We start from the raw sequence: 112182 nt of genomic DNA on the forward strand, positions 1-112182 counted from the left end.
CCTGCCCTCCCCTGCCTGCGTCTCCCCGACCCCGCCGTCAGATGGACTCGGAAACACTGCGACTTGTCTCCGGGAGTTGCTTGAGGGTTAAAGGACGTGGACGCCTCTCGGGCCCTGAGCCCAGTGGTTGGCACAGACGTCGCTCAGCACCCACGGAATCAATGCAACCAGAGCACGGACGCCACCCTCCCCAGCAAACCTCAATTTAACGGATGCCCACCAAGAAAATGACGCCTTCTCAGTGTCCCCCGAGTCATCCCCTCGGTGCCAGACTCTGGGGCAGGTTTCTAGGGCACAAAGGTGAGCAAGTTAAACACGGCCCCTGCCCTCCGACGGGGACAGATATATGATTCCTCCACTTGGCTTCAGATACGCGCGTTTGTGAAGTAAAGTCAGAGTCACCCTCAGATCGGGCCGATGCACCGTAGGGGAAATCTGGAAAGCCATCTTTTGCAGGAGCAGCTGGGGAAATGCAGGGCCGGGAAGCGCCCCCGTGGGCCTTCTCTGCGAGGGTGCTGTGGGGGGACAAGGGGACTGAGAGGGTACCTGGTGGGAGCCCTGGCTGCCTGGGGCACTCCCCCTCCGTGGGGTCCCCCTCCTCCGGAAGACGGGCACCGCCCTGGTCAGAGGCCTGAGCGTGGTCACCGCAGCCTGGGCACGCGCCACACGAGATGATCCACGAGGCTGACGCCGCTGCCTCGCGGATGCCCTCTGGTCACAGTGACCTCTCAGGGCCTCTGGTCACAGTGACCTCTCAGGGCCTGAGCCTCCTGCTGTCTGTCCTCAGCCTCGGTGCCCCCAAGGGACCCTGCTGCCACCCTAGGAGGTGACACGGGCCCCATGCTCCAGTCTGTGGGTTCATCACATGCAAGGCCCACCCCTGTGGCCGTCCAGCCAATGAGGGTGCAGCTGGCGGGCTCCTGTGGCCACCCTCTGGAGCTATCCAGATGCGGGAGCAGCCTGTGCCAAGCTTCTGAGGCCAGAGTGTGCCTGATGTGTTCAAGGAAAAGCCAAGTGCTTGGAGCAGTTAAGTGAGAGATAGAATAGTAGGAAATGTGATGGGAAAGAGAATAAGGATTCCGGCTTCTACTGCACATGAGATCTGAAGTCCCTGGAGGGTTTGGATCCTTAGAGAGGATTCTGTCTTATGTTTTGGAAGGATGCCTGTGCCTGCTTGACTGTGAACAGGTTATAATGGGCTGAAGAGTGAAGCAGGAAGGCCAATTAGCAAGGTACTGCTTCATGCCTGGGCACTGTGGCTGAAACTGTGTGCCCTTCATGCCCTGCAGAGGGAAACGGCAGAAGAGCCGCAAAGAGGATCATCTGATGGAGGAGATGGAAAGGGAGAGGCCCGAGAACCAGGTGAGAGCAGTGTTGGGACAACAAGGGGAGGTCTGTAGGGAGTGGGGGACATGAGTGTTGAGTGCAGGGGGCTAGAAATGTCTGCTGGGCTTAGGTGATCACCAGTGGTTGTGGGATGGATTTGGGCAGCAACAAGTCACAAGGGGAGAATAGAGAGTGTGGTCTGTCCTTTCAGCAAGTGTCAGCATGAAAAGAAATGAGAGAGATGGGGAAGAATGAAGGCAAGGTTTTTCCTGAACGTACTAGTCATGGTTGAGCCTTTAGAGTGTGTGCTCTGTGCTGGTACTGCGCTGAGCACTTGACGTGCAGCAACTGATTTCATCCGCAAAGTTTTTCATGGTAGGTGTTATTATTATTATCCCCACTTTATAGATGAGGGTCCTGAGGCTAAAGGAAGTGGAACAACTTGCCCGAGGGTGCCAGCCAGGGGGAAATGGGATGTGGGCCTGAGCAGTCTGGCTCCATCATTGGTGCCCATGAGCACAGGGTCACGCTCAGCGGCCAGAGCCTGGAGACACCCATCCTTCCACTCCTTCCCCCTTCATTCCAGAAACACTCCCCAAGAGAGTGGTAAAGACCCCGGGGAGAGGGGTTGGTTGACAGATCAGGAGGAGGTCTGGGGTGTGTGCTAGCATCTTTCCCTGGCTTTCTGGTCCTTGTAAGCTGTGAGTCGGTGTATTTGCTTCTCGCTCCAACTTTAGGGGCCGTGGTTTTCCTTTAACATCTGATGTATCTGAAAAGAGTTGTTGATTTTCAATTTTTTCATCTTTTTTCTTGTTATGAGGATGAGAGTCATGACTTCCAAGCTCCTTACTTGCTGGGCAGGAAACCTGGTTTTATTTTTATGTCAGAGAATGTTCTGGTTTTTAGAAGACATATGCTAAAAAAATTTAGGAATGAGGTGTCATGAGGTTAGAAAATGTCTTTGAAAAGGTTCAGCATGTTGGGGAGGAAGAGATTTTCCTTTACCCTTCTAGCTTTTTCTGGCTAGTCTAAGAATTAAACTTTTAAAAATTTTAATTTTATTGGAGTATAGTTGATTTACAATGTTGTGTTAGTTTCAGAAGTAATAAGACTTAAATTGACATGAGACTGATTAACAGGAGAAAATCACACAAAAGTTTAATAATATGTATACATGGGAGAGACCCCAGGAGAACTGAGTAACTCCCCCAAATGGACAAAACCTTCATCTTAAATACCAACTTCAGCTAAAGATAGAAAAGGATGTTGGGGGTAGGGGTTTGGAACGTAGAAGGGGAGGAAGGCATTTCACATGAAGATGGAAAAGCAAATGTTTGGTAAACAGATGTTTGCTGGGCCCTGCAGAGACAATGGGACACGGGGTGGAGTCTCATCTCTGGAAGTTGCCCCGCCCCCCCGAGACCCAGCCCATATTCTTACAGATGTCTCTGGTAATAGTTCTATTCTGAGAACAAGCCCTGTATCTAAATTCTTTAGGTGGTCAGGGGGAAAGTCAAAGTTTCTTCTTGAGTCTTTTGGGCCTAAGAGACATTTTGGAGGGGCAACTTTTGCTCTCCTATGTGCACAGTGTTCATGGCAAGAATGTTAATGATAGTTGAGTTTAGATGGTGAATATTTGGGTGTTCATGGTGCTATTCTTTCAATTTCTCTGTATATTTAAACTTTTACATATCATTTTGAATTTAAAAATCAAAAGGAAAATAGGAATCTAATCATGTGAAGGAACATGGAAGTGACTGTTTCCCTAAGGGAAATTGTCAGCCTGGTGAGGTTTGACATCCTTAACTGACAAGGTGAAAGAAACCAGAGGCACACAACATGGGGATTCTAACTCTGCCAGAAATGATCTGGGCCCCCAAGTTGTTATGATCTAACGGCTGGTAAGAACAGGAAGTGGACTTAATATTGGGTGGAATTATAGATTAGTTTCAAATACCCTGGTTTGTGTAGGGGCCTCAAGTTTTGCACTTGGTTTTCTTGGACCCCATCTAGAATGACCCCAGGCAGGTGGCAGAAGCAAATGAAAATCCTCTCTGGAGTAAGCTGCTAGCATTCTAGGTCTCAAATTATTCTTACAGATATATTTTAAACACAATGGACAGCAGGAGTGCAAAAACACGTAGGCACAGATAGAAACAAGTCTCTGTGAATGCAAACCAGCAGAAACGGAGTCGCTTTGCCCAGTTTGACAGGCACTTGCCAATAGGTTTTGTTTTAGTCTGTTCAGGCTGCTCTAACAGAATATCATAAACTGGGTGTCTTATAAACAACAGAAATTTATTTCTCATAGTTCTGGAGGTTGGGAAGTCCAAGATCAAGATGCTGACAGATTAGGTGTCTGGTGAATGCTCACTTCCTGATTCTTACACAGAGGTCTTCTTGCAGTGTCCTCACATGGCAGAAGAGAACTCTGGTCTCTTCAGCTCCTTATATGGGCACTAATCCCATTCATGAGGGCTCTATCCTCATGACCCAATCACATCCCAAAGGCCTCACCTCTAAATACCATCACACTGGGGGTTAGGATTTCAACATCTGAATTGGGAAGAAGGGGAATGCAAACATTCAGTCCATGATAAGTTTGTCTTGTTTACTCTGTGAAGGTCTTTTGGCCACAAATATTTTATTTTCTCATTATCATATTCTGCTTCACAGCAAATAGTTTGCATAGTCAAAGAAGGAATTACTTTGATGATTAAAGTCTGTTTAAAAATGCAGATTTTAAGTAGGTAAACATCAGGTCGATCTGGGTGCGCCATATTCCAAGTCTGGCAAAATCCACTGTTAGACAAATTGTAAAAAAGGCAGAGAAGAAAAAGACATTAGGTAATAAACTTCTAATTGCATATTAATTACATGTTGATCATATGTAATATTTACTATGCCTGGAAAGCATCTCCAAACGATTTATTCTGTAATGACTGAATAATAGTGATTTGGTTAGTGCTTTCATTTGCAAGAGCATATCTCCAATACTAAATAAGATAAGCCTGTTCTAAAATTTTAAGGTATAAGTAATATTTTTAAAATATTATACTTGATTATACTTACCAAAGAACATTAATTTTTTTTATAATTTTTTTTTGAATTTTAGAATTTTATTTTTTTATACAGCAGGTTCTCATTAGTCATCCATTTTATACATATTAGCATATACATGTCAATCCCAATCTCCCAATTCATCCCCCCACCCCCCACCCCCCCCCCCGCCGCTTTCCCCCCTCGGTGTCCATACGTTTGAGGAACGTTAATTTTTTCCCTTTGTATTAAATATGGATTTAGTCTTTTACCTAAAAAGGAATTAATGTGATCAAAATGATTAACTCCCGGGACTTCCCTGGAGGTCCAGTGGTTAAGACTCCGCACTTCCACTGCAGGGGGCGCGGGTTCTATCCGCGGTCGGGGAACTACGATCCCTCATGCTATGCTGCAAAAAAAAAAAAAAAAAGAAAGAAAGATTAATTCCAGCCATCACTGTTGATTCATACCTAGTACCTAGTATCCAATCAGTCTCTGAAACTTTTGCTTCTGTCCTCCTTTTCATTGCACGGTTGCCGGAGTCAATGCGTTCAGGTGAATTTGGGGGAAGACCAGTAGGAGGTCTCACAAGAGCTACAGGAGGTCCTTTCCTCAGGCTGCCCTGGTGTTCCAGAACCTCTGGGTCTGCATAATGGCTCATGGCTGGTAATTGTGTGTGAGGATGATTCCAGGGCAAGGTACACTTACGTCCGTGTACAGTTGACTTATAATTTGCACCTGACTATACTCAGCTGGCAGAAAAACACGGACACAGTGGGTTAGTACTTCCACATATTTGGGGGGGGGGAATTCAACCCATAACACCCTGTTTTAATTTATATTGGGCTGTATTAACTATTTTATGTGGGATTGAAGGTCCAAGGGCTTCCATTTTGTAAAGCCAATTGTGCCAAAGACTTTATCTTTCATTGAATCAGAGCATATTTTTGGGTAATGGGCATTTGACTATGGGGGAATTTATGCAAGGCAACAGTTCTGTTGGTTAGGGTGAGGCATATTTTTGTCCTTTATTTTGTGTTTGATAACTCTCTCCTAAAAGTATAATTGGTACCTTTTTAAGATTTAGTGAAGATCTCCAGGTATAACTGTATTCGTTTCCTAAGTCTGATGCTGATTAAGGCTATGAAGCTTTGCCAATTGGTCCATATCAACAGATGCTAAAGTTAATTCAGAACCTCTCTTGTAGAAGTACAAAAGCCAATTAGCATAATTTAATCTTTTGTTGCATAAATTCTTTTAGTAAATTTTGGATTTCCAATTGGGTAAAACTATGAACCTCTATTTTAGTTTTTTGTCCCCCTCACCATCCAATGTTTTGCTTTTTGAATAGTTACTGGATACTTCCAGGGTCCTCTCTGTTCTGCTTAAGCACAAATTTGGTTTAGATATCAAGATAGGTTATGCCTCACATGCATTAAAGCACTAGTAACAGGATTACTACTCACATATTGAGGCTTTCTTGGGAGACCAGGGCAGCCTCCCCAAGTAGGTCTGAAAATGGCTTGAGTGAACAGGGAGAGGAAATTGACTTTGGGGCTTTATTGTGCTTAGGAGATGGAGCTGGGGTGAGGGATTTTGCTTCCACTGGGTGGGGCTGGCATGGTTTGAACTTCTGGCTTGCATCAAAGGAGGGAATATATGTACCACATCTTCTTTAAAATGATGTGATCCATATATACAATGGAATATTACTCAGCCATTAAAAAGAATGAAATAATGCCATTGCAGCAACGTGGATGGACCTAGAGATTGTCATACTGAGTGAAGTAAGTCAGACAGAGAAAGACAAATATCGTATGATATCGCTTATATGTGGAATCTAAAAAAAATGGTACAAATGAACTTACTTACAAAACAGAAACAGACTCATAGACTTAGAGAACTGAACTTATGGTTACCAGGGGGAAAGGGTAGGGAGAGGGATAGGCTGGGAGTTTGGGATGTACACACTGCTATATTTAAAATAGATAACCAACAAGGACCTGCTGTATAGCACAGGAAACTCTGCTCAATATTATGTAACAACCTAAGTGGGAAAAGAATTTGGAAAAGAATAGATACATGTAAAGAAAAAGTTGTAATAAGAGGGAGAAATTGGGAAATGTATTCCACAATGAATGCATAATCCATGTACACAAAATGCTAAATAAAAACTAAGAAAAAACAGAGACATATAAAAAAAGGAGGGGATACTCAGGCTCTCTTATCAGCTTGCCCACATGTAGGGGAGAAGGGGAAGGGGTAGTAGTAGGGCTTAAAATCTCTCAGCAAACATTAAAACCGAAGTAAAACACGTTACTACAGACGTTTCCTTGACAAACTCTGGGGTAGGAGCAATTATGACCTTCACTTTACAGATGAAGAAATGTGGCTTAGATAAATCATATTCTCACAGTGATGGGATTTGAACACACATTTATTTTACGTCAGTCAGTGCTTGTGTCTTTAACTGATATAAGGTAAAGTGGGGAACATTTGCACTAACAACAAGTTGATTTCCAAAGCAAGTGAGCAGAGTGTCCTTATTATGTCTGGATTCCTGTAACTTAATGACAAATGTTGCACCAATTATGTACAGTGTACAATTACCCTTTAAATTTCAGGATGTTACTGCTGGTATATGAATCCTTATTCCAGCTGGACATGAAGTTCACCTTTACATCAGTGCCTTGTACTGCATTAATGAAAATGTTCTGGCCTGAGGACACACATGTCCCTCTCTGCCACCAGCAATGCTGTAGACAGAGGCTGTAGGTTGGTGTGTCTGTAGGCTGTGGAACTTCATAGTCTTGTGCCTGACTTGGGGCAACGACTCCCTGAGCACCATTAGTATCACCAGCAGCAGTGCTTCCGGCCTAGATGCCCAGACTGGCACCCATCTGGGTCACAGGCAGACCTCGGGATCCCCAGCCCCAGTGAGAACTGGAATTGAGCTCACGCATGGCTGCAAGAGTAGTTGTCCTAGCTCTCTGGGAATATGGCACATGCCGAGTTATTCCAGCAATGCTTCTCAACAGCAGATGCTAGCAGAACTTTCAGGGATACAAATGGAATGTTCTCTCTTGAGAGAATACAAGTAATTGCATAGCCAAGGACCTGACCATCAGCGTGATGTGGAGACCAGCTCAAGACTCAGGAGCCCCACCCCTTCTGATACTGTGAGGAGCATGAGCTTTGCCTCACTCCAAGACCTCTTCTTTGGAAATGGGATGGAGAGGAGGGGAACAGTGCCACTGGGGAGGTGAACTTTGAAGGGATTGAATATACAGTAGATCCAACCAAGACTGAGCCAAGTCAAAGAGGTTGGCTGAGATGACCACAATGATGAATGCTAAGGTCATCTGAGCACTCCCTGCATGCTAGACACCGTTCTGAGCACCTTAGTAGTATCATCTCATTCAATCCTCACAAACTCTTAAGGAAGGAAGTGTTGTTGTCCTCTCCCTTTTACAGAGGGGGAACTTGTGGATCAGAGAGTTTAAGGGACTTGCCCAAGATCCCACAGAACCGGGATTGGAAATTAAACAGCCTGTCTCCTGAGCTTGTACTCCTAACACTTCTGTGTGCAGCATCATTTTCCTAATGTGGACAAATGGTAGTCACATAACTATTACCCAGCAGGGCTGGAGTTTATCAAGCCAATTCATTTTGTGGTGGCAGATAAAGATGCTACGTTAGCTAGATGTATCTGAGTGTTTTATCCCAGGAGTTGTTCTGATAAGCCACATTTCTCACAGCAGTAACAATTGGTCTGGAAGAGAGAGCAAAAAAGGGGAGAAAAATTCTTTTTCCCCTTCTCCCACTACCTTTCTCTAAGTCCCAGGACCTGATTCGTTAGGCACCAAGAGGAGTCATGGTGACGCACAATGGCTCAGAACACTGTGGCCACATACAATGGCCAGATCTGACAGTGGCTGCCACCACCTGAGTTACTCCTGAGTTCAGGGCCGAATACACTGAATTAGAGGTGCTGGAAGGCAGGGCAGACATTACCTATGTTTGGGTACCACCTGTGTATCTGTTGCCTGGACACTCAGCTCTCTTCTCTCAGGCTTTTCCTTGACCTGAGCAAAATCTCTCCATTAAAACTTCTCCCATGGGAGGAATTACAAAAAGTGCCCTAACAGTGTTCATTGCATTTCAACAGGTCCACTGGGTAATGTCAGCGATTGTGGTCTCAAGATCCAATTACCCAGTGAAAGCTGCAAAGCAATTCAGTCCCAGGTAGGATTCTCTACACTTCCTTGATCTCTGGATCCAGCCTTGGCAATGACTCTCAAATTACTGCTTTTTGTTAAATACCAATTCACATAAATGGGGTGCTTAATTGTAGAAAATATGGTTGTGAGTGGTCAGACTTCTCACACCATATTACCCTGTGAGTGTCTGATATAGAACAAGTATATAGTTAACATTAAAGTGTGTGACCCACGTGGATCTTGTCTAGAAGTAGAACATGGATTTTTACAGGATGTTTTTACTAACAGTGAGGACAGGGCTTTGTGTTTCTTACAGTGCTGCTGTTTAAGGCACTAAAATGACTATTATGATGAAATGCGCCTTGCCCCCCTATTGGCTGTCCTACTCAGTCTCACATAACAACTGAGGAAATTGAGACACATGTGGAAGAGGGATCCAGGTCACACACCCCCTTCCTAGAGTGCAGGGAAGGCTCAGTCATCCAGGTTTCTTCTCACCCACGTAGAACCATGTAAAGGCACTAAGATACTGTTTTCAGTGTTCAAAACAAATAGAAGGATGGGAATTGTTTCCTTGTCTTCCACAAGGATCAAGAGGAGGCACACTGAAGGGGTGGAAGGCTGGGGCTCTGAAGCCAAACAAATTGGGTTTACACCCTGGTTCTGCCACGCACTAGCTATATGACCTTGGGCCAATTACATGCCTTTCCCGTACCTCAGTGCCCTGTTCTGGGTAAATGGGCATGACAGTGGCACTCACCAAACCTGTTAAGACATGAAATGAGCCAGTGTATGTTAGACCCTTTGGAGAAGTGCCTGGCAGGCAGACTCCCTGAGCAGATGTCTGCTGCTGGTGGTGTTGCTATTCTTATCATGAATGTATTCCTGGTAAAATGGGGGGGGGACTAGGAAGCCTAAGAGGCTGGATAATGGGTGTCATCACCTCCACTTTCCCTCCTGAATGAGAACCTCTTAAAGCCACAGACAGGTAGAGAGTCTTCCCTGGCTAAGTCTGTGCTCTTGCCTTCAACTCCAGTTACAGGTTGGTTCACTGTTTGTTTGGGGGTTTTGATGTCTTTCTTCTGAGCCCCAGTGCCCTTCCCATGGAGAAAACAGGCTGAATCTGGGTCAGTCTGCCTTGGTGTTTGCACCTGTCTGCGTCTCAAATGTATGCTTCTGAGGAATCTTGTTTTATTTAAATAATTTTACAGAATTGACTTATATTTTTACATTCCTATAGAAAATACAAGTAAGAATTACGTTTATAGAGATCAACTAATAATCCATCTCCCCACTCCTTTCTTATATTCCCCCATCTTACACACCTACACCAGAAGAACTGCCATTAGCAGTTTGCTGTAAAATTTTCAGATCCTATTCTTTGCATTTACTTTTATTGATATAGACGACTCTGAAGAAAGACAAATGGGATGATAAGACACATTGTTTTTCGAGTTTCTTTCTTCAACTACCATTTCTTGGAGATCTTTCCAGGTCAGTATGTAGAGGACCCCTTTATCATTTTCAGTAGCTGTAATTTATATCATATTATTGATATACTATAATTTATTTGCATAAGGAAATTGAAAAAATTGCCTTTGTCTTCTTAAGTGAGTGTCTCTTTAGAATAACAAGTCATTCAACCAGATAGTTTACAAAAAAGTAAGATTGGATACAAGTTAAACACAGAAGATATTATATACGCGAAGAATAAAATATGAAATAACAGAAATGATATGTCCATTTCACACTGGCCACAAAACACATGTGAATATCATTTTTAAAACTAGAGGGAAATATGCTTGAAACGTTTTTATGTTTCCTGTTTTGAGACTAAAAATACCATTTCTTGCAGGATAGGAAAACTAATTATTGTCATCCTATCAATTCTTCCTAAAATACATCTATGAATTCAGTGTAAACATAGTCATGAACCTCAACAGGATTTTGCCATGAAATGAGCCGACTGAAGAGACTCTATGTGGAAACAGCCATGATAGTGAGCTGTTTCAAGATATGAAAATCTACATTATAGATTTAGCAATTAAAACAGGAATCAAAAATTTGTCAATGGAACAGAACAGAGATTCTCGACACAGACCCATGTATATGACAGAATGAAGGAAATGATAAGGTTGACATTTCAAATCAGACTATGCCCCAAAGCAAGGTCTTATGACCACTGCTGGAAACAAGTGTGTGTGGTGGGGAGGTGGCCGGGGGGCGGGGCAAGAGGCCCCAGGGTCCACTGGATTAAGTGGGTTTCATCATCTCTTTCAGGCCACCTCGGTCGTGCTCTCTTCCTGAAGCCGCCTCTGGCGTCAACCAGTCATGGATAAAGGAGCCTCTGAAGTCAGTCCCAGGACGCCCCACCCATCGTCAGAAGGATGGCAGATGAATACCTAAAACCCTCCCTGGCCTCCAAAAACATAATGAGTTTTTTACTCGGTAGGCAACTGGGGAGGCACAGAAATGATGTGGATTTGTCCAAATGGCTATGGATGCTGACACGAGCTGCACCAGGGTGGAGTTGGCCATTGCCAAAAAGTCATATAACCTACCTGCTCATGCCTATCTGTAATTTTGGAAAATGAAAAAAAAATGTAGAGGACTTCCCTGGTGGCGCAGTGGTTGAGAATCCGCCTGCCAATGCAGGGGACACGGGTTCGAGCCCTGGTCCAGGAAGATCCCACATACTGTGGAGCAACTAAGCCCGTGCACCACAACTACTGAGCCTGAGCTCTAGAGCCCGCGAGCCACAACTGCTGAGCCCGCGTGACACAACTACTGAAGCCCGTGCTCTGCAACAAGAGAGGCCACCGCAATGAGAAGCCCGCGCACCGCAACGAAGAGTAGCCCCCACTCGCCGCAACTAGAGAAAGCCCGTGTGCAGCAACGAAGATCCAACACAGCCAATAAATAAATAAATAATTGTAGAATAACAAACTCCTCCCTTGTTTCACCTGTTAAAATAAAAGGTGCCTGTCACTCCTTTTCATTTGATATGTTTTATGTCAATACAGTTTTCCTGGGTTACACTGGAGAGGGGATTCTATTCATCCTAACAGTCTATGCAGGGGCTCTCAGACACAGCGGAGATGGTGAGATCACACTGCACGTCAGATTTCTTCCATCTTTAATCTGAAAAAAAAAAATGGAATAGTTATGTAGTTCTAGGTCACTCAAGGACCCAAGTCTCCTGTCCCCTAGGCGTTTTGGAAAGACATCCACTGCCAAGCAAGCACACTGCTTCTCTGCTGGCCCTGAAACTGCCCTCCCTGGCCCCAAGAGACACTCTACTGCTGGGAGGCACCGGCCACAAAGAGCCCAGGCCCAGGAAACATTCCCCATTGCCCACTGGCAGGGGCTCCTGCCTCCAGAAGCTCCCCACACAGCAAGCATCCCTTTCTCGGAGGCAGCAGGTGGAATCCCTTCCCCCGCCTAGAATCCCAAGGTGGCCCGGCCTGGGGAAGCTCCTTCCATTTCCCCAGGCAGCATCCCCAGCAGCCTGCGGTAAACCAAGCAAACCAAAACAGCACCGCAGAGGCTTGGAAAATCACGCTGTCCTCCCAAGCACAGCCCACGGCAGGAGGCCAGGGCCTGCTCGCCAAACCTCAACAGGGGGACTGCAAGCTAGAGCAGCGGTCCCCAACCTTCTTGGCACCAGGGTCCGGTTTCCATGGAAGACAATTTTCCCACGGACGGGGGAGCGGGGGTGGTCCAGGCGGTAACGTGAGCGATGGGAAGCAGCAGACAAAGCTTCGCTCACTCGCCCGCCCCTCACCTCCTGCTGCGCGGCCCGGTTCCCAACAGGCCTCCGACCAGCATCGGTCCTCGGCCCGGGGTTTGGGGACCCCTGTGCTACAGTACCCAGCTGCAACAGAAGCCAGTGTCTCCTAACACGACACCAAAATGTCCAGGACACAATGGAAAATCATCCTTCATACAAAGAACCAGGAAATTCACAACCTGAGTGAGAAAAGACAATCAAGTGACACTAACTCCAAAATGAATTAGGTGTCAGAATTATCTGACCATGATTGTAAAGCACCGATCATAAGAATAATTCAGCAAACAATTAAATGTTCACACGGGCTTACTTCTAACAGCCAAAAGCTGGAAACCACCCCCAGGTCCTTCAGTGCGTGACTGGTTCAACAAACTGTGGTACATCCATACCATGGGATGCTACCCAGCAATAAAAAGGAACAAATAATTGTTACACAGAAGGACGTGGATAAATCTCCAGTGAATTATGCTGAGTGGGAAAAAAAAAGCGCCAGTCTCAAAAGGTTACAGACTATATGATTCCATTTACAAAACATTCTTGAAATGACAAACTTCTAGAAAAGGAGAACAGATTCGTGGTTGCCAGGGGTGAGGGGTCTGGGAATGGGCAGGAGAGGGGTGGATGGGAAGGACAAGGTGTGGGTGAGTCTACAAAGGAGCAGCCGGAGGGCCCCTTGCAGTGATGAACTGTTCTGTATCCAGACTGTATTCATGTCAATATCCTGGTTGTACCTTGTGCTATAGTTTTGCAAGATGTTACCTACCACTGGGGAAAGGAGGGAGAGGGGAAAGGAGACCTCTCTATTTCTTTCAACTGCCTGCCACTCTACAATAATGTCAAGATTAAAAGTTTAATTTAAAAGAGGGACTCTACTAAGAGATATTCCCCAGCCCCCTTCCAGAAAAACCCCAAACCACCCTTTCTGAGGTCTTTCACTCCACACTGAGGAACCTTGACTTCAGAAACTCTTTCTTGTTAGTATCCACGCTCCACCCTCTCGGTGTCAGCAAGGCCATTCCACAGCCCTGACTGCTGACCCTAATATACAGCTAACAGATTTGGCCACGCGGCTTGTGGGATTTTGATTCCCTGACCAGGGATCGAACCCGGGCCCTCGGCAGTGAGAGCGCAGAGTCCTAACCACTGGACTGCCAGGGAATTCTAGGGCTAACAGTTTTGTTTGTTTGTCAGGGCGGGGGTCTTGCTCTGTTGCCCAGGCTGGAGGGCAGTGGCTAGTCACAGGCGCCATGTGGCTACTGATCAGCAGGGCAGTTTTGACCTGCTCCATTTCAGACCTGGGCCTGTTCACCCCTCCATAGGAAAGCTGGTGGTCCCCCGCTTCCGGGAGGTTCCCGGATTGAAGCTGAACTTAGTGCAGACACGCGATCACAGAGCGCCCTACAGCCCGGAAGTCCAGGGCTCAAGCGGTTCTCCCGCCTCAACCACCGGAGTAGCTGGGACCGCCGGCGTGTGCCACCGCGCCCGGCCAGCTCACAGTTTTAAGCACTGACTACGTGCCAGCAGTGTGATCAAAATGTACGCGCTGCTCTCCCTTTAATCCTCAAAACACTACCAGAAGCCATTTTACCAAAGGGGAAACTGAGGCGCAAAGAGGAAAGTAACTTGTCCCAAGCCACGGAGCCAGTGGGCAGAGGGCAGAGCCAAGATTCGAACCCCTTTGATCCAAGTTGACACTGGCTATTGCAGCAGTGACCTGCCTCCCCGTGGAAACAGGCACTCTTCACTGTTCCCTCTGTGCGCTTGGGGGGAAATCTGGAGGATGGAAGTTCCAGACTAAACTACAAAGTCACTTCCCCGTGTAGGTCTACTCAGGGCAATCAAGAGACTCCGGGTGGGGAAGTACGACACCGTGATGTCCCAGTCGCGGCCACCAAACCGCACATAAAACATCTCTGTCTCACTCACTGACCTATTCCCTCAGTCTCGCAACCTCTGTCTGCATGTATTTTAAAAGACTCACAGCTTCTTGGCAAGCTGTGCGGGTGCAGCTTCTGCACGCTGTTGTGGATCTCGTGGGACGGGATGGTTTGCAGCTGCTCCAACACCAGCAGCGCCAGGACCTGCTCCATGGTGCGCATCTCAAGCCAAAGCCACCCAGCCGTGGCAAAGCTCCAGAAGCCGCCTGAGGGTTTCTGGGATACCAGCGGCAGAACACATAGAAGCGCAGATGACATGCTTCCAAGCTGGGTCTCGCATGGCTCCAGGCGCAGAAACTACTCTGCTATCACAATGAGGACTACTTTTTGCTCCTGGGAGTTGGGGTCAAACGCACACCACCTTGGCCCAGAAACAAGCTGCGACAGCTGGCGAAGGCGCCTGGCGCCTCATCCAACGATACACAGAATCCGCAGGAGTCGGCGTACCCCTGGGGCCACCCCGTCCATGAGCCCAACTCCAGCCCAGGCGGAGCAGATCCAAGTGCCTTGGCCTCTGTAGGCTCGCGACAGTGGGGCGCCTGCCCCAGGTCTCGCTTCCACCAGAGCCTCTGGGAGGCACAATCGCAGGCAGCTCTTTCTTCTCTGTCTTGGACCAACACTAAACTTTGGCGTCCAAAGACACACACACTCACAAACTAGCTCGGGACGAATGTGAGGACTACATCTGCAGAATGACATCATCGCCTCTGGCCTGGCCACAACTCACGGCTGACCAACCAGAAGGGAAAATTTGACTCCGGGGGCGGGACCTGCGGACGACCAATTGGAAGACAAGAGGCGGGGCCATTTGGGCTAACCTAAAGACCCAAGAGCCCTCTGGTGGCGGCCGAAAGCAGAGAGGAATGCACTGGGTAGTTTCGTCGAAGCTCGGTTCTTTACGAGAAGAAAATACAAAGGTAGCTAGGCCACTGTGACCCGGGAGCGGAAGATCAGAGTCATTATCCCCAGAAAAGTTTATTAAAATGCAAATTCTCGAGTTCATGCGCGATCCAATGAGTACGGGTGTCGGGGTAGAGCGCAGAAATCTGAATTTTTAAGATTCTCGCAAAAACATTCTTCCTAAAAAGAGAGGTTTGAGAATCACTGATACAGTCATAACAGGTTTAAGGATGTCCCCAGTCGCTCCGGTTACTCTAGGGCTGACGGGAGAGAAGCCCTCACTAGGATCTAGAACTGGAGCACGCCCCACCCAGTCCCCGGGAATCTAGAGTCGCTTAAGACCGGAAATGGGATCGCTTCCAAAAGCGGCCTCAGGCCGAGGGGAGACCAAGGAAACTCCCAGCCTCTCCCGCGTCAGCATCCTTAGGGGCCGAGATCTTTAGGCGAGTGGCGTGTAGCCTGCCGGGGGTTGTAGTCCGCAGCGCGGCCGCGCGCCTGCGCCCTGGGCAGCTGCACCCGGTGAGCCTGGGAGAGCCGTGGGCGCTGAGGCGGTGAGTCCCGGAGCGGTCAGAGGGCGTGGCCGTCCCTGGGGCGCGGGCGCGGGGAGCGGGGCTCCCTTCCCGCTCGGGCTGCGCTAACCGGCTGCTTCCAGCCCCGATCCGGGTGCGGGCACGGGAAGGAGCGACGGGCGGCCGGCCCCTGTCCGGCCCGGGTCCCCGCCGCCGCTCCCTGCGACCCGGCCGGGCCTTCCCGGGCTTCTCCGGGGCGGGGAGCGCCCCTCCGGGCGGCGGGACATCCTCCCCGGGGAGCACGCTCGGGCCGCACCGCGGCCACCCGATTTTGATCCGGCTTTTAGGCTTGTCCCCCTATCCTTTCCCCGAGTGCCCTCTCTTTACACCCTTCTTCATCCACGGGCCCTGTGGGCCGGCTTCATTCAGGAGGCTTTGAGGAGAAGCCATCAGCCCCGGGGTGGAGTGAAGTTTTCATCCGGAAGGGCCGACGGGGAGAAAGCCGGAGGGTCAAGTCCCTGGTCGGCGTGGTGGAAGGTTGGGGACCGTCCGCGGAGGGCTGCCCAGCTGTGAGGCTGGAGCGCACTCAAGGCGGGTCCATAGCCCAAACCAGCACGGTCCCTGGATGCCCTCCAGCGACGGTTAGGTGCCTTGGCGGGGTGGGGTGGGAGGAAATAGAAGCTTCCTAGGAAATGAGCTTTCCTGAGCGCTTCCTCTGTGCCAGGCACACTGCTGTTCCTTTCCCTGCGCTGGGATCCGCCTCAGGAACTTCTGTGAAAGAGATGCCGTGGTTATCTCGTGTTAGCGACAGAAGCCCTGGGCGTCAGGGTCTCAGAGCTAGCATGTTATCACGAGATGGGTCTGCCGCTGAAGCCCAGGCTGCCATCAAGATAACGGTGCTATGGGGGCAGTGTCCATCTGGGATGACTGGGTGGGATCATGAGCATATTTTTCCTTGTCCCACCACTCCAAGGAAGAGGACAGGTACGTGAGGCGTCCTGGTAAATGCAGACAGAGAGGAGCCACAGCACACGGGGCGGTGGGGGGAGTGGGCACCGGTGTTGAGACCTGTGGGGACATGTACGTGATGGCCTCTGTGACCTCAGAGGCTGCACTCAGAGAACATGTGGATGTTTTGGACGTGAGCAGTGCAGGAGTCTGTAGATTCCAACCTCCTCCCCACTTCCCTCTGGCGTTTACTGTGTGACTTGGGACAAAGTTATGCAGTCCTCCTCAGCCTCAGCTCAGTCCCCTCGTCTGTATTCAGGGCACAGTACCAGAGCCCACCTCCTAACGTTGGGTGAGGGCTAAATGAACCAATACATGCGGGAGGCTTAGAACAGTAGCTGGCACAAGGCGTGATGAATGTGACAGATGTTCTTGGTTATTAATGTAGACCCGATTCCTGCTGGCCTGCCCTGTTGCCATGTGTTTTGCTCATGAGAAAGTCACTTAGAATGCTGTTTCAGGATGAGGGTCACGGCGATGTTGCCTGAACTACGCAGAACCTCCAGTGGAGAGGAATGAGGGACTGATTGGTGGTTTGCTGTCCTTGCAAGTCATGGCCCTAGCTAAGATGCCCATGGTTGAAGGTGACTAAGGGTTACTCAAAGGTAGATGGACTTTCATGGTTCTTCACCATTGTAAGTATTGCTCCTCCATTTCTTCTGTGGCCTAGCTATATTCAGAAACACAAGACATTTGAAATTAGGCTGGGAGTGGGTTTAAAGGCCACTAAATCTGTAGGGGTTCATTGGGTCCATGGAATTCTAGAGCAGCGCTGTCCAATAGAACTTTCTGCAAAGATGTCTCTTTTTTAACATTTTTATTGGGGTATAGTCGATTAACCATGTTGTGTTAGTTTCATGTGTACAGCAAAGTGAATCTGTTATACAGATACATATATCCACTCTTTCTTTAGATTCTTTTCCCATATAGACCATTACAGAGTACTGAGTAGAGTTCTCTGTGCTGTACAGTAGGTCCTTATTAGTTATCTATTTTATATATAGTAGTGTGTATGTGTCAATCCCAATCTTCCAGTTTATCCCTCCCCCACCCCTTACCCCCCAGTAACCGTAAGTTTATTTTCTACATCTGTAACTGTATTTCTGTTTTGTCCATAAGTTCATTTGTAGCCTTTTTTTAGATTCCACGTATAAGCGATATCATATATTTGTCTTTGTCTGACTTACTTCACTAAGTATGACAACCTCTAGGTCCATCAATGTTGCTGCAAATGGCATTATTTCATCCTTTTTTTTATAGCTGAGTAATATTCCATTGTGTATATGTACCACACAAAGATGTCTCTTGAGCACTTGAAATGTGGCTAGTATGAATGAGAAACTGAATTTTTAGTTTTAATTAATTTAAACTTCCACATGGGACTATTTTATTTTTACTGAGGTGTAGTTAATTTACACTGTTGTATTAGTTTCAAATATACAGCAAAGTGGTTCAGATATATATGTATTGGGTCGGCCAAAAAGTTTGTTCGGTTTTAAGTGAAAATAAAAGACACATTTTTCATTTTCACGAGAAACCTTATGGAACAACGTATTCACTAACCAAACGAACTTTTTGGCCAACCCAATATGTACATATATGTGTGTGTGTGTGTGTATATATATATATATATATATATATACACACACACACACACATATATTATATATATATATGTTCTTTTTCAGATTCTTTTTCCATTATAGGTTATTATAAGATATTGAGTATAGTTCCCTGTGCTGTACAGTAGGTCCTTGTTGTTTACTTATTTTATGTATAGTAGTGTGTATCTGTTAATCCCAAACTCCTAATTTATCTCTCCCCCGACCCACATGGGACTATTGAATACCATATTGGATAGCACAGTTCTAGAGAATCCGTGGATGGTCTTGAAGATTTTGTAAACTTTTTGAAATTGAATGCAGAATTTGCTGTGATGTGTATCTTTCTAGAAATTGTCCATGACTTTCATCAGATTCTCAAAACCCCCCAAAAGATTATGATCTGCTTCTTTAGGGCTTTGGAGAAAAGTAAGCAAGTTAAGGGAGGTAAGTCTGCCCGCTGGTAACCACTGCTGTTTCTCCTTTCTCATTTTGTCCCGTCCTCAGCTTGTAGGTGGCTCTGCCCGGAGGACAACACAAAGAAAGAAATTGGAATCTGCCTCTTCGGGACCCAGATAAATTGTACAGTGCTGGAAGGTGGCGATGGCTGTGGCCCTGGGTTGTGCAATCCAGGCCTCCTTGAATCAGGGCTCGGTGTTTCAAGAATATGATACCGACTGTGAGGTCTTCCGCCAGCGCTTCCGGCAGTTCCAGTACAAAGAAGCAGCTGGGCCTCATGAAGCTTTCAACAAACTCTGGGAGCTCTGCTGTCAATGGCTGAAGCCAAAGATGCGTTCTAAGGAGCAAATCTTGGAGCTGCTGGTGTTGGAGCAATTCCTAACGATTCTGCCCACAGAGATAGAGACCTGGGTGAGGGAACATTGCCCAGAGAACAGAGAAAGAGTTGTGTCACTGATAGAAGACTTACAGAGAGAACTTGAGATACCAGAGCAGCAGGTGAGAAAAGAGGTTGGGATCTTGGGAATTAGACCAAAAGAAGTAGCAGAGGCAGCTGGGACTGGATCAGACATTCTATCTGGTGCCTCAGGATTTCCCTGCAGGGCTTTCCATTTTTTCCTTCTGCTGGAATTGGCATATGTTTCAGTGATTCTCAACTATTAAACCCAACTCCACTTCTATAACAGATATTTGGTAATGTCCCCTTTACTGTGCTAAAATGAAATTTATAGATAATATAACCTCCTTACATACACTGAATTAGAAAAAAAATCAATATAATAAGTGCTCTATGGGCCAAATATTGGACAAAGCCTGTTTTTATACAACCCATGAGCTAGTAATGCTTATTACCTTTTTGAAGAGTGGTTTAAAAAAAAAGAAGAGACAACAGACCAATACTACCCACAAAGCCTAGAATATTTACTGTCTGTATTTTTACAAGAAAATTTTGCCAACCCTGAGTCAAGTAGAGTCTAGAAGGAATATAAAGGAAAAGGAATGTGATTTCTCATGAACTAATAAGCATGTGAGCGTGCACATATTTGGGCCTGACTGCACCAAAACTTCAGGAGGTTGTCATTTGCTTGAATCTATGCACAGATACACTGGGAAGGCGACAGGCAGAACTTCTGACTGATGTGATACAGCTCAAACACTGTGAGCGGTGTTGCTGTTGGTCATATGATTTCTCAAAGTGGCAAACAACTCTTGGTCAGTCCAAACAATAAGTAGTATAGTCTTCATTTGATTTCCAGAGTAATGCTTTCCTAGAGCATTCAAGTCATGCTAAAATATGCAAAAATATTTTGTGTTTATATGACCAACAGGGTGAGGTCCTTGACAGGTTCTTTTTACCTACATGAATGTTTGAGGGAACATTCCTAAATTGTTTGGGAGGTGGAACAATTCTGCCCTGTGAATTATTGGGTTGGCCGAAAAGTTCGTTCTGGTTTTTCCATAAGATGTTACAGCAAAACCCGAACGAACATTTTGGCCAGCCGAATATATAGACCCCCACCTCTGGCTCGTTACATTCTGATAGCCACCACCTGCCATCATAGGCAAAATGCCCCATGGGGGCAGTGGCGCTGGTCTCTGTTCAGAACCATCGAGTGAAACCCATAGCTGAGCACGGGCAGAATCTTTGGGAGAAGAAAGTGTTTGTTGGTGGGCATTACGGGCACTTCTGCCTGGTGTGTTGATGGGGTCAACTCTCCTTGGAGTCATCCAAGGTTCCCTGTCCCCCTAGGATAGAATGAATTTATGGTTTCCCTTCCTTTCTCCATCTTCTTGGTTTAGCTTACCAAATATATTTTATCTTTGTATGGTCTAGTCGTGCACCGCCCAGAACGGTAGCCACTAGCCAGGTGTGGCTCTTGAGCACTTGCAACGTGGCTAGTCCAAATCGAGATGTGCTGTAAGTATAACATGCACAGCACATTCCAAAAACTTAGTATGAAACAAAAGTCGGTGTAATATCTCGTAACAATTGTTTATATTGATTACATTCTGAAATTATGATGTTTTAGATATATTGGGTTAAATACTGTGTGTTATTAAGATCAACTTTACCTATTTCATTTTTTGTTTCATATGGCTGCCGGTACATTTAAAAGGACATGGGTGGCTTGCATTATATTGCTACTGGGCAGGGCTGGTCTGGACTTCAGTGACGGTTCTGGCATTTCCCCCAGCTCGATAGGCAGGAAATGCTCTTGGAAGAACTGGCACCAGTGGGAATGGCACACATACCGCCAAACATCCACCTGGAGTCACCCCCACTCCAAGTAATGGGACCTGCCCCGGAGGTCCCAGTGGCAGAGGCGTGGATCCCACAGGCAGGGCCGCAGGAGCTGAGCTTCGGTGCTGCTGGGGAAGGCCAGCCCTTTCTGGACCCTGGTAAGGCAAGGGTTTTATTTCCTTTCTTTGGTTTCCATTTTGAGAGCTCAAGAGCTCTCCAGGGTTGAGGTTGCTTAGAATACCGATTACCTGATGGAAACAGGCCACTCTGATCAAGAGTAGAAGGAGGAGGGACTTCCCTGGCGGTCCAGTGGTTAAGACCTTGCCTTCCAAATGCAGGGAGTGTGGGTTCGATCCCTGGTCAGGGAGCTAAGATCCCACCGGCCCCGCGGACAAAAAAATCAAAACATAAAACAGAAGCAACATTGTAACAAATTCAGTAAAGACTTTAAAAATGGTTCACATCAAAAAAATCAAAAAATGAAAAAAGAGTAGAAGGAGGAAATATCTCTCTGGGAATAGCTGGGCACAAAGCACCTTCGATCGAATGGGATTGAAAACCCCTTAAGCTAATGACCCTGCTCAGGAAGCCTATTTTTCTCTTTTCAATTTTTTTTTATTGTGATAAAATACCCACGACCTAAGATTTGCCACCTTAACCATTTTTATGTGTACAGTTCAGTGGTATTGAATACATTTATAATTTTGTGGAGACATTACCAATATCCATCTCCATAACTATTTCCATCTTGTAAAACTGAAACTCTATACCCATTTAAACAATAACTCCCCATTTTTACATTCCACCACCGCCCCCCGCCCCCGGCAACCACCATTCACCTTTCTGTTTCAATGAATTTGACTACTCTGTGTACCTCATATAAATGAAATCATACAGTATTTATCATTTTGTGACTGGCTTATTTCACTTAGCATAATGTCCTCAGGGTTCAGAATTTCCATCCTTTTAATAGCTGAATAATAATCCTTTGTATGTATATATCACATTTAGCTTATCCATTTTCCATAAACGTATACTTGGGTTGCTTCTACATCTTAGCTATTGTGAATAATGCTTCTGTGAACATGGGTGTAAAAATATCTGTTTGAGACCCTGCTTTTAGTTCTTTTGGGTATATAACCAGAAGTAAAATTGCTGGATCATACGGCATTTCTAGTTTTAATTTTTTGAGGCACTTCCATTCTGTTTTCCACAGAGACTGTACCGTTTTACGTTCCCACCAACTGTGCACAAGGTTTCCAATTTCTCCACATCTTCACCAAAACCTGTTATTTTTTTTTTGATAGTAGCATTCCTAATGGGTTTGAGGTGGTATCTCATTGTAGTTTTGATTTGCATTTCCCAAATGATTAGTGATGTTGAACATCTTTTCATGTGCTTATTGACCATTTGTAAATCTTCCTTGGAGAATGTCTAATCAGGTCCTTTGCACATTTTTGATTTTTTTTTTTTGGTGTTGTTGTTGAATTTTAGAGTTCTCTCTATATGCTGGATATCCATCCTTTATCAGGTATATGATTTGCAAATATTTTCCCCATTCAGTGGGTTGCCACCCTGGGGTCTCTAGTACACAAGACAGAAAATCAGTCCCAGGCACCTTGGAGCTTCAGCTCCTATGGATGATTCAGATATGAAAATAGGACTGTAAAATGATGTATTGGAGGGAGTAGGATGCTATGGGAGCTCATAGGATTGCCACCTAACCAGCTTTTGGCAGAGAGGGAAGGCATCCTTGAGGAAGGGGGATCTGGGTAGACACCTACAAGATGAATTGGAGTAAGCCTGCTGAGTGGTGGAAGTGGGGAGGGGAGAGGGCTTTGGACAGAATGGGAAGCCTATGCAAAGGCTCAGAGGGGTAGAGAGCATGGCATATTTGGAGACTTCCTGCTGCAGTGTGAGGGCGCAGAGGAGAAGCAGAGGAGCCAGAGTTGCATTGAAGAGGCTGGAGAGAGAAGCAGGGTCCTGGATCTTGAAGAACTTTGTCAGCCTTGTTGAGAAGATATGCTTTATTACCAGGGCAGTGGGGAACCACTGGCTGTTCTTAAGTAAGGCAGGGATATGCACAGATTTGCATTTAGAAGGTCACTCTGGCTACAATAAGAGAGGGAAGACTAGAAACAGCTATCCTGCAATCATCCACCTTAGAGAGGATGATTTTCTGGACTAAGATTGTGTCGGTGGTGGTAGAGAGAAAAAGACCAATTTGAAAGATAGGTAGGAAATAGAAATTATGGGACTTGGTGATTGACTGGGTGTTGGATGAGGAAGAAAAAGAGGTTAAGGATGGTATCCAGGATTCTGGCCAGTGAACTGGGAAGATTGATAATATTATTCACTGACACAGAGAACAGAAGAAGAGGATCAGATTTGGTGGGTCAACGTGAGTTTAGATTTGACCATGTTGACCATGTGGAGTTTGAGGTGTTTGTGGGTCTCTAGAATATTTTAAAATAAAGGTGACAAAAAAGAAAAACCGACAACTACATATGTATGTATATTATGGTCAAAGCAGAACTATATAATATTGTCATTTACGTTCCAATCTTTACATTACCTATAGTTTATAGTCTGTTTAAAAGTTCTAAAAAATCTGTAATTTTGTATGTATGCCAGCAACAAGTAGTAAAACTTGGCTAGAAATATTTAATGATAAATGGTTTTGCACATGCACTCTCATTCCCCATGTTAATTTGCTCCTCTTAGCAACAGACCCAGGTACAAAGATCACAGATGATGCCGAACAGCAATGTTGCTCTTGATTGTAATACTTTACTCTTTAAAGCACGGGAATGTCCAGTGTATTCAACAAGGAAGAGATAGAATGAATTAAACAAGTAAAATATACCAATTTGGAGGAGAGGAAACTACCCCTGTTTCATCACTGCTAAAGTGATATATTATGCTTTGCAAAATGATGCAAGACTTATTGTTCCATAATTTAAAGGTTGCTTATACTTTTACTGGTTTTCTTTTTAAATGAAAACATCTTCGGTATATTACATGAAGCACATCATATTGTAGGCTGAGTGAAAAGCACAGGATGCTGGCAGAATAGAAGAAATTTCAAAGTAATGGAAGAGGTCAGTTGATTTTATATTAAAGTTTGGAATGTATTCCCTGTTAGCAAAACATTAAGTTGTTGGGTATATATAAAATAGAAAAAAATATATGTATATACACACATATATTCACCTAATGATATTCATTCAATGTGAATACAGAGGGGGGTGGGAAGAGAGAATAAGAGAGAAAGAGGGAAAAGAACTTAAGTAGAAAATACAAAGAGATCTAAGAAATACATAAGCTTTAAAAAAATCCCTTATTTGAATTCAAGCCAGACACACCAGATGTTAGAGATAGGCAAAAATATTAGAATGTCTGCAATAAGAAAGAAAAGATGTGCTGGTCCTAAAAATATAAAGTATACCATGCTTATCTTTGAAAGTTTGGAGTTCAAAACTAGTACACCAAATTTGGAACAATTTTCATTTGCCAAAGCCTCGGGTTTTTTAAATTTAACTGCATGAGCTTACACTAGGAAATTGTATGCAAAATGTCAAAGGTCACATCTTTTTGGTGATGCAGGATATGAGAGATGAAAATTTAAAGTAAAATGTAGGGCAAAAAATGCTGTCCGCAAAGCAACAAAAGAGTCTTGTAACTTAAATTTCTTCAGATTATTCTATTATACTAAATGATGTATCATTAGCTAATATCCAGCCCTAACAATAGTAATGATATTTCTTGGTACAGTGGAGACTTTATGACACAATGTTTGATAATGGGTCTTAATGAAGTCATTCCCTGAGCCTGGGATGGGGGGAACATTCATCAGTCAAGCACCTTCTTTGTTAACCTCAAGTTGCTTTTTCCCTCTTTGTATTAGATAGCTTTTGCTGAATAACAAATTACCCCCCAAAATTTAGTAGCTTAAAAGAAAAAGCACTTATCACTTCCCAGTTTCTGAGAGTCAGGAATTTGGGCGTGGTTGACAGGGTGTTTCTGGCTCAGAGCTGCTCATGTAGTTGCTGTCAAGATGTCAGCAGGGGCTGGCAGGAGACCTCAGTTCCTTGCTAAGCAGTCTTCTCAATAGGCTGCCTGAGTGTCCTCACAACAGGGCAGCAGGTTTCCCCCAGAACAAACGAATCAAGAGAAAGCAAGGGAGATGCCACAATGTTTTTGATGAACTAGTCACACACCATCACTTCTACCATATTCTATTCATTAGAAGAGAGTCACTAAATCCAACCCACACTTAAGGGGAAGAAAATTAAACTCCACCACTTGAAGGGAAAAATATCAAAGAATTTGGAGCTATATTTTAAAACAACTATGCACCTATGCTTCCCTGTCCCTACTAGTCTTTTACTTTATACTTCAGTGTGTTTAGGTCAGAAAGTAGTTTTTAAATTGAAGTATAGTTGATTTACAATATTGTATTAGTTTCAGGTGTACAACATAGTGATTCAGTATTTTTATAGACTATACTCCATTGAAAGTTATTATAAAATATTGGCTATATTCCCTGTGCTGTACATTATATCCTTGTATCTTTTTTTTCTTTTTCTGCAGTCAATTTTTCTTGAGTAAATTTCTTCAGTTAATTAGGTCAAATAAAATATACCCATGATGAGTCTCTTGGCTATAACCATGAGGTGAGTTTAACATCCTGGACAACACATTATCATCACTTGGAAACTAAGGTTCTAGACTATAGTCTAAAAGACGGAAGCAATGGTTGAATTTAAGGTAATAGGCTTTGGTTTCTATTTGTAGGACCCTCTTATTTTATACCAACTGACTAGCAATTGATGTTTCTTCTATTGCTGTAAAACCACTCATCCAATAGTAATAGTAGCTACACAGACTAGTCTGCATTGAGGGTGAAGAGAAGAGCCCCCTGACAGAAGTAGAAATTAGAGCCTGCTTTCTGACTCCCATTCAACATTGATTCAAAGCCCTGGAGCCAAGCTATAAAATATACAGTGAGCATCCTTGTGTATATGCAGGTGTTGATAGGATAAATTTCTAGAAGTGGGGTTGATTGGTTAATGGGTATTTAAAACTTTAATAGATATTGTCAAATTGTCCTCCAAAATTGTTGTACCAATTTATTCTCCCGCCACAGCATATGAGAGTGCCAAATTCTCCTTGCCTACACTTATTCTGTATCATCAAAGTGTTTGATCTTTGCTGTATAAAAGTCATAACTGTTATCGCCATGTTAGCAGATAGAAGGAGGGCTGATATCTGTGAAAACCTTTTCAATAAGCGTCCAATTCATTCAGCATCTGTGATGGTATTCTATGGAGTGTGTAAGAGTAGAGGATAGGAACTAACGTCAGAAGGGTGGAAGATGGGTCAAGGAATGGTCAGTGGCCTCCGCTGACATGGGTCATGAGCATAGGTTGGAAAATGCAAACTGGTTATAGTGTCAGGAGCAGGGCTCTGAGAGTCCAGGAAGTGGAGGCTGAGTGCCCCAGAGGCACAAGGATCTGCATGTTATGTAGGATGTAGGACGACAAGGTGAGTGGGGGGCGAGGTTGGTAGATAATTAAGAAGTTCATCCAAGAAGAAGCTCAAGTATGAGCACATGTTCTCTGTATCCAGACATGGTGTAAGGTGCGAAGTTAGGTTATTGAGATTTTTCTTCCTTTCTAATATAGGCATTCATAGCTATAAATTTCCCTCTAAGCACTGGTTTTACAGTCCTAAGTTTTCATTTTCATTTCGTTTCCATTTACCTCAAAATACTTCTAATTTCCCTTTTGATTTCTTCTTTGACTGATTGGTTACTTAGGAGTATGTTGTTCAATTTTGAAATATTTGTGAAGTTCCCAGTTTTCTTTCTGTTATTTATTTATAATTTCATTCCATTTTGGTGGGAGAATATACTTTGTAATTGTGATCCTTTAACATTTTTTATAAATTTTTATTCATTTATTTTTATTTTTGGGCTGCATTGGGTCTTCTTTGCTGCGCGAGGGCTTTCTCTAGTTGCGGCGAGCGGGGGCAACTCTTCATTGCGGTGTGCGGACTTATTGCGGTGGCTTCTCTTGTTGGGGAGCACGGGCTCTAGGTGCATGGGCTTCAGTAGTTGTGGCACGTGGGCTTCAGTAGTTGTGGCACGCAGGCTCTAGAGCGCAGGCTCAGTAGTTGTGGCGCACGGGCTTAGTTGCTCCGCGGCATGTGCGGTCTTCCCGGACCAGGGCTTGAACCCGTGTCCCCTGCATTGGCAGGCGGATTCTTAACCACTGCGCCACCAGAGAAGTCCCCTTTAACATTTTGGAACATTTGTTTTATGGTATAGTATCTCAACTGTCCTGTAGAATTTTCTCTGTGCACTTGAGAAGCATGTATATTCTGCTGTTGTTGGTTGGAGTGTTCTATAAATGTCTGTGATGTTTAGTTGGTTTATGGTAATTTTTAAGTCTTCTGTTGTTGATCTTCTGCCTAAATTTCCTATCCAATAGTGCAAGGAGATAGTGAAGTCTCCAACTATTACTATTCAATTGCCTATTTCTTTTACTATTTCTGTCCATTTTTTCTTCATGTATTTTGGTATTCTGTTATTAAGTGCACGTATGGTTATAATTGTTACATCTTCCTGATGGATTGATTCTTTTATCATTATAAAATGATTCTCTTTATCTCTAATAACTTTTTTGTTTTAATGTCTATTTTGTCTGATATTAATATAGTCATTCTAGCTGTCTTGTGGTTACTACTTGCATGATATATCTTTTTCCATTCTTTTACATTCAATCTATTTGTATCTTTGAATCTGAAGTGTGTCTCCTTAGACAGCATATAGTTGGATTTTTAAAAATCCAGTCTGACAATCTCTGCCTTTTGATCGAGTTGTTTAATTCATACCATTTAATCTTATTTTTGATATGGTTGGATTTATATCTGCTATTTTACTTTTTGTTTTTGTATGTGTCTCATCTTTTTTGCTCCTCTATCCCTCACTTACTGCTTTCTTTGACACTAAGTAAATATTTTGAATGTAACATTTATGTACTTTAATGAATTTTCACTATTTTTAAAGTTATTTCCTTAGTGGTTACTCTAGGATTTATTATGTACATCTTAACTTATCATAATCAGCTTCGGATTTATACTAACAATGTCAGTGAGCTATAGAAATATTTCTCCTATGTAACTCTATTCCCTTTTTCCCCTTTTGGGGTGTTACTATCATACATATTATATCAAAAATGTTACAAACTCAACAATATCTTGTTATAGTTATTACTTTATATAATTTTAAGACTTTTAAAAGGAGCTGGGAGAAGAAAGGAAAACAAGTATATGTTATAGCTTTTGTTATATTAACATTATTTATCATTTCTGATTTTCTTCATTTTTCCTGTGGATTCAAGTTACTAACTGGAGTCATTTCTTTAGCCCAGTACAGCTTTCTCCTACCCACTTCATTTGTGCTGTTATTGGCAAATATAATACATTTCTATATGTTATTTGCCCAACAATATACTACATACATACTGTTTTATATAATTGCTTTTAAAATCTTTTAAGACAAGAAACAGAAATTTGTATTTGTACTATCTTTTATAATTAAATAATTACCCTTACTTGTGCCCTTTGTTTTTCCATGTGGATTCAGGTACTGTTTGGGATCACTTGCTTTCAGACTAAGGAACTTCCTTTAGTGTTTCATGTTAGGCAAGTCTGCTACCAATGAATTCTCATCAGTTTTTGTTTATCAGAAATGTTATTTCATATTCATTTTTGAAAGATAGCATTTCTGGATATAAGATTCTTGGTTGACAGTTTTTATTTTTCTTTGAGCACTTTGAATATATTATCCCACTGTCTTCTGGCCTCTGTTGTTTCTGATGAGAACTCAGCTTTTAATCTTGCTAGGGTTCCCTTGTAAGTGGCAAGTCATTTTTCATTTGCTGTCTTTCAAGGTTTTTTCTTCTTATTTGGCTTTTAGGATTTTTACTCTGATATGTCTGTTTGTAGATCTCTTTGTAGTTATTGTACATGGAATTTATTGAGCTTCCTAGATGTGTATATTGATATTTTTAAATACATTTGGGGAGTTTGGGGCCATTATTTCTTCGAATATTTTTTCTGCTCCTTTCTCTCACTCCTCTCCTTCTGGTTCTCTCATTATATATCTGTTGGTGCACTTAATGGTGCCCCACTTTTCTCTGAGAATCCATTCATGTTTCTTCATTCTTTTCTGCCTCTGTTCTTTTCATAGCGTAACCTCTATTGATCTGTCTTCGAGTTCAGCAATTCTTCTGACAATTCAGATGTACTCTTGAGCCACTGTAGTGAATTTTTCATTTCAGTCATTGTACTTTTCAACTCCAGAATTACCACTTGATTCTGTTGTCAAACCCAAGTTTTTGTGCCTGGCACACAGTGAGGCCAAACAAACAGAAATGTCGGAGTTTGGAGCAAAGAAAGGTTTATTGCAGGGCCAAGCAAGGAGAACAGGTGGCTCATACCTAAAAGACCTGAACTCCCTGATGGGTTTCAGGGAAGAGTTTTTAAAGGCAGCATTTGGAGTGAGGGCTGCAGGGTGCATGACTTTCTTCTGATTGGTTGGTAGTGAGGTAGCAGAGTGATGTTTCAGGAATCTCAGTCATCAACTTTCTGACCAGTCTGGGGTCTCAGAAGGTAGTTACCATCCTCCACCTGGGTGGGGAACCTTAGCTCCTGCAGAACAACTCAAAGATATGTATCAGATTATTTTATACACACAAACACACACACACACACACACACATATGTATATCTCCCTTGAGGAGGAACTAGGACTCTGTTTACTGAACTATTGTTTCTTGACTGCTTTTCCTTTGTTTCTGCATTCCCTCACTTCCCTAATTAGTAACTGCTTGAATTTGCTCTTTGGAAGTCAGGGAAGGCCTAGGAGACTAAAGCCTTTTTCTACAAACAAGAAATGGAGGACACAGAGAGTCCTGCTTGGTTTCAATCCCCCCTTTGCATTGATACTCCTCAATCCTGAGGGGAACAGGTGCCAGACAAGAAAGGGAATAAAATGTTGGATAGAGAGGTTAATCATAAACTCAGCAGAGGAACTCAGTTTTAGGGGGACTCTGTTTCAATTATTATTTTTTTTAAATTTCTATCTATTTATTGATATTTTAAAAATTTAATTATTTATTTATTTTTGGGCTGCGTTGGGTCTTCATTGCTGTGCATGGGCTTTCTCTAGTTGTAGCGAGCAGGGCCTACTCTTTGTTGCAGTGTGCAGGCTTCTCATTGCACTGGCTTCTCTTGTTGCAGAGCACAGGCTCTAGGCGCACGGGCTTCAGTAGTTGTGGCACGCGGGCTCAGTAGTTGTGGCTCACGGGCTTAGTTGCTCCACAGCATGTGGGATCTTCCTGGACCAGGGCTTGAACCCGTGTCCCTTGCATTGGCAGGCGGATTCTTAACTACTGCGCCACCAGGGAAGTCCCTATTTATCAATATTCTCTATTCGATGTGATGTAATGTCATCATAATTTACTGTACTTCTTTAATCATGGTTTCCTTTAGTCCTTGAAACATATTCATAATGGCTACTTTGAAGTCTGTTAAATTAGACATCTAGTCACTTTCATAGGCAGATTCTGTTGCCTGCTCTTTTTTTTTTTTCCAGTGTAGGGGTCATACTTTCCTGTCCACATACATGTCTTGTTTTTTGTTGGAAACTGGACATTTTAGATTACGTACTGTAGCAACTGTGTGTCCTTCTTCCCACTCTCCAGAGTTTATTTATTTGTTTGGTGAGTGGCTGGACTATTTTAGTGAACTCTAGTTCACCCTGCAATATTAAGCATTTGATATTGCCCTCATGGAGCACAGCCTTGGGTGTGCACATAGTCACCCTGGAATGACAGTAGTTTTTGCGGGGCTTTCTTTGGCTGTCTCTTGCCCTGACCAGACCCAGCTATTAATTGCCAGCTAATTGCTCTATTGCATTCAACAATTCCCTGGAGCATAAATTGCTCTGTAGACTAATTCAATCAAATTCAGACACCTTAGATGGGCTAGTTCCTGAGGTCAGTTTTTGAGATTGGTTCTGATCCCAGGAGGGCTCCTCCCAGCTGTCTCTTGCCCCAGTTCTCTTCTGAAAACTAGTCAGCCTACAGTTTAGTGTGTATATGCAATAAATCTATCACTCTTTCCAATTGCCTTTCATTACAGCCTCCACTCTTTTTGAGAGTATCCTTAGGCTTGAACGTCTCCTCTCTCTCTTGGAAATGAAGTCAGTTTCTTTGAGAAGACTTTAGGAGCTACCTCTTTTAAGGCCTGCTTGTCCTCCCAGGCCAAATCTCCGATGCATTGCTCTGGAGCTGGAGGTGGGGACAATAATGTGCTTATCTTTGAGTCACATTGCCACTTTAGGAGCTGAGCACTAAGTCTGAGCCTCAGGTCTTCTTGACTTGCCTCTCCAGGCAAGAAACCACTGCCTTACAATCACAGTTGCCTTACAAAACCACAACTGCCTTGCAAGGGCAACCAGGGCCCTAGTATTCTCAGCAATACTACACCCAAGGTAGATAGATCCTCTATCCCACCAGTGGAGACTGGGTAGATGAAAGGAGCCCTCACCTCTCAGCCACAGTGGCCTGGAATTTAGACTCAACAGTAGATAGCTAAGGGTAGGGTGACAAATTCTGGGGTCCTGCCCCTCCCAGGAAGATATCCCTCTGAATGGGAGCTGGGGGAAAGAGTGCCCCAGGCTCTTGGCTATGCCAGTCTGGAGTGGAGCTGGGAGAGGGACTAAAGAGAACAGTTTTGGTTTAAACACGTAAGACTCGGGGCTCCCCTGGTGGCGCAGTGGTTGAGAATCTGCCTGCCAATGCAGTGGACACGGGTTCGAGCCCTGGTCTGGGAAGATCCCACATGCCGCGGAGCAACTAGGCCCGTGAGCCACAACTACTGAGCCTGCGCGTCTGGAGGCTGTGCTCCGCAACAAGAGAGGCCGCGATAGTGAGAGGCCCGCGCATTGCAATGAAGAGTGGCCCCCGCTTGCCGCAACTAGAGACAGCCCTCACACAGAAATGAAGACCCAACACAGCCAAAAATAAATAATAAATAAATAATAAATTAAAAAAAATACGTAAGACTCTTGCTGTTCTCTGTAAATTTTAGCAGATTTTTTAAAATATTGGGCTGGCCAAGAAGTTCGTTCAGGTTCTTCTGTAACAGCTTATGGAAAAACCTGAACGAACTTTTTGGCCAACCCAATAGATGTTTCCTAATTTTCTAGACTTTGAATGTTTCTTTGTTATTTTTAGTAATTTTCACCAGTTTCACTAGGAAATAGGTCTGCAAAGCTCTTCATGGTATCGTGTTGGAAGTCTGTCTCCCTCCCTGCATTTAGATTATAAATTAGTGTTTCACACCTAGGCCTTTGCTACTCTCTCTGCTTATTTCAAGTTGCAGTTTGCTCCTACTTTTATGTAATTGCAGCTTTCCTTTGATCTATGACCTCCATTTTTATTTGACCTCGGTCTCATTACCCTCTCATCCTATTCTTAGCTTTGAAACCCAAACAAAAACAATATAGTGAATTTAAACAGAATTTTATTTGCAACGCATTTTTGTTTCTTAATCTTAAAAGGTCCTTTTTTCCATGAAAATATAAAATAAGGTATTTTAGTCCACTTCCTATGTTTTGATATGTTTTAAATTTTAAAGTTTCATCAAATTAACTTGCTGATATTATTTTAATGATGCTAATATTTAAACATCATGCTGCATTTTGATCTCAGATGAGCCACTTCCAACCCAAACTTGATGGCAGACCGGTTAACTTGGCCAGAGCAGAGGAAGGCGAGGAAGGGGCGTGGAGAGAGGATGGGAGTCAGAGTGGCTCTCCTCAGTGAGGAGAGGGTGGTAGGACACAGCAGAGCACTGAGTGTAGAAACTTCTCTGGTTGTCCTTAGCTTGACAGTGAGAAACACTCTTTGATGGTTACTTGGGTTAATTTCAAGAGGATCCACTTCTAGTCTTCAGCTGAAACAAGCATAAAGACTGCTTTTCTGGTTGCTAACCCAGTCAGTTTCCATTATAATTTGAAAATCTCAACTGAAATTATTCCAGTAAGCAGTTGTATAACTTCTGGCTTTACCTCTCTCTCTTTACGTAGTACTCAATATCAGCATTTCTCAGTTTTAATGTGCCAAAACTTTATGAAGATTTACTTCATATTTTGGCTCTAACCTAAATAAATCTATTATCAAAATAAGATACAGTAGCAATTTATTGTATTGATTTCTGCACAGAATTGATTTACTCCCTTTCCATAGGTTAGAAGAGAATAGGCTTGTTTTGTTCTTAAAGAAAAAAAAGACTCTTGCAAGAGATTCCAGATGACATAATAGTAGTTGAGGAGGAAGTAGATATTAAGGGCCATATGTCCAAGATATCAGCCTGAACTCTGGAAAAATCTTTGATGACCTAAACTATTATGCTTCTCATCTTTCTTCTGGCCAGGATATCCAATACCAAAACTCGACGTGAGCTTTCCATTGGAGCATAGGGAAGAGGCATGGGTGAAGGAACTACAAGATTCCAAAGAAATTAAGCAATTACTCGATTCCAAGTTAGGTAAGTAATCATTCGTTGGTAACACAGAAGAAAGAAAAGAAAAAAAATCAACATTGAACAAGGTAAAGAGTTTTGGATTCTATTGTACTTAAGAATGCCTCTATTTCTACTGGTGGTTTAATATAACTCTTCATTTTCCCTCATGTTCTTTTCAATGTGGGACACAGTGACATCTGCATTCTGTTTCTTCTCTCAGGTTTTGAGATCGGGATAGAAAATGAAGAAGCTACTTCAGAAAAACAGAAAAAAATGGAGAATATGTATCCATTTATTGTTACTTTAGAGGGGAATGCTCTTCATGGCCCCATCTTGCAAAAAGACTATGTACAGTTAGAAAATCAATGGGAAACCCCCCCAGAGGATTTACAGAGAGATTTAACAAAACTTGTAGAACATCAGAACCCCTCAGCAGGAGAGAAACCTGAGAGCTCCAACTTGGAAGAACCCCTCAACCCTAGACCCCATAAGAAAAAGAGTCCAGGAGACAAACCTCACCGATGTTCTCAGTGTGGGAAATGTTTTGCTCGGAAGTCACAGCTTACAGGGCACCAGAGAATTCATTCAGGAGAGGAACCTCATAAGTGCCCTGAATGTGGAAAAAGATTCCTTCGTAGTTCAGACCTTTACAGACACCAACGACTTCATACGGGGGAGAGACCCTATGAATGCACGGTGTGTAAAAAGCGATTCACTCGGCGGTCACACCTTATAGGGCACCAGAGAACCCATTCTGAAGAAGAAACATATAAATGCCTTGAGTGTGGGAAAAGCTTTTGTCATGGATCAAGTCTTAAAAGACATCTGAAAACTCATTCAGGTGAGAAACCTCATAGATGTCATAATTGTGGGAAAAGTTTTAGTAGGCTGACAGCTCTTACTTTGCACCAGAGAACTCACACTGAAGAGAGACCATTTAAATGTAATTACTGTGGGAAAAGCTTTAGACAGAGACCAAGCCTTGTTATTCATTTAAGAATTCATACAGGGGAGAAGCCATACAAGTGTAGTCATTGTTCTAAAAGCTTCAGACAGAGAGCAGGCCTTATTATGCACCAAGTCACTCACTTTAGAGGTCTTCTTTAAGGATTGTTAAAGGAAACAAGTCCTACAGAGATTGACAGTAACTCAAAAAACAAAATCTTAAACCTGCAGCATCCTGTTTGTCTTGGAAGAATTTTTTTGTTTGAGCTTATAAGAACAGCTTTTTTTTTCTACTTTAAAAACCCATCTTCCAAGTCATATGAATTCTAGAGTATCCATCTACTCTTGCAGTTTTCCTAGATTTGATTTATTCTGTCTCTACAACTCTTATTTTTTTATTACATTGAAAAATTTTGTGAACCAAGCCAACCGTATCATAGATGTAAGCATAAAAATAATGGCAATCCTTTTCAGGGTAGGGTCAACTAATGGATAATCATATTTATCTGACATATCTATTATAGCAGCACCATAATTATTCTGCTGTCATTATTAAAGGTGATTATATTAGTTTAAAGCTTTATATGTGTCCCAAGTGGCAAGAAAGGAGACAGTGTATTTTATGAAATAATGAAAATGTGTTAGGAACACATGGATGAAGACGATTTCATTTGCCTGGTATGAACTGGGTTCTTTCCATTGAAAATTTTATTTTTGAGGAAATTAGAATTTTAATCTTTACTTTTGAATTTTGCAAAGTTGGCTAGTCTGCTTAGTTGCAGCCTGGGGTGATGCCGCTTAGAGCTGAGTATTGATTTGATGATTTATTTTGTTCCCAGAATAAGTCAGCTCTTTGTGGAAGAACCCATTTGACAGTTGAAGTTATACAAGTGGAATCTAATTTAATTTAGATTGACTGAGGAACCAGTGTCCATTGCTTTTCACTCTCCTTTGCTATCCAACTATGTATCTCTCAGTGCTTTTGAATTTTACCCATCCTTTAATTCAGTGTCTCCCCTAGTTCTACAAGATAGTCTGCAAATAAGTTTGGGCATCACTTCCTGCTGTTTCTGCTTTGTAGATTCACAGTGCACGTCAGCATATAAGAATTCTGAGAGGTCCTCTGGTAAAGGCAGAAAAAGCACCTCTTTTGGCTCAGTGTTTTACAGTCCTGTTTGAGCCCAGAACCCTTTTTCATGTATACCCAGTAATGACCCACAGAGCTAGTATTCTGCAAATATTCTTTGGAACACACTGCCTTTAACAGATATTTCTATAGCTATCTGTATAGTCTGATTGTTCCCAAGCCTAGTTATCTCCAGTTGTCTCAAGGGTGTTATGAAAAACTCTTTAAACTTATATGTTTTTTATGTAACACACACACACACACATTATTTAAGGAGGTGAAGGTCACTAATTCAGATATTTATACGTTGCTCAGTGATTCACAGCCTCTTTGAATTTTACTTATAATCTCACACACACACACATTGCTACTTATATAAATGTTCTCATATAATAGTGGTAATGACTCAAGTTCCTGTAGCAAGGGAAGAACTCTCTTTGTCAGTTAAAGCTGTTAATACATGAAAATATTCATTCAGCCTAGTGTCTTGTTGTAAAATACAAGAAAGAGGACATTCAAGTATTTCCCCTTTATGAGGATACCAGTCATCCTTTCCTTAAACTAGAATTACGGAAAGTATATTTTTTTCTATTCCATTGAAGTTCTTGGAAGTGATATTTAATATAAGCATTTTGGGGGTATCTACTATGTGCCTAACTAGTCCTGTTCTAGGCTTAATGAAAACTAGTAAAGAAATTAATTCATAAAGAGTTTATAATATCTTTAGTTAAACAAGAGTTGGGAAACAAATGGAGAGCAACGCAAGAGAGTTTGTAGTTAAGTGCCAAATTATATCAAGTGCTAGAGCCAGGATGTGTCTTTCATTTTTGTCATCTAGGTCCCAGTATGATGCTGCTATAAGTTTGGGGTTAAAATTGAGATCCCAGTAGCAATAAACATGGAACATGGGAGGAGTCTGAATGTAGAGGTGAATAATACCGAATGTAATGGCTTCTCTTTTCTCTCTTGTGGAATTGCATTCAAACCAGGACAGTGCCTTAGAATGGATGTGCCCAACTGCTCTGTATCTATGCAATATTTTAATAAAGTGGAAATGTATGTGCCCTTCCTGCTTCAATCACATTAACTAATTGTTTGAATAACTTAGAGATGCTTCCCTGAGCAGTGGCAACAAGCACCACGATGGGCTCCTGCCCCCAACCTCAGTTGGAATCACTTTACTCCCTGCAACCATGGCGCTGGGTTTATGTATCAGTTTTAGCATTTAGTACAATCAATTTAGCTAGTAGTGTTAGTTGCAATCATAATATGAGCTGTATCATCTATATCATAAACACACATGACTGGATTTTACAGGGGAGAGAACATCTATTATCCATTTCTTTGTCATAGTGTCTTGTATATAATAAGCACTAATAAATATTTGTGGCATTGAATCAAGAATTATGTGAAATAGTCCTTGGAAACATATCATAGTTAAAACATTGTGTGGATGTGCCTAATTATACTTCTGAGCATTTCAAAAAGATAAGGGCAAAATACAGTACGTACCTCCTAAGTATTACGAATGGCAAAACACAGTACCCGCCTCATAAGTACTATGAAGATTAAATGAAATATATTTTTTTCAGGCCCTACACAGTGTACACTTTCAATAAATATCCAGCATATCGTATCTTAAGTATTTGTTGTTTAATGATAAAAGCATTTAAGGCTATGGATTTTCCTCTAAATATGTCTTTAGTCACATTCCATACTTTTTATATATAATGCTTCTATTAGCCAGGATTCTCAGAGAAACAGGTAGGATGGGTAGATGGATATATATATACACACACATACATATACATATGTGTATGTATTTATATATATACACATATACATATGTGTATGTATTTATATATATATAAAATTAGATTTATTATAGAACTTCACTCATACAGTTATGAAGATTGACACATCCCATAATCTGCCGTCTGCAAGCTGGGGGACCAGGAAAGCTGGTGGTGTTATTCAGTCCAGGTCCGAAGATGTTAAGAACCAGGGGAGCCAATGGTTTAACTCCCAGTCCAAGGCCAAAAGCCTGAGAATGGGGGATGGGGGGAGAGCTGCAGGTGTAGGTCCCTGAGTCTAAAAGCCAGAGATAGATAACTAATGAGAACCTGCTGTAGAGCACAGGGAACTCTACTCAGTGCTCTGTGGTGACCTAAATGGGAAGAAAATCCAAAAAAGAGGGCATATATGTATACGTATAACTGATTCACTTTGCTGTACAGCAGAAACTAACAACATTGTAAAGCAACTCTACTCCAATAAAAATTAAAAAAATAAATAAAAGCCAGAGAACCAGGAGCTCCAATGTTCAAGGGCAGGAAAAGATGGACATCCCAGCTGAAGAAGAGAACGAGGGAATTCGCCCTTCCTCTGCCTTTTCGTTCTATTCAGGCTCTCAACAGATTGGGTGATGCCTACCCACACTGGTGAGGGCGGAACTCTTTACTCAGTCACTGAATGAATGCACATCTCTTCTGAAAACACTCTCACAGACACGCCCAGAAATAATGTTTTACCAGCTATCTGGGAATCCTTTAGCCCAGTCAAGTTGGCACATAAAATTAACCGTCACAATGTTATTATTGATGACTTCAAAATTATTTATTATCACAGTTTTCATTATAATTCCTCTTTGACCCAAGAACTGTACAGTATTGCCATTTTCCTCTTAAGTTTTGGTTCTCCTGCGCTGTGATTAGAAAATGAGGTTCACTCTATTTCTACATTTAAATTTCATTTAGGTTTTTGAAAAAGATACATATTTGACAAAATTTGCTAAGTGTCCTAAAAACCCTAGAGAATCAGGATTCTATTTGTAAGGCACAAATTTAGAATATAGTCTTGGACCTCTAAATTACTTTAATGTCTTTGGCAATGCCCTTGGTGTTTGTGAAGAGGCAGTAACTTAGAGGAGATTGCCTTCCTCCCCATTCGGCCCCCCTGCAATTTTGTACTCCCCATTCCCTTGGTAAGAGTTTTATTGGGTCCATTTTATGGATGTTATATGGCGATTGTTAACAGCTGTCCAGCTATCAAGGCTGGCCCTAAAAGCAGGAGGCTAAAAGACCTCGGAGAGACTTACCCTTTCCCAGCCAGGCTGAGAAAGCTCTCCCTCGGAATACCACAGTGGTCTGTCCTGAAAGCAGCGAGGACCTGCGATGGGCACTTTGAGGTTTCTGCGACAGTGGCCCTCCTGAGTCAGCAGGGATTGCTTCCCAGTGTGCTGGCGAGGTTGTCTAGGGAACAGACAGGTGAATCAGTGCCCAACTGGCTCACCATCAGGTGGGGGAACAGAGACATGAAGCGTTGCCCTCTTGCACCTGCATCACCCTAACATTCTGAAAAGAAACAGTCTTAGGCACTTCCAGGAAACTGCATGCTCTTTCTTTCTGCAACCCTCTCTCATTTCTAGCCCAGTGTATAAACTGAACATTCTTAGAAAGAACCAAAGCTTACACTTCAGCCTTGGGCAGCTCCTGCTTCTTTTCGAGTCCTCTGTAACAGATATGGAACAGACGGGAAGAGAGCTCATCTCTTAGTCTTTCTTCAGCATTAATAATCAGCTTAGTCCCCCATTTCTGGAAATTTAACTCCTGGGATTGGGGGCGGGTGGGATTAAGTCCTTTCCTCACCAGAGTGATGCGTAAGTTAGTCACTATCTAGTCTTTTTCAGCTTGCATTGTCAAACAGGACTTCTCAGAGGTCTAGCATGGCCTAAGTTCACATTTTTTAAGGATCAAAAGGTATTAAAATGTCATATCTTTCCTCTGAGCGAGTGAAGCCCATCACAATCCCCAACATGATACACTGATTTTCAAAACCAAAATTTTATCTCCAAGGATTACCTGGAAACCTGATTCATATATTAGAGAACCAGTTTACATTCAAAATATATATAACTCCGGAGTCACTGAAGAATTCCTCTAGATGTTTATTAGAAATAAACAATGTTAGTAGTCCAGGTTGATTGTATGCAACCACTTACTGCTGCCCTCAGAGTCTCCTTTCAACACAACAATGATGAGTCCGTCCGTGGTCTTCCCTCCCCTGGATACTCCTACTGCTGTCTTAACCTTTCATTGTGGCCTGCATTTTGAAGTGCTTAGTGCTAAAGGGAATGTTACCAAACTCAGGTTGGGCTGTTCACCACTTGAAAAGTCAATATTAAAGAGACAAGAGTTGGTTGGAAAGGAAAAGTTGCCTTAATCAGGAAACCGGCTACCCAGGGAGAAGGTGGAATCCCAAAACCAACTCCAAAGATTCTGCTCAGTCATGAAAATTTTTAAAGGGAAAAAGGGGAAATAACCTCAGTTAATCATTAAGGTAGAGGGTCAGATTCTTCGTCATTTTTCTGTTGCGTGCAGATCTGCTGACTCGTGATCTTCCTTTGGATGCTATCTTGTCCACGTGGTTTGCCTGCAAATTTGCTAACGGGGAAACTAGGGGTAGGGGGTCAGTCATTCTTCAACTATTTAATTCTTCATTCTTACTCCTTAGAATCTGGGAAATGACTCAACACGTTAGGGAAGGCATTGTGTACATTCAGAAGAGCATAAGTCAGGAGTTAGTTAGGTTAAATGTTACCTAGTGATCTCATTTTTATAACTAAGGGAAACAGAGATGGACAAACAGAAAAAGGGCAAAAGAGCTGCTTACAGGAAGATTGTGCAGGATGAATAATATTCTGTACTTCACACCACACTTTATATCCCTTAAACCACTTGCTTCTTCATACTCTCTTTCAAAACACAATACCTTTCGGCTCAGTCTTACCAAAGCCCCTGCTCTGACTCTTACATACACTGACCCAGATTGGATGCCCCTAGAGAAGTCAAAAGCATGAAATAGAGAAGCCGGACCACCCTTCTTCATGCAACTTCACGCTTATCCTTCAACTACTCCAGCTGCTGAAAAGCTATAGAAGTTAAAGAAATCTCCTTGTGTTGTGTGTGCAGCACCTTCCCTGAGAGCGATGAAGTCAAGCCAGGCTGCTCCCCTGTCCAGCTCAGCAAGCTTCGGGTTCCATTCAGACCTCCTTCTTCACACACTGAGCTCTGAACAATAGACTCTCCAAGCTTCCGGAATTCCCTGGCAATCCAGTGGTTAGGACTCGGCGCTTCCACTGCAGGGGTCACAGGTTCGATCCCTGGTTGGGGGACTAAGATCCTGCAAGCTGCGGGGCGCGGCCAGGAAAAAAAAAGAAAAAGAAAAGAATCTCCAAGCTTTGGAGTCTGGTTTTCCACTTAGAGAGCATTATCTTAACTTTCCCACACCACTACATTCAGATTCACCTCTCTAAAGGCCACCAAGATTAAGAGCATCAACTAGCCCTTGGATTAATATATATAGCTGTACCAAGACCCATATACAAGGGGAGAGGTCACCCATATTGGTAAAGGTGGGACTGAAAGTCCAATTCTTCTATGTGATGCCAGGAAGCCCCTTAGTAGAAGTCATTTGGTCATAGTAAAGGTGCACGTCGCTACTAGATTTAGCTGCCTAACAGCTTTAATATGGAGAAGTTGATTTACCCTCAAGAAAATGGCTCACTCTCCTTTCTTCTCTGCTAAAAGCCATTGGCTGTTGGTCGTCTGCACACAGTTGTCAGTTTGACCTTCTTGGAGGGGCACCAGCATTGCCTCAAAGGGGCGTTGTTTACCACTCTGCATTCCACTCTACAAAATGAATTGCAAGGTCTCCCCTTCTCCGCACCTTATAGTGTGATGACGTTGCTCCCCTAAGGAGTAAACAATACATGCTTTAAAGTGGACTTGTAGGATTTGAGTGTCTTTCTTTTGATTTGAAACTACATCAAATAAACTTGTACAGAGGTGGTCTGCTTCTGAGTCATAGCTTATGGTTCCTGGGATAATTATATTTGATGGGAGCTCCACGTGATTCAGGGGTTTAGTACTTGTCCTGATCCCAAGCCTGTGCCATCTTTGTTTTGTTTTTTTTTTTTTCTTTAATTGGAGTGTAGTTGCCTGTGCCATCTTTGTAACCTAACCTTTTCCTGCCTTTGAGGCAGCCCACGGGTATGTGCCCTCTTAGGCACTGAGGAATAGTAGGGGTTTAGCAGCCAGTCTGGAGACCTGATCTGGGAGAGAGCCAGGCATTCAGTTTCATCTACAAATGCCCATTCAAAGTCGACCATCCTGAAAAAGGGTAAGGTTCACAGTAAGACAGCATGAAGCTGGCCTTGGGATAAGTTCAAGTTAAAAATGAGATAAGTATAAGGATGTTCAGTAGAGTAAGTTTAAGGTTTATTGGGGGACAATGAGAATGATGATAATACTTGGAACTGTTACTGGTCAGGAGACAAAAAACATTAAGACAAAGATTCGAATAATGTTAATGTCGTGTGTGACAACAGCATAAAAATGACTGCTCCGGGTCCTGGCTCAGCGGGGAAGCGCGGTTGCACGTCAGAGCTGAGTGCGGCCGACAAAGGGCCGCCTTCACCGGCTTGCTGGGCAGTGGCGCGCCTCCCAAGGGGCAGTGGGCTCCTCATCTCCACACCCTCCCGTCCGTAATCAGTGGCCAGGGCCACTGCAGAAATCACATCGTGGCAGGATAAATGAAGAAGGAAACGGGGAAGGGGCAAAGCATTGATTGCAAATGGCAAATGTCTTAATAACGAGCAAATGTGGCAGGAAAAAAAAAAAATAGAAGACAACTGACCATGGAAACAGTTGAATCCCAGCAGGATAGAACAGATTCTGTGTGACAGATTCTGTAACAGGTGTAACAGATCCTGTGGCAGAGAGTGAATCTGCTCATATGCAGACTCAGACTGGTCAAAATTCAATCCCTAGTTTAGCTCGGGTTTCTGTAGCTGCATCAGGCACCAGAAGAGGCTCCCCAGCTGTCACTCTAGTGCTGTCACCTTCTGGCCAAACTGTACATGCCCAGGGAATAATAATTGAGACACCACAGCCATTGGTTATTCAGTCACCACGAATACAAACCGTTCAGACGGCAGCGATTACAGAGACAGATGAGTCTGTTTTATGTTGTCTTTATGATGCATGCAAACATGATAAGATGTAAATGTCTGTATTTCATTCTTGGTTTTGTTACCAACAAATACATATCATACATACTAACCTAAAATAAGCACATTTGATTTCAAAATTATGTTTGAAATGTAATTCTGTTTACACTACTTTCTACTGAGTTACTTTGTGCTGCAGTTTTTTCCGAAAAGAGAATGGAAAAATGATCTACTTTTTAAAACTATAGCAATTGGACAGATCATTTTATTTTAAATGTTAAGCACCAAACAGATACAGTCACATTTACTTTTCAAATGACTTACATGAATTATATTAAGGTTCAGAGTGAGACAGCAAGCGTAAGTGACACCTGGAGTAAAGTTAGGGTTCAGTATTTGATAACAGGAATATAGATCTTCTATGGTTCAGCATGAAACAACACACATAAAGGGGACCGCTGGAATAAAGTTTAAGATTCAGGCTGAAACCACAAGCACAAAGACAGCTATCTGTTCAGTGTGAGACAAAAACAGGAAATTTTCACTGGGAAAAGGTTATGGTTCAGTGTGAAAAACAATCCTGAAGATTGGATTGGAATCTTCATTCTGCTGGAATGAGGTCAAGGTTCACTGGGCAACGCAAGCAATTAGATGGCTGCTCAAATAAGATCACGTTTCAGTTTAGTGCAGGAAGCATAACAATGAATGGCAGAATTTATTCTTCAGTGTGAGACCAAAAGCACCCAGCTGACTGCTGAATGAGGTAAGTTTGGTGTGCGACAAGAAAGAAGATCACCAGGGAAATAAGTATAAAGCTCAGTGTGCCACAGCATTCCTGAACATGACGCTGGAATTAGGTAAAGGCTTAGAGGATGACAACAAGCTGGAAGGTCGCCGCAGCAATAGGATAACGTTCAGTGTGACACAACCACCACGAAAATGATGGATTATGGTTAAGGATCAGAGTGAGACAAGAGCGTGAAGATGACTTCTGGGAGAAGGTTAAGGCCCAGTGTGAGATGCAATCAGAAAGATAACCACTGGACGAAGGTTATTCTTCAGTGTGGGACAAAAAGCTAGAAGATGAGTGCTGGAATAAACTTAGAGTCAATGGGAGAAAACAGGCCTGTTGCTGACTGCTAGAATAAAGGTACATACGGTTCAGTGTGACCTGACAAACATGTTGGTGACTGCTACAATAAAGGTTCAGGATGAGACCACCAACCTGAAAATGACGGAGGAAATATGGTTAAGATTCAAAGGGTGACAATGTGTATGAAGATGGCTGCTGGAATAAGGTTAAGGTTCTGTGTGCAACAATAAGCAAGTGGATGGATTATAAAGATAATTAGGCTTCAGTGTGAGGCAACAAGCAAGAAGATGGCCTCTGGAATAAAGGTCAGTTCAGTGTGAGACTATGATTATGAGGAAGACCACTGGAATACAGATAAGGTTTACTGAGAAACATCAAGCATGAAGCTGACCACTGCTATTCCGTTATTGTTCAGTATGAGTCAACCAACTTGAAGATGACCACTGATATAAGGTTAAGGTTAAGTATCATAAGGTTAAGTGTCAAACATTGTCAGAAACATGATTGCTTGAATGAGGTTAAGGTTGAGTGTGGGATGGCAAGCATGATATGACTGCTGGAACCAACTTAAGATTCAGTATGAGACAAAATGCGTGAAGATGGCTGGTAGACTCATGTCTTGCTATGATGTGTGATCAAGCATTCAGTTGACTGCTGGAAGAAAGTTAAGGTTCACCAAACCAACACAAACAAGATGAGTGGTGGAAAAGTTAAAGTTCAATGTGACACCAACAAACATTAGCATAGCCACTGGAATAAGATTAAGATTTAAAGAGTGTCAACAATCTAGAATATTACTGATGGAACAAGTTAAGGTTCAGTGTGACACAACTACCAAGAGGATGCCTCTTGGAATAAGGGCAACATTCAGGTGTGATAAGAAGCATAAAAACAACAAGGTCCTACTGTATAGCTCAGGGAACTATATTCCATATCTTGTGATAAACCATAATGGAAAAGAATATGAAAAAGAATGTATATATGTATAACTGAATCACTTTGCTATACAGTAGAAATTAACACAAAACATTGTAAATTAACTATACTTCAATAAAAAAAAAGACGCATGAAGATGACTACTGGAATAAGTTTAAGTTTCATCATATGTCTGACCACAAGCATGATGATGAATGCTGATAGAAGGCAATTATTCAGGGCTTCCCTGGTGGCACAGTGGTTAAGAATCCTCCTGCCAATGCAGGGGACATGGGTTCGAGCCCTGGTCCACGTGCCGCAGAGCAACTAAGCCCGTGAGCCTACAGCTACTGAGCCTGCGCTCTAGAGCCCACGAGCCACAACTACTGAGCCCGCGTGCCACAACTACTGAGCCCACTAGCCACAACTACTGAAGCCCACGCGCCTAGAGCCCGTGCCCTGCAACAAGAGAAGCCATGGCAATGAAAAGCCTGAGCACCGCAACGAAGAGTAGCCCCCGCTCCCCGCAACTAGAGAAACGCCCGCGCGCAGCAACAAAGACCCAACGCAGCCATAAATAAATAAATAAATAAATAAACTTATATTAAAAAAACCAAAAACCAAAAAACAAATGGTTCAATTAGAACATGACAAAAGACATTTCACTAAAGAAGACATACAGATAGAAAATAAGCACATAAAATGATTTTCACCATTATTAGCCATTAGAGAAATATAAATTAAAACCACAACGAGATATCACTATACACCTATCAGAATGTCAAGAATAAAAAATAGTGATAATACCAAATGTTGATGAGTATGAAGAGAAACTGGATCTATTCATAAATTGCTGATGGGAATGTAAAATGTTACAGCCACGATGGAAAAGTTTGGCTGAGTCTTATGAAACTAAACACGCACTTACCATACAACCCAGCAATTGCACTCTTGGGCATTTATCCCAGATAAATAGAAATTTTTGTCCACACAGTAACCCGTGAACAAATATTCACGACAGCTTTATTCCTAATAGCCAAAAACTGGAAACCCTGGTGTGCTTCCTGGGTAAGTGGTATACAAACTATGGTACAACCATACCAAGGAATACTAACTCAGCAATAAAAGCAGTGAACTATTGACACTTGACATTCCCAGCAAATTGGATGACTCTCCAAAGAATGATGTTGAGTGAAAAAGCCAATCCCAAAAGGTTACATACTGTATGATTCCATTTGTATAACATTCTCAAAAAGACAAAATTATAGAAATAGACAACAGATTAGTGATTGCCAGGCATTAAGGAGGAAGAGCAGGAAGGAAGTGGGTGTGGCCAAAAAGGGGCAACACAAGGGATCCTGACAGTTATGAAACTGTTCTATATCTTGAGTATGATGGTGGATGCATGAATCCACACGTGATAAAATTGCATAGAACTAAACACACACACACACACACACACACACACACAAAGTAAATTGGGGAAATCTGAACAAGATAGATAGATTTGTGTCAATACCCTGATTTTGATATTGTACAGTACTGCAGTTTTGAAAGATGCTACCACTGTGGAAAACTGGGTAAAATGTACATGGGATCTCTCTATTTTTTCTTGCAACTGTATGTAAATCTACAATTAACTCAAAAGAAAGGGTTTAATTAAAAAATCAATTGCAGTTCTATATACTAACAATGAACATGTGGAAACCAAAATTAAACACACAGTACCACTTACAGCCACTCTAAAGGAAATGAGATAGATGTAACTCTAACAAAATATCTACAGGGTTGCTGAGTAAGTACAAGGAGGTAGCCCAAAGCAGTTCTTTTGTGGTGATGGAATATTTTTGTATCTTGATTATAGTAGTGGTTACATGAATCCTGACATGGGATAAAATTGCTAGAGCTATACATGCACACACACACACACAGATTAATGCAGGTTAGAAAAATAGTGAAAACTGAATTAGGCCTGTAGTCTAGTCAAGAGTAATATATCAGTGTCAATTTCCTGGTTTTGATATTATACTGTGTCTATAGAAAATGCCACCATTGGGGAAGCTGGGTGAAAGGCACAATGTCTTTTTTGTTCTATTTGTGCAACTTCCTGTGAGTCTATAATTATTTCAAAATAAAATGTTAAAAATAAATGAGATGAGGCCAAGGAGAGGTTTCAGAAATGATTGGAGGGAACAGGTTCTGCAAATGAATGACGCTGGATCCAGTCTGGAACAAAGGGTTTCTATAAAGCTTAAGTCTATATTCCTGTGCCCCTTCTTTTTCAAATAATTTTTATTGCATTATACAAGTAATACTTACAGATATACATATTGATATACATACATATACATGGAGAATAAAAAGTATGTCCTCCTTCCTACTGCCTTAACCAGAGTAAACAATGTTCTGTAATTTGATATATATCTGCCCTGGTGTTTTTTATGCATTCATATCCATGCGTGGTTATATTGTTGATAAAATCATGATGCAATCCAATAACCTAGTGCCTCTCAAACTTACTTTTCTTCCTTGATCATGCAGGTAGGACAATTGCTCAGTGTATATGAATCTGCTAGGTTCCTTCAACACTTATACAGAGGCTACAGAGATATTCAGTGTGATGGTGAACAGGCATTTTGAGAGGGACTATTAAGGTATTAACTTAGGCCAGCCCTCCTTGTGAAAATTGGGATGAGGTCTTCGTGAATCAGCTTCTTGCAGACAGCTTCTTAAAAGTCCTGACTATAATGAAGCATGCGCATTTCAATAGTCTTGAAAACGTGACGGAGTTTGGATTGGATGTGGTTTAGAAAAAGATTAGATGAAACCACGAAAAGGCTTTAAAGCCCAACAGCAAGAAAAAGGCAATGAGTGAGAGCAGATGAATACCCGAGAGGACCTTGTGCGGTATCCAGGGCAAAGATAGACTAAGAGGAGTGCTTAGAAATCACTACGGAGTGAAAGGTAAGGAAAATGAGGCAATGGAGCAATTCACGAATAAAGAAATACACATGACCAGCCAATATACCCGAAAGGAAAAAATGCGCGTGTGGGTTTGGTGAAACTCCATAGTGCAGAGTTACCATAAAAATGTGAATTAAAGAAAAGTACAGTGGGTTGGCTGGCCCGGTTTTCTGTGGAGACAGTGAGGGAAAGGAGATGGTGTAAATGGGGCAGAGGGTTCAGGGTGGGCCTTCTGTGCAGAATCAGCCCAGCGGTCCAGACCCTCACGGCCTCTACCCCCCTGCTCTAGCGCATTCTGCAAAAGGATCCCAGGGCAGCAGCGCCTTACAACGCGCTCAGGCCCTTGGGCTCTCTTCTTGGGAGTCGGGGAGGAGGCGGGGCTTGCCGGCGGGGCGGGTCCCGTGGGTGGGGCTGAGTCCGCGGCGGCCAGTCTGTAGCCCCCGAAGGGGGCGTGGCCACGCTAGGGGCGGGGTTAGGCTGGCGGCCGCCACTCAGGGAGCAGGCGAGGGGGTGGAGCTGGCTGTGGCTGTGGCTGTGGCTGCGGCTGCCTCAGGAGACGGCGGAGCGGGCGGGGTGGGCTGTCGGCTCCAGGCCTCGCGTCCACCTGCCCACCCGCTCCCACTGCGGTCGGTCGGCGGGGTGTGCGCCGGGCCGGGCCCATGGCGGCGTCGGCGGCCCTGTCTGCGGCGGCGGCGGCGGCTGCCCTGTCGGGCCTGGCGGTGCGGCTGTCTCGCTCGGCCGCGGCCCGCGGCTCCTACGGCGCCTTCTGCAAGGGGCTCACGCGCACGCTGATCACCTTCTTCGACCTGGCCTGGCGGCTGCGCGTGAACTTCCCCTACTTCTACATCGTGGCCTCGGTGATGCTCAACGTCCGCCTGCAGGTGCGGATCGAGTGAGCGCCCGCGACCACCGCGCGGCCGCGACGGCAGGGGCGCCGCGGGGCCCGGGGCCGCCGGGACGCGGCGGGGGAAGGAGGAGGGGCGGCCCGGGCCCCCGGACCCTAGACCTCGGCGGAGGTCACGGCCACCGAGCCCCAAGCCCCGGCTCTGGCCACCCACGTCGCGGCCGGTGACGAAGTGCACAGAGACTCGCGAAACGGGCCCTTTCCATCGAACTCGAGAAAATTACTTGAGTGCGGCCGACCTGTTGCCTCACCTTGGCCGAAGCGGGGGCAGAAGGAAGAAATTCTGCAGCAGGAACGTGAATGACTGGCCCTGACCAAAGAGGTAGGAGGCCAGAGGTTGGACTTCGGGCTGGAGGGAGGCGGTTGCCATGACATCTAGATGTCCAGGCCCCTCGGTGGTTTGGCGGAGACGTGGAAGGGGCCCGAGGAAGCCAGCCCGGAAAGCTGCCGAGCCGCGAGCAGGCAAGGCAGGGCGGGCGCAGGCCCTCCGGACTCCCTTGTCATATTTCCAAGATGGGGGTGAGAGGCGGCGGCCTCGGCATCTTGGAGGGTCAGCCCATCACCTCCCGCCCACGGCCCCAGTGGTGTCACCTGAACACGGGGGAGTGGAGGGAAATGGGCTCGGGGAGGCCCAGGGAAGGCCCTAGAGGAGAAAAGATGCTGCTACCCTTGTCCTCTACCCGCTGGGAGGCAGCCTGGAAGGGTGGTTGTGTTCTTGGCCAAACCCCAGGTCTGTCTCTTTGTCAGCCCTTTGCAAACCGGCCTCCTGCCTAGTCTCTGGGGCCAGGGGACTGCTCTCTGCCTGCTCCTGCTGTCCCTGTTGCTCCCCTCTCCGCTCTCCTAGGGCACCCTCCAAAGCTCCGCATCTGGGGACGGGGAAGAGCAGGACAGATGCATTCCTCCCCGGCCCTCCCCCCATCTCAGCCACGCTCCCTCCAGCTCGTCCCAGTGCCCTCCCGGCGCCACAGCCCTGGACGGCCTCCAGCAGCCCCCGTATCCCAGAGGATTTGGGAAAGTGGGGATCTCCTTGAGCGGAGGGCAGCTCTCAGGCTGGGGTGGAGAGCAGATGCAGAAGGGGCTTGTAGAGGAGGTGACGCCTGGGGAGGCAGGGGCCTCTCTGGGTGGGGAGGCAGCTCGCAAGTCCCCATCTCTTTCTTTGTCTCAGGAACTGGTGTTATAGGAAGTGACCTGCCCCTTCTCTGGTCTTGTCAAGAGAGTCCCTAACCCTAACCCTGACCCTAGAGCTGCCTGGGGAGCAGCCTAGAGAAGGGCCTGACCCACGAGGAGAGGAAGGGACCAGGCAGAGACCCCGAGGGGTGGGGTGACCCAGTGGTCCGGTTCTGGCGTGGGGAAGGAAGGACAGACCTAGCGACACTCTGGGGGAGCTCTGGCCTCCCCACGTACTGGGGCTCTGGGAGGGGAGAGATTTGCCCTTATCACACAGGTAGGAAGTGGTGGAGCCGAATCTGCCTCTCGGCCTGCACTCTCCCACCTTCTTCTGGAAGACCTAGCACAGTGGGGTGGGGGAAGGGAGCAGAGGCTCCCAGGGGACCTAGAGTCAGAGGGGCCCATGGTAGGGAAAGTGGAGTGTATGGGAAGTCACAGGGAAGACCGGGGGACAGTCTGAGCTGAGATGGGCGCGGGAGAGATGAGTCCCAGCACCCCCGGGCAGCAAGGTCCTCACCCACAGCCGGACCTCCCCACCCTGCCGCAAATCCCACCCAAGGCTGGACCAAGGGCTCCTCAGTGTTGAGTGGCGCAACCCTCTCAGTTTGGGTGGCGGGGTCGGGAGGGTGGGTGGCTCCTGGGGACCGTGTCACCAGGAGGGGAAGGGACAGTGGTGGGTGGGATGGGGCTGAGCCCCACGCCTGACCCCATGTCTCTGTCCCCAGGCTGGCCCCTGGGCCCAGCATCGCACGGGAGAGTCTCCTCTGGATGGGCCTGCATTGGTCCTGGAGGCCTTGGCTGCGCTGCTGACTGCCGCACCAGGAGCGGTGCAGAGGGGAGGCGGGAGAGACCCTGGCCCTCGCCCCGCACCGGTCCCACGTCTGCTCGGGCGGTGGCTGCTCATGGTCGGTGCACTCAGAGTTCCTGGGGCTGAGGACCCCAGCAGCCTGCTTGCCCCCAGGACAGAGCGGCCGAGCCTCACACCATGTGCCCTCCTCAGCTGCCCAGCTGGAGCCCGGGTCCCAGGTGAGGATCTCTGCCTGCCTCACCCCGCGGCCGGAGGCTGCGCCGAGGCCACCACGCGCCGCCCACAGATGCCCACCGACGGGGCCTGATGGCTTCCTTCCTTGTGCCAAGTCACCCGGGAGCCCTGGTCCTGGTGGCCCCTCCTCCACCCCAACTGTGTCCACTTCTGGGAGCCTGCCAGCCTGCGGACTGCATCCACGTAGCTCTGGGTACAGCCTCGAGAGACTGTGACACGGGGCTGCACGGGAGGAGAGGAGCAGCGGACGAGGGGCCTCCTTGGGGCTGATTCGCAGATGTGCCCCTTTCAAGCCCAGCTCTCACCCTCCGGGTGGCTCGATCCCCAGCTGCAGCCTCTTGCTGGGCCGGCCTGAGAGGGCCTGAGAATGGCACAGGGGAGGCTCTGCGCTGACCGCGTGGGTGCCCGCGTGTGAGTGCGCCTGTATGAGTGTGTGCGGGTGTGAGCGTGTGTGTGGGTGCTCGTGCACACACACGAGTGGCTGTGCGTTGCAGCGGGCGCAGAACTGTTGAGCAGAGTGAGGTGTGCTGGGTGCCCCGTCCTCCCTGGGCTCGGGGCTCAGCCGGAGCTGCCTGGGGCTGCTTCCCAACAGGGAGAAAGCGTGCTGGAGGCCCAGGGGCCCAGGCTCACAGACCCCCTCCCACCCGCAGAGAACCCCCCATCGTGGGAGGGGCCCGGCGGTGGCCCTGGCTGGGGCTGTCTGCGCTCTGAGGGACTGGCCGAGGGAGGGGCTGGGGACGCGTCCTTAGCATGCGCTCCTGCCGCCGCTGTTCTTACGGTTCTGGCCTTGAGTACTTAGCTGCCTCTGCTTTCCCACCTCTTCCTCGTCTCCCCCACTGGGCCCTTGCTGCTTGACGGGCTCTCAGAGCACTTTATTTATTTGCCGTCTGTTTCTCAGGCAGTGGAGCTTCTACAAAATCAGACACCGACTTGAATAAGACAACTTCCACTTTTCTGGGTGTGATGTACTCTGCACCGGGCAGCAGCGTCTGGTCAGAGAAATGTTCTTGTTTCGGTTGTTGTCAAATCTTGTTGTCTGTCTCAGTTAAGAAGAAAGTCCTTTGAGTTCAATCACATAAAAACTGGAGGCCTCCTGTTTCTGCCGCCTTGGAGGAGAGAGGGGCTGGCGGCGAGCTCACCCAACTCTGGTGGCCGGGAGCTGGGGGAGGGGAGCACCCCGAGGGCTCTAAGGGGGCGGGGCTGAGGGCGGGGCTGGTGCTGGATCAGAAGATGCAGCGAGACCCGACCTGACCCGGACCACTGCTCCCGTGAGGGGAAGGCAGCAGCACAGGCCTGGCCCAAGAGGTGGCACTTTGTCCCATTCACAAACTTCATTTGAATAAACTAACACCTAAGCCTTTTCTTCATCTTGGAGGCTGGTGTTAGAAGGCGCGTAATTCAGCTGAACCCCGGGGGTGGGCTGGGGTAGGTGAGGTGGCATGGACCGTCTGCAGATCATTTTGTGTCCCCGAAGGCCCTTCCGCAGCAGCAGGTGGCAGGGTCTCCATCACCTCCCAGCTGGCCAGGTGGTGCCTGAGTTTTGGAGAAGGTCAACCCCCGGGACTGGAAACCTGCCTCCCTTACCCCCACCTTAGACGCAAGCTGTCCCGGCAGAGGAGCCGGGGCGGGGGCTCCGAGGCTGCTGCAGGGGGAGGGTGGGCCGAGGACAGAGGGCTGGGGGAGGGCAGCACCCGCCTCGGAGGAAGGAAGGCCCATAGGACCCAGGAGAGGGGTGTCCTGAGGACTCGGGGTGTGGTCACGCGAGGAGCGCAGCCTGGGGTAAGACACCTGTCGCCAAGAGCTCCGCAGGGGTCAAGGCACCTTGACAAGAGGGCCCATCCAACATCCGCCACCCTAGGAGGGAGGGGTAGACCCCAGTCCCAGCCAGAGCCCCGGGCTTCCCACCCCTTGGTCCAGATGGTCCTGTTCAGTCCCTGATGGCTCTGCACCCACTTCAGGGACCAGGTAGCCTGACACAGCCCAATGGGAGAGAGGATCCAGCACCCAGGGGCCAAGGGACCGTGATGAGGGAGGACCGTATTTCCCCGCGAGGGAGGAAGGCAGGCTGGCACATCACACTCTGGTTAAGAGGGGCACCTAGGAGACCAGAGACCTGCGCGCTGAGCCCAGCTCTTCCCCTGACCACGGCGGAGCCCCAGGCCAGCCACGGGCACTCGTGCATTTTCAGGAAGGAGCCTTCAGGGTGCTGTGGGCCTTCAGTGTGAGGATGTCTCTTCAACAAATGTCCTCAGGTCTCAGCCAGAGCAGCCCTGTCAGCATGAGGATAGGAAACGAACTGACAGGTGATGAGAGCCTGCCGAGCTCCAGGCACCATGCCTTAGCCTCATTATCCCCGTGGCCACCTTCTGGAGGAGGTCACCACTAGGATGTCACTGAGGTTGAACCTCGAGCTGGCCCCAGGCAGTTGGAGGCTCCTCACCCTTCCCCGTCCTTGGGATGCACGTTCTGCCCACTGTTCCCACAGCCAGAGCCCTTTTGAGGACGTGGCCTTGAGAGAGTAAGGCGTCTCTGGGACCATCTGGACTGAATATGTGACTGAATTCCATTAAGACCTCTGTACAAACTTTTAAGATTCTGGCAGGTGGGTGGGGAGATCTGCTTGTCTTGTGCAGACAAGACAAGCCTCATCTGTAAGTTCATTTGCTTATTAACCTTGCCCCCTTCCCCATCTGGAGTGGTCTGCTTCTTTCTAGGTCTCTCCTTGCCTTCTGTGTACAGGACCAGTTTGCAAACCAGCACCATGGTTATCCCCATTTTTCAGAGAAACTGAGTCTTGGAGCCCAGTCTGAACTAGAAACCCAAGCAGAAGCTCCTTTCCTGAGGCCCCAGGGCCTCTCGGAGGGGCAGGGAATTAGCCTGGAGGGGTGGTGCAAGGACACAGCCTGAAGGCGACCCTGATCTTCCTGGGTAGGGGCCAGGGGACAGATAAGAAACCCAGGGCTTGGGGGCGGAGCCGGGAGCCTTATCAGCGTGGAGCTCCGCATTGGAGCAGCTGGGGCCACGCTGAGGTGGGCCCACCTGTCTTCTCGCGAACCTCCCACCTCTGGAGACTGACTGGGATCCAAGCAGCTGAGTCAGGGGAGGGCGAAAGAGCAGCCAAGAGGGCAGTTCCAGGAGGGCTGGTCAGAACACAGTACAGTCAGAACCTGAGAGATAGACACGGCGTACAGATAGAAACGGCGTACAGATAGAAATGGCATCCCATCCCACCCTGAGGGAAACTGCCGAGTTTCGGATGAATTTTCACTTTGTGTGCATGTCCTTTATATATGTAAAATTAGGAACATATGACTTTTTTCACTTTATGACAGAAATCCTTCCTGCTCATCTTCCTGTGTGATTAAGTATGCTTCTGCTTCCAAAGCCACAGAGTATCTCTGGTATGAAGGTTTCATCATGTATTTCGCACTGCCTCTTGGTTGTTTTCCTTTGTTGTTGTTTGTTTGGGGGGTTGAGTTTGAGGTTGTTGTTGAGTTTGGTTTGCTTTTGTGGTTTTTATTGGTTTTTACTGATGACGCGGTGACAACTGTCCTTGTGGATAAATGCTGTGGTGCAGTCATGGTCAATCTCTTACCATACACTCCTGCAAGTGGGCCAGAGGGTACGCATGCCTCAGGGGTTTGACACCCTCCAGAGCAGCGGTGCCAAGTCACTCTGCTCATGCCACTCAGGAGTGAGACTGTTTTGAGACAAGGGTGGCAATTGTGGGTCACAACACGTTTCAAAATCTGTTCCTGCCTTTCCTGCCTCAAGCTGGGTGCATTTCTCTCTCCTCAAGATCAGTGTGATCTTTCATTTAACTCATCATTTCCCTAAAACTCTTCCTTTCCCATCATCCCCAATTCGCGGCTAGAATTAAATCCACTCTCCAATTGTCCTGGGATAAAGTCATGGATCCTTTCTTTCTCCTCCTCACCTTTACCCGTACCGAAGTCTCAAGACAGGTTTTAAATCTCTCAATTGGATAAGCCAAATTGTTTATTTTGATATTTTATTTTGCATGCCTTTCAATACATATCAAGATTAAATTTTTTTCATATGTCCCTTGGCCATTTGTAGTTTTCTTTTAAATTGTAGGGAGTAATTTTTTTATTGAGATATAATTGACATATAAATTGTCTACCTTTAAGGTGTACACGTGTTGGTTTGGTACATTTATATATTGCAATTTGATTACCACTGTAGTGTTAGCTAACACCTCCATCACATCACATAATTATCATTTCTTTTTTGTAGTATGAATAATTAAGATCTAGTCTCTTAGCAACTTTGAAGTTTATAATACAATATTGTTGACTATAATCACTATGCTGTGCATTAGATCTCCAGAACTTATTCATCTACTTGTTGCAAGTTTGTATCCTTAAATAACTGATCCCTGATTTTCCCGCCTCCCAGCCCCTGCTAACCATCGTTCTACTCTCTGTTTGGCTTTTTTGGATTCTACATAATGTAATATCATATAGTATTTGTCTTTCTCTGTTGTTCTTGTCTCACTTAGCCTAATGCCCTCAAGGTCCATCCATGTTGTCACAAATGGAAGGATTTCCTTCTTTTTCCACTACTGAGTAATATTCCTTTGTGTGTGTGTGTGTGTGTGTGTGTGTGTGTGTGTGTATCTCACATCTTCTTTATCCATTCATCCATTGATGGATAATTAACCTTTTTTTTTTTAATGGCCACACCACGTGGCTTGTGGGATCTCACTTCCCCAACCAGGGATTGAACCCGGGCCATGGTAGTGAAAGCCCAGAATGCTAACCATTAGGCCACCAGCGAACTCCCCACTGATGGATACTTAGATTGTTTCCATATCTTGGCTATTGTGTATAATGCTGCAATAAACATGGGAGTGCAGATATCTTTTTGATATCCTGTTTTCATTTCCTTTAAATAGATACCCAGAAGTGGAATTGCTGGACCATATGGCAGTTCTGTTTTTAAAACGTAGAACCTAGGGACATGGGAGTTGTCCTGGTGCTGAGGCCAGCCTGCCTGTGGTTCAGGGTGAAGTCGGGTGCTCACTTCCCTCTCCTGCCAGGGCACAGGCAAGTACTCAACAAACAATAGAATTAATGCAATCAGCACGGATGCCACCTTCCCCAGCAAACTTTCTCAGTTTAATGGATTCCCACCAACAAAATGACGCTTTCTCAGTGTCCCCCAAGTCATCCCTTCAGTGCCAGACTCTGGGGCAGGTTTTTAGGGCACAAAGGTGAGCAAGTTCAACGTGGCCCCTGCCCTCCGACCGGGGACAGATCCATGGTTCTTCCACTTGGCTTCAAATACACGGGCGTTTGTGAAAAAAAATCAAATTCACCCTTAGCTCAGGGTGATGCACCGTAGGGGAAATCTGGAAAGGCGTCTGCTGCAGGAGCAGCTGGGCAAATGCAGGGCCGGGAAGCGCCCCCGTGGGCCTTCTCTGCCCCCGTCTTCCCCACTTGGGACCAATGCACACAAGACGGAGCCGCCTCTGCCGCCCAGACCAGGGGTGAGGGAGCCCCTCTGGCGAGGGTGCTGTGGGGGGACAAGGGGACTGGGAGGGTACCTGGTGGGAGCCCTGGCTGCCTGGGGCACTCCCCCTCTGCGCGGGGTCCCCCTCCTCCGGAAGACGGGCACCGCCCTGGTCAGAGGCCTGGGCGTGGTCACCGCAGCCTGGGCACGCGCCACACGAGATGATGCACGAGGTCTGCTTCTGTCGAAGCCGCTGCCTCACAGATGCCCTCTGGTCAAAGTGACTTCTCAGGGCCTGAGCCTCCTGCTGTCGGTTCTCAGCCTCAGTGCCCCCAGGGAACCCTGCTGCCACCCTAGGAGGTGACACGGGCCCCATGCTCCAGTCCCTGGGTGCGCAATGTGCAGGGCCCACCTCCGTGGCCGTCCAGCCAATGAGGGTGCAGCGGGTGAGCTCCTGTGGCCGCTAAGAGGAGGTGGGCGGGGACATCCTGGCTCCTCCCATCATTGGTGAGGGCGCCAATTTCGTGGCCATAGGGAAATGGGCTGGGGTCTATTCCCTGTGTGTGCTTCAGGGGGATGAGGGGCTCCTCTGTGGGGTCCTTGGGAGGATGGGAGACTGGCGTGGAAGGTGTGGCTTTTTGATCAGAGATACAGCCCTAGAAGAAGCTGGGGGATCTGCACCCTCCTCACTATGATTCTCTTTTTTCTGCTTCATGGATCACATCCTCTGTGAATGGGAAGTAGGGAGACCAGGAAAGGCCTGGTCTAAACCCCCTAGACATATATACCATGACCAAGTGGCATTTATCCCAGGAACGCAAAGTTGGTTTAACATCAGAAAACTAATTAATGTTATACTCCATATTAATAGAACAAAGGGGTAACACATGATCATTGAAATAGGTTTAAAAATGGATTTGATGAAATCCAACACCCATTCATGATTTTTAAAAAAATATTTATTTATTTATTTATTTAGGCTGCGCCGGGTCTTAGTTGCAGCCTGCGAGATCTTCGTTGCAGCATGCAGACTTCTTTGTTGCAGCAGTCATGCAGGATCTAGTTCCCCAACCAGGGCTCGAACCCAGGCCCCCTGCATTGGGAGCACAGAGTCTTACCCACTGGACCACCAGGGAAGTCCCCCCATTCATGATTTTAAAAACTTTTTTTAAATAAATTTTTAACGTTTTTTATTGATTGCTGGGAAGATGTTTTACATATTTATTTATTTATTTGGTTGTGCCGGGTCTCAGTTGCGGCTCGCTGGCTCCTTAGCTGTGGCAGGCGGGCTCCTTAGGTGTGGCATGTGAACTCTTAGCTGCAGCATGCATGTGGGATCTAGTTCCCTGGCCAGGGATCGAACGCAGGCCCCCTGCATTGGGAGCGTGGAGTCTTAACTGCTGTGCCACCAGGGAAGTCCCTGATTTTAAAAACCTTTAACAAATTTGGAATAATAGGAACTCATTCATCCTGGCAAATAGTGTCTACAAAAACCTCAGTGTGCATAATACTTAATGGTGAAAGAATGAGTATTTTCCCTAATATTGGGAACAATGCAGGGTGTTCACTTTTGCCATTTCTATTCAACATTGTACTGGAGGTTCTAGCCAGTGGAGTAAGCCCCCTACCTCACTGAAATAAAGCCATCCTGATTGGAAAGGAAGAAATAAAACTGTATTTATTCACAGGTGATCCTATATGGAGAAAATCCCAAGAAATGCACACACACAAAAAAGCTAGTAGACCCACAGACAAATTTAGCAAGGCCATGGGACACAATATCAACATCAAAATATCAATTGTATTTGTATATACTAGCAACAAAAGCTCCAAAAATGAAATTAAGAAAACAATTTGATTCACAATAGCCTTAAAAAAAGAATAAAACACTTAGGGACAAGTCTGATAAAATATGTACAAAACCTGCATACTAAAAGTTACTACAAATTATAAAACATTGCTGAGAAAATTTAAAGAAGCTCTTAATAAATAGAGATAATTCATAGATTGGGAGACTCAATATTGTCAATATGTCAACCTTCCCTAGATTTATCTGTAGATTGAACACAATATCTATCAAAATCTCAGCTGACTTTCCTGTAGAAATTGACAAGCAGATCTTAAAATGTATGTGGAATATACATTTATATTACCTTAAACAGCCAAAACATTTTGAAAAAGGAAAACAGTTGAAGGACTTACCATACCTATTTCAAAACTTATAAAGCCACAGTAATTAAGACAGTGTGGTACTGGTGGAAAGATAAGTGTGTAGATCAGTGGAACAGATTGGAACATAAATCCTTAAATTTATGATCAATTGGATCTTTTATTGTGGCAAAATACATATAACAAATGTTGTCATTTTAACCATTTTAAAGTACAGAATTCAGTGGCATGAAGTACATTCACAATGTTGTGTAACCATCACCGTTATCTAGTTCTAGAACATTTTCATCACCCCAAATGAGAACACCATGCCCATTAAGTGGTCAGTCTCCATTCCCTCCCTACCCCAGCCCTCGGCAAACACAAATATGCTTTCTGTCTCTATGTATATGCTTTTCACGGATATTTCAAAAAAATGGAATCATACGATATGTGACCTCTTATATCTGGCTTCTTTAACTTAGGATAATATTTTGGCAGTTCATTCACATTATTGTATTATCAGTACCTTTTTCCTTTTTATGGCTGAATAATATTCCATTTTATGGATATATGACATTTTATCCATTCATATGTTGATGGACATTTGTGTTGCTTCCACCTTTTGGCCATTGTGAATAGTCCTACTATGGACATTCAAGTACAAGTTTGTTTGAACACCTGATTTCAATTTTTGGGGTCCACATCTAGGAGTGGAATTGCTGGATCACTTGGTAGTTCTATGTTTAACTTATTGAGAAACAACCAAACTGTTTTACATAGAGGCTGCACCATTTACAGTCTCACTCAGTAATGTATGATGGTTCCACATGCTATCTAACAGTTGTTATTTTTCTTTTTTTAATTTATGGCTATCCTAGTATGTGTGAAGTAGTATCTCATTGTAATTCTCATTTGCATTTCCCTAGGGCTAATGATGTGGAGCATCTGTTCATTTGCTTGGTGGCCATTTATATGTCTTCTTTGCAGAAATATTAAGTACTTAGGGATAAATTTGACAAAAGGTCTGCAAGACCTGTACACTGAAAACTACAGAAGAAATTAAATAATACATACATAAATAAATGGAGTGATATACCATGCTCACAGATTTGAAAACTCAGTGTTGCTGGATGTCAGCTCTACCAAACTGATCTATAGATTCAATGCATTCCCAATAAAATCACAGTAGGACTTTTAAAAGAAATTGACAAAGTGATTCCAACATTTCTATAGAAATGCAAAAGGCTAAGGACAGCCAAAAATTTTTGAAAAAGAACAAAGATGCAGGATTTACATTACATTTCAGGACTTAGTATAGAACAACAATAATCCAGGCAGTGTGGTATTGGCATTAAGATAGATTTAGAGATCAATGGAACAGAACAGAGAGTTCAGAATATACTCACAACTATATGGACAATTGACTTTTGACTGAGGTGCCAAGGCAATACAATGGAGAAAAGATAATATTTTCAACAAAGTACTGGAAACATTGGAAAAGCACATCTTTAAAACCAAACTTGACTTAAAAATTTTTTTTTTAATTTATTTATTATTTATTTGGCTGCGCTGGGTCTTAGTTGCAGCACGTGGGATCTTCGCTGCCACGCGCAAAACTTGACTCTTAACTCACATCATATACAAAAATTAACTCGATATCATGACATACATATGAGATAAAACCATAATACATGCCACCTGCGAATTACTGCAGTTCAATATTGCACTGCTGGGTGCCGTTTTCCCGATGCCAATTTTAATAAAAAGTCAGATTCTATCACCCTGGGGATCACAGCGGAATGGCTAAAGCAGAGGCTCTACAACCTCACATTGACACCCACTCCCTCCACTCCCTTCCTGTGCCCCAAAACCTCTCTTCTCTTCCCCTTATCAAAACTGGCTGTGCACGGGTGTTGTCCCTGTGTCTGAAGGCCTTGGCAACACAACACCCTCCAGCGGTTTCTGATGTAGTTCACGGAATCCACCAGGAGATGGCGCTGTTCCATTAGCGCCGGCCAGCCTCGGGCTGGAGCGTGGAGCTTTCACCCAGCTTTGGCAGAATTCGCTTTCTGTAAATGAACAAACCATGAGGACGAGATATATAGGTTTTCGAGTCATACGAGATGCAAGATCTTGGGCAAATAAGAACCTATGCACTGATTACGTGCTTCCGATTTCCATGCACGCTACAACAAGACTTGCAGATGCATCCGGCGGGCAGGGCATCCCAGTAAGTCACCAGGGACTTTTCAGTACTGGAGATGGGCCGTCCCATCTTTAACCCAGGCGCACGGCGGTTGGAGCAGGCTTGGGAGGGGAAAACCAGCTGGGCTCGAACCCGGCGTCTTCAGGTTACGAGCAGAGTCACTTTGGCCAGGTCCTTCAGGCTCTCTGCGCTTCGCTTCCTTCATCTGCGAGATGATTAGTAATTCCAGGTTCTCTGAGGAATCGGTGAACTAACGCACATCAGTCAGTGAACACTGAGCACGGTGGCTGACACGTGGGAGCGGTCCGTACACGAGGACTCGCCTTTATTAGTGATCAGCCTGATTCGGAGCTGGTCGGACGAGCTGCTCAGTCTCAGGACGTCAAAAGGCAGCACTGCGTCAGGGTCAAGGGCGCAAACTGTCGTTGGACACAGCAGCTCTACCACTTAATCAGGGCGGCGGGATGGCCCTGGCCTCTGTGAGCCGCAGCGCCGTGACCGGTCCAATTGGCGTGGGCAGCACCCAGCTGGCGGGCTGTCGCGGGGTCCTAGGCGGCCGCGAGCGTGGGGAGGGCCTGGCTCGTGGGAAGGGCTGGGTGGGTGGCGGCTGCCGTGGGAACCCGGCCGCAGGGGCGGCGGCGCCGCGCACCGCCCGGAACCAAAGGTCTCCTTCCGCCCGGTCCGCGCCTCGTTCCCCCAGTTCTCGTCTGCTCGCCCTCAGCTGCACAGAGGGGGTAGCCGAGCTCCAAAGGGAGAAAAAGAAAACAGGAAACACAGGCGATTCTATCCATCAGCATTTCCCCGGATTTGGAAAACACAAAGCCACCCTGTGACTTTGATGGCGGTACTACCGCTGAAATCCGCGGTGAGCCTCCCTGAAGCTCACAGCCTGCCTCTGCTGGCTCCCAGCTTTGCTGGAAACGTCCAGAGGCCTAGTTCGCCGGAACCTTTAACCTCCCGCCGCCTCTTAGGGCTGTCTCTCCTCGCCAGTGCCTCTGGGAGGACAACTGAAGGCTGAGAGCTCCGCTAGATTCCTGCCCTCACTCCGTCCTTCCTGTGACTTCACCGTGTCAGGGAGAAGCCGGCCTTGTAATGCTTTGTGCAGTTCCGTGTCCCTGCTTCCCGAGGTCGCTGCAAACCGGGCCCGCTTATTCCCCACTTGTGCATTCAGTCCAGCCAGTGAGGCTCCGGAGCTTGTTGGTAGTGCGAAGAATTTTGAACCCCAGCATTTCAGAAACCAAAGATAGTCTTAAGGTTCCCTTGTTGTTGCTTTCAACAGAAGGCAACAAACAAACAAATCAACCAAACATATTTAACAAAAAGTCTGGTTTGGTTTCATCGTCATCGCTAATAGTATTGTGACCACCTAGAGGGGTGGGTTAGGGAGGGTGGGAGGGAGACGCAAGAGGGAGGGGATATGGGGACATATGTATACGTACAGCTGATTCACTTTGTTATACAGCAGAAACTAACACACCAGTGTAAAGCAATTATACTCCAATAAAGATGTTAAAAAAATAATAATAATATTTATTGGACCCTGAAGAGGAGCTAGGTTCTGGCCTAGGCACCTCATAGTACTGGATTCTACAACGCTCTTTATAGACAATATAGATGAAACAGAGAAGCTTGTGTCAGATAAACATAAGGCATTCAAGGAACAACCAAGTTTTTTTTTAATCTTGAAAGCTTTTCCCCCCCAATCTTTTAAATCTGGCTTCAAGCAGAGCAATAGAATAAATGCATTAAAATTATGCCAGAAAGATGGTAGCTGGAGGGGAGGAAGTAGGTTAGACAAGGAGAGGCATCTTATAGCCACCTCCTCAACCATTTTCCAGGTCCAAGCTGTCCTCATGTCTTGCCTGGATGATGGCGAGAGCCTCCTCCTACCTGAAAGCCTTTTGCCCCCTCTACACAGCAGCAAGGTTGAGTTTTTTAAAACATGAATCACGTTTCTTCCCTGCCTAAAGCCCTAGGATTCCACACTTAAACTACGCAGCAAACACCATCCTTGTGTTCTCTCGTGCTCCCCCAATGCTCCCGCCACATGTGCCTTGGGAAGAGCTGTCCCTTTTGAACCCCGATCATCTCATGGGACCTCCTTCTTGTCATTCAGACCTCAGCTTAACGTGACATCTCAAAGAGGCCCTTCCTGACTACCCTCTGCTTCGTTTGCTCAGTTCTTTGTCACACAGGACTTACTTGAGATGAGTTATTGATCATCTGGCTCTCACTAGAGAGCGTGAATCCCAGGAGGGCAGTGTCCTTGTCTGTCCTGCCCCCCAGCTGTCCCCAACACTTAAATGGTGCCTGAGAAACACTGGTTTAATGATGATCAAGATAATCCCACCACCTTTTCCCCTTTCCCTAAACATACAGTGATTTTCCACCTGGTTTTGTGACACTTCACGGTGACTTTACGCTTGTAAGTGGAAAAGGGAGCCGGATGTGAACTCTTGTACTTGAGAAACCTTAGATAAGTGCTTTGACTTTTCAAAACTTCAACTTGACTTACACTCTACTTACCCTGTGGGCTGTGAGGATTAGATAATAAATGTGAAAGCTCTTATGAACTGCAAAGCACTGTACTAGGCCACCATAGTCGAACTGCTCCCTCATTTTTTTTTATTGAAGTAGAGTTGATTTCCAATATTGTGTTAGTTTCAAGTGTACAACATAGTGATTCAGGGTGTTTTTTTTTGCAGATTCTTTTCCATTATAGGTTATTACCAGGTATTGAATATTGTTCCCTGTGTTATACAGTAAATCCTTGTGGCTTATCTATTTTATGTATAGTAGTTTGTTAATCCCAAAGTCCTAATTCATTCCGCCCCCCGCTCCTTTCCCCTTTGGTAGCCATAAGTTTGTTTTTTATGTCTGTGGGGAAAGGAAGCCAAGAAAAAAAATTCTTTTAAGTGATAGCAAGTCAACAGAGATCTGCCTACTGCACCCAGCTATAAAGCACAAATATTAAACAATATGTAAATGCATTGATTTTGAGGAGACAAAATTCCAGTATGCTTTTAGGAGAGGAAATAGGTGTTGAACAGTGTTGAAAAACTTCTTTCAATGGATATTTTCCTTTTTAAAATTGTTCTCTCCTGTTTGTCAAATTGCTGGGCCTTGAGAACTTAAAATGAGCTTGTAGCGGCCTTCTTGCCGTGTTTTTCAGTCCTTCCCCTTCCCTAGAGTCTACACTACATGAACTGCCTTCAAACAGACAATAGTATTGCTTATCATCTTTGTCTTCTGTAGTTTTTTTAAACCTGGGATAGAATTTTCTGAAATTCCATTCACATAATCAATGACCCCAATTATTTTAAATTTCGATAGTGACTGCAGAATTATGTTATAATGTAATGGAACTATCTTGATTCTTTTAGGCATTTGCGGGTTTTCATAGAGACAACCTAGTGGTTCCAGCACTGTGAGCTCTGGGGTGAGGTGCCCTAGGTTGGAATTCCAACTCTCATGTTGGGAGGATTCAGTGCAAATCGTGCATGTGCAATGCCTCAGACACAGTAAATGCTCAGTCATAACTGTTCTGTGGAATTTTGCCTCATCTTAGAATCTCAGATCAATAAAATGTTTAATGTTCTCCCAGATACATTCTACATGTGTCATTCAGTAGTTTAAACAACTGATCAGAAGCATAAAAAAACAAACACATAACTAGTTTTTACTGCATAATAATGTTAAAGTGTACTTAAGAGTTTTGAAGGACACTGTCCCGCATATGAGAAAAATCAAGTTTACCATGAAACCTGAATTATATGACATTGCAAACTGAAAAAAGAACTATCCCCAAACCACCACTCACACATTTGTTTAACTTGCCACTATATTCCATTTCAGTCAGAATAATCTTTATTTCAAAATATCATTTTAATTATACAAAACTATAGAAATCTAGCAAAACCAGAGATATGGATATATTTTTCTGGAGGTTCACATGTCAATTTTTATTCACAATCTCTTTTTCAATACAATTTACAACCTCATCCCCATTTCCAGTCTGATTATACAAATGCTAAGTGGCAGAGAGGTCTGGAATAAATATATCCAAAAAACGTGGGGTGGGAGCTGTGAAACTAGTTGCATTCAACAGGTTCTATGAGGGTGGGGTTAAGTGTCTGGGAAATAAAAAAGAGTAAGACACGTAAAATAAGCTACAAGGATATATGTAACAATACAGGGAATATAGCAAATATTTCATAACAGTAAATGGAGTATAGCCTTTAAAACTTGTAAATCACTATATTGTACACCTGTAACATATAATATTGTATATCAACTATACTTCAATTTAAAAAAAGAGTAAGACAAACTACTATATATAAAATAGATAAACAACAGGATCCTATGGTATAGCACAGGGAACTATATTCAATATCTTGTAATAAAGTGTAATGGAAAAGAATATGAAAAAGAATAAATATATGTATATTTATACATATATACATATATGTATAACTGAATCACTTTCCTGTACACCAGAAACTAACACAACATTGTAAATGAACTATACTCTAATAAAAACATTTTTTTAAAAGTAAGATATAGTAAGTAGAAGTTGTTTTTTGTTTTTTGTTTTTTAAAGATTTTTTTGATGTGGACCATTTTTAAAGTCTTTTATGGAATTTGTTACAACATTGCTTCTGTTTTATGTTTTTTTGGTTTCGTGGTCCCAAGGCCTGTAGGATCTTAGCTCCCTAACCAGGGATCAAACATGTACCCCCTGCATTGGAAGGCGAAGTCTGAACCCCTGGACCGCAAGGGAAGTCCCTGGAAGTTTTTTGGTTTTTTGTTTTTTAATTTTTTAAAACCATTTATTTATTTAGGCTGCTCCGGGTCTTCGTTGTGGCATGCAGGATCTTAGTTGCGGCATGCGGGCTTCTTAGTTGCGACATGCGGGATCTAGTTCCCCGACCAGGGATCGAACCCGGGCTCCCTGCTTTGGGAGCATGGAGTCTTACCCACTGGACTACCAGGGAAGTCCCAGTAGTTGGAAGTTTTTAGCTAAAGTTCTTTCAATGTCTTCTTTGCCTTTTGCTCCAAGTTTAAGAATGCACGTGAACTCAGTTAAATGAAAGTTTCCCTTTTTGTCAATTGTCTCTGTACAGCTCATCCACTTCCTCATCTACAAACTGATCTCCCATTGTCGTCAGATCTCTCTTGGATAATCCTCCTGAATGGTGCCTACTGCTTCTTTATCAAAGCAAGCAAGAGCATTTCTGATGACATCTTCTGGATCTGCACCATTTAACTTCTCACCAAACACCGGGAGGAGCGAGGTGAAATTTATGGGCCCTGGGACCTCATTCATCATGGCACTGAGGTATGCATCAGCTGGATTCTTCCCTGGAGAAACAAGCACATCACGCAAATTTTCCTTGATGAAACCATCTCTGTTCTGATCAATTACACTGGAGGCCTCTTTGAACTCTTGAATCTGTCGTTGGTCAAATATGGCAAACACATTGGAGGTGGCGAATTGAGGACATTTCTTGGTGGTCTTAGTCTTTGCCATTTTGCTCTATGTGGTGGCTGCTTAATTCTGGGAATCGGTCCTTCAGAAGTTGCAGTTAATCTTGTCCAAACTCAGTCCCATTAAAGCATGAATGAATATCCCAGTCAGCCGCTGTAGAAGTCTCTTCAACAGAGCCCAAGGCCAGACACAAGAGCTGCCCTGTGCCCTGGTTTCTTAAGTTCCTATCAGTTGGATATGAAATGAGATTGACAAATTGTGGTACTTGTTGAATCTTAGTAATGGGTACTTGCGAGTTTGTTAGACTTTTCTTTTGAATTTGTTGTATGTTTGAAATCTTCCATAATAAAAATAGGTTAAATTATCCTATCCCCCCAAAGGGCTGCAATTCAATGGTTGTCAAGCTCTGAAAAAAATAAACAAAATGACTCCTTTTATTTTTCAAATAAAATCTTAGGTGGAACCCTAATATGTAAAACAAATCAAAGGCGAGGTGCTCTGGCTGAAGCTGGGGTGTGGGGTGACTAGAGTCCTGCCTCTGGCCTTCCATCCACACCAGCAGTGAGAGCCCTTGAGCCACTTCTGTAGTCTATGCTTACTTGCTACTCAAAGTGTGGGTCACGGACCAGCAGCATCAGCATCACCTGGAGGCTTGTGACCCTGAGGCCTCCACCCCAGACCAGCTGAATGAGGACTTGCACTTTCATAACGTGCCCAGTGATTCCAGCGCACATTAGAGTTTGAGAAGCACAACTCCGTGGTAGCTTGAGGCTGGAGAGGCTGACATAAGTGAACTGTATTTTACAAATGAACTAAGGAAGGCTCACAACGATGTGCACAAAGCCACACAGCTAGTGGGTGGGAGAGCCAAGGTTAGCAGCCAGGTGGCCTGACTTTTAGCTCAGCCATTTCTGCGCTATTCTTGTCAATTGCACCCTATGGCAGATTCCCCTCTGGTCCCAGGGGACAAGTTCACACTTTGTTTCTGGGACCAAGCCCCTGTCTCATGTCCTTGCATCTAAATCCGTGACTTGCTTCCTTACCTAACATCAAGGTGCTCCAGAACTGGGGTCAAGGGGCTTCCCTGGTGGCGCAGTGGATAAGAATCTGCCTGCCAATGCAGGGGACACGGGTTTGATCCCTGGTCCAGGAAGATCCCACATGCTGCGGAGCAACTAAGCCCGCGAGCCACAACTACTGAGCCCACAAGCCACAACTACTGAAGCCCGCGTGCCTAGAGCCTGTGCTCCGCAACAGAAGAAGCCACCGCAATGAGAAGCCCGCGCACCACAACGAAGAGTAGCTCCCGCTCGCCGCAACTAGAGAAAAGCCCACACGTAGCAACGAAGACCCAACGCAGCCAAAAATAAATAAATAAATAAATAAATAAATAAATAAATAAATAAATAAATAAATAAAAGAACTGGGGTCAAACCTGGTCCCCACTATTCCTCTCTCCTGACACATTCCTCACCCTGGTCCTTGCTAGAAACTGTCTTTGGAGTCTGACAGCCTGATAGGAAAAGGTCTAGGAGGGCAGGCATTTGGCACTGTGATGTCCCTAAGCTGGTGGGAATTCAAGGCTAGGATTGCAGTTTCTGGCAAGGACTGGGATGAACAATATGGGGACCGCTGTCCACTTCTTTGGACATGTGATCACCAATTGCTTCTGCTGTCAGGCAGGGCAGCTGCCACATACAATATACATTTCAGCCTTGTTCCTTCTAAAGACCATTTAAAAATATAACGGATGCACCGAAATACTCTTTTTAAAAATTACACCTAATAAAATAATTTTATTTTTAGTCTCTTAAATTTAAGTATTGTTGATTTACAGTATTAGTTTCAGATATACAACATAGTGAGTCAATATTTTTATAGATTATACTCCATCTAGCATTATTATAAAATATTGGCTATATTCCTTGTGCTGTATAATAATATCCTTGTTGCTTATTTATTTTAAACATAGTAGTTTGTACCTCTTAATCCCCTACCCCTATCTTACCTCTTCCCTGCCCCTCCCCACTGGTAATTCCCTGCCCCTCCCCACTGGTAACCACTAGTTTGTTCTCTATATCTGGATACACCAGAACATTCTTAAATAGAAAGCCTTAGTTTCTTTTTTTTTTTTCTTCACGGCTTGCGCGATCTTAGTTCCCTGACCAGGGATTGAACCCGGGGCCACGGTAGTGAAAACACGGAGTCCTAACCACTGGACCGCCAGGGAAGTCCCAAGCCTTAGTTTCTTGATTCCTGATCCCAAAACCACTCTCACTGAGGCTGGGAATGCTTGATGTAGCCCTTGTCCTCGGCCACCCCGGCCTGGGTAAAACAAGGAGTAGGGTTTCATGGTGCTTGTGGTGTGTCCTGGCCCAGGACTGCAGGAATGGATTCCTCTGCAGAGCCTTGGCACCTTGTGGCCAGCAGTAAGTAGGCTGGCACTATTTATTTAATTGGACTCTGCATACACATCTGAAATGCAACAATCTACCAGCAGATGGCGATGAGGAGGGAAGAAAACAAATCCCAGGACTTCTTCCTTCCTCCTAGGCTTTATTCAATGAAAACTAAACATCTGAGTAATGATGGCTTTGCCCACCGAGTAGAAGGAAAGGCTGGGAGGGCAGGGGAGCCTTCTGCCTAGTACTAAGGTATATTTTTCTCAGCATGAATAGGATGTGGGTATGGATCAGGGGAGAAGCACCCTACATTTTGAAATGACTTAGAGCTTTTCTGGACATGACTTGCTGAAAATGAAAGATTTACTGATATGTTAAAGAACTGCTGTGAACATTTCCAAAGCTCAAGTCCATGCACGTGTCCAGTTGTGGGAGTAAGAAAAAAGGCTGGAAAATGGGAATGTTCATGGGTTCTTTTTCTATACCTTTCCTGGCCAGCCTGATGCTGTCTCATGTACAGTACCCATGAATGTAAAATGCATGACTTGGGCTTCCCTGGTGGCGCAGCGGTTAAAAATCCACCTGCCAATGCACGGTACACGGGTTCGAACCCTGGTCTGGGAAGATCCCACATCCTGTGGAGCAACTAAGTCCGTGCGCCACAACTACTGAGCCTGTGCTCTAGAGCCCGTGAGCCACAACTACTGAGCCCACGAGCCACAACTACTGAAGCCTGCGTGCCTAGAACCCGTGCTCCACAACAAGAGAAGCCACTGCAATGAGAAGCCTGCGCACAGCAACGAAGACCCAATGCAGCCAAAAACAATAAATAAAAATAAAATAAGTAAATTTAAAAAAATAAAACATTAAAAATAAATTATTTCCTCACCACCTGGCCACTTTCCAACAACTACCAGGAATGAAAGACTTCTGGTTTCTGTGGATCCTAGAAGATATTTGTGAAAACTAACTCCATTAGTGCAAGCCCCTTAATTGTCCTAGAGGAAGGGTGTCCACTCTGAACTGGGGCCTTGGCAGGGAAAAGGGCAGGCCAAGGAGAAGTAGGGCAAGAGTCAGGAGTCTGGGAACAGGTTAGCTGCGTCCTCTGCTCTGGGTTGAAACCAGGCTGCAATTTTCATCTGAGGCTCAGGGTCCTCGTCCAAGATCCCTGGTTATTAATAGAATTCCTTTCTTTGTGGTTTTATGACTTTTTTGCTGGCTGTCAGCTGGGGGTCACTCTCAGGTTCTAGAGGCTGCCCACAGTTCCTTGCCAAGTGGCCTCCATATTTTTTTAAAAAGAGAGAAATTAAAAAGGCTTGGATAGTGATGGGAAGTCCGGAATGGCAGGGTGAGGACGTCCATAAACCTGCTCCCCCATAAAAGCAAAGAAACGCGGGCAGAAATTGTCAGTGTCCGCTTGTTCAGAACTCTGGAAATTAACCAAAGGCTTGCAACACTCTGAGATGCTTTTATTCAAGCAAAACTGCTGAATCTCATTAGAACAGTGAGAACAGCAGGCTTTATGGCTTTTTAACTTGGACTATTCCCATCCCCTTCTCCTCAGCTTCACAGGACCCTTAAAATCCAGCAGCCTCAACCATCAACCTGAAAAATGAACCAAAAAAAGCCCAAATGGAAACAGCCCAAATGTCCTTCCATTAATAGTGATTATCTATGACTGGGGAGTGAGATTTGAGAGACTTTTGCTTTTTTACTTTATAGCACTTCTACAATTAAATTGTTATAAGAGTGCTACTTTAAAAGTAAACAACAGTAATAAAGATAAAACAGAGGAAGACAGGGTTCCTAAAAATGCTGTAATGATTAAGGAATGGTAGATGGAAATGGTACAGAACTCTTCATGGCTCTTTCTAAATTAAAACCTATATAAAACATGGACGTTCTTTTTATTTGATGTGCCATCTTTAACATTTCATTTTAGTGAAGGCCAAAAAAATGTTTCTAAGAGCTTTTATAGACACAGATTTGACTTTCGGTTCCTGATTCTACTTTCCCTGTAAGGTTCTAAGTTCATCAACTGTCAATTCTCTTACCATGATGGTTTTCAGGGACATAACCATAGCAAGTGGGGAGAGACTATGGTCAAGGACTTTATCTGGCAAGCTTACTTTACTACTCTGCAAAAGTAACTATGTGTTAACTCGGCTATAATCTTAAAAGCTAACCAAAAGCAGTTATAAGCAGCTTTTTGTTCCCAATGTTAAAGCCCCTCCTGGAGCCTGAAACTATTTTTGACAGTCAGTGCAGGATAATGTATCCGGCGCCCAAGAGGTACATTAATTAGCAGGAAGACTTCGGGTAGCCACCTACTGTGATAACATCCCTACGGTTCTCTAGGAGGCCATCCGTGTGAATGAGCCTAGGAAGAAAACCTGCCACGGAAAAAATCCCCCACCTTCCACTGCAGACACAACAATTACCCATGTTCTGTTTGACACAAGGAAGTAACCTGCAGGGTTCAAATTCTCCCCATGATTATTAGAAAGTATCTCTGCTGAAGACTAGGATGTAACCACTGTGATGGAATCTCTTACCATTACCCGTTGACCTTGGATGGGATTCAGATGGTCTTTGATGGCCCTGAAATTGTAGGTATAATTTTGTGCTAATGTGAATTTGAGAGAGTGTCTGTTGCTTTCATCAGTTTCCTAAGGTGGCCTGTGGCCAAAAGAAATATAAGATCCACTGATCTAAGGGTTTCCTGGATTGAGACTAGAAGTAACAGACTGATGAAAGGCATTCCTTCACCCCCACTTCCCCCCACCTCCGATTCTTCAAAGACAGCTCTGAGTCTGGGGTTATCCCTGTACCTGCAGTTTCCTTGACACTATATCCGGGCAGAGGATGGAAGCCCTGAGGGGAGGGCTGGAGGCGGGAAAACATGACAATGCCAGAATGGTATTTGCAAGCTCCTGAACTGAAAGGGTCTCAGGGAGAAAGATCTGTCCCAGCTTTGAGAGTAGCCCCAGTCTTAGCCAGGCTGTGGAGCCTAGAGGAGAGGGAAGCTGGATGTTTCCGGATGTGAGGACCAGGCAATGAGTAATGACTGCCATGTTAAGAACCACCATAGGGGCTTCCCTGGTGGCGCAGTGGTTGAGAGTCTGCCTGCCAATGCAGGGGACATGGGTTCGAGCCCTGGTCTGGGAGGATCCCACATGCCGCGGAGCAACTAGGCCCGTGAGCCACAATTACTGAGCCTGCGCGTCTGGAGCCTGTGCTCCGCAACAGGAGAGGCCGCGATAGTGAGAGGCCCGCGCACCGCGATGAAGAGTGGCCCCCGCTTGCCACAGCTAGAGAAAGCCCTCGCACAGAAACGAAGACCCAACACAGCCCAAAATAAATAAATAAATAAATAAATAAATAAATAAATTTAAAAAAAAAAAAAAAAAAAAAAGAACCACCATAGTCCCAGTTTCTAGTGGCATCACAAGTCCAGAAATCTCAGTCCTTGGCTAACTGTGTGCACTTGGGCAAGACCCTTAAACTTTGGAGATCGTATTTTCTTCTCTGCAGACTGTGAATTTTGGACTAATGGCACTCACAAGCATGTATCATTTTGAGTTTCGGGTTTAAATTTTTGTTTATGTTTCCAAAACTTGGAAAAGCCTGACTTAGAAGCTAATTTGAACCAAATAAGATGTGACTAAGGTGATCACCTATATAGAGTACCTACCTGGGACTCTGAGATGCCTCACACCACACTAGAGTAGATTTTGATATCTCAATTGCTATCTTAGAGTGTTCGGATTTGAATGAGATGCCAGGAGGAAAAGGCAGGAAGTGGAATGATGCTCTGAGCTGCAGCCAGAAAATCGCTGTCCGAAGAGGAGAACTACGTGCATTAATCCCTCTGGTGGCAGCAGAATTGATCAGAGGGAAACTAGGAGGAGATTCTCTTTGGGGGTGCAGCTTTGTCACGTGGATCACAAATAAACTTGGAGGGATGATTCTTAGTCAATCTATGTAGAGGATAACCATAGAGGCTTGCCTGTTCCCTCAAAGCTGAAGGCTATATCTGTGGAGCATTAAACTTCAGAAGTAGTTGATGAAATATATAGGAACACTCTCCTATATTACTGGTAGGAATGTCAATTGCTCTAACTCTTTTTGGAAGCAGTTTTCAAATATTTAGTAAGAGCCATGCGACTATTTGTACCTTCTGAAATTCCAATTTTGGACACTATCCTAAAGAAATGATCCAAATTATTGGAAATTCGTCGTGCACAGATTGTCAGCAAGGTGCCATTGATCCTACTAGAATATGGGAAAATGATGCATAAAGTATGTAAAACAACTGATGTTCACTGTCGTCTAACCTCTCCCCTCTTCCCCAGCCCCCAGCAGCTGCCTAGCACCCACATGCACACTCTTCTTCCCATTCATTTACTTGCAAAAATGCTCCTTATCATAATGCCACTATGTCACATGCGTTATGGCAAAGGCACTCGCCCCCCTCCCAAAGGAGACAACCCAAAGTCTCATCCTTGTTTTACATCGAGCTTCAAGTGCAGTACCTCTGGGTGATGATCCTTCTTCTTGTTCCTTGCTGGATGTGGCACCTCATAATTCAAAGACCTACAGTTAAAGGATAACACTAACCGTCCCTAACAGTCACAATACAAGATGAGAATAAGATAACAGAATACCTGCAATACAATATCCATTTAGAAAGGGGGAGGGGAGAAATCACCCTCGGTGGTCCCCAAATTCTCACATATCTCACGTTCTGCTGGAGAAGAGAAGCAGGGCCTCCCCACTCTGACAAAGGCGTGAGTTTCTTAGGCGACCTTTCTGCTGCTCCTGGTTTCTGCTCTCTGGGAAGATCAACCTTGTCCATTTTTGTCGTGGCCACATCTGAGGAAGGCATGGGGAAGCAGTCCCCTTCTGGGATGTAGCACCCACTTCCTGGTGGTAAGCTACGTGCATGGTGGGGTAAGCACTCACACGTCCTTGATGGTGAAGCTAGAGGTTTCTCCAGCAAGATGACCTCTTTATCAACTGAGGAGGTTAGGCATCTCTTTGCTTCTGGTCAATTCTATAGACTGATGACAAAAGCAGACAGTTACCAAACACTAGATTCCAGACTGCGTGGTTTTGTCTCTTAGCATCAATCTGTGCTGGCTAAGCCCATTCCCCTGTCTCTGAGTTTAATGACCTCCTTGGTTTCTGCTCTAGGACAGTTCACAACAATACCCTGGGATGGAGAGGCCCCATGAGGATAATTGATATCTTTCCCAGGCCTAAGGTGTTTGGGAAAGACTGAGAAGATCAGGCTTTGGCTCCCCCGAGGTCTCTGCCTTCACTGGTCCTACTTGACCTTGGGGCAGATAATTGGGCTTTGTCCACCTTGTACAATAGTCATCACTCAGCCATCTTGGAGTGTAGGCTGCAGGGCTTCTATTAGGAGAGCTGTGTTTTCTTCCCTCTCTGCTTTCAGATGGATCAGTTTCACCACCCAAAATTTGTCTCTTGCTTGTAGAACCTTTCTGAATGCCACAAGGAGCAACTAAATCAACGCCAGTATCTTGATCCTCTACAAAATCCCATAAGGCCCTAGCCTTACTAGGCACACAGTTTACAAAAAATGACCACTTTGAGGCCATATAACTGGTTTACCCATTTCCCAACTCAAGATAGAGGGCTTTTCACTGCCATTCACCCAACCTTGCCTTAGACAATTCCACATTATTTGGCTTGTTTCTTTTCCAGGCCCTACTTCTAGGGACCAATTTCTGCATAGGAACCCTTTAGTTGCCTGTGACAGCAAAACCTAATTGCTGTGTTCTTGTGATAAATTCAGCTGAATGGGTGTCAAGTAATGCTGGTTTGTGAGATGGGGATGGAGGAGCGAAAATTTTCCATACTTCATTTTTAGTCTTTCTGATGCCTATCAGTGTTTCTTATGCCCCAATATTTGGGTAACTTGAAAGTGTCAGTGCCCTTCAGGCAATGATCACCAGGAGCACACCTGCAGTCAGACAAGTTGGGTTTATTACTCACTGTGCAGTGAGGAAGAATGAACACCATGGAGAAACAATGAGGTCTTTCAGTAAAAGAAGTGCGATGGAGTTCTTCCAAGTATGTAGGACTGAAGGGTAAAGGGGACCAGAAAGTGATATTAGCAAGAAAGTAATTGAAGGGTTGGATCTTGCAGTTCAGGCTAAATAAGAAGTCATGTGTGAAGGATAATTTTGAGGGCGGGGGAGAGGAGGACAGCAATCAACAATATCCAATACTAGGGAGATGACCAGAAAGAAAAAGACCATTTTGTCAAGACCATATCAATTGAATGACGAGGGTAGAAGCCAGATTGCAGTAGTTGAGGAGTACATAGGAGAGTAAGATGTGAAGGCAGAAAATATAGACAATTCTTTGGAGAAGCATGACCTTGAAGGAAGAAGAAAGGGCAATAGCTAAAGATGGGCAGAGTCGAGGGTGCTGATTATGTTGGTGTTATTTTAATGGGAAAGACTTGAATTTGTTTAAATGTTGATGAGAAACATTAAAGAGTAGAGAAGGGGTTGAAAATAGAGAGTACAAGGGAGGAATGGAGGAAAGGGGTCAGGAGAGGATTCATTCAAATGTTTGAGGGGCTACCATTTCCCTCACACTATATAGGTCCTGAAAATGCAGTAGTAATCAAAACCCAAAGCACAGGTGGAGAGACTGGGCTCAGAAGCAGTGACCCCTCTTCCTCTGTGACAAAAAGAGAGGAGGCAAGGATGGCTGCTGAAACGAGTGGGGTTTTAGTGGCTTGAAGGTAGAAAGCTGAGGGGCTTCCTGCTTTAAAACATCCATTTTCCCTGAAGAGTAAGAAGCATCTTTTACTGAGGGTTAAAAGTGGGACATGGAAAAATGTGATGGTTAATTTGATGTGTCAACTTGGGTGGGCCATGCTACTGTGATATTTGGTCAAACACTAGTCTAGATGTTGCTGGGAAGGTATTTTTCAGATGAGATTAACTTTTAAGTTAGTACACTTTGAGTAAAGTGGGTTACCCTCCATAAAATGGGTGGGCCTCATCAGTTGAAGACCTTAAGAGCAAAAGACTGAGATCCTCTGAGGAAGAAGGAATTCTGTCAACTCAAAGGAACTGAGCCTGTGGACTCAAGCTGCAACATCAACTCTTCCCTGGGTCCCCAGCTTGCTGGCCTGCCCTGCAGAATTCAGACTTGCCAGCCCTCACAATCGTGTGAACTAATTCCTCAGAATCCTGATAGATAGGTAGACATACGTTTACATAGAGATATATCTTATTGGTTTTGTTCTCTGGAGAAGCCTGACTAATACAGAGAGAGACTGAGACTGCTGGCTTGGGATACAGAGAAGACTGCTAGATGGCATCTAGGACTGAGTTCGGGGTGGCGACCAGGAATTTGTAGTGGCCGGCACCCATCCACATGGTGGCAGGGTTTCCTCTTGCAGCACTCAGCAGCCCTCCAGTAAGAAAGCAGAAGGAAGGCAGGTGCAGTTGGATTGATCCAGGATTGGAGTTCTTCTGGGGAAGTGGAATGAAAACACAAGAGGATACGGAGTCATTGAATTATGTACCACAGGTCTGTTCTGGATCGGGAAGGAATTGAAGACAGAGGTTAATTGACTATGAGAACATGGAAGCGTCAGAGGACTGAAATCTGGTGAAATTAAAAACCAAACCAAAACAACAACAACAAACACGTATGTTATGGGTTGAATTGTGCCCACTCCAAAAAAGATATGCTAGGGGCTTCCCTGGTGGCGCAGTGGTTAAGAATCCGCCTGCCAATGCAGGGGACACGGGTTCAAGCCCTGGCCTGGGAAGATCCCACATGCCGCAGAACAACGAAGCCCTTGCGCCACAACGACTGAGCCTGCACTCTAGAGCCCACAAGGCACAACTACTGAGCCCACGTGCCACAACTACTGAAGCCGCGCCTAGAGCCCATGCTCCGCAACAAGAGAAGCCACTGCAATGAGAAGCCCACGCACCGCAACGAAGAGCAGCCCCCGCTCGCCACAACCAGAGAAAGACCGCGCACAGCAACGAAGACCCAACGCAGCCAAAAGTTTAAAAATTAATTAATTAATTAATTTTTCAAAAAAAGATGCTGAAGTCCTAATCTCCAGTGCCTCAGAGTGTGACCTTATTTGGAACTAGGATCTTTATAGAGGTAATCCAGTTAAAATGAGGTCATTGGTATGGGCTCTAATCCAATATGACTTTATATGTCCTTATAAAATGGGGAAGTTTGGACACAGAGACAGGCACGTATAGAAGAAAGACAAAATGTAGACACAGGAAGAACATGATGTGAAGAAAGAGGATTGGAGTGATGCATCTACAATCCAAGGAATTGCCAAAGATTGCTGGCAAGCCACCAGAAGGTAGTAAGAGGCAAGGAAGGAATCCCTTAGAGGTTTCAGAAGGAGCATCACCCAGCCAACACTTGAATTTCAGACTTCTTTCCAGCTTCCAGAAGTGTGAGACAGTAAATTTCTGTTATTGTAAGCCACCCAGTTTGTGGTACTTGTTATAGTAGCCCTAGCAAGCTAATACTGGCTATATGGAGAGTAAGGGAGTCAAAGAGCCTGAAGGATCAGAGTTGAGTAGAGAGTAGATGCTAATTGAGTTCAGACCCCTGAAGCAGTTAGGATGTTTTGAGGGGATGTACAGAATAATCAGTTGCCCCAGAGTTTCCGAAAAACCCGGATTTATAGAGGGTGATACCAGGTAACTAGGGGGCTTCACTGGAGCCACTGGACTCTTTCTTATCTCAGCCCAAATCTTGCTGGTGGTCCTAGGGCACCCCAGAGAAAGCCAGGGGTTCAGAATGTAGCCTCCCCAAGGTAACCATTTTGGGATCAAATGATCACTCTCTTGCTTTCACCAAACATTGCTACAAGGGCATTTTGTGTGAAACTGTAACGGCAAACAGACTTTCGGTTCACCAGAGGGTGACTTCCTTTGGCCGTCACTAGGCAACAAATCAAGATGGATCCATCTGTAGCCAATTACATGCTCTCCAAAAAAAGACACTTTCTTTAGGAAGCAAACCTGCAAGTCCTGTACAATACCATACCCACAGCAGAAATCCTTTACTTTGCTAAAAGCACTTTCACCTTTTGGAGTTTCTTCAAAATGAAGACCAAAACTTCACGCCATACACTGGGTTATACGTGTAGTTAAGACACTCATTATTGTATGAGGAGTGTCTGGTTTTGTTTTATAAAGCGAGGGTGGCAGGTGACCCATTTCATTGACCTACTTTCAGTCTAAATCGAAAGTGCCAACTAACACCCATCTCATGTCAGTTGCAGAGATCTGTCTTTCAAAATTGATGTACTAAAGAAAAATATTACTTCAGGTTTCCTCATAATCAACAACAAATGTCTATTGGGCATCGGCTCCAAAGATGAATAGCACACGGTTCCTGCCCTCAGTGATATGTGCTACGACCTAGTTGGGGAGACAGTATATGTAAATAGGAAGATAATAATAAAAAGTAGCATAGAGATGATCTCATTTAATCCTCAGAAGAATCTTGTGAGGGAGGTACAATTATTGTGGCCATTTTACAGATGAGGAAATCAAGGCACAGAGAGGTTAAATAAATTGCCTAAGAAAACATAACTATCACGTAGTACCTCCAGTATTTGAGTCCAGGTAGTCTGGTTTCAGAGTCCACACTCTTAAAACCACACGAGAGTAAAAATGAATGACTCTTTGAATGGCGGCCTCTTAGGTGTTCTAAGTCTTGGACTAGGACAAGAAGACGGATTATTAAGAGAGAGAAAAGCCTTTTGATCAAAATTTCATATTCAGGTTCACAGGAGCTTTAAAATATGCATAGCTTTTTCAAAGTACACTAAGTTGTTATAAGTAGAAAGTCAGCCAGTACTAATCAATTATAAAACTCATAGGTGAGTGTGATGAAGGCTCTGGCTTCTTGCCTTAATCATTTCCATCATCGTCCTCTAACTCCACTGTGATGGTTGGCCATCTGGCCAGTTGAGAAAACACTACCACCAATAAGGAACATGCAACCTTCCATTTGCATTTAAAGAACAATAGCTATTATGACTATGTACAATAGCCAAGACATGGAAGTAAGCCAAATGTCCATCGACAGATGAATGGATAAAGAATATGTGAAATATATATATATACAATACACACACACACACACACACACACACACACACACACACAGTGGAATATTACTCAGCCATAAAAAGAATGAAATAATGCCATTTGCAGCAACATGGATGGACCTAGAGATTATCATACTAAGTGAAGTAAGCCAGACAGAGAAAGACAAATATCATGTTACATCACTTACACGTGGAATCTAAAACAATGATACAAATGGACTTATTTACAAAACGGAAATAGACTGACAGATATAGAAAACAAACTTATGGTTACCAAAGGGGAAAGAGGGAGGGATAAACTGGGAATTTGGGTTTAACAGATACACACTATTATATATAAAATAGATAAACAAGGGCCAACTGTATAGCACAGGGAACTATATTCAATATCTTGTAATAAACTATAATGGAAAAGAATCTGAAAAAGAATATATATATATATGTATATATATCTGAATCACTTTGCTGCACACCTGAAACTAATACAACATTGTAAATTAACTATACTTCAAAAACAAAACAATGGCTCTTATGCATTAAGCACTATCATGTATCAGCCTGTTTGTATATATTACTTCAATCTTCATGAAAAACCTATGGAATTAGTATTATCATTACCCTATTTGATATCTGAGGAAACTGAAGCACACAGAGGTTAAAGTACACACAGCTAGTGAGTGGTGGCTGGGACTTGAACCAGGTCTGACTATGGTCTGTTCTCTTAAACACTTCACCCTAATCAATTCCATACAATATTGAACAAGAAAATTATGTCTACGTGTCAATTGACTGTGCTGTTTTATATTCCTATCAATGTTTATATGTCCATTCTGGATGCCTCTTTTCAGCTTATTTTGAATATCATTGCTCTAGGACTTACAGTCATTAATTTTTGTGGAGAAACCAGAACTCCCCTATTTCTATAATGTATGGCAAACTTCTCTAATTTGGGCTAACTCATTGAATTCATCCACTCTTCCTATTTAGGGGTGCGCAGGTGCATGTGCACCAGTGTGTGTGTGTGTGTGTGTGTGTGTGTGTGCGTGTGTGTGCGAAGCAACAAGTTAGCTCAGGATAGCTATCAAATGAAGGACCGTACCTATAACAGCCTTGCATTTCTAGATGCTATTGCTGTGAGAGAGCTACTACTACTACTACTACTGCTACTACTGCTACACACACAGACACACACACACACACACACAACGTGCCTCAAGTTAGCAAAATCATCCCCACCTTAAGGTCAGTTGGGGAAGTGGCCTTGGGAGCCCCCCATGCTGGAACTCATGTACAGGGAGTGCTGGGAGAAAAAAATAAGTGTCTGACATAGAAAAATCAAACTCACCTGAGGCTCCCTAAGTGAGGCTGTAAAGTGCTCAGAGACCAGCTTCTCTGGCAGCCGCTCTTCGACATCCACTGTCAGTCATCTGCTCTGTGACTCCTTTTCCCTTTAAAACAATCTTGGCGTGCATTTGAACTTGATTTTCTCTGGATTTGAAAACCAGACTGCAATGATCAGAGATGGCATTGTGAGGTGATTTTCCGAGGCTCCTGGTGATGGGGACTTAAAATGTTCTGTCACCATCTATTCTTCTCCAGTCCCACCACCTCCACCGTGGCCCAGGCTCCCATTTTCTCCTGCCTGCGTGATCACTGGGTGGCCTGGATAACCACAATGACTCCCCCCTTCAATCCATCCCACATACCGGATACCCGAGTAATAATCCTTAAATATCCACACGTGACACTTACTCCTCTGAACTAAACTTTTCAATGGCTCCCCGGATTTCCAATAGCAGAAAGTCTAAACTTACTTGTTAGTGGGAACTCTGCTCAATGTTACGTGGCAGCCTGGATGGGAGGGGAGTCTGGGGCAGAATGGATACATGTATATGTACGGCTGAGTCACTTTGCTGTGCACCTGAAACTATCACAACATTGTTAATCAGCTATACTCCAATATAAAATATATATATATTTGCCTTGAAAAAAAAAAAACTTACCTGTTAGCCTATCCAGACCTTCCCCTATCAGGCCTCATCTCGGCCTCCACCCACTCTCACTTCCCAGACTCCTAACACGCCTCTTCTACTCTGATCAGGTCTGTCCCATCAGTGTCCCATGAACCCGGCAAGCACATTCATTCACAGGTTGTCATATTACAATGAGATGCTGTATTTGTTTCATTCAAAAATATATTGGAGGCCTGCTCCGTGCCAGAATCTCAATCAGCTTCTAGATCACAAAGTTGAACAAGATGGTCCCTAGCCATCTGGTGGAGGCGACAGAGAGCTAACCAGGCAATCAGATTGCAGTGTGATGGGTGGTGTGATGAGGGAGGTCCAGGGAGCTGTGGGAGCCCAGAGGAGAGGCCCCAAACCCAGGCTTGGGAGAGCAGGGAAGGAATCAAGTTCTGAAGACTTGAAGGATGAGTAAGAGCTCGCCAGGCAAGGAGCTGGAAAGGGGAAGAGGCATCCCCGGAAGAAAGAGTAGCATTGACAAAGGCCTGGAGAGAGATCCTGACCTGTTCCCAGAACTGCCAGTAAGTAGTTCAGCCTGGCTGCAGGGTTGAGAGTGAGGGCGAGGAGAAAGGGTTATGAGAGCACACAGGAGGAAGCATTCAGTTCTGTCCACTGGGTAGCCAGGGGGATGGGGGCTAGGCAATCAAAGAAGACGCCAGAGACAGTGAGAGTTTGAATATGTTTCGGACATCTTTGCACTGTGCGTGCACCTAGCCCTCTCCTGGGCACACAGGAATCACTTAGGAATTAATTCTTAGTTGGACATCAGCCTCTTCAGCTGATAGACCATATAACAGATTCATTTTGGCCAAGGGATGTTGTATTAGTTACGCCTTGGTAACGAACAACGCTAAAATCTCAGTGGCTGACGTCAATAAAATTTAAATTCTTGCCCTCACAAAGTCCATTGCCAGTCCAGGTGACACTCTGGAGCAGCTTTCCCCCATGTGGTGACTCAGTGATACCTGCTGCTCTGATTTTGTGTCTCTACCTACGCTTCCACAATCACTGTGGGAGGCAGAAGAGAAAGTGGAAGGGCTCACACTGAAAATTGAAATATGTCACGAAATATGTCACTTCATCTCACAAGTCATTGGCCAGAGTGAGTGACATGGTCCCTCCCAACAGCAAAAGGGCACGGAGAAGTGGAATCTTCCAGAGTGCTCAGAAGAAGAGAACCAGCTCAACTAACACCAGCTAGGTGAGGGCGAGACTTCTCCTAAACATATTACTTAGGATTATTGTGTGCTAAGTGGGTCCGTTGGCTTATTTTTTTTTTAACATCTTTATTGGAGTATAATTGCTTTACAATGGTGTGTTAGTTTCTGCTTTATAACAAAGTGAATCAGTTTTACATACACATATGTTCCCATATCTCTTCCCTCTTGCATCTCCCTCCCTCCCACCCTCCCCACCCCACACCTCTAGGTGGTCACAAAGCACAGAGCTGATCTCCCTGTGCTATGCGACTGCTTCCCACTAGCTATCTATTTTACGTTTGGTAGTGTATATATGTCCATGCCACTCTCTCTCTTTGTCACATCTTACCCTTCCCCCTCCCCAAATCCTCAAGTCCATTCTCTAGTAGGTCTGTGTCTTTATTCCCGTCTTGCCACTAGGTTCTTCATGACCTTTTTTTTTTTCTTAGATTCCATATATATGTTAGCATACTGTATTTGTTTTTCTCTTTCTGACTTACTTCACTCTGTATGACAGACTCTAACTCCATCCACCTCACTACAAATAACTCCATTTCGTTTCTTTTTATGGCTGAGTAATATTCCATTGTATATATGTGCCACATCTTCTTTATCCATTCATCTGTCCATGGACACTTAGGTTGCTTCCATGTCCTGGCTATTGTAAATAGAGCTGCAATGAACATTTTGGTACATGACTCTTTTTGAATTATGGTTTTCTCAGGGTATATGCCCAGTAGTGGGATTGCAGGGTCGTATGGTAGTTCTATTTTTAGTTTTTTAAGGAACCTCCATACTGTTCTCCATAGTGGCTTATTGTTTTCAGAGAGCCAAGTACCCAAATGTTTGGGCTTAGATGGTTTTGTTACAGTTGTTACTTTTCCTAGCTGGAATCTATGCCATCATCTGTTCTTGGGTTTGAGCCAACAATGCTAGGCCATTTGGCAAAGTGATACATTACTTGAGCTGCAGTATTAGTGAAGTTGTTGTCACCATTTGGAACATGCAATTTGTCCATGGTGTGAATGAAACAAGACAAAGAGGTAAGCGGCAGACCCAGGACAGATGCACTGCACTCGCTAGGTATTTATTGCCTGATGAAGATCTTCCTCATCTATGATTTTTGACGGGCAATTCGGCTGTTTCCTTGGATCAGGTTAGTGTGTAACCTATGTTACACTTTTATCCATTTTTATCTATATTTCCTATATACAAACTCTATGAAGTAATATGTACAAGGCATATGTCTGGTGTGTGCTCCCAGAGTGGGTACCTAACATGGCAGCTCCTGGAAAATGGCCCTCAGAACTTTCTGAAGACATTTGCAACTTACATGCAAGAATGATAGAGACCAGTTAACACTAGCTTCCTAATTCACTCTAAATATGGATGCTTACCATATATGCATTGATTGTTGGAGCAATAAGATATCATTTTTTGTCCATCAGAGTAGGAAAGGTTTAAAAGTTTGATAATATTAAAGAGGATGTGGAAAAGCTAGCACACTCTTGCTGAAAGTGAAAATTGGTATAACATTTTCAAAGGGCAACTTGATAGTATCTATTAAAAGATAAATTTCAGACCCAGTGATCCACCATTTCAAGTGCTAGAAATTTATCCTATAGAGACATCACCACAAGTGTGCAAAGATTTATGTACAAGGATGTTTATTGCAGTATTGTTCATAAGAGAAAACAACCCAAATGTCTATTAATAAAGGAACTGAGAAGATATACAATAGTGCATTAAAAAAAAACTAGATAGATCTAATGTACTAATATGGAAAAATGTTCATGTTGTACAGATCAGTGAAGAAAGAAAGTTAAAAAATAGTATGGGACTTCCCTGGTGGTGCAGTGATTTAGAATCTACCTACCAATGCGGGGAACACGGGATCAAGCCCTGGTCCAGGAAGATCCCAAATGCCGCGGAGCAACTAAGCCCGAGCACCACAACTACTGAGCCTGCGCTCTAGAGCCGCGAGTCACAACTACTGAGCCGGCATGCTGCAACTACTGAAGCCCGTGCGCTCTAGGGCCTGCGTGCCATGACTACCGAGCCCGTGTGCCTAGAGCCCGTGCTCCACAACAAGAGAAGCCACCGCAATGAGAAGCCCGGACACCGCAACGAAGAGTAGCCCCCGCTCGCTGCAATTAGAGAAAAGCCCGCCCGCAGGAACGAAGACCCAATGCAGCCAAAAATAAATAAATAAATAAAAAAAATTTAAAAAATAGTATGAATAGGTTGCTTAAAAAATTGTTTTGTCTTAGTAAATGCTATTATACATACAAGAAAAATGTTTGGAAGAATAAATACCAACTCAACAGTCATAATCTTTGTAGTGCTGGGACTATGGGATACTTTCGCTTTCTAGAATACTTGTATGGCTCTGTAATGATTTTGGAATCAGGAAATGACATTAATTTTTTTTTCTAATTTAAAAAACAATGTAAAAACTTCCTCTGAGAAAACATATAACAGCATTCTTTGAATAAAACCTAACTTCTGAGAAAATCCTGGTTTACTCTATAGCTCAGGGAGTAGATTTGACAGCACTTAACTTGACCAGTCATGTGTAACAGAGTAGAGTTTAGCAAAAGGCTCTGAGCAATTAAAGCTGCAGCATAATTACCAGGCATCAGAGCTTCTGATGGAACCCAGGCCTTTGCACTGTTGTCTTTGATCTGCTCTCAGGGCCTAATGTTCTAAGCACTTAACACTTTGGGGGATGAGAGCACAGTTCACATGAGACTACCTTCCTTAAAACCTTCCATGGCTACCAGTTGCCTACAGACTACATCCAAATCATTTAACATGGCATTCAAAGCCCTATGCCATTTCCCAACCCTAAATTCCCAACCCAGTCAAAGGGCTTATACAGCATAATGTTTAATAAGAGTTTAGGCTTTAGATCTCCAGCCAGATCTAGGATTGAATTTTCTGCCTCATCTCCCTTTCAACAAACCCTAAACTATTTGTAGCTCAAAGCCAAGTTCACCCATCCTTTCTCCATACGTTACCCTTCCCAGATCCCCATCAGAAAGCATCAAACTGTTTTCCCCCTAAACTCTTGCATAGCTGTATCTGCACTGCTTTCATGGTATGCACTTACACTATCTTACAGAGTGGTTTTTTTGTGATGACCTCCCTTAAAAAGGTCAGCCCGATGAAGTTAAACCCCATAGTGCACAGCATATTGCTTGCACATGCCAGGCTGATAGCAAATATTTATGGAATTGAATGAACAAACGAATGAATTTCCCTTTTAATAACCACCCGGCCAATTCATACCTGCTGCCAGCAGGTGGTGGTATTCTCCGTTGGCTCGTACCATTCAGCACACTGCTGTTCACCAGAGTCTAAAATCATTCTGCAAGTCGAGCAAATCCCAGTTTAAGATAGTTTGGCAGAGATGAAAGTTCTGAACTCAGGGTCAGGTAACCTGGCCTTTTAGCTCCAGATCTGCCACTAACTACATATGTGACGTTCAAATCTGTTCCTTCACTTTCTGGATCTGTTTCCGTGTCTCCAAAATGAAGTAGTAGGATGGGATGATTTGCATAGCTTGACATTCTGTGATTTTCATACTCTGCAAACTCAAGATAACTAGAGGTATGAGATCCTTGGATAGTTGCCACCATTATTTCTCATGTATTCTAGAATGTTCTTGTGATAACAATATGGTCAGAGGCATTTCCTTAGAAGTCCTCTCCAAATACTCTTGCCTTGTTTGGATATAATGGGCTACACCAGGGCCTGATCATCCTGAGTCTCTGACTAGTGTTGACTCTCAGGAAGAAACTGGGTAATGATCCTTAGAAGTGGGGGAAAGAGGTGGATGAGGGGAGGAAACTCAGTTCAAGAACTGTGGAGTCAGCCAAAGCCTCTAATAGTGGGAAGAAACTCTGTTGTATGTATTTTGAAACTGCTTTTCTTCTGTATAAATGTGTTTCAAAAGTCAGATTTTGGGGGAAAGGAGTAGTTACTTCTTATCGTTACTATTATAATTCAGCTGTTTAAATTTTTTAAAAACCACAGTTCTACATCAATTAAGCACTGTCCCTGCCTTCCCAGTTGGGGAGTAGACAGGAGGCCTAGGTAAGTACAGGTAGGACTAAGGAGAAGAGAAATTCTTATTGTCCAGGTCAGGTTTTAAAGGCAAGAAAGGACAAAGGGCTGCCAAGTTACTTTAAAAAAAGATGTACATAAATAGGGTTTTATATTTGGTTACCAGAGTTAATGGGCATTGCATTTAAAGTTTTGGTACTTATACGCTTGTCATAAAGAGATATATTCTTTTGATAAAAAGTTGAACTTAGTGTAGAAGTCCGATTCTAGCTCCAAGGGAGAATCTTCACCCTTGATGAAATTTGGAATAAGGATCTCCTCTGAGAGGGAAACTAACAGGTAGGGGGAAAAAATGCTTCCTAATTACAAAAAAAAACTGCTTAAACTTTAGCTGAATCAATGATCTTAATGCATCTAAAGAAATGATATCTTTATAGATGACAACAGGAGAGAGAAAGAGAGAGAGAGAGCTTTTTTGGTACATGTGCAGCATTAAGGGACAGAGAGACTGAATCTCATAATATTAAGTGAAAAAAAAAACTAGATTTCAACCTCTATAGACAATATGATCCATTGTCTTTCATTGTAGTGTATACACATAGAAAATGAATGGCAGAAAATATAAAAAATGTTCATAGCAATTATGATGGAATGACAGGTGATAAGCAATTTTTGTTTTCTTCTGTAAAATTTTCTGTATCTTCTCAATTCTCTGTGGAACTCGTAGAATCTTTACAACGTGAAAAGCAAAACGAATGTCAAGGCCTATTATGTTAAGAATGGAAAAGGCAGGTAAGGTTAAAGTTCTGTGGATCCTTGAAGCCCATCTTACTGCCCAGCCCCACAGATTCCCAAGGGTAAGATATAGTCACAAAGATGGTCCAGGAAAGAGCCTACTTAGTACTGAATCACTAAGTAGTTACGTATCCTGCTAAACTGACCTGCATTATGTGTGAGGTGAAAAGAGCCCTTTTGCCCCTTGAGCTTAAGGAACTTAGGCCAGAAGCAGGCCTCAGCAGAACTAAGGTAGGCCTACTTTTTTCTCCTTGGTCCACCCTGCTTTCCTCTTTGGGCAAGGTCAAAGGTGCTTGCTCGTAACAGGAGGTGACCCTGGTCTGTCATGTCATAACAGCCCAGAAGATGCAGGGCTTAGGGCAGTGGTCCCCAACCTTTTTGGCACCAGTGACCTGTTTTGTGGAAGACAATTTTTCCATGGACCGGGGGTGGGGGGATGGTTTCGGGATGATTCAAGCGCATTACGTTTATTGTGTACTTTATTTCTATTATTATTACATTGTAATGCATAATGAAATAATTATAATGCAGAATCAGTGGGAGCCCTGAGCTTGTTGTCACTTGTCACTCACTGATACGGTTTTGATATGAGTCTACAAGCAATGAATTTATTATGGTCTCTGTGCCGTCAAACCTCTCTGCTAATGATAATCTGTATTTGCAGCCACTCCCCAGCACTAGCATCACTGCCTCAGCTCCACCTCAGATCATCAGGCGTTAGATTCGCATAAGGAGCGTGCAACCTAGATCCCTCGCATGCGCAGTTCACAGTAGGGTTCGCGCTCCTATGAGAATCTAATGCCGCCGCTGATCTGACAGGAGGTGGAGCTCAGGTGGTAATTGGAGTGATGGGGAGCGGCTGTAAATACAGACAGAGCTTCGCTCACTCGCCTGCCGCTCACCTCCTGCTGTGCAGCCCAGTTCCTAACAGGCCACGGACTGGCACCAGTCTGTGGCCCGGGGGATGGGGACACCCCTGGGTTGAGGGATAACGTGGAGAGAACTTGCTCCACACTGAAGAGCAGGCCCCAGTCCTCTTCCAACTAAAAGAAGTTACCACACGCCCCCTGAAAAATCTCCAGCCCCTAGTAGAGGAGGGGAAGGGGAAAAGCAGGGGCTCTCAAACTTTGATGACAATCCCAGTACACACATAGCACACACTCATTCACACACCTGGAATAAAATATCCAAAGACAATACCTCCTTGTTTTTAACTTTTTTTTTGAAGTATAGTTGATTTACAATGTCGTGTTAGTTTCAGGTGTACAGCAAAGTGATTCAGCTATACATATACATATACCCATTCTTTTTCAGATTCTTTTCCCATATAGGTTATTACAGAATACTGAGTAGAGTTCCCTATGCTATACAGTAGGTCCTGTTGCTTATCTATTTTATATATAGTAGTGTGTATATGTTAATCCCAAGCTCCTAATTTATATCCCCCTCCCCCTGTGGTCACCATAAGTTTGTTTTCTATGCACAGACAATACCTTATGATCAGGGCCGGCTGCCTAGGCATGTGACCTCTAAGGTAGCACAGGATTCCATGCTCGGGCCCACATTTGGCTTAATGTCCTGCTGTCATTGTCTTGAAATTCTGAATAATTTGATTTTTGAACTTGTGCTTTGCAAGTGAAGTCAAGTGGAGGAGTAGAGCATGGCTGCGAGCAGACGCCATTCAGGCAGTATGTGTGGGTGCTGCCACCTCTTGCGGGCCCGCTGGCACGTAGTGTTTTTGATGCCCCGTAATCAGGGAACTGCCCTGGGCCTGTGCCGCGTGGGAGTCCAGCAAGGCTGAAAGCAAGGACAAGGTCAGTGTGCTGAGGAAGGCGGGGTTGGGGTGGGGGAGTAGTGGTGGTGACAAACCAAAGAGGCCCTCCTTTCCTCTTGCTGGAGAGGAAACTTGTTTCCAGTGCAGAAGGCATGCAGTCGAGTTCTGAGAAACATGAAGGCCAAGGAACCGTATCACATCCTATTGTGTTACTTTCCTATATTAGCTAACCCCTTATGCTGGAAATGATGACAGAGAAGGAAAGGGGACGATAAGCCAAGGCTTTCCCTCTCATCGTCCCTTACTCATCAGTCAGCTGAAGGGAGGGTGTGGGTAGAAGTCTTGTGTGCGGAGCAGTGCAGAGTGAAGTAAGTCAGAAAGAGAAAAACAAATACCGTATGCTAACACATATATATGGAATCTAAAAAAAAATGGTCATGAAGAACCTAGGGGCAAGACGGGAATAAAGACACAGACCTACTAGAGAATGGACTTGAGGACACGGGGAGGGGGAAGGGTAACCTGGGACAAAGTGAGAGAGTGGTAGTATATATATGTACATGTATACACTACCAAATGTAAAATAGATAGCTAGTGGGAAGCAGTCGCATAGCACAAGGAGATCAGCTCGGTGCTTTGTGACCACCTAGAGGGGTGGGAGGGAGACGCAAGAGGGAAGGGATATGAGGACATATGTATACGTATAACTGATTCACTTTGTTATACAGCAGAAACTAACACACGATTGTAAAGCAATTATACTCCAATAAAGATGTTAAAAAAACAACAACAACAGTTGAATTAGTTTTGTGCAGCCAGCCCATTGTCCTGGTAAGTACTACCTACATAATATATATGCATGTATGAGCTGTAGAATTATGTAATTTTGGTGATTTTGCATATAAGTTAGATGCTCTTACATTTGCGTTTATTTTATTTTTTAATTTTTATTGGAGTACAGTTGATTTAAAATGTTGTGTTAGTTTCAGGTGTACAGCAAAGTGAATCAGTTATACATATACGTATATCCACACTTTAAAAAACTCTTTTCCCATATACGTCATTACAGAGTATTGACATTTTGCGTTTTAAACTGGCATTGCAAGACAAAAAGATGTAAGGTAAAATTCCCGTTAATAATGAAAAACATCTTTTTTAACTTAGGATGACAATCAATAGCACATGAAAAAATACTATGACAAGTGAAGCAGGAGGTTGTGGAAGAAAGGAAAAATGCTTATATCTGGACAACTTTAACAATACTTTTTATCTGCATTTTGATCAAGGAGTCCCACATTTCCATTTCGCTCTGCAAATTCTGTCACCGGTCCTGCTTATGGTGTGTGAGGCCTTTTGATACTCGCTACTCTGGTCTCTTCTATTTGTTTTCAAATGTTGCTCATGATCCACTGGATTGATTTCCTGACCCCGAAAAGGTTGTGATGGGCACTTGGGAGAACACTGCATTAGAGGTTAGAGTGCGTGGTCTACATTCCCCCAAACATTTTTCTCCTCAACTAAAGCAAAGGGCTTAACAGCCAGGCCTGGGGTCAATCAGAGGTGGTATTGTTCCCCCTTGAGGGAGATAATCAAAGGTATCAGAAAGAGTCCTGCCAACACCTTCACAAGACTGCTTGATTCATTATCGCCATGGCTTCTAGAACCAATGAGATGGGTAATTTGGTGCCTCGAGGCCTTATTCGCGTCTCTTTGATCTTACCTCAGAAGTCTCTGTAATCCATCAAAGTAATGCTTCAATTACGTTTATCCCAAAGCTATTCCAGGTACTAGGTCAAGAAGTCACCCTCTATTCTATTTCCCATTTAAAATCATGCATGATTCTATGATCCCAGTAAGGTCATCAGACAGGATTATACAATGTGTGCCAGTATTAATATACTGCAGAGGACACTACATTTCTAACAAAACTAATACTATGGTGTATAGAGCATAGCTTAGGAGTCAATCAGATGAAGATACTAATCCCAGCTCTGCTCCTCTCTTAGGCATGTGACTTAATTTTCTGAGTTTTTATTTCCTCATCTGTAAAATGGGAATATTAATACCTACCTCCTAGTGTTGCTGTGAGGATGAAATAGTTCATGTTTACAAAGCGCGTAATAGGGCTTAGTAAATGATAGTTGTTGTCATTTGTACTTTCAACCGAGAAATTTAAGTAAAGTTATCTACAAATATATATTCCTTATAATACAACTTTCATCCTGAATTGTTCAGTCCAGCCAAAAAGGTTCTTTCTGGAGTGTCTGTCCAGTGGTTCTTGATCAGGGGTGACTTCGCCCCCCAGGCGATATTTGGCCATGTCTGGAGACATCTTTGGTTATCACGTGCTGGGGAAGGTGATATCTAGCGGGTAAAGGCCAGGGAGGCTGCTAAACATCGTACAATGCATAGTACGCCTCCCGCCCACACACAACAAAGAATGATCCAGTGCAAGATATCAAGAGAGGCGAGGTTGAGAAACCCTGCTCTGGTTGAAGCCTGAACTAACACCTGTAGGAAGGTACAGAGCTCCTTCAACGCCTCCGCAATTGGATTACGGCAGCGCCACCAGCCCAATCTTCCAAAGTTCCCAGAGCTATCAGAATACATGGCACGTGATGTAGTATCAAAGAATATCCATAATTATCTGAGAAAGTTATTAACACCCTCCTTTTTTTTCTTCCAGCTTTGTATCTATATAAGTCCTGATTCTTTTCACATACTGTAACCAAAACAACATATGACAACCGACTCAACACAGAAGCAGATTATGTGAATCTAGCTGTCTTTTATGATACCAGACATTAAAGAGATGTTTAAAAATGCAAAACAATGTCACTTTTCTCCCTCATTTTTTTTTATTGTTGGGAAATGTAAGGTTTTAAAACAATTCATTTTACCAGTTTTGAGAAATACATATACTCTCTATGAAATTAAAATCGCAAGTGAGACACAGCCTTCATCACCTACCTGGATTACTATCACATCTAGGAATCATTTTTCCAGAAGGAAATATATTCTAAATAAGAATCTAGCTGACTTTTATCATCTGTTTTCTAGGGATAGATACAACTGGAGTAAGAATATGAGTATTCCTGGAAAATGTGTAACTGGAATTGTTTGAGATAAAAACAGAAGGGTATTCCCATAGAAAAGGTTAAAAGATTTTACAGAAAGGAATTGATAAATAGAAGGGTAATAAGAGGTGGAATTTGAAGTAGAAAATGATGAGATAAGGCTTAAAAGTGAAAAATGAATTGAAGCTGGACCTTGGTCTACTAATGAAACTGGAGACAGACTGAAAGTTAACTAATGAGAAACCATTCAAATTTTCATTAACAGGACGATGGGTGAACAAACTGTAGTGTATTCATACGATGGAATGCTATTCAGCAACAGAAAGGATGACTCTCCACAACATTGTGATGAGAGAAAAAAGCCAGACACAAAAGAATATATACAGTATGATTCCACTTATATAAAGGTAAAGAGCGGGCAGAAATAACTGATGGGGACATGATTCAGGACAGTGGGTACCTACAAGGCAGTAGGGATTGCCTGGAAGGAGGCACAAGGGGACTTTCTGGGGTTACTTGGGTAATACTAACACGGATGCTTACATTTTTCAAAGATCATAAAACTGTACACTCAAGGTCTGTGCCCTTAACGGAATTAAATTATACCTCAATTAAAAAATAAAAATTAGGTAACCAACCAATGGATCAATAATGCTTTGAAAGAATCTGTCCCTGATTTCACCTAAGATGCTGGTTTCTTTCCAACTGAAATGGTTGAAGCAAAGCTGTCACATCTTGTGGTCTGTTCTTGTGTGTTGGCATCTCTAGCCTTATGGGTACGTGCTACTCCACCAGGGTACACTAAGAGCCTCCCATGGGAATCCCCTGCTTCCCATCCTGCCCTGCTACAATTTTGGTCTAGACAGCAGCTGTGTCAATCAGATCACGCACTTCCCCCGCGTCAACCTTACACTGGCTTCCCACCACATTCAGGAAGAAACCAAGCTCCTTCCTCTCTCCCACAAAGCCCTGCATGAACTGTCCCTGCCCTCCTCATTAGCTGTTCCGCCACGTGTTACTGTGTTCCAGCCTTCTTTCAGTTCAAAAGCACCAAGTTCTTCCTTGACACTGGACACCCACGTTGGCTATTTCATCTGCCTAGAAAGCTCTCCTCTGCCACTCTTCAACTGACTAACTCTCAGACATTTTACAGATCTGCTGGAATGCTGCTTCCTCAGAGAGGCCTTCCCTGATTCTTCAATCTGTTAGTGTCTCCTGTTATTCATCCTTACAGCACATCACATTCTTTTCTTTCATGGAACCTCTCATGACTTATAGGTATATATTTATTAGTGTGTTCATTTGTTTGGTGTGTGTTCATTCCCTACTAGAATGCTGTTTCTTCAGGGTCGAGGGCTTATTCATCAAGAAATATTTGGTGAATGAATGAATGAATGTTCTCATTCTACTAACTACTTTGAAAGGGTTTCATAATGGAGTACTTTGGAGGATGCTATGAAGACTGGATTAATGAAAAAGACAAGGGAACATTAGTAGAACTACTCTGGACAGAATAGAAAGAAAAGCAGTAGTGCGATAAGGCAGGGTATCTGTTGTTTCAATGAGTGATTCTGGGGCAGATGATCCTAAAATGGGACTTATTCTTTAGTTGATGATACGAACACATAATTAGCACTGGGTGCTGGGGATACAACAGAGAACAAGACAGACAGTCCCTGCCCTCACGGAGTTCACATTCTAGTGAACAAATGACTGTCTAATACAATGCGCTCGAGCTGTAACAGTGGCTCTCCCTACTCCATCTCCACCCCTGCAATTAGAAGCCAAGCAAGGACCAAGAAGTACCACTCTCACCTGATCACGTTGCTTCTTTCTGCCTTCTCACTATTTTAGAGTAAATCCTGACCAGGTCATTGCCCTTCCTATTTTCACTGTGTTTCCCAACCATGACTGAACAACAAAACTGTTTAGAGAGCTCTTGAAAATACTGACATCCTGGGCTCTCCTCCCTCAGACATTGTTTTAATTGTTCTGGGGTGTGGTCTGGGCATGTAGACTTTTTTAAATCCCCAAGGTGATTCTAATGTGTAGCCAAGGTTGAGATACTTCATTAGAAAGAATACTGCAAGACATAACAAGGCTTGGGTATCTGTGATTTTTAACAAGCCCTCCGCCTTGCCTGAACACTTGAACCCTAACCAGAAGTTCTCCATGTGCAGTACTCTGAGTGCCTGAATCTGCTGGGGAGCTTGTTAAATGCAGACTTCTAGATTCTACACCCAGAGTCTGAGATGAAGCCCATGCGCCTGCATTGAAACAAGCATTCTCCATGGCTCTTAGGCACACGACAGTCTGAGAACCTTGGGTCTTAGAGACTGACCACTCCCACCAAGAGTGGGTGCAAAGCCCTGTTCTAGGTGGTGTTGTGGATTACAGAAAGAAAGAGTACATTAAGGACCTCACAACCTAGTAGAGGAGAGGAAAGCTGGGCGTGGATAGCTGAAAGTCAAGGTACAGTAACAGAGATGACACAGCAGAGATATTTAGGTAGAAAAATATTAAATTGCTGATATTCAAATGTTTTAAAGATGGGGAAAACTTTAATAGGTCAAAATAGGGCTGGAACAAGGAGGTCCAGACACCCTCACCAGCCCCCTTTTCTGGTCTGGTGCATTGGGTCTCAGTAGTGTCAGGTTTTAAGGGTGGAGTTTTCATTTCTCTGGGATAAATACCCGAGTGGCATTTATCATGGGTAATATGATGAGTTTTTTTTTAATTTTTAATTTTTGGCTGCGTTGGGTCTTTGCTGCTGTGCGCTGGCTTTCTCTGGTTGCAGCGAGCAGGGGCTACTCTTCGCTGCGGTGCGCGGGCTTCTCATTGCGGTGGCTTCTCTAGTTGCAGAGCATGGGCTCTAGGCGTGCAGCCTTCAGTAGTTGTGGCACACGGGCTCAGTAGTTGTGGCTTCGTTGCTCCACGGCATGTGGGATCTTCCCTGGCCAGGACTCGAACCCGTGTCCTCTGCATTGGCAGGTGGATTCTTAACCACTGCACCACCAGGGAAGCCCTATGATGAGTTTTTAAGAAATTTCCCAACTATTTTTCAGAGTGGCTATGCCACTTCACGTTCTCATCCACAATATGTAAGTGATTCAGTTTCTCTGCATCCTGGCCATTGTTTGGTATTGTTACTTTATTTTTGTTTCAATTTTAGCCATTCTGATAGGTGAGATTTCATTGTTGCTATAATTTATATTTCCCTAATGGCTAATGATATTGAGTATCTTTTTATTTGCTTATTTTCCATCTTTGTATCCTCTTCAGTGAAATGTCTGTTCATGTGTTTTGCCCATTTTCTAATTGAATTACTTGCTTTTTTACTGTTGAGTTTTGAAAGTTCTTTATATATGCTAGACACTAGTCCTTTGTCAGATGTGTGGCTTACAAGTATTTTCTTTCAGTCTGTAGCTAGTCTTTTCATCTTCTTCCCAAGGTCTTTCACACAGCAAACTTTTTTTTGCTTTTTGATGAAGTCCAATTTACTGATTTTTTCTTTTTTAAAAAAATTTATTTATTTATTTATTTATTTTTGGCTGAGTTGGGTATTTGTTGCTGCACGCGGGCTTTCTCTACCTGTGAGTGGGGGCTACTCTTCGTTGCGGTGCACGGGCTTCTCATTGCAGTGGCTTCTCTTGTTGTGGAGCACGGGCTCTAGGAGCACAGGCTTCAGTAGTTGAGGCTCACAGGCTCTAGAGCACAGGCTCAGTAGTTGTGGCGCCCGGGCTAAGTTGCTCCGTGGCATGTGGGATCTTCCCAGACCAGAGCTTGAACCCGTGTCCCCTGCATTGGTAGGCGGATTCTTAACCACTGTGCCACCAGGGAAGCCCGCATACAAATTTTAGAATAATCTTGTTTATATTTGCAAAAAATCTTGCTAAGATTTTGAATCGTGTTAAAGCTGTACATCAATTTGAGGAGAACTGAAGTATTTGCTATGCTGAGTCTTCCAATCCATGAACACAATATTCTCTATATTTATTTAGGTAGTCTTTGATTTCTTGATCAGTCTTATGTAGTTGTCAACATACAAGTCATAGTTCTTTACATGCTTTGTTAGATTTACGCTTAATTATTTCATTTTTGAGCAATTATAAATGGTACTGTATTTTTAATTTTGGTGCCTACGTATTCATTTCTAGTATACAGAAATGCAATTAATTTATATGTCTATCTTGTATCCTGGGAACTTGATGAACTTACTTATCAGTTCTAAGAGTTTTGTGGTAGATTCCTTGGGATTTTCTACATAGACAATTATATCATCTGCAAATAGACACAGTTTTACCTCTTCCTTTCTGATCTATATGACTTGTTTCCTTTTCTTGCCTTATTACATTGTAGAGAACTTCCAGTAGTATGTTGAATAGCCACAGTAAGAGCAGACATCCTTGCCTTGTTCCCCATCTTAGGGAGAAAGTATTTATTCTTTCCCCATGAAGCATGATGTTAGCTGAAGACTTTTGCAGATGTTCTTTATCAAGTTGAGGAAGTTACCCTCTATTTCTATTTTCCGATAGTTTTTTAAAAATCATAAATAGTTGTTGGATTTTGTCAAATTTTTTCTGCATCAATTGATATGATCATGTGATTTTTCTTCTTTAGCCAATTATTATAGTGGATTACACTGATTCATCTTTTAAAACTACTGACCCATCTCTGGAAAAAAAGTCATTTGGTTAAGGTATAAACTTGTTATATCTCTGGATTCTATTTGCTAGTATTTTCTTAAGTATTTTTTTCATCTAAGTTCATGAAGGCTATTGGTCTATAATTTTTGTTTTTGCTTTTGCAACCTCTTTGTCTGGTTTTGATATCAGAGTAAAACTGGCCTCATAAAATGAGTTGAAAAAGTGTTCCCCTCTTCTATTTTCTGGAAGAAGTGGTGGATTATTGGCGTTAATTGTTCATTAAATGTTTGGTAAAATTCTTGAGTGAGACTATCTGGGCCAGGAGATGTCTTTTAAGGGAGACTTAAAATTACAGAATCAATTTCCTTCATTGTTATAGTGCTATTCAAATTATCTGTTTCATATTGGGTGAGTTTTGGCAGTTTGTGCTTTTCAAGCAATTGGTCCATTTTATCTAAGTTCTCAAATTTACGTGTGTAGAGTTGTTTGTAGTATTCTGTTATTATCCTTTTAATGGCCACAGAGTCTGTAGTGATATTCCCTGTTTCATTCCTGATATTAGTCATTTGTGTCATCTCTCTTCTTTTTCATTCTTGCTAGAGGTTTTTAAATTTTATATACTCTTTAAAAGAACCAGCTTCTCTTTTCACTGATTTTCTGTAATGTTTTTTCTATTTTCAATGTCACTGATTTGTGCTCTTTATTATTTCCATCCTTCTTGCTTTGGGTTTATTTTGGTCTTCTTCTTCTGGGTTCTTAAAATGGGAGCTTGGATTACTAATTTGATACTTTTCTTTTTTTCTAACATAAGCATTTAGTGCCATAAATTTAGTGCCCCTTTAACACTGCTTTAGCATGGTCTCAAAGATTATATGTTGTATTATCATTTTAATTCGGTTCAATGTATTTTTTAATTTCCCTTGAAACTTCTTTGATCTATGAATTTATTTAGAAGTGTGTTCTATAGTTTCCCAGTGTTTAAAAACTTTCCTGTTATCTTTCACTTATTAATTTCTAGTTTGATCCCACTGTGATCAGAAATCAAACTCTGTTTGCCTTCAGTTCTTTTACATTTGTTGACGTTTGCCTTAGGGCCCAGAGTATGGTCTATCTTGTTATTATGTTCTATGGGTGCTTGAAAAGTAGATGCATTCTGCTGTTGTTGGATGGAGCAGGCTCTAAATGTTGATTAGACCCTTTTGGTTGATAGTGTTGAGTTCTTCTGTATCTTTGCAGATTTTCTGCCTGGTGGTTCTATCAATTGTTGAGAGAGGAGTGTTGAAATTTCAGCCATAACTGTGAATCTCTCTATTCTTTCCTTTCAGTTCTATTCTTTTTCTGCTTCACAAATTTCTCAGCTCTGCCATTTGGTGCATACACATTTGGGATTGGCTCTTTTATCACGTAATGATCCTCTATTCCTGCTACTTTTCTCTGTTTCATTGTTCCTGCCTTCCTGTGGTTTTTAAAACATTTATTAGAATTCTATTTTGAGTTATCGATAGTGTTTTTAGTGTATCTCTTTGTACAGCTTTTCTAGTGGCTGCTCTAGGTATTTTATTATGCATACATAGTTTATCACAGTCTACTGGTATCATCATTTTACCAGTTCAGGTGAGTGTAGAAACTTCATCTCCCTTTATGTCCCTTTCATTTCCCCCAACTATAATATAATTGTCTCAAATAATTGACAACCAGGTCAAGGTAGTGTTGTAGTTTTTGCTTCAAACATCCGACATAATTTAGAAAACTCCAAAGGAGACAAAAGTCTATTGTATTTACCATATTTTTTGTTCATTCTGTTTTTCTCCCTTCCTGATAATCTGAGACTCCTTTTATTATTTCCTGTCTGTTTATAAAAGTTTCTGTAAACATTCTTTCCCACTGGCATCATATTCTCTTAGTTTATCTTCATCTGAGACTGTCTTGATTTCACCTTCATTCCTGGAAGATATTTTTGCTGAAAACAGAATTTTGGACTGCCAGTTCTTTTCTTTCAGCACTTGAAAATGTTGTCACTTCCTTCTGCCCTCCATGGTTTCTGATGAGAAATCTGCTGTTATTTGAATTAGTTTTCCCCTGTTGGTAAGGTGTCATTTCTCTCTGTTTGATTTCAAAATTTTCCTTTTGTATTTAGTTTTTATTGTGATTTATCTTGGCCTGAATTTCTTTGGATTTATCCTGTTTGGGGTTTGTGCAGCTTCTCGGAGTTGTAGGTTTGTTTCTTTTGCCAAAATTTTTTGGCATTATTTTTTAAAATATTTTTTCAGCTCCTCCCTCTTCTCTGTTGGGACTCTGTTGACATAAATGTTAGATCTTTTGTTATAGTCCATATGTCTCCGTTATAAGAGTTTTTATAAAAGGAAATTTTTATTGCTCTATTTTCAACTTCAGTGCTTCTTTCCTCTATCCTGTCCATTCTGCTGATTGGCCATCAATTGCATTTTTTATTTTTGTATTTTTCAATTCTAAAATTTCAATTCGTTTTTTTTTTAACTTCTTTCATTTCTTTTCTGGGATTTTCTTATTTTTATTTCAAATGTGTCCATAATTGCTCCTTGAAGCATTTTTATGATGACTCCTTTAAAAGCTTTGTTGGCTAATTCTAACATCTCTGTCATCTTGGTGTTGGCATCCACTGATTGCCTTTTTCCATTATGGGAGAGCTTCCTGATTCTTTGTATGACAAGTGATTTTGTTTTATGGACATTTTTTTATTATGCTGTGAGACTCTGGCTCTTATTACGCCTTCCATTTTAGCTAGTTTCTTCTGACACTGCTCTGGCAGGGGAAGGGCAGACACGGCCTCTTTACCGACAGGTGAAGGTAGAAGTCCAGGTTCTCCACTTGGCCTGCATTGACACCTAGGGTGGCTCCTCATTACTGTTACACAGGGATGCTAGCTCTGCCTCTCAGACTCTTCACTAGGCTTCCTCTGACTTCACCCTAAAGGGGGGTCGGGAGCCTTGTTACAGGCTGTGGAGGGTGGAAGTCTAGGTTCCACACTAGGTCTTCACTAGCATGAGTGGGTTGGGGCCACAGTCTTTTCTGTGGGGTTTGGCTGGAGTAGAGCGTTCATTGTCTAAAAGGTTTCTGTCTTGCTAGGCTGCCCCTCTCCTTGTCCTTTGGCTGGAGAGAGCAGGCTTTCCTTGGGGATTTTCTGTCTTTGCCTTTTCTGCCTGTGTACCCAGTCTGGGATCTAGGAGGCAAAAAGAAAACCAAGACAATTCACCATTGTTTAGAGCCTTGCATCCTCCAGGTTCCTACTCCTTCTGCCTTTTTCTCTCCACCTTTCAGTGTCTTCTTGGGTTTGTTTTTATAAAAAATGTCCAGAGTTTTAAACTGTACTTCATGGGAGGAAGAGGGGAAAGCACATCTACTCCATCTTTCTGGAAGTGTGTTTTGAAATTCAGAATTTGGGGGATTTTAAGATGGTAATTGGATGCACAGTGGTTCTCACACTTGAGTGTGCATCAGAATTGCCTGGAGGGCTTATTAAAGCACAGTTTTCTGCCTGCATCTCTCAGAGTGTTCTGATAGGGGAGGTGTGGGGTGGGGCTTGGAAATTTGCATTTCTAACAAGTCCTAGCCAATACTGCTGGTTCAGGGACCACATTTTAAGACCACTCCCTTAGGGATATCTAGCCTGATTATTCTCCATTCTGGATGCCCATTAGAATCACCTGGTAAACTTAATTTTCAAAAAAAGAATGTCCAGTCATCACCTACCCCCCACCCCTCAGATACTTTTATTCCATTGGTCTGAGGTGAGAACTGGGAATCTGGTAGTTTTAAAAGCTTCCCAGACGTGAATGTTCACAGCAGCATTATTCATAATAGCCCCAAAGTGGAAATAACCCACATATGCATCAACTGGTAATTAAAATGTGTTATATCCATACAGTGGAATAATATTCAGCCATGAAAAAGGAATGAAGTACTGATAGATGCTACAACATGGATGAATCTTGAAAATATTATGTAAAGTGAAAAAAGTCAGATACAAAGGGCCACATATTATATGATTCCATTTATAGGAAAGATCCAGAATGGGCAAATCCATAGAGCCAGAACTTAGTGGATGTCAGGGCTGGTGGGATTGGGAGAAAATGGGGAGTGACTGCTAATGGCCATGGGGTTTCCTTTTGGGGATGATGAAATGTTTTGGAATTAGTGAGTGGTGGTGGTTGCACAATCTTGTGAATATGCTAACTGCCACTGAATTGTACTTTTTAAAAGGATTAATTTTATGGTATGTGAATTATATCTCAATTAAAAAACATTCTTCCTGGGTAACACCTAACACATTCCAACAATTGGCAGCATTATACTTCACATGAAGTTGCAAATGCTGACAGGAGTTACAGAGATTTTAAGTGTCCAGGTAAAGGGTTTGTATTTATTTCTGTAGATCACAAATTTAGTTTTCTGAATATGTCTGATTAGAAGAATTATCTGAGAGCTTGTTAAAACTACAGAATCCCAGACCCCTTCAATGAAGATTTAGATTCTGGGTCATAATTAGATTCAGGTCTGGGGTGGTGCCTGAAAATCTATCAACAATACCTGGAATGATTTTGATGTTCAAACAAGTTTGGGAAATACAGTCTTAAGTGATGGGGAGCCATTAAAGGTTTTTTCTCTTTTAATTGAAAATTATGTTATTTTCTGAAATGTCTCCTTGTTTCAGCAGCTTATTTGAAGAGTGTTAATTTAATCAGAATTTTGATTTAGCACAGATGTTTGCCAAAGAGCAAGGAAGTGTTCTTATATTTGAGCTACATTAAACAATGGGAAATGGTCTGTGTATTTGTAAAGTCCATTTGATGTTAAGTCTAATTATGTCTCTGTAGTCAGTTCCCACAGTTAACAGATGTGAATTGATGTCAACCGTAGTTTTCTAACTGCTTTCCCATTGTTTCCTCCATCGTGTTCCTTTTTTCTTTTATCCATGTGTAGCACGTTTCTAACACTCACATCATTCATGCAGTGTTTTTCTAAATGAAAAAATATCTCTCTTTTCTGACAATAATAGGACAAAATTTTTAACTATAAAGAAAAAAATTAAAGTTCTCCATAGACTTGCCTACTTCACAGAAAGAACTTCTATTAAAGCTGTGGTATATGTACTTCCAGACATTTTATGCATATATATAAAGGTGGAATCATACTATGCCTTCTGTCTTTTTCACTTAATTTGGTAAACAACTTTTTAAAAATTAATTTATTTTTGGCTGCGTTGGGTCTTTGTTCCTGCTGGCGGGCTTTTCTCTAGTTGCAGCAGGCAGCAGCTACTCTTTGTTGCAGTGCGCGGGCTTCTCATTGCGGTGGCTTCTCTTGTTGCGGAGCATGGGCTCTAGGCACGCGGGCTTCAGTAGTTGTGGCACGTGGGCTCAGTAGTTGTGGCGCACGGGCTTAGTTGCTCTGCTGCACGTGGGATCTTCCCGGACCAGGGCTCGAACCTATGTCCCCCGCATTGGCAGGCGGATTCTTAACCACTGTGCCACCAGGGAAGTCCTGGTAAACACCTTTTTTTTTTTTTTTTTTTTTTAATTTTTAAAATTTATTTATGGCTGTGTTGGGCCTTCGTTTCTGTGCGAGGGCTTTCTCTATTTGCGGCAAGCGGGGGCCACTCTTCATCGCGGTGCACGGGCCTCTCACTATCGCGGCCTCTCCTGTCGCGGAGCACAGGCTCCAGACGCGCAGGCTCAGCCATCGTGGCTCACGGGCCCAGTCGCTCTGCGGCACGTGGGATCTTCCCAGACCAGGGCTCGAACCCGTGTCCCCTGCACTGGCAGGCAGACTCTCAACCACTGCGCCACCAGGGAAGCCCTGGTAAACACCTTTTTAAGGATCTATCTACCTTATCAATCTTAATAGCTGTCCAGTATGTATGTGTACACCATAATTTGCTTAATCAGTACCATTTTGAGAGACTGAAGTTATAATCCATTTTGTTGCTAATGTGATTATTTTTTAGCCTTTGGAATGAAGATCTAAACATTTGAAAAATAAAACCATGAATGTACTAGGAGAAAATATAGAACATTTTTTATAATCATGGATTAGGGAGAGCTTCTTAAAACACAACAACAGGGGCTTCCCTGGTGGCGCAGTGGTTGGGAATCTGCCTGCCAATGCAGGGGACACGGGTTCGAGCCCTGGTCTGGGAAGATCCCACATGCCGCGGAGCAGCTAGGCCCGTGAGCCACAATTACTGAGCCTGCGCATCTGGAGCCTGTGCTCCGCAACAAGAGAGGCCGCGATAGTGAGAGGCCCGCGCACCGCGATGAAGAGTGGCCCCCACTTGCCGCAAATAGAGAAAGCCCTCGCACAGAAACGAAGACCCAACACAGCCATAAATAAATAAAATTTTAAAAAAAACACAACAAACCCAGAAGCCATAAAGAATATGTCAATCAAACTTGACAGCAGAAAAGTTAAAACTTTTAACAGACAACATGAACAAAGTTAAAACACATATCAACAGGTCGGATTAAATAGTTACAACAGAATTAAGAGTCATACTGTATAAAAAGCACATAGAAAGTATTAAGAAATATTGAAAATTCAATAGGAAAATGGATAAAGGATATGAGTCAATTCATAGAAGGGGAAATATAAGTGGCTCATAAAATTCTGAAAAAACTATTCAACTGCGCCAATTAAATAAATACAAATTAAAACAACAGTGCAGAAGTACGTTTTATTATTAGCTTTGCAAAAATTAAAAATGATTAATAGTAGCCTGTTTTGGCTGGAGTGTGGGAAAATGGGCACCGGCACAGTGTTATGAGGGTGAAAATCGACACAACCACATGAGAAGGACAGTTTAGTGCTCCCTGTCAATCCGTAATTGTCCACACCTTATGATCCAGCGGCTGCATTTTCTAGGACTCCAATCTACGGAAATGGCACAAGTCCATAAAGATATTTGCACAATACTCATTGCAGCACTGTTTGATAGCAAAATGTAGAAACAACCAAATGTTTTTCAATAGGGAAATGGTTAAATAAATTATGGTGCAATACTGTGCAACTTTTAAAATGAAGTAGAGCTGCGTTGTGCTGTCATGAAAAGATAACCAGGAAGTAATGTTGGGTAAAAAACAAAATTGTAGAACAAGATGTGTGCTGTGATCCTATTTTTATAAACAATGTTTTTTAAATGTATCTATCATGTATGTGTATATAACACGTAGCATGCTCTTTCTCTCTCTCTCTCACATGCGCGCGCGCACACACACACACACACACATGCCTAGAATACACACAAACACTCACATTTACCTAGAAAAATGTCTGGAATGTAACATAGCAAATGTTAACAGTAATTACCTCTGGTGAGTGAAACAGTCACTTTTTTGCACACGTCTGTATGGTAACAAACCTGAATTTGTTACAATGAACAAGCAAAGCATTATTTCTGTAAACATATGTATAGAGAGAATATATATATATTTAGAATATATATATGCATACATATATTCCAGATGAAATTATAGAATTCATCTAGAAGGTATGTTTTTGTGAAAGTTGACAGTTTTAGAGCAGGGGTATGAAAATGATGAGAGCTGGGTTTTAGTTTAATCTGGAGAGAGACAGTACTGAGGAAAAGGATAGATGGCAGAGACACTGTAGAAAGGAAATCTATAGGACCTGACAACTAATTATATGTAAGTGGACAGACGAGGGTGAGTTAAAAATAGCTCTGTCACTGAAAGAACTTGGAGATACCATTAACCTGGGTAGGGAAGCTAGAGGAGCTGATTTTGAAGGGAAAATTGTAACTTCAGAGTCTAGACAGATGTATTAGTTACCTATTTCTCCAAAACTTAGTGGCTTAAAATAACAATAATCATGCATTATCTCTGTGGTTGCTGTGGGTTGGGATCTCAGGCTAGACACAGTAGGGAAAACTCGTTTCTGCCCCATGATGTCTGCTGGGAGCTGGAATCATCTGATGGCTCTTTCACTCACATGTCTGACGATTGATGCTGGTGTCAGCCGGGGGCGTAGCTGGGACTGTCTGCCAGAATACCAACATGTGGCCTCTTCATGTGGCCTGGCTTCCTCACAACATGGTGGCTGAGTTCCAAGAATAATCATCCTGACAGAGAGAGAGAATCGATCCAGGTGAAAGCCATTGCCTTTTATGACCTTGCCTTGGACATCTCCCAGTATTTCTTAATATATATATATTTATTTATTTATTTGGATGTGACAGGTCTTAACTGCGGCACATGGGTTCTTCATTGCCGCATGCGGGATCTTCATTGTGGCATAGGGAATCTTTAGTTGCAGCATGCAGGATCTTTAGTTGTGGCATGCGAATTCTTAGTTGGGGCATGTGGGATCCAGTTCCCTGACCAGAGATTGAACCCAGGCCTCCTGCATTGGGAGTGTGGAGTCTTAGCCACTGAACCACCAGGGAAGTCCCTGGCCATCTCCTAGCATTGCTTCCACTGCATGCCATTGGCCAGTGCAATCACAGCCCCCATCCCCAGATTCAAAGGCAGGAAGCATAGACCCCATCTCACAGTGGGAAGAATATTAGTAACATTATAAAAGCATGCAGGTGAGATAAATACATAGATGTGGCCATCTTTGGACAATACAGTCTCTCACACTCTATCATATCTTAAGGTGAATTAGACTATTAATGGCTCTAAGTAATGGATTATCACTTTCAGAGCTATTTGTATTTAACTAAGGACCCCAGTAGTCCCCCATGGCTCAACCTAAGTGAATAAGTCATTGAAGGTGAGGAGGCTACATCATTAAAAGTGGGAAGCATGATTCGAGGAAGAGTATTTTATCTTATTTTTTTTGAAAGACTTATTCTTTTTTTGTTTGTTTTTGTTTTTTAATATTTATTTATTTATCTATTTGACTGCACCAGGTCTTAGTTGCGGCCCACGAGATATTTAGTTCCGGCATGCAGGCTCTTAGTTGTGGCATGTGGGATCTAGTTCCCTGACCAGGGATTGAAGCTGGGCCTCCTGCATTGGGAGCGCAGAGTTTTAACCACTGGACCACCAGGGGAATCCCCGAGGAAGAGTATTTTAGCCTTTAATATAAAAGGCTCAATATAGAAAGACTTAATATAAAATTAAAAAGTCTCAAAGTCTTTAATATGGCACACAAGTTTGTCTAGGATCTGGTTCTTGCCTAATTCTTAGATTTAATCTTCCAATTATTCCTTAACTCACACCTTAAATACAAAGTTTGTCAAAATACCAGGTATGCCAAATTTCGAGAAGTTCATCAAACACACTATCTTAGGTCAGGTTCTCTGGAAGCAGAGCCTGGGACAAGGATCCGGGTCCTTGTAACTTACTGAAGGAGAGCTCTCAGGAAGAAGGACAAGAGAGAGAGAAGCAGGGTAGTGCAGGGAATGGAGCTAAGCAAGAATGTGGCCTCATTTGGAGTCTAGCTTTGGCCAGATCCCTAAAGCTGTAAAGCACGAATGACACCGCAAGGTGATCCCATTCTGAGGCAAGGGGGCTGTGTCGCTGGCTGCAGGTTGGGGGAGGGGAGGCGGGCAGGCTGCCCACATGGCATGGAGCCTAACCTCTGGGCCCAGGCAGCTCTCCCTCCTGAGGGGAATTTTCCAGAGCGGGGGGAGCAGCGGTGAGCCTCCAGCAGCTCGTGTTCACAAAAGGGGACGTGGGCTGGGCACCAGCAGGGGCCACCACGCACAGTCACCTGCTTCAAGGCCTCAGAGCCTGGCTCATACTAGTCCTTTATCCTGGGATACAACTGCCTCTCCTTTTCTTCACTGATATCACCTCCTCCAGGACGCTTTCCCTGATAACTAGCCGGCTACAGCCTACCCTTCTGGGCTTGAATAAAACCCTGTTACAGCTATCTCTCTAGCTCAGCACTTACCACGTTGTATTGAAAGTATCTGCGTACATAACCAGCCTCCCTCGGTGGAGGAGAAGCTCTGATGCACAGGAAGTACGTCCTGCTCATCGTTTAGCCCCAGGCACTTAGCAGAGTGCCAAGCAGAGCGGGCTGAAGTACATATCCGGGTAACTGAACACCAGGTAAGTGACTTCCTAGGTGACGGTGCAAGGCCCTCCAGCTCTGCTATCAAGAGCTCTTCCATCCCCACATAGTGGGGGGGGGGGCGGGGAATGGAAAACCTGTCAATATATTTGGGACAAATTAAGTGATTTATGACAAATAAACTAGCTGTAGAGGTTCTTGCTACACCTAAGTACAAATACAGTTCTACCATTGTTACATTTTAAAAGGTATGTGCTAACATGGTTTAAATGCTGTCAATTTAAAAAAAAATAGCCTTAAGAAGGAGAGGGGGGCTTCCCTGGTGGCGCAGTGGTTGAGAATCTGCTGCCAATGCAGGGGACACGGGTTCGAGCCCTGGTCTGGGAAGATCCCACATGCCGCGGAGCAACTAGGCCCGTGAGCCACAACTACTGAGCCTGCGTGTCTGGAGCCTGTGCTCCGCAGCAAGAGAGGCCGCGACAGTGAGAGGCCCGCGCACCGCGATGAAGAGTGGCCCCCACTCGCCGCAACTAGAGAAAGCCCTTGCACAGAAACGAAGACCCAACACAGCCATAAACAAAAAAAAAACCAAAAAAAAAAAACAAATTAAAAAAAAATAATAAATAAAAAAAAAGGAGAGGGAAGAATTATGAAAGCTATGCCTTAGCAGGAATAGAAAACCCAGAAGTTAAAAAAGAAACTAGAGGTATGTCATTGCCATGGGCTAACTAAGATGCAAAGGGCCTAAACCAAGGGAAAAGGCGTGAGATGAATTTGAGTTATACCTACAAGGTGAAAGCTCCCCAGGACCTGATGGCCTGGTGGATGGGGGGAGGGGCGGAGGGCTCCAGATGGCTGTGGTTACTCCCTGTGTGTGCTGTGCCCCGTGGAGCGCCACAGAAGGGGTGAGGATGCCTTGTGAGTTCCTGACTGAAGCCCCACACCACAGGGGACATGGGGCGGTGGCCTCAGGGCTGTGAGAGAGAACGAGGGGAGCAGCACAGAAGATATGAAAGGATAAGAGGGAGATTCCAAGATGGCCACCCAGAGGCTCCTACCCCCTGACTGGTGACAAGAGGTTAGCCAAGTGGCAAAACCCCCTGGGGAGCTTGTCTGGGGGCTGCCCTGGGCCAAGTTTCATCATCAGCTCTTTTTATTTTTAGCCTACGCCACCTCTCAGAGTAACCAGGTCTATAAATGTCCATACCACTTGCTGTGCCTGGGCCCAGGGCAGAAGGGAGCCGCTAAAAAGCCTTGTGCTAGGCCTTGTGCTGGAAAATTCGCTGCCCTCGGTTGGCAGATGCCTGGACCTCTGGTGCCCCAGGTTACCTCCTGGGCCACTGCCCTCAGTTTTCTGGGCATCCCACCAGAGCCATCACCCCTCACCAGCTCTCCTCCAATCAGGCTTCAGAAATAAGGCTCCCTGAGCACAGGCAAAATCAATAGGTGTCAGGAGGCAGATCACAGCAAAGCCAGGTCCCACACAATCCCACGGGATGGGTTATCCAAGGCCAATCTGTCAGGGAATAAGAGGGCACTCTCCCAGGCCTGTGGTGCTGCCTGGAGCTGGTGGGCTCCCACCCACCCTCCTCTCTCTCTTCTGGCCCCTCTGCACCCTGCTGGCGAGCTGCTTCCATGCTGGGCTCCTTCAAGTGTGTTCAGGCTCTCAGGCACCCCGCACACCCCTGTCACTCTGGTATTGCTCCTGCAGAGTCGGGGAGGGAAGCTTGGGCTCCGGCATCGGGAGGCTGACCACCTGAGCAAACTCAGTTTCCTCCCCTGGCAAAATGGGATGAAAAATAATAGCCCTTAACTCGCAGGAAGGCTGCCCTGGCACATAGTGCTTAAGAAATGAAGCACTCACGACTCTAGTGTATCCCCCCAAAATCTGTCAGAGGGGGGCAGCTTCTCCCCACTCGGAGACTTACTTTTACTTTTATACTTCACTCAGCCAGCTTGTGCCCTTGCATGCAGGGCACTGGGCTTTTTTTTTTTTTTTGGCCACCGCAGGGCATGTGGGATCCTTGTTCCCCAACCAGGGATGGAAGCTGCGTCCCCAGCACTGGAAGCGCTGACTCTTAACCGCTGGATCACCAGGGAAGTCCCACTGGGTCTACCTTGTTCACTGATGTATATCTGGCTCTTGGGAGAATCTCCCGGCACATAGCAGATGCTTAATAAACATTTGTTGAATGAACCCCTCCCCCCCCCCGCTCCAAATATGCGTCTCTTCCTTTGTCGCCTGTGTCAGCGAGTGGACCCACAGTTTCCGCATTGCCGGATAAAATCCCAACTTCTCAGCAGGGCCTAGTAGGCCTTACATGACCTGATTCCTCTCACCCCTGCAAGCTCATCTCTAGCCACCTCTCTCCCCATCCTACTCCCCCCCCCACACCCCAGCTCCCCTACACTCTAGCAATACAGAACTTTCTTTTTTCCATTGGTTTTCTTTCAACGTCTCTCACCATCTGACCACCTCACCATTGCCTGCCTAGAACATTCTCTCTCCTCGCCTGCCCCATTCCTTACCTCCACGAGCCCTCCTTCACCAGGCTACTTCCTACATTTCCTGCAAGTCATATCCTTCAGGAAACCTTCTCTGTATGTCCTCCTGACCTCTCCAGCCCTTCTAGAATATACGTTCTTTCCACTGCTCCCAGAGCACTATGCATTTCCTCTCTCATAACACTTAATAAAACATTGCATCTACACTTTTGATTATTTTCCCCACTAGAATGTAATGTATGAGGCCATGGACTACGTCTATTCTTTTATTTAATGCTTACACGGAGATAACTCTGTGCTAAGCACTTCTGTAAACTCTGTAAATATTAATTCATTTAATCCTCATAACAATCCTATGAGGTACTATTGTTATCGCCATTATACAGATGATGAAGCTGAGGCAGAGTTAAGTAACTTGCCCAAGGTCACATAGCTAGTAAACGGCAGAGCTGGGATTTGAACGCCCAAATCCAAGTTCTTAACTGTTATAACATGCTGTGTCCCTTGTTCACCAATATATTCTCGTTGCCTGTCATATAGAAGGTCCACCCAAGGAATATTTGAATAAAAGAAAGAATGGCTAAATGAATAAAGATTGTGGAAATAACACAGTCCTTTGTGGGACCAGTGGGAGGAAAAGTGGTAGCCACAGACTGAGACAGAGATTAAGTTTAGGAGTCAGAGAAGTTGAAAGCAAATAGTCCAAGGGGTAAGGAAGATTCCAGGACAAGTGGCAGGTGATGAAAGGCAAGGTGGTGGGGGCAGGGGAAGCTCAGAAAGGCAAGTGACAAATGGCTCTACAGTCGACAAAGGAAAATATAGAACAGACCATTGGATTTGGCCAGGAGCTGGCCCCTGGGACCTCAGAGTAGTTTCCAAAGAGTGCTAGGGAGAGAAACCAGATTGCATGGCCTTGAGGAGGGAGTAGATGGTGGAATTTGGAATTTGGGAGGGGGTAGTAATCAGGCTAAGTAAGATCTTTTTGTCAAGATGTGGTGATTAGGGCCTGCTTAAAGGCAAGAAGTAACAAATCTTTGGGAGTGAGAAATCAAACCAGCCCTCATCAAAACAAAGAGTCTATTGTGTGGTGGTGGACCACCCCAAGGCCAGCCACATGAAATGGAAACATGCACAAAGTATGCTAACATTTGTTGTGAAGAGAATGAAGGCCAGGAGAGCAGTGCTTGGTAGGAATTCCTTCCTGAGAGATGTCTGGTAACCTCAGACATGAGGTACAATAGAAAGGCCTGCAATGAGGGGCTATGGTGAAGTATTAAAGTGAATTGATTTAGAGGCTACGAGTGGAAGAAAAGCAAAAAAAGAGTAGAGACATGAAGAGAAAAGAGGAAACTATTTTCAAAAGCTCAAGAGTTCAAAAAAGCAGGAGCAAACCAGAAAGAAGACAGGGGCATTGGTGTAGGTCATAGAGCTGCCGCGAAAAAAGAATTCTGTTAACTGGCCAGAGGTGGCAGCGAAAGTGGGCCTGAAAGTTGGAAGCTGCAGGGGTTCTGCCCTGGGGCGGGGGGGGGCAGTCAGCTCCAGGGCTTGGTCTGAAGGGGCCTACTGGGCCCCAAATCCCAAAGACCCTGCATCCACAGGGACAGGGAACTAGGCCTCCCGCCCTGCTGGGGTGGGGTGACAGGCAGGGCTGGGCACCCCGAGGAAAGGGGCACCTGGGAAGACAATGAAAGAAGGGCAGCCACAGCACATGCAACTGTTTCTTTCAACAACCATTGATTGAGCTGGTACTTGGCACCAGGCATTGGTTATAGGCTCAGCCTGCTCTCCAGGAGTTTACATTCCAACAGCAGCAAAGCCAAAGCACAAGTCAACCTATAACAAGGGGGGCGGCGCTGATATTCTGTAGCAGAGAAAGATGTAGAAAGGGCTCTGGGGGTCTTAGTGTTGGTGTGTGTCAAAGAAACGCAATAAAAATACCCACCCCAGCATAATGCAGGGTTTACTTTCCCCTAGGAAGTGAAGAAGAGAGGCTTCAGGCTAAGGGCTTGGAATTTGGTTTAATCTGAATAAACTCGTAAATCCACCAGAAGGTTATTTTTTTTATTGGGGTATAGTTGATTTACCATGCTGTGTTCGTTTCAGGTGTACAACAAAGTGAATCAGTCATACATATACACATATCTACTCTTTTTTAGATTCTTTTCCCATATAGGCCATTATAGAGTATTGAGTTCCCTGTGCTATACAGTAGGCTCTTATTAGTTATCTATTTTATATATAGTAGTGTGTATATGTCAATCCCAATCTCCCAATTTACCCCTCCCCCCAGGTTATTTTTTGTATATTGTCACTTTTGTAGTTTATAATGAAGACATGGATGTTGTCCCACTGGAGCGCCTGGTGACTAAGACTATTTGTGCTTCCTTAGCATTTTTTGGAAAACTGTTTCAATAGTACTCACCTTGGAGGGTCTTTTTCTTCTTTTTTTGGTAAATTTGTCATTTGTATTTGGGATACTTTGTAATTTTTAACATAGCCTCTTTCCTGATTATAAAAGCAAAGCACACTCATTGTAAAAAGTTAGGGGAAAATTGTAAAGAAGATTTTTAAATGTCATCTTAAAATACTGTCTGTGAAGACATAGAGAACAGACTTGTGGTTGCCAAGGGGGAGAGGGGGGACGGGAGAGGGATGGAGTGGGAGGTTGGGGTTAGTAGATGGAAACTATTACATATAGAATGGATAAACAACAGGGTCCTACTGTAGAGCACAGGGAACTATATTCAGTATCCTAGGATAAACCATAATGGAAAAGAATAGGAAAATGAACATTTATATGTATAATTGAGTCACTTTGCTGTACAGCAGAAATTAACACGACATTGTAAATCAACTATACTTCAAAGAAATAAACAAACAAACAAAGAGATAAATAAACACTGTGAACTGGGGCATATCACAGTCCATATACATTTATAATATATTATATACATAATACATAAATATTTATTTCTATGTTTATAATTAAATATCTTGATTATATTTATTATATAAATATATATGTTTGTTTATATATATTTAAGTATATAAATAAGGACTGTGATATGCCCCAGTTCATATATATATGTGTGTGTATATATATAGCTCCTCATAGGAAATCTTGTATTTCTTCACCAAAGGATAGTCTAAACAAGCAATCAACCCCATGCATGTGACCCAGTGGGCTGAAAGTGCTATATTATGACTTGGAGTTGACTTCAACAAAAACTGTGAATGAGGCAAAGTTTGTTTCCAGGTAATAATCTCATCCCCACCTAATGCGAGGCAGAATTCTTAGATGGTCCCCATGATCTCCCCTGCGTGATATTATGTCCTGTGTAATCTTCTCTCCTTGAGTGAGTGTGGGTAAGATCTGTGACTTGCTTTTAGCCAATAGAATATGGCGAAGGTG

At 43.9% G+C, this 112182-nt stretch overlaps 2 protein-coding genes and 1 pseudogene across 5 annotated transcripts; 2 read left to right on the top strand and 1 right to left on the bottom strand.

Moving 5' to 3' along the window:
* The first annotated feature begins 15698 nt into the window (after nucleotides 1-15698).
* ZNF449 (zinc finger protein 449) lies at nucleotides 15699-34848 on the top strand. 3 transcript variants are annotated; one of them, XM_061178837.1, is made up of 5 exons: nucleotides 15699-15763; nucleotides 18838-19287; nucleotides 20985-21189; nucleotides 33542-33655; nucleotides 33852-34848. In XM_061178837.1, exons 2-5 carry the CDS (start codon nucleotides 18934-18936, stop codon nucleotides 34736-34738), a joined length of 1560 nt encoding a protein of 519 aa, XP_061034820.1. In that variant the 5' UTR covers nucleotides 15699-15763; nucleotides 18838-18933; the 3' UTR covers nucleotides 34739-34848. The 3 variants fall into 3 exon arrangements, with proteins under 3 accessions (XP_061034820.1, XP_061034823.1, XP_061034822.1); XM_061178840.1 differs by having other exon boundaries at nucleotides 15743-15763; nucleotides 18845-19287; XM_061178839.1 differs by lacking the exon at nucleotides 15699-15763 and adding an exon at nucleotides 17295-17364.
* A 13370-nt stretch (nucleotides 34849-48218) lies between these two features.
* Nucleotides 48219-65828, top strand: LOC133081548 (small integral membrane protein 10-like protein 2A). Of its 2 annotated transcripts, XM_061177697.1 has the most exons (3): nucleotides 48219-48909; nucleotides 50480-50780; nucleotides 65752-65828. In XM_061177697.1, exon 1 carries the CDS (start codon nucleotides 48343-48345, stop codon nucleotides 48577-48579), a length of 237 nt encoding a protein of 78 aa, XP_061033680.1. In that variant the 5' UTR covers nucleotides 48219-48342; the 3' UTR covers nucleotides 48580-48909; nucleotides 50480-50780; nucleotides 65752-65828. The 2 variants fall into 2 exon arrangements, with proteins under 2 accessions (XP_061033680.1, XP_061033679.1); XM_061177696.1 differs by lacking the exon at nucleotides 65752-65828 and having other exon boundaries at nucleotides 50480-51959.
* LOC133081908 (myosin regulatory light polypeptide 9-like) lies at nucleotides 65613-106229 on the bottom strand (annotated as a pseudogene).
* Between the last annotated feature and the right edge of the window lie 5953 nt (nucleotides 106230-112182).

The sequence above is a fragment of the Eubalaena glacialis genome, chromosome X (assembly GCF_028564815.1).
Source record: "Eubalaena glacialis isolate mEubGla1 chromosome X, mEubGla1.1.hap2.+ XY, whole genome shotgun sequence".
In the NCBI taxonomy this organism is placed as follows: Eukaryota; Metazoa; Chordata; class Mammalia; order Artiodactyla; family Balaenidae; genus Eubalaena; species Eubalaena glacialis.

Coding starts and splice junctions, on each gene's coding strand:
- LOC133081548 (XM_061177697.1), top strand. CDS start 48,343: ATGGCGGCGTCGGCGGCCCTGTCTGCGGCGGCGGCGGCGGCTGCCCTG.
- ZNF449 (XM_061178837.1), top strand. CDS start 18,934: ATGGCTGTGGCCCTGGGTTGTGCAATCCAGGCCTCCTTGAATCAGGGC. Junction 19,288..20,984: donor TTGAGATACCAGAGCAGCAG/GTGAGAAAAGAG, acceptor CATTTCCCCCAG/CTCGATAGGCAGGAAATGCT. Junction 21,190..33,541: donor CCAGCCCTTTCTGGACCCTG/GTAAGGCAAGGG, acceptor TCTTCTGGCCAG/GATATCCAATACCAAAACTC.